Source organism: Gouania willdenowi, chromosome 21 (assembly GCF_900634775.1).
Source record: "Gouania willdenowi chromosome 21, fGouWil2.1, whole genome shotgun sequence".
Taxonomy (NCBI): Eukaryota; Metazoa; Chordata; class Actinopteri; order Blenniiformes; family Gobiesocidae; genus Gouania; species Gouania willdenowi.
In genome coordinates this window covers 24515024-24637765 of record NC_041064.1, presented here as the reverse complement: position 1 = coordinate 24637765, position 122742 = coordinate 24515024, and the positions used below count along the sequence as shown (strand labels likewise).

General features: G+C 38.0%; 4 protein-coding genes and 1 long non-coding RNA gene across 9 annotated transcripts; 2 read left to right on the top strand and 3 right to left on the bottom strand.

The window, feature by feature from the left end:
- Positions 1-17058: 17058 nt before the first annotated feature.
- Positions 17059-105704, top strand: LOC114455171 (cysteine/serine-rich nuclear protein 3-like). The gene is made up of 5 exons (XM_028436225.1): positions 17059-17269; positions 17554-17704; positions 18956-19215; positions 103951-104244; positions 105147-105704. The coding sequence occupies exons 1-5, from the start codon at positions 17225-17227 to the stop codon at positions 105702-105704; spliced, it is 1308 nt and encodes a 435-aa protein (XP_028292026.1). The 5' UTR covers positions 17059-17224.
- LOC114454766 (uncharacterized) lies at positions 69066-72042 on the bottom strand. The gene is made up of 2 exons (XM_028435518.1): positions 71840-72042; positions 69066-69887 (listed from the first exon to the last, which is right to left on the bottom strand). Exons 1-2 carry the CDS (start codon positions 71866-71868, stop codon positions 69200-69202), a joined length of 717 nt encoding a protein of 238 aa, XP_028291319.1. The 5' UTR covers positions 71869-72042; the 3' UTR covers positions 69066-69199.
- On the bottom strand, positions 77940-79790 carry LOC114454797 (uncharacterized). The gene is made up of 3 exons (XR_003672626.1): positions 79738-79790; positions 78039-78101; positions 77940-77952 (listed from the first exon to the last, which is right to left on the bottom strand). It is a non-coding gene; the product is annotated as an uncharacterized LOC114454797 (long non-coding RNA).
- LOC114454776 (transcription factor 7-like) lies at positions 93235-99332 on the bottom strand. Of its 4 annotated transcripts, none has more exons than XM_028435536.1 (8): positions 99040-99332; positions 97681-97876; positions 96520-96572; positions 96355-96420; positions 96089-96236; positions 95774-95881; positions 95570-95665; positions 93235-93271 (listed from the first exon to the last, which is right to left on the bottom strand). In XM_028435536.1, exons 1-7 carry the CDS (start codon positions 99042-99044, stop codon positions 95606-95608), a joined length of 636 nt encoding a protein of 211 aa, XP_028291337.1. In that variant the 5' UTR covers positions 99045-99332; the 3' UTR covers positions 93235-93271; positions 95570-95605. The 4 variants fall into 4 exon arrangements, with proteins under 4 accessions (XP_028291337.1, XP_028291336.1, XP_028291334.1 ...); XM_028435535.1 differs by lacking the exon at positions 93235-93271 and adding an exon at positions 93556-93661; XM_028435533.1 differs by lacking the exon at positions 93235-93271 and adding an exon at positions 93867-94099.
- Positions 105705-113926: 8222 nt separating the features above from the next.
- Positions 113927-116957, top strand: LOC114454783 (cysteine/serine-rich nuclear protein 3-like). 2 transcript variants are annotated; one of them, XM_028435549.1, is made up of 5 exons: positions 113927-114174; positions 114459-114609; positions 115857-116116; positions 116251-116365; positions 116771-116957. In XM_028435549.1, exons 1-5 carry the CDS (start codon positions 114130-114132, stop codon positions 116800-116802), a joined length of 603 nt encoding a protein of 200 aa, XP_028291350.1. In that variant the 5' UTR covers positions 113927-114129; the 3' UTR covers positions 116803-116957. The 2 variants fall into 2 exon arrangements, with proteins under 2 accessions (XP_028291350.1, XP_028291351.1); XM_028435550.1 differs by having other exon boundaries at positions 116251-116387.
- Positions 116958-122742: the final 5785 nt, after the last annotated feature.

The window sequence follows — 122742 nt, the reverse complement described above, 5'->3', positions numbered from 1 at the left end:
CGGACAGGTCTGTAGTTATTAAAGTGTTATTTGTACGGTTCAAAATGATGATGAATAGTTCATTAATATTTTCTCGTCAGAGAGGGAATGTTAAAGACAGAAATAACTGCAAGCGAGCTTTAGGAACTGACGTAATTTATCTAAAGATGCTGGGGTGAGTTAGCACCTGAAGTTAGTGTTAAGTTGGTTCATATGTTTTTTAAATAATATAGTTGTGAGTTATTGTTTGTGTTGTTGTATAATGATAAACAATATATATATATATGGAAAAATTATTGTTATAATATTTATTTATTAATTTATTTTCAAATATACAACAGGTCAGAAGTGCACATTATAAAAATCACATATACAAAATTGAAAAAAATAAAGATAAAATAAATAAGGGTAAATCATAATCTTTCCATTTCAAAAATACCATTGTATATTGTCACGGTTTGGATGTTTTTTTTTTTTTTTTGTATGAATAAAGGATATAGTTTTGATATATTCTTTAAATTCACACAGAAAGCTTACAAAGAGAGGAGTAAATTGTTTGAACTCACATTTGTGAATATAGAATTTACCATATAAAATGAATAAGTTTACAATAGGGATGGGCGATATTGACAAAAAAAAAATTATCCCGATAATTTCTGGTATTAATTATGATAATGAAAATCACGCTAAATGAAAACAAAAAAAATAAATCATAATAAAAAATCATAACTTAGTGTAAACAGGTTTTTTACAAACACAAATAAATGTGAATATATCAACATTAGACACATTTAAAAAGGCTATAATAGCTGCTGACTCAAAGAGTTCATAAGCTGATATTTTATGGAATATATTAGTGCATGTGGGTCACTATTATTGTTATTATATGTAATTCAATCATTTCGTCATTTGAAATTAAATTATTTTCTAAAAAAAAATAGCACATGAAAAGCAAAAATAACTCCATTAGTGTTTTTACTGTTGCTGAATCTTGTTTCATTTATCTGATAATGAGTTCCATAAAGTTATGATTGATAAATATTTCTCTGATTTCCTATAATTGAACCAGATCAAGCTGATGATTTAATCATTCAGTATATTTAGGTGTAATAATCTCAATAGTTACATTAATCTAATGGGACCAGTTTTGTCTGTGAACACGTGAAATATAATTAAAAAATATTGCGTTTCACAAATTGGGACGGATTAATAGTGACATTAGTATTTATGCTAACATTTATTTTACACAACATGTGACATGTTAGTTTTTATCCTTCCATATGTGATACTCACAAAATGAGTGTTTTGTTGAGATGTTTTTATTTTGGTTTCCTTCCCATGCAAAGTCAATTTAAGTTTATTGTAGTTGCAATGTTTCATTTTACTTTACCATGTCATGCTGTGAAACGGACACTAGATGGCGACACTAACCTGAAACGTAAGCGGTGCGCACCGGACGAACCTCATAATCCAACTGAATGGAGAAAGAGTCACATGTGTCCGGCTTTGCTGTGTCTTCCCTACACTTACAGCACTCCTCTCAGGAGAATTATCTATACATCTGCTAGCGGAGACCAGACCGGGACCCGCTACACATACAGGTGTTAAATCTGACTATAAACAAATCGGTGGCTGTCTGTTATGACAGTAAGAAGTGTTTTTTTTATTTGGTCTGTTCCTTATTTGGAGTGGTTAGCATTAGCTCTTAGCCCAGTCTGTGTGTCGGTGTGTTAGCTTAGCATAGTTAGCTTTAGTTGAGTTTCCAGTTCATAATCGTTGCTACAGGTTCATCTCTGTCCCCGTGTTTGTGGAACTTTGGGTGGACATGACGGAGGAACTTGAATGGGTTTCCTTTGTTGGATGGTTGTCTGGTTTTAACCAAGTAGCGGTCCATGATGTATTAAAATAAATGTGAGAGGGGATTTGGTTCATTATTACAAAAGCTGCATTTTTTGTCGGTGTCTAAAAGTTTGGAGAAATACAAATTGGATGGAAAAATATTGTATAAGATTTTCTTTAATCCTGTTATTAAAACAAAATTCGTAAGGCAGTGTCCAAGCCTTTTCTCAATTAATGTTTGTAAAAATGTTTCCTCAAAAGGCCTTTTTTCCTGGAGATATTTTCCTCTTTTCATGAAATATATTCCGTATATGTTTGTTTGTGCACTTTCAGTCCATGATATTTAAACCATTTACCATTAGAAGACGTTCCACTCTTAGGGTTTCTTGAAACTGAAGATGACTTTTCATTAAAAGGAATAAATCATCAGGAATAACTTTGGTTACAATGTTAAATTCTTTGCTAGTAACAGGGAATGATTTGATTAGGAGGAAACGCTTATAGCTTAGTAATGCTCCTTCAGAGTCAAAGAGATCACTTATAGAAATAACACCTCAATCAACCCAGTTTTGTCTAAATATTGTTTTCCTTCTGATCGAAATGTTTTCATTATTCCAAATTATAGATTTGTGTGGGGAGAAATTGTGAGAGTAACATATTTTCCAAGCCAGAATAGCCTGTTGATAAAATTTACGTAATTGTAAAGTTAATTTTGGCTATATTGTAATTACAAGTGTGTAGAAAACGAAGACCACCAAGGTTGTTAAATATATTATTTGGAATAAAATACCAGATAGAATTAGGAGCTTTGAGACATTCCTTTATCTATTTAATTTTAAAAATATAGTTCAAATCAACAAAATGTAACAGTTCAAAACCCCCTTCTTTCCTGGATCCTGAAAGTTTTTTTTTTTTTTATATATATCGTGCTTTTTATTTTTTCAAGTAAAGTTGAAAAATATTTTGTTCATTTCTTTAGACGTTGATTCCTGAACAAATAGAGATAAAGCAGGATATATTAGTCTAGAGATACCTTCAGCTTTCATTAAGAGAATTCTTCCAAACATTGTCAAATCGCGTTGGAGCGGTTGACGGTCGCCCGTGCACCGGTGGGGGGCATTGCCCCGTGGCCTGCGCTGTCTGGTGGGGGGCGGGGCCTGGGCTGCTGTTCTTGCGCCGGCTGGGGCTGTGCGGTCCTGCTGGGCTGTAGCCGGTTCGTGGGCTGTGATGGGGTGGCACCCCCAACGGGGGCTTGGCCCAGGGGCTAGGGCTCATTGCGTGGGCAGTATCGAGAAAAGGCGATCTGGCACACTCTGGGGTGCTCAGTCGGTGCACCTGGGGGCCAGAGGTGCGACTTGGTGCCCTAGGCAGCTATGGCCATGGTCGTCGTCCCTGGGTGGGGCTGCTGTCTCGGCTGCTTCTGTTCCGGGTCCTTCTGGCCTGGGGTCCGGTCCCTGTTGGCTCTGGGCACGGAAGGTACTAAAAACTTCTTTTCTCACATCTTCAGTGGTTTTATTGAGGGATTCTGGGAGGTTCAAAAGCTTCAGGTTCCAACGTCGACTGTACTGTTCAGTTTCTTCAATTTTTTTTATCTTGCTCCAGGAGATGTTGATTCATCACATGCATTTTGTCATTAGTTGACTTTGTCACATTCTTGTATGGCATTATAGAAGTACTGGCCTGTTTAAGACGTCAGTTTGTCGTATCTTCTATTGAGTATACAGCATCAGTGCCCAAAACATTACGGAGCTCAGGCGAAACGATGAGCACCGGACGCTGTCTTGGCTTCCCCCCTTGTTTTGTGTTGTTGTATAACAAGTTTACAGTCAGGATATGACATGTGTGAATTGAAGATTCTTCTTCTTTTTGGGATTTATTGGTAGTTTGCACTCAGGTGCATTACCGCCATCCACTGGTTACAAAACTGACCGAAAGACTGATATTTATTAGGCCGGACTCAAAACACCACTCACTTTGTTCTTCTTCTTCTTCTTGAGACGCTCAGAGCCCTTTTTTTTAAATGGAGCCCGGGGGCCCACCTCTATTTCTGTAAATTTCCAAATGTATGGGGAAATAGTTTTGTGATATATCGATTCAAAGGCAATTGAACATAGATTATGATTTTATGTTGCACAATTTGAATTGTTTTACTCGGTGGAACTGAGTCATTTGACTGAATTCTCAGGAACGTGGTACGTGCTATTCTGCACTGAGATGTTCCGCAGGCCCAGCCGTAGTTAATCCGAACTTGTTCATCAACATTACACATTATGTCTTCTCTCACCATCCATCATAACACTGATTGTATCTCTTTGAATTACTGTAAACAAATATTGATAGTTATTTTCCTTTTCTTTTATTGTTTTGTTTCTTGATATAATTTTATAATGTTTTTATCAACCAATGAATAAACTTACACTAAACTAAAAGTAAATAGTAATGACAAATCATTATTAGTTTATACATAAATCTTCATACAATAATGAGGTGGGGTTTTTTTGGCCCTATTTTTCCTGTAAGGATGTATTATTAATAATATTATTATTTATTCATTTTTTTTATTTATTCAGTTTATTTCTGACATGGTTGCATTCAGTTTTCTTTTTCTATTTTTTTTTTTTTTTTTTGTACATGCCGAAAAAGGAGACGAGAGAAGCAGGTTGCTTATCCGAGTCCTGTCCCCTATTTTGAACACAGAAAATTTACATCAGAGTTCGTCTCTCTGGTCAAACATTCTTTGGTTCTGAACACAATTTCATTTTTTTTCTTTTTTTTTTGTCCTTGTTTGTATAGGATTTATTCTCATCTGTAGTCAGTGTTGTCTTCTTTTTTTTAATTTTTTTTATTCTTCCTCTCCATCGTTGTTCGTGTCATCCTTCTTCACCGTAGATTTCATTCCCAAACGTTGTTTGTGTTGTTCTAGTTCAAAAGAAAAGTTCATCTTCTTTCTCATTGATGTGTTGATCTCGTATTCTTGCAAAAATGTCTTGAGTTTTTTCTTTATATCTAGCCAAGTTTGCAGCTTGTTTTGTCTTTGCATCAAGGCTATTCCAGCTGGTAATAGCTCTGTTGACAGTGCTGTATTTTCCAATGTTAGATTTAACCCTTTCTTGTATAAACACATTATTATGTCTTAGTTCATAAGCAGTGTGTTTGTATGTGAAACGTTTTTGTATTTGATATGGGAGTATTTTTAGTGATGCCCTATATGCGAGAATTTGTGTGTTGTGTATTATTTCTTGCAGTTTTAGGTATTTGGCCTTTTCAAATAGTTCATTTGTGTGTGCGTTGTGTGGTGCCTTATATAAAATCCTAATTGCTTTTTTTTGTAGTTTAAGTAAAGGTTCAAGATACGTTTTGTAGGTGTTTCCCCAGATTTCTGAGCAGTAATTTAAATGTGACCCAACAAGGGAAGAATAGATTGTCTTCAGTGATTTGGTATGTAGTATTTGTTGTAATTTCCATAGGATGTAGCTGCTTTTAGCAACTTTGGTTTTAACTACTTGTATGTGTTTTTTCCAAGTCAGTTTCTCATCTATCCACACTCCTCGTGCTCTATATTCTTTTACTTGTTCAATTATATCCATGTCTAGTTTCAGTCTTTACATTGAGCCATGTTTGGATTTTTGATAGTTCCTCATTCATCGTTTCTATTAGAGTTTTAATGTCTTTACCTGAGCATAGGATGGTTGTGTCGTCCGCAAACAGCGTTAGTTTAAGGCAATTTGAGACTTTGAAAATGTCGTTTGTATATAAAATGAACAGTTTTGGCCCTAAAATCGAACCCTGTGGCACACCACATTGTATGGTTTGGCATATTGATATGTTTTGTTCAAAGTCCACATATTGTCTCCTATTTCTTATATAACTTTTAACCCAGTTTAGGGCGTTGTGTCTAATGCCGTAGTTTTGAAGTTTTTCCTCCAGAATATCATGGTTTATTGTGTCAAATGCTTTTTTAAGGTCCAAAAAAATGCCGAATACAAATAAATAATTTTCTAATGCATCTCTTATATTTTCCGTGGTATCAGTTATAGCCATTGCTGTTGAACGTCCCTTTCTGAACCCATATTGGCCTTCGTGTAATATATTATTCTCTTCTATGAATTTGTCCAGCCTTTTCATGAACAGTTTTCTAGAATTTTCGATAATTGCAGTAATATTGAAATAGGTCGATAGTTGGTGAAATCTCGTTTGTCTCCACTCTTGTGGATCGGTCTGATTTTTGCGATTTTCATTTGGTCTGGGAAAATACCATTTTTGAATGAGAGATTGCTGATATATGTTAGCGGTGGTGTTATTTCAGCTGTTATAGTTTTTAGTAGACTCATAGTTAGATTATTAACGTCTCTGGATTTTTTTGAATTACAGTTTGTAATGATTGCTTTCACCTCTGCTTCCGTTACTTCTTCAAGTGTTAAATAGTTATCATTCTCTATATTCTCACTGTCAAAATGGTTCCATTTAAGTGTTGGATGTTGATAGATTCCTCTCCCAGTCTCCATTCCAATATTTATAAAGAAATTATTAAGTTCTTCTGCGATTTTTTTTTCCTTATTGTATTCCTTTAAGTTGTTTATTATAAAGTGATCTGTGGCTTCTTCTTTGCTTTTACGCAAAGTTATGGAATTTATAATTTCCCAAAGTTTTTGGTTTTTGTTTTTATTCTCTTTTAATTGTTTTTCATAATATTCTCTTTTCTGTTCTCTTAGGAGAGTGTTGACTTTGTTTCTGTATTTTTTGTATCGTAGTTCTGTTTTCAATGTTTTAAGATATTTTTTATATAGTGTATTTTTTTTTTTGCATGCGTTTGCTAATCTTTTATTAATCCAGGGTATTGTGTTTGTCTTAAGGTTGATTGTTATTTGTTTCAAAGGGCAGCATTTATCATATATTGTAGTTATTATGTCTGTGAATGTAATAATAATATCATTATTATTATTATTATTACGTTACTGGCACTTTACTTTGATTTTTTAGTTCAAAATGGGGACGTTCAAATGTAAATGAATTATTTCACCTGTTTGAGGCTAAAAGTTGATATTAATGACTCCAAAGACATTTCTTAAACAAATTAGTAACTAAGTTTTATGATTCACCTTTAGACATGTGTTTTATGCTTAAGTTTTATCATAATTTATACCTTTTTTATGTTTTGCTTCAATGTCCAACAAGTTAAAAGACTAAAAAATACACAAAAAACAAAGATGTAGTAGTAAAGAAAACACTAGAACAAAATGATAGAATGCTTGGAATTTTTAAAAAAGTTTATTCCATCACATTCTTTACTAGAAATAAATAGGTCATTTCATCACAAAGGACATCAATTAAATACAGATGATACAAACTATAACAGTCTAAAGTACAAAAGACTTTGTCAAAGAAAACCCAGGGTGACCGCGGGTCCTTAAAAAGAGTTAAATATTTTTTTACAAATAAAAAGCTTTAAAAAGTCTTAAATTGTCCTAAATTCAGATTAGATATGTATTAAATGTGTTTTAGTCACGTCACCATGAGAATTTCTTGTGAGCACAGAGTGAACGCTCTTCTCATGCAGACAAACTGGCTGTGTCGTGTGATTATGTTTCACTGACTGTGACGTGCAGCAGGTAAATCACTACAACATCCTAATATTATTCTGTTTGGAAGAGACAAAACGTATCGTTAGCCTCTCTGGTAGCTAACCTGATGCTAGTTTGTGTGCTCACGAATGTTTGAGTGCGTGTTTGTGTGTGTTAGTGTGCGCGCGCTCACGCCTGTGATTGTGTGTGTGATACTCTTTTATTTTATTATATCATCTTAAGCAGGGTTTAAATGTGCTTTATATATATGTAACCAGGCGGTTAAAGTGTGGTAGTTTCCCACCGTCATATATCCCGTGAACGCATCATCCCTGTTTATCGGACGCTTTCTTAACCACACCCTCTGATTAGAAGGATTATAAGCAGGTGTGCATGCCGTAGCGTCTGCGTGTTCGGGGCTCCTAGGTTGTACTGTCGGGTGCTAAATGCTATCGATGGAGTTTGCATTGAGGGGGAAATGCTGCTCTTGTGAGGCGCCCTGAGCCCCTGTGGGAACAGGGTTTCCAAGTGTGGAAGTTGGCCGCTGGTGTTCAAATAAGCTCTCAAATCATGTTTAAATAAGCTCTCAAATCATGTTTAAATAAGCTCTCAAATCATGTTTAAATAAGCTCTCAAATCATGTTTAAAAAAGCTCTCAAATCATGTTTAAAAAAGCTCTCAAATCATGTTTACTAAACTTGGCACCATGCACTTTAACTGAATGAAGTGAGGTTTAGCTGATTAGTTTGATTTTGTTCATTTTTGTCTAACGTTTGGGTTGTTTTTGGTTGAGTTACTAACCTTAAGTTTGTTAATATTTTCATTTTCTAAACTTAACCTTGTTTGGTAAAGTTTTGTTGGTGTTGAAAGTTCATTATATTTTTGTATGTCAAGCTTTTAAACCACATCATGAAATAAAAGAAGTATTTTTATTACGATTGTTGATGATAAATAAAATAACATATTTTGCTACCACCTTGGCCTCTGTTCATAGTCTTGCCAGACTAATGCGGTGATATTTACTTCACCAAAAAGGGAACCCCTGCCTTCCCATTGGTTATATATAGACTTGTACATAATGGTGGTAATAGTTTAAAGATAAAGTCTGGTCTGTAATGTAGTGAGGCTGGATTAATTACATTTAGACTGGGGTTAAAGTGACTTATCACATCTACTTAAATTTGTTTAATTGTTTTAAGGTGTGTGTGTGTGTGTGTGTGTGTGTGTGTGTGTGTGTGTGTGTGTAGGGGGGGATTGAGAACATTTTTACTAATGAGAACATTTATTCAGCGTCTCACACAGAGCAGGATCTTACTTTGAGGATTAAATCAAGGTAAAATAAAATGGGTAAAGTTTGTTAGTTGGTTGAAGAGTTGCACCTGAACCTAATATGGTCGATTAGAAGGATGTGAGTATACTGTAGGTCTATCTGGAGTTGTCACGATACCAAAATGAGTAACCACAATACTATACCAGACAAATCAGGTAATATCGGGAAACTGAAGCCTTTTAATATTATTATTATTATTATTATGAACTGCAATGTATTTGTACAAGTTAGAAATACTTATTAATTACTTATAGTGTTGTTTGGTGTATGATGAGAGTACATGAACAAAAGCATAAAAGCAATAAAAAAAAAACTAATAAATGAAGTTAGAATTAATATGGTTGAAATTTAAAAAATAACCATTCGGTTTTCTTTGCACATCAATGTATGTTTAACTAATATAAATAATCAACTTATGAAAACAAATCCACTGTCTTTAAGAAAAAAAAAACAAAAAACTATTTGACAATAATGCTTCTTCTCCAACATAATAAACCATAGAGGATAAAATACAATAAACAGGAACTGATTCCCTGAGAAAACTATATTTGTATGTATTTTCTGGGTGACGTCACTGGTGTTTTATGAGATTAGATGTGATCCCTCTTTTGTGTGTATGCAAACTGTAAATATTGTTTGTACATTGTTAATATCTCTGTAAATTAAATTAAAACAAAATAAAATTAAAATAAAGAAAAAAGGTCGCTCTGAGTCCGTGCGGAAGTCCTTTGGCTCCTATAGCTGGTGACAGCGCCTGCACAGTGGATCTCCTATTGTTTTATCGTCTCTGCTTCTTTTAAAGCCAAATTAGTTCCAAATGGGACTTTTGGAGTTTGGATTTTTTAGTAAAATTAATGATGCCGTGGCAGACTCGCTGCTGGGGCCCGGTGCTTCTGCCATGTGTTGTCTCGTGTTTGTGACCGTAACCGTTGTGTAGAATTTCTAGTAAAGTAGGAACAGTTATAATTTGGGTACCGCGGGGTACCGTAGGTATCGTGCAACTATAGGTTTATCATCATCATTTCTCACTCACTCACAACCTTATTTGCACACTCTTGGACTCAAGGAGGCAAAGATGAAGCTATTGCGTTAAACTCTGCAGAAAAGCTTGGTGATTAGAAATCGCCTTCATTTTAAATCCACATATGGATTGGATTTAGATAATCATCTGTAAAGCCATTATTAAACAATCTTCTGATAGGGCAATCTCTGTTAAAGTTGTAATATTGTATTTAAAATAAAATTGGCGTATAAAAACTGTCATTTACAATTTAACTAAATGCAAAACTGGGGAAGATTTTTACAGTTCTGTGGCTTACACATATGTAGTTAAAATGCTTAAAATATATTTCATATCATAACCTGTCCTCTTAAGGATCATTTTACCATTAAAAAAAAAAAAAAAAAAAAAAAAATTTTTTTATATATATATATATATATACTGAAACAAAAAATGCCCACACCGAAAATATTAATGCTAATATTTTCATGAATAACAAAGCCTAACAAGGTAACCAAGTATTGAGACAGAAAATTAGATAAAAGATAATATTTTTTACTGTATTCTACAGCTGACTTAAGACATGGGTCAAAACCAACCTGGTATCATAACCGATTGTTACAGAAAACAAAAGTTTTATGGGGTTATTTATTAAAGACTCAGTAATTGTGATTAATTGTAATTCAACTTTAGTAATTCAGAACGTAAATGTAATTGAATTTCAGCAGAAAATATGCTTCTAATTTTTATTGTAGTTGGAAAAAATGCCCATCAACGTAATCATAATTGCGTTGTAATTGAACATGGATAATTGAATGCGTAATTGTAATTTTAAAATGTAATTGACTCCAACCCTGATTCAAGCTAAAGTTTACATGCACTAGATTTACAACCTTTTAAAATGATTGCAGTAACAAAGTGGTGAAGGGGTATAGAAGATTCATTGAAAAGATTAAACTAACCTGAAAAAAACCAGCAAGACAAACTGTATTTATTACACAATATTTATTAACAACAATTCTAATTAGAAAATCAACTTTACAGTTTCGGGGATGTCTCTCACCTTCCTCAGAAGCATCTCACTGACAGTGTGTGAGCCGGCACGTGTGGCACGCCCAGCGGAGCTTTCAGATTCACTGGGCCCAACGGATCCGACTGCCCCGCTATGCGCGCCGCGACCCCCACCGACTACTTTTTCACCGAAACTGTAAAGCTAAAAAAGGTAAAGAGCAACATCTACTCTTGAATTTAATGTCTGAAAAAAGAACCAAAATAAGTCTATAGTAATAAAAAAAAAACATGAACGTATTTGAGCTATCTAATAAAGCTAATAATAGGCCTAATTAATGATGGGATTATTTTTGTTGTTGACAATTCTTTATCTCTGGCTACATTGCTCACATGTTTAAAGTTTCCCAAAGACAGTGGTTTAAGGAGACAATGGGAACGGGCAGTGAAACGAGGAGATTTTGTGGCAACTGAGAGGTCCATGCTTTGCAGTGAGCATTTCAACACAGATGACCTTGACAGGACAGGGAAAACTGTTCAGCTGAGACAGGGAGTCAAATACTAAATACTCTTGTAGATAGTTTGATTGTTTATGTTCTTGTTCCTTGAATGTTTCAGTTCTTTGGCTACAATAATAATAAATATGATGATGATAGAGACATAATATTATTAGTGACAGTAATAATAATAATACTAATAATAATGGTTATAATAATAATATTAATAATAATAATAATAGCAATAATAATAATAATGATACAAAGAGAATACCAGTAACTATAATATACAATATTAATAAAAAAAACAATACATTAATATGAGAATATAATGATAATTAGAAGAAAAGCAATAACAACAATAATACAGTAGTAGTACATCTATACAATAATAATAATTGTCAAATGCAATGTATGCAATGTTATCAATAAAAACCTGACCACGTTTGAACGTTTTCTGGGTTCCTTTTGTTTTATTTAAGTGTATCTATCTATCTATCTATCTATCTATCTATCTATCTATCTATCTATCTATCTATGTTGTGTAAGCACATCATTCCTCTATAGATGTAATGTACTGTAGGACAAATTGCCACCATTCCAAAACGGTCACCCTGTCAGGTTCTGTTTAGTTTTCTTTGTGTTTAGCCCTTGTGGTTCTTTTAGTTATTCCTTAGTTTATTCTGATTTTCGAGTATCTCCTGTGTTTACTCTTGTCTTTGTGTTTCCAGGTATTCCTGCTCATGTCTCCACCTCCCGGTGATGTCAGTGTGTTTGGGTTCTGACTTCATGTTTTCCACCCAGGTGTGGCCCATTCCCAATCAAGCTTCCCTCACTATTTAGCTGAGTTCATGGACACAGTGTGATTGCTAGATCATTGTCTTACATGTCTTTTGTCAACCTCCTCGTGTCCTGCAGGTTTTGTTTCCTGCTCACAGTTTTCCACACCCTGTTAATGCACCGCTCTAGTGGGCTGCAGCAGGCGATGCGGTGTCTACGTATATCAGAGGTCCTTAATCCTGGTCCTCAAGGGCCACTATCCAGCATGTTTTAGATGTTTCCCTCTTCCAACACATCTGATTGAAATGACCAGGATCATTATCAGGCTTCTGCAGAGCTTGATGATGAGTTATTCAATTGAATCAGGTGTGTTGGAAGAGGGAAACATCTAAAACATGCTGGATAGTGGCCATTGAGGACCAGGATTGGGGACCATTGATGTATATAATGTTTATGCATATATGTACATACTTGTATATAATGTACAATACTTAAAATCCTTAAATGCGCTTGACTTCAAACTGCTGAAACATGGATTAATGTAACCATCAACTACTCATGTCATCAAGGTGTGGAATTATCTGTTTAGTATTAAAGTAAATCTGACTAATCAGAGTGCTGTCCATTTATTGTCAAATGCATTATTATTGTATAATATTACAAGTTTATGCATTAATAGAGTCAGCAATTTTCTGTCAGTGATCCTTCTTTTCTGGCTTTAGCTGTGACAACAGATTATGGAGTTTAATTCTTCATATTCTTTAAGAATATTTGTCTGTTTGTTGATGGTGAAGTAGGCTGCTCTGCATGGTTTCTCCTTTATCATCTCACTGATCCAGGTTGGAAACCCCAGGCTAAAGTTAACGTCTTTGTATAGCCGCTCTGGGAGTGTAAATGTTTGGTTTGGTGAAACCCGTGAACAGACAGACAGCCTGGATCTGTAGATCCAGCTTCGTAGTGTAGGGCTGAGATGTTTCATTTCAAAGAGGTTGTAAAGTGTGTAGCTTGTTTATTTCATAAAGAGTACATTTGGCAAATTATGGACAGCATCTTACATAGAATTAAGTGCAAAAAGAAAATGTATTGCTGAAATTCTACCAGAGAATTTAGGTTGTGGATGAGCTCATGTGCATTCAAGAAAGAACATTAATGAATATCAACAATGTGTACATGCTGGTGTTCAAGGTTTTCCATTTAATAGAAACTCAAAAATTACATTTACATTTCAACTACACACAAAAAGCCATGACTGTAAAAAAAAAAAAGAAAAAAAAAAAAGCAATTCTAACTGGCTTTGGCATTAATAAACACAAAATATAAATATGTTTTAACAAAATGGTAAACATAAGCACATCTTAATGTTGTAAAATTTTAATGACAAATGCAATAGCAAATAACTGGAGCTTTCGTGTAAAGGTGACACACTTCAACAAGAAAAAGGATTGAAACAAAACCTCATGTAAAAAAGACTCTAACCTCATATAGACACAATAACTGTTTCAATACATCCCAACAATCAGTGCATCTAGAGTTGATTATTGCCACCAAACATACTGCAATACAAAGGTTTTAAATGCATTAAATGACTTTGACTTGGCAGAACAACCTTTTTAAGTGTTTGGATATTTCCTTCATCTTCAACCCGTACACCATTGGGTTAAAGAGGGGATGATACAAAATGTCTTGAAAAGTCATCAACAACCGTACAAGCTCGTTGCATGACCGGAACTACTTTTTATGAACAGGCGGAGTTATACATCACATCACACGGTGCCAACAGGTGGGGTCAGGAGTCAAACATAATAAAGTAAAAATACAATTGAGAGCATATTAATTATTTACATGCATGTGTTAAAAGTATATTAACACCCCCACTTGCTCTCATATTGTCAGCTTCCTTTGCTAGGATAAACAAAACAAAAATGTACAAATAACATTTTAAACTCCAAAAATAAGTTTTGAAAACTTGAACAACTTGTGCTGTGATGCTGGTTTTGTCATCACGTCTGCTTTTTTTTTTTTTTTGTCTGCACATGCTGTCAAAGGTCAACACCACAGGAAGTGCAATCATTATGAGACAGCAATGCATATTTTGTTATTGCAATAAAATACATTGATTTATTTTATTGCTTAATTGTGACCATCACCAGCCCTCTTTTATTATAGGGAGGATATAAAAAGGGAGACCAGTGTTACACCTAAGTGGAGGGGGAGGGGGAAGGGAGCAGGGAGGAGAGACTCAAGACAGGAAATAGAAAAGGTGGGGAAGAATAGAAGAATAGCATATGTGCAAAAAAAAAAAAAAAAAAAAACGCTACTGCAAGCCCAGGAACTGCCCTGGGCCCGCAGATGCAGCCAGGCCAGCAGAAGGAGCGGAGGCCAGGGAGCCCCAGGCAACCCCCCCGCAGCCGAGCAACCCCCCAGATGCCCCCAAGATCCCAGGCCGAGATGCAGCCCCCGCCCCCCACACACACATCCGAGGAAGCCCCAAGCAGCCGAGCACCCAGCGCATCCCCCCACCGACCCCAACCCCAAGGCCCCCCGCCAGCACCCAGACCCCCCACCCACCCGCACCCAGCCCCCCGCCCGAGACCCCAGCAGAGGAGCCAAGGCCCCCGCCCAGCAGACGGCCAGAGCCCAAGTTTAATTACATGGGCTGTCATTTTGAGTTATACAGGTAATATAAAAATAAACTGAATGGTAAATTACAGAAAAGAGAAAATGTAATTGTTTATTTTGATACATGCAAAAATAGAGACATTTTAGAATATTATTTGAGTTAGGCTGAAATAGATAAATAAATGTAAAAGTAAATGTGTGATGTATTGTTAACAGTCATTTTTGAATATTGTTTATTGAACTTTGTAAAATTTTATTAAACAAAATGTAAATGTGTTTAATTAAGAAGGGCAGAATAAACCCTGCAGCAGAGCAATGCAAACGGAAAGCTCATCTCCGTCCCTTGTACTCTTTTCTCAGGGTTTCCATTCTCACTCCTCTCGGGCACGGGAGGGGCAACACGTGCACGGAGTAGATGGATGTAGACACACGGTTGTTCGCGTGCACGGAGTAGATGGATGTAGACACACGGCTGATGCGCGTGCACGGAGGAGATGGATTTATAATAAAAATATACTAAATGAGTAAAATAAAAACTAAACAATATTTATACAAAAAGTACAGAAAACGACAACAGAAATGCATAAAAATATACAAAAAACAAAACATACACTACAGAAAAAACACCAAACAACAACAAACATATGAAAATGACTCAAAATACACAAAACTAAATATTTATACAAAAATACACAAAACAACAATAGAAATGCACAAAACTACACTAAAAGAGATACAAAAACACACAAAATGATTCCAGAACAACTACATTGGCAACAAAAAACAATAATTAAACAAAAAATGCACAAAAAGAAAAACAGAAAGATACATTTGTCATACACATGTCCCATAAAATTAAACCAGGGAAGTTGCACACACTATTTCACTTTGCACCTGCAAATAAATCCCTTTATAACACTACAGAGTATGTACACCTCTTTGTACATCCATTCTTCAAACACATTCTCATTTGGCCATAAATGACAACTGTACTTATTCTCCCACTGTACTAGATGGATGTAGAGAGAGACACACACAGTATTTATAATAAAAATATACTAAATGAGTAAAATAAAACAAAAACTAAACAATATTTATACAAAAAATACACAAAATGATTCCAGAATCACTACAATGGCAACAAAAACGATAGTTATACAAAAAATGCACAAAAACACAACAGAAAGATACAAAAATACACAATGACTCCAAAAAACATACAATGCAGAAAAATACACCAAACAAAAAAAATATAAAAGCGAGTAAAAAAAAAACAAAACAACAAACACATTTATCATGCTCATATCCCATAGAATTAAACCAGGAAAATTGCACCCACATTTTGCACCCGCAAATATAACCTTTATGCTCCCACATAAATGCATACTTCCGACGGGCACTGTACTGGTATATAATAATGTAAAATAGTACACTACAAACAGTAAACATTATGACATAGGGGTCATTATTCACTATATTTAGCTTTTGTGTTTCAGAATTTTACATTCTTTTGGTGCATACATAGTTGGACACTTAACCAAAGGTATTGTAGAGCTGCAATACCCATTACTTTAACAATAAACATACTGGTAAAAGCTTCTTCAAAAAAACAGTGCAAACAATGTTTTTAAACAAAAGATGTCAAAATAAAGAATGAAAAATTAAAATAAAATGGATATAAATATGGTGCAATATTTGTTCAATGCTTTGGTTAGGTTCTTCAAAATTGTATCTTTCTTGCTTTCTGAGATTAAAAGTCATTTATGACATCATTGTAAGTTATCTCTTTTCCTACCTGATGGTTAATACTTATTATTGCTAAACCTGTGAGGTGTTCTTGTGCCATTGCTGGTCACATTTAAAAGTAAAATAAACATGACCAAGGGGTAAAACCAGAAAACTCAGAAGCTTCAGTAATTAACAAGCCTACAACATGAAAAATGTGAAAGATATTAGTTATTTCATAATAGATATTCCATTTTAAACAGTGTACTGTATTTACGTCAAATATATGTTTCATCCAGCAGATGGCGCTAGGAACCCAGTGGTCGGTTGGCATGCAGCATATCTAGCAGTGAAGAAGATATACTAAGCTAGCAGACAGAGCTAATAATAAAATGTAACTTTTACAGATATTCACACAATATTACAGATATTCTTTCGGTGCTAAAGCGGTAAGGAATCATTTATGAACATGTTTAAGAGTATTAGGTGATTGTAATTACAAACAAATGCATGGCTGGATAGATTACTGGAAATGTGCCCTGCAGTTGATGCGTGCATCAACACTGGCACCCATGTCACTAAGAACATTTAAGGAACAGACAAAAGACTAGATCTTCATCGGTAAAGATGAAAGCGCAGAACATGAAAGGAGGAGGTAAAAAAGAACACACTACCTTGGGAGAAAAGGATTAAAGCGCACAGAACAACTGTGACTGGCTAGAAGCAGCAGACAGGAGAGAGCAGGAAACAGTTTTGGGACGCAATCTCAGGCTTCATCATCCTTTAGCTGGCCACCTTTAATGAGTGTGTCTAGTGTTTAAAAGACCAAAACACCCACTGATTTTGATTTGATTTCATTTATTCATTCAAAGGAACATTACTGATTATGTTTCCCATATTTAAGAGACAGCCCCCAAGCCATTCTGAATTGGTAAATATCATGTTACTGCCATCTTTTGACACAAAGGACAATTAACATCTCATCCCATGTTTAATGATTGTTATTCTAGCATTACAAGACAAGCTGCTTCAGTTTATTTATTTTTTTTCAACTTCTCAATCTTAATTTTAACTTTCCTGTAAGGCTGATGTATAGTGTGTAATTATCAGCGTTCTGCTTCTGTTTTAGCTGCTAATGTGTGTGCTGAGGATTATGAAGGCCCTAAACTGTATATTTAGATAAAGTGTGGCCCCTCTGCTCTCTCTTGGTTTCAGATTCGGAGGCTAAACGCCGTGAGTGGAACACGAAAGAGGGAATTTGAGGAGGTGGAAGCCTCCTCCTCCCCGTGTTCCTCCGTGCAGGAGTCTGATGATGAGGTATCCTTCAGCGAGAGCGTCAACCCGTCCACCTCAGGCCCATTTATCCGTGAGTGTCTGAGTCTATAGTGTGGCAACGTCAACTATTGACAACAAGAGAACTGTGTCATGATTTCTTAAGGAAAACAAATCCAAAATACATGGTAAAAAATGGAATAAGTGGAATAAGTTTGCTTCAACTAAGTGAGCAACAAATGCTGGTTTGGTGAAATTCTAATCTGCATTTTTTTATATAAAGAGTCCTAATGCAAAAGCAGATAACTCCGTTAGATGATACGGGTGAAACAGACCGCAAATTGTGATTTAGTTTTAGTTTAGTCTGTTGACCAAAATACAATGTAGTTTTAGTCCAAATTTAGGGTAACACTTAACTTGATGTTTTATAAATAAGGCTGACATTACGATGTCATTATCTCTCATTAGCATGAATAAGGCTGTTGTTATTTGTCGTTTACTAAATTATGACACCTTTGGAGCTATGTTGGCATTTTTTGTATTAGGTGGAGGATCTAGTGGGGTTAGGTAGGGTTAAGGTTAGGGGTTAGGGTCAAAATAATGACATCATAATGTCAGCCTTATGTATAAAACTACAAGTAAAGTGTTATCAAATGTAGTCATCAGGACTATGATTTCAGTTATAGTTTTAGTAAACTAAATGACATTAAGATTTTAGTCTATTAAATCTGTTACAGATACTGTATAGTCGACTAATATATAGAGGATTAGAGTTTATGTATTTTTTAAAGATTCAATTATCATCGATCAAACTGATATGAGATGGAATAAATGTTTGTAAACACACACAGACAGATTTGATGTGATCAATACATAAGACCACATGATCACGTGAGTTTTGATTACATTTCAATCCATAAAATCTAATCATATTTTAGCACATTGCATTGTGGGATGTGGAGTCTTGTAAATGGATGCATACAGATTTTTAGTGGGGTTTCTTGTTTTTCTTCACCAGACAAGAAGGACAGGGATCGCTTGGATTTTTTTGTTTGAGTTTGTTCCCTGTATTCCTACGTGATATCAGAATACTCCGTGACTCCATATCCCACAATGCAATGCATGAAAATGTCAACAAACGTGTGTTTAGGGTCGAAATAAAAACAAACTTTCAAGAGACAATTTCTACCCTTTTCCATTTATTTTTATAGTAGACAATGTTTGATTCATTGATTTATGAGGTACTCACAATGATTTTATCTAATAACACATTTTTGGGGGTAACAGCTTTAAGTTAATCGAGACATTTAATTAACAGTGACCTAATGCTTCCTTTGCTTTGCAGCTGACTCCATTCTGAAGAAGGAGAAGCGCCGGAGGACGAGGAAGGTGCATTTCGAGAATGTGACCGTTTACTACTTTGAACGGCAGCAGGGATTCACCAGTGTTCCCAGTGAGGGCGGCAGCACGCTTGGCATGTCTGACAGGCACAGCTGGATCAGACAGTACTCACTGGATGAGTTTGCCCTGGAGCAGGAGCGGATCCACAAAGAAATGCTGCGAAAGCATTTGAAGGAAGAAAAACTCAACTCAATCAAACTCAAGGTAAAGGTTAGCTTTCTATGAACAGTTTGATTTATAAAAAATAGAAATAATATTGTTGAGACATGCTGGCAGGTTAAAGCCCTCTACTGCATTGAGTTAGAGAGTACTTGAACAATGTTTTGTCTGGTTTTCAGTTGACTAAGAATGGTACAGTGGAGTCAGAGGAGGCCAACATGCTCACAGTAGACGACATCTCTAATGATGAGATTGATGTGGACAACACAGAGGTGGACGAATACTTCTTCAATGGTTCTCAATTTTTTTCTCTCAAGTACCTCCTTTTTTATTTTTAAATTCATGTACCCTCTTTCTCTGACTACAATATTTTACTTAGAATACAATGAAAAACAACTTAATGGGATCAACAAGTGATGAACATTATAAAGAATCCTATTGTCAATAAGTGGAATGAAACAGTATTTATTGCCTCCTGAATTGATTTATTTCTATAGTTTTATTGTTTCCAGTCATCCCCTGCCTGGTGTGGGACAAATTTTCCAATATTTCATACCCGTGTAGTGCCATCACGTACCCCCATTTGAGAAACTGCTCTATATTACACATAAATGCGTCCCTGTTTTAAAGGAACGATCACATAAACTGAATGGATGTTAAGTGTGGTTGTTATATTCTGAATATTTTTGCTTCTTTAGGTGACTCACACGTCTCTGTGCGACTGCACTAAAGAGGGCTGCAGTAACTCAGCTGGAAGGGTAGATTTCAATCACGACCAGGCCCAAAACCACTTCTTGGACACCATCATGAAGCTTGAACTGGAGAAGAGCCGCGAGCAGCAGCAACCCACCCCGACCAACGGTTTCCACAGTGAGACCAGTGACTTGGGGCCTCCAAACCTGTTCACCCAGTCCCAGCACACATTGGAGTATTCCCTGTCTGACACCGTTCCACAGACGACCAGCATGCACCTCCATGCTGCAGAGGAGATGGAGGAGCCGCTGGATGATGATTAGGAAAAAGATGAAGATAATGAGGATGAAGATGAGGAGGATGAGGAGGAAAGTTGCTTCATGTTAGACTGAAGCTCACTCAGTTTTCAGTGTTTGGCTTTTAAAGAGTAGATAAAGCCAACTGCATTTTTGTTTTCATTTTTACATGATTTTAAGATTAAAAGTTTAATAATGGATTTTGTTTTTGAAAGAACTTGTTTAATTTTCACCAACGTTGTAATACAGTTTTTCTCAGTCGCTTTGCTTTTCTCACATCACTATTAACATTTGCGCAGCATTTAGTGCATTTCTCAAAACAATTAGTGTAAACTGCAAAACCTAGTGGATAACCTGCAAAGCATGTCACTTGCTCAAAATGGATAGTCCATTCCTCAAAAGCAAGTCTTCATGTCAATGAAACTGCCATTGTCATCAAAATGAGAAGTCTTGACACCATCGTTTATGAACAAGTTAGTTAAATGACTTTGTCATGTTTTCATTATGACAGTTTATTCTCAGTGTTTTCCAATGCAAAAAATGGTCAGGACTCAGTGACACTGCAGTACACGCTTTATCAAGAGAGAGAGAGAGACATGTAACCACTTTTCATGTGTAACATAAAACTAGAGTATACATAGAAGACACGTTTTACCTATACATACTGTTGACAGATCTCCTTCACTCTTTCACTATTCCATTCAAATGGCACTTTGTAAATTGTTTCATGCACATTTCATTCATTTTGAGCACTTTGTCATTTGTTGCATTTGACATGGATTCAATATTGCCAAATACATTGTTGTCCTCTATGACAGCGCTTTGCATTTCTTTCAACCTTATTGCATTGTTTGCAATCACCATTGAAAAAATGGCTTCCTCTTGCTGTGAGGTAAAACCTCTGCGAGGTTGTCTTTCAATCCTATGTGGTGCAGAGTAAAATTACAGTAATGCACAGTAACATGAGATATTACGAGATGTTGGATTACTGTCCAATACTATACATACCTGATCTCCCTACAAAATGTTTGAATGATTGAATTCACAGTGGTTCTTCCAACATTTGGTTGCAGCCTCTGACCAGCCTCAGCCATTGTGAGGCCGTGATTGACAGCATGGTCCACAACTGTAGCCTGAGTTTCATTAAGAATCTGCCAATATATTTAGCCTCTTCTCCCTCTTCCCCTGTTTTGTCCCCTTCCCTTTCCTCCCCTAGCTTGTCATTGGTTACAACTATACTTCACACACCTCCTCGTGAGTGAAAGCTGAAGTTCACCTGAGCGCAATTGTTCAATTTAGGAGACATTTCCAGAAAAAATTATGAAGAAAGGTATAAAATTGGCTTGCTAGACTTTGATAAATAGTTCAACAATTGTGTATGTAATGAAATGAAGACTATTAGTTTTTATTGGGAACGACAATTCAACATCCATAAGTATAGTTCATTTTGATGGACATAACATAAGCAAACAATAATGTTATAAAACAGCAGATAATTGTATTAAAGCAGCTGATACATGTCCAAAAGCATTTGCAGGAAGGAGAAATTGCTACTATGATGTACACAAATGACTAAATGTAGTGGAGGTTGAACTAATAGTTACTGTATGAGAATTTTCATTCTGATCTGAGAAAAGCACCAAAGCGACTGAAAAAAATTGTATTAACTCCTCACAGTACTAAAAGACATTAATACAAACATTTACAACACGCAACCACGGGACCACATGCTGTCATTGGTCTAATCTAAATTACAGTAAAATACACAAAACAAGAACATACATGTATGTGTATATACACATACAATATAATGCACAAAATATATTACACAAATATGATAATAAAATACACAAAAAATATAGAAAAATACACAAAAAATATAGAAAAATACACAAAAAATATAGAAAAATACACAAAAAATATAGAAAAAAACACAAAAAATATAGAAAATTACACAAAACAAGAGCAAAATATACAAAAGCAAAAAATATAAACATAAAAAGTATGCACAAATATAATACACAAATCTAAAAAATAATTGAAAAAAATACAATAAATAAATAAAAATATGCACACACAGAAAAAAACACAAAATGACTGAAAAAACGCAAAACAACAAAATCACAGAATGAAAAATGTACGAAAAGAAAAAAAAAAAAAAGAAAAATTGTGTGTGTGTGTGTGGGTGTGGACGGCACATTCATGTTTACCCAAATTTGAAACCTATTCAGCTTTTGACCTCAGTGTGAGGGGGCGCTAGCACGCCAATCTGTTTATTTACAACCTCTAATAATCAGTAGATGAAGACCCTCCTCCAGTACACAAAAGAAGGTCAGTATTGCAGTGTCTGTTCCACCTGAAACTTTTTTAACTTCCACATGGCCCCATGGTATGCATCCATTATTTTGGAATTATTTGGTGTTGCAAAACGTTTATTTTTCATGGTACTTCCAGGTCCAATTTCCCCCCCCCCCCTCAAGTCTCATGTTTGGGCGTGAGAGACATGCATTTCAACAACCTGTGACAGAGTATGTGCATGCACAGCCGCGTGTGAGAGAGAACCTACGGAGGAGATGCAAAGAGTCCCACACGGCAACCAGGAGGACAGGTAGCGAGTTACACACACACACGCAAAACACGGCCTCACCACACATAAGGTATTTATAATAAAATTATACTAAACGAGTAAAATCAAACAAAAAACTAAACAATATTTCAACAAAAAGTACACAAAACGACAACAGAAATGCACATATAATACAAAATGACTCCAAAATATTATTGATTTTACATGATAGAAAAATACACCATACGACAACAAAGATATGAAAATAACTTAAAATACACAAAACTAAATATTTATACAAAAAATGCACAAAATGACAACAGAAATGCACAAAACTACACCAAAAAAGATACAAAAATACACAAAATGACTCCAGAATCACACTACAATGGCAACAAAAAACTATACTTTTACTATATACTATACTATACTAAAAAATGCACAAAGACAACAGAAAGATGCAAAAATACACATATTGACTCCAAAAAACATACATTACAGAAAAATACACCAAACGTGAAAAAACCAAAAAAACAAACAAACATTTATCATGCGCATGTCCCATAGAATTAAACCAGGGAAATTGCACACACTATTTTACTTTGCACCTGCAAATATAACACTATAGAGTATGTAGACCTCATTGTACATCCAACCTTCAAACACATACTAATTTGGCCAAAATTGATAACTCCTCTTAAGCCCCCACGACTACATACTTCTGACGTGTATGTATGTGTAAAGCGAATTTCTCCCCGAAGCGGTGTCTGTTCGACCTGTTGTGTGTGCGTGCATTATTTTAGACTGATTTGGTGTCGCAAAACGGTTATTTTCTTTTTATTTAGAGATTACGGCTCTCAATTTTGATCGTTCGCGGCACTTCCGGTTCTGGTTTTAGGACGTCACGTCACTGTGTTGCAGTGTCTTTGCAGGTTTAAAGGAAAAGGCCAATATTAAAAACATTTTTGTACTGTAAAAAGTTATTTAAGTTAATATTTCATGGTTATTTAAAATGATTCCTGTGACCCCAAACTTCCTTTAAATCACGGTTAAGGAGTTCATTTCCTCCTGTGGTATGCTATCGTCAGCGTCTCAAACATTTGACTAGAGCTCTCTGAATAGATCATTTGAAACCATCAGCCACTGGTGAGTCTTTTGCTGACAAGTTTTCGATTCTTTAAACCATATAAATGCTGTTGCATTATTGAACTCAACCCGTTCAATACTCTATTTGGAAAACTCTGCGTATTGCCTGTGGGGCCGCGCATGGAAGCTAAGCTCTGACCACTCGGTCCAAAGGTAAACAATGATTTTTGTTAAAAAAAAAGACAGCCGAATTGTAGATAATACTTTAACTTACTTACTCACTCATGGTGTTTGGAAAGTTATTTTTGTTTTGAGCAGTTTTGTTACTTTTCTGATATGCGCTACAATGGCTATGGAGTTTGGTCATCATTGACATATTGATGTGAACGCAGCTGCGTTTTGAATGAATGAATATTGGGAAATTATTTAAACACTTGAGTCTTATTCTGCTTGAGTAGTTTGATATTCAAAAGGTGTGCTTTGACTTTAACTTTGATTCTGACTGTGAATATGAACATGATACTGGGGTGCTAGGTTATGGTGTCTTGGTTACTATTGTAATTTTGATTTATTAATGACAATTAATTAAATAATTTCTTAATGTATTTGTATTTAGCATGTATGTTTATGCATACATTGATTTTATCTTTAATACTGACTTGGTTATTTCAAATGCAATTCTTATGTGTATTTTTGGCCTTTTGGGTCAGTTTTTTTTTTTTTTTTTTTACTAACTTTGGAGTTTCTTCTAATTGATTTTGATCCATACATCTCAACCACTATGGTGAGCTACATCAACGAACTGGTAGGACAAAGTCTGTCACCTATAGAGATGTCCCAATACAACTTTTTCACTTCCGATACGATATTGATATTGCAGCCTTCAATATTGGCACGAATCATACATACTTTGATGACTTATTTTGTAGTGTGGAATGTTAGAAAAGGCTTGATCAAGTGATGTTACTCAAACAAAGAACAATAGTCAGCAACAGTAGAGATGAGAAAAACTGACCCATTTATTATTATCCAATTGGTTACATAAATTTTAATCTTCAACATATTATCTACAGTATTCTATGGGGTGTCCTGATCCGATATTAATATCGAAGATTTTAGATGCAGTCCGATGAAATCCGATATTCGTTTTCTCGCTGATATCGGACCATTATCCGATATCAATATTGGATCGGGACACCTCTAGTCACCTACCGCTGTGGACAAACCTTTCTTTGGATTATAAGGACAGGAACTGAAGGCTTGAACTGAACTGAGCATTTGGGTTATTGTGGGTAATCCATATTTTTGTCTTTGGAATAGTGTATTGTTTGTAATAGTTGTTCTTTTTGTAAATATTTCTGTTAATACTCACACTCAAACTGCACTACTGCCTGATGTATTCATTCACAATCCAAGCTCCTTTAAAAGGCCCATGTTACGCTAAATCAACTGTTCTGTGTTTTAAACATCATAAAAGTGCTATATGGGCTTTATTCTCTCAATCATTAGTTAGATGGTGATTTGCTCCTTTCTTACTGCAGGGTGAGCACAAACACCTCGCTCCAATTTGATGACGTGTTCCCACGTTGATGACGAATTTGACGCGGCACTGAGCTGGAGAAGCCACGCCTCCAGGAATCTCTCTGCCGTGATTGACATGTAAACAGACACGCCCACGAAGGTGAGCATTTCAGCGTCCCTCGCGCAGTGTTATGTATGTATTTTCTAGTCTATGTATGTACCAATGAACGCCCAGCCCCCACGCTCTGTCTCGTGTTTATAAAGCAGCGGGTTAAAACTCTGGAAAATAGGCGAGTTTGGGAAAATAAACCTCAAATACTATGTTTTTGGGGTTCTTAGAACAAATGGAGATGGGTGAAAAATAGCATGACATGGGACCTTTAAAGAACATTCTTCTGGTGCCGCTATTGTAGCCGTAGTCAGCCGCCTTGCCCAAATGCGCTACAACAGCATTATAAACGCTGGTATTTTCATCACGTGTTTATAACCTAACGCGCACTTTGGATGTACATGTCGCATGCACATAGAGCCGTTTAGAGAGAGGGAGTTGCGACAATGGAGGATCGAAATAAACTCAAATAGGAAGTTATTGCTGGGCAATGGCAGCAGCTGTGCACAAAGCGAACAGAGAAAAAATGTTAATTCCTCCACAAACACAGCGTTATAAACACTGATATTTTCACCACATGTTTATAACCTAATGCACACCATGGATGTACATGACATGCTTGTGTGTAATTTTTTTTTTAAATAGAAAAGGTGGGGAAGAATAGACTGTTTTGCAGTGAGGGTGAGATGTGAGGTTGTAGAATATATTGTGCTTATTATGTTGTGTAATCCAGCCAGTATGGTTACAAGTGTGAAGCTTAGCTATAATGGTGGTGGCTGTGAACAGGGGGAATGAGTGAATGGTAGTACCTAAAGCAGGTATTTGGGAATAACGTGTCTAAGGTTAAGCCCAGTATGAGTTTTATTACACATCCCAAGGCGTGCCAGTGCATCGTATACCAGAAAAAAAAAAAAAAAAAAAAACGCTACTGCGAGCCCAGGAACTGCCCTGGGCCCGCAGATGCAGCCAGGCCAGCAGAAAGAGCGGAGGCCAGGGAGCCCAAGGCAACCCCCCAGATGCCCCCAAGATCCCAGGCCGAGAGGCAGCCACCGCCCCCCATACACACATCCGAGGAAGCCCCAAGCAGCCGAGCACCCAGCGCCACCCCCCACCGACCCCAACCCCCAACCCCAAGGCCCCCCGCTAGCATCCAGCCCACCCACACCCAAGCACCCAACCCCCCGAGGGAAGGGCCCAGAGAGCCCCCCGCCCGAGACCCCAGCAGAGGAGCAAAGGCCCCCGCCCAGCAGACGGCCAGAGCCGCGCGGAACGGGCCCAGAGCCAGCAGGGTCCGGAACCCAGGCCAGAAGTACCCGGAACGGAAGCAGCACCGAGAGCAGCGCCCCCAGGGACGACAACCACGCCCATAGTCGCCGAGGGCACCAAGGGGATGCTGCAAGCCGCCCCGCCGGCCCCCAGGCGCACCGACCAGGCACCCCAGAGCGCGCCAGATCGCCTCTCCCCCCCCTGGAACCCAGCCACAACGCAGAGCCCGGCTCACAGGGCGCAGCCCAAGCCGGGGCCACCCGAGGCCGCACCCGCAGGTATAGTAGGGCGCGGCCCGTACCGCCAGGACCGGCCCAGCCAGCCGGCCAGACCCGCCGGACCCAAAGGGCACCACCGCAGGACAGGGAACCCCCAAGGGTGAGCCCCCAGGCCAGACCTCCGTGGGGAGCACCCCCCCACCCCCCAGCCCAGGAACAGGCCACAACCCAGCAAGACCGCGCAGCCCCAGACGGCACAAAGACAGCTGCCCAGGTCCCGCCCCCCACCGGACAGCGCATGCCACGGGGCAATGCCCCCCCCGGCGCAAGAGCGACCGGCGGCGGCCACCACAGGAGAGAGGGACCCCAACGGCACACAACCGATGCAAAGCAGCAGCCCCCAGCCAAAGGCGCAGAACCCACCCACCCGCCAGCCCGCAGATAGCAGGAAAGACCTACCAAGTGGCCCGTACCGACCTCAACCCCCAGAACAGCTAGAGCCGCCCCCCAGCAAAGAGCACCACCCCGGAGCGCCAAGCAACCCCGCCTCAACCCCGGCGCAGACGCCGGCACCCCCCAGCGCGCCCACCCCCCACAACGGTGCGGCAAGCCGCCCCGGACCCACACGCCGCGAGGCACGCCCCCAAGGCAACCAGGAAACAAGACAAGCGCCAAGCCCCACCCTCAGGGAAGGGGCACCCCCACGCCCCACCAGGCCGGCACCGCCCGGAGAGACCCCGCAAAGGGAGTCCCCAGCAACACCCCTCCACACCCCCTAGAGACCCACCGCCCCGCCACGCCCGACCGCACCCCCCGATCCCCACACGGTAGCCCAGCCATCAACGAACGGGCCGGGCCCCCACCCGACAGGCCCAGATGTGTGAATTTACCCACCACCCTGTTATGGTGCCTCTCCATTCCCCAATAGAGAGGCACTTCCCTATCCCCTGAGTGAATGTATGTGCTTAGTGAATGCATGAAGTGCTATTAAAAAAGGGTGGATGGAGGGGAGCGGTGCTCCCCATCCAGCCTATGTGTATATATGTGTATGTGGTGCAATAGCTCCGGAGGGTGGAAGTGGTGGTCCCACCCTCCGGGGGGTGGTGTATTGAGGTGTAATTAAAATTGGAGGGATTAGTAGGGCAGCCAGAGGTGGGAATGCCGCCCCCGCGCCACTACTTAGTAGCGCAGGCGGCAGCCCCCTACACCCACAGCCCCACCATCCAGCCCCCCAAGGGTTGGGTATGTGAGTGTGGTGCAACAAGTGGGTGAGGGGAGTGAGCGATGTGAAGTGTCCATGTAGGAGGCCTGTCTGGTAGGAGCCCGGCCCGTCCGCACCGCCGGCCACCGGAGAGGGCAGACGGCGCAGACGGGCACACGGCACCGCGGGCCCCAGAGACGCGCCGAGCGGCACAACCGGAGACCCCCCGCGGCACCCCCCCGAATCGCGGCGGCCATACGGAGCACGGCGGGACCCCCCCCCCCCAGGCGGAGCCAGGCACCAGCCACATCCCCCAGCAGTCCAGGAGGTGACCCCCGCCGACAGCCGGCCCAGAGCGGCCCGCCCCGCCAAAGCAGGCGGCGACCGCGCAGGAGAGAGGCCAGCTCCCACACCAGGGCCAGCACAGGCCCGCACGACACCACGACAGAGCACCCTCCACAGGTGGGCGGCCCCGGCCCCCCCGACGAGAGAGGACGCCACCAACCACCCAAGCAGGTCCACCCCGCCTGCCACGGACCGATAGGTAGGCGAACCCATGCCCCCCCAGCCAGGCACCGTAACCCCACATCAATGTTGCCAGCAGAGCCCCCCCCACCCACGGAGACCACCCCCAATCACCCCCGCGCCGACATGAGACACCCCTGACGCCAGCACAGCCCGGAGGACAGCAGGCCCCAGCCAACAGCCCCACCCCGCCCAAGGCAGCGCGGCACCTCGCTGAACCGCAGCCCGTCCCCGGGCAGACGGCGGGAGGGCGCACCCCGAGACGCCAAACCTAGAGACCCACCCCCGGGGCACCCCCGCCCAGACACGGCACCCACGGGGCCCGGCGCCTCCAGCCAGCAGACCAACAACCCCGACGCGGATCTGCCAGGACAGGAGCCACCGGCCGCGCCCCCACACACACCCACCTAGCACAGCCCAGGGGAGGCCCCAGCGTGGGCGAGGCCCCACAACTCACCCTTCCCTCCCCCCGAAGCCACACAAGCCGGCCCCTGCGGTCCCCCAAGTGAGCCCCCGAGGAGGAGGGGGAGGGGGCGGCCCGGCCCACTGCGCCAGCGGCACGCTCAGCGAAGGCGCGCCCCAGGGAACCAGGCCAAGGCGCCCAGACCGGCCGGCGGAGCAACCCACCGCACCACCCCGCCACCCGAGGACGCAAGTGCCGCCCCCAAGAGCAGCCGCCCCCAGCGCCACCCCCATCCCGGACCCCCCCGTCCCGAAGCCACGAACCCCACCACCCCAGGCCCCCAGACAAGCCAACCCCGAGCCACTCACCCAGTGCAGCAATGCCCACCCCCCAAGCGAAGGCCACAGCCCCCCCACCAGCACCCCGGGCCGACAGGAGCCCCCCACGCCAAACCCAACGGGAGAGCCGGCGCCGAGCGAAGGCGGAAGAGGGGGGGAGGACGAGACAGGGGGACAGAGAGCAAGAGGAAAGAGTGGCAGAGAGACACGCAGGCTCCCGGCACCAAGGGCCACCCAGATGTGCACGAAGGGGGCAGGAGAGCAACACCCAACCGCCCAGGGACCACAAGAGCACCCGAAAGGGACGCACGCCCCCACAGAGGCACCCAAAACACCCCAGCAACCCACCCAAGCCACCCAGGTCAAGGCCACCCCACAAGCCCATGGAGGTCCAGGAATACAGTTAGATCAGTGTGTTAGTAAAGAGTGGTGCTGGCAGTTGCTTGCAGGCTAGATCATCAGGCTAAAAATGAAAAATCAAGATTCAATGCAATTAGAAATAGAGTGCAACGCTCTTCAAAGCAGGTTATTTTATTTTTTCTGAGAGCAGACATCTTTTCCATGGAAATAAATTCTATGAGGAGATTTCCCAATTGGTTTATGTTTAAGGATTTTTTATCTTTCCAATTCACTAATATTGTTTTTTTTGCTATGGCAAGTGCCGCAAGGATGGATTATGATTGGTTTGCTGGAATATCAAGGATAGTCAGGTCTCCTAACAGACATAGATTTGGAGATAGAGGAATCCTGTAGTCCAAAATGGAGGACGGTTTTTCAGTGATTAGAAACCAAAACTGTTGAACTGGCGAACAAAGCCATACGGCATGTAAATAGGAATCAGCTGTTCCCTGGGTGCACTGAGAGCAGATGTCTGTTGGGGAGAAGCCCATTTTATACATTTTCTGTTGGGTAATGTGGGATCTGTGGAGGACCTTGTATTGAATTAGCTGAAGATTTGTATTTTTAGTCATCTTAAAGGTATTGCAACAAATTTCTGTCCAGAAATCGGTGTTCGTGGTGATTGAGAGTTCAGCTTCCCATTTAGCGATTGGTAAGTGATTAGAGTTAGTGTTCAAGAGTGCTCTGTATATTTTTGAGAGTTTTTTTGTTTTTGTTGAGATATTTTTCATATATATGGCCAGTTCTGGAGGTTGCAAGGTGATTAAATCTATTGCCGTATTTTTCTTAATTGTCTCTGTTACTTGTAGGTATTGAAGAAAATTACTTTTATTTATATTAAATGTTTGGGTTAGATTGTTATATGTCCTGAGCTTATCATTTTCAAAGAGGTCTTGGAGATGAATAATTCCGCTATCTTCCCATGTTTTTAGATAGAGCGGTGTTTTTCTGTTTCTAAAGTCAGGGTTGTGCCAGATAGGAGACAGCATACTAGTTTTTAATTGAACATTTGTAATGTCCAGGGCTTTCCACCACGCAGTCAGGGTGGAGGCAATCAGTGGGTTTTTAAAGCAGTTATGACGTTTGAGGGTCACAGTGATAAAAGGGAGATCAGAGAGTTTAATATGTTTGCAGTCTAGCTGTTCTATTTCTAGCCAGGTGTTGTGGTATTCTTTTGGTTTTAGCCATTCTGTTAAATATAGAATTTGGTTTGCTAGGTAATAATGCGTGAAATTAGGGGCTTCCAACCCTCCCTCGCTTTTATTTTTTTGAAGAGTTGAAAGGCTTATTTTGGGTTTTTTATTCCTTTCATAGAATTTTAGAATTGCAGAATCTAATCTTTGGAACCATTGCGTTGGTGGTTTCAGTGGAATCATAGAGAACAGATAGTTTATTTTAGGTAAGATTTTCATTTTAACTGAGGCTATTCTGCCAAGGAGTGAGATGGGGAGATTGTTCCATCTCCGCAGGTCTTCTGTGACTTTATCCAACAGAGGGTCTAGGTTCAGTTTAATTAATTCATTTAGGTTTGGTGATATATTTAAGCCTAGATATTTAATTATATTTGTGGGGGAGGGGTATTGTGGGTTTTGGGTTGCTGGGTTCCATGAATTTTTCGTTAAAGGAAGGATTGATGATTTTGACCAGTTAATGGAATAGTCTGATAGTTTAGAGAAGCTGTTTATTAGTTTAAATAATTCTTCTAATGAGGATTGGGGTTCTTCCAAATAGAGTAAAATATCATCCGCATAAAGATTAATTTTGTGTTCTGAGATGGATGAGTGGATTCCTTTATTAACAGAGTTCTGACGAACAGCTGCTGCGAGAGGTTCAACAAATATTGCAAAAAGCAAAGGTGAGTGTTTAAAAGGCTCTGATTTAAGTGCCTGCCTCTTTAAGAGGCACTCGGGTTCAGTGAGCAGTGTGCACGTGACCAGTAGTTTAGTTTGGGCAGTCGTCCAAGTACGAGCCTGATTCGGATGTTTAACTAGTTCCTGTCCTTTAAAACGTTCTTCCGAGTTGTGTGCAGTTCTTACTCCTGTTCCTGTGTGCTCCAGTTTGTCTATAGTCCATGACCAGAAAGTAAGTCACCATTTATGTTTTAAGTTCATGCTATGTTAATAAGTGTATAGGCTAACAGCTATGATGATGTCATGCTAACCCACTTATGTAACACCGTTTACCGTGTCGGAGTTCACGTTGCTGTTATAACTGCTGGGGGAAATCTGTTCAATAATATTTTTGGCCAGGAGAGGGTGCTATTACCTTGCACATTGATTCAGTTTAAATGTGGAGCTTTATTTATACAGAAGAGTGAATGTGGGTCACTTTTTTCCCCTTTGTTTTATAAATTAGAGATAATTTGGAGTAATTGAACCTTTTTTTGATGTTGATGTAACAGAATGTTACTTATATCAGCTGTTCACAGCTTTGTATTTGCTTTACATATAATTGTTTATTTTTCTCATGTTTGTTACAGACTATACAATATTAGAACTACTCCAACAACTAGCATTTAATCTGCTGTTAATGGGAATAAAATACAGCTGGAACACATCCCAGTTAAAGAGAAAGGACGTCTCATCTCTTCATTCCTGTGCCCTGATCAGCACCCCATTCAGTTTGCTGTCTTAAACCTAAAAGAACTAGACGATCACTATTTCCTCTCTTTCAATGGTCCTTCGAGCCGGATAGACAGCACCCAGGATGGACCCCCAAGGAGAGATGGACCCTGATGTGAGACCAAAGCGGCGAACACGTCTACCTGATAGATTACAAGATTTTGAAGTCGATTATGCAGGATATAATCCAAGAGAACAGCTTCAGTGGGACTTACCATCTCCTAGCCCTGAGAGAAGAGTACACCTCGCATGGGAGGGTCCGGTCCAGATGACCCCCCTCCAGCCACCTCAGACTCGCTCCGGTAGCCGTTATGAGGGTGCTGCTCAACGCGAGATTCCTCAGCTAGCCTCTAGCCACTTCCGGAGACAATACTCTGAGATCGACGCTCAACAGGGATATTCACCTTCCTACCAAAGGACCCGGTACGAGGACTCACGCTACCCAGAGATTAGAGCTATCCAAGAGGAGAACACTAAACTGCTCCAATCACAAAAGGCTTTCCAGTCAGGTTTAAAGGAACTTCAGGAAGCCAGAAACGAGATTAAAGAGTTACTCGAGACCGCTCGCTCTTTGAGAACAGAGATAGGTGGAGTTCATAGCCCAGCCTCAGGATACTGCACCCACCAGTCTCCACTAACCAGCGCTGCACCCCCTAAAAGTCAACCTGTTCAAGCTGCAGTGGAGGAGGAGGAGGACTGGCCTGAACCCCCACCGTGGCCTGAGCCTTATGAAGACTTGCATAGAAACATGCACAACCTGAAAGTGGAGCAGCAACAACCCGATAGAAGCCAAAGCTATTACACCCTTCAACCCCCTCCTCCTCTGGCAAGGAAGCCTCAACCATTGCTACAGCCATATCCCCAGTTCATGGCCTCTGCTTCTGACCCAGAGTTACCGACCTACTCACCTGCACACCCTTCGGTTCAGCGCCCCTACCCTACGCAAACCTACCAGCAGCCTTTGATATCTGAAATAGTGTATAGAGGCCCAAAACCCACCATTCCTAAATTCATTAATCCAGATCCCAGTGAATTTACGAGGCTCCGGATCGCACTAGAGAACCTTCTCCCACATAACTCTACAGAGCTCTTTAAGTACCAAGTACTAGTGGACCACCTGAGATTAGAAGAGGCTAAGCTCATAGCTGATGCTTATCTGAACTCGCCAAACCCTTATACTGACACTATGACAGCTCTCCATGATAAATACGGCCAACCACATCAGCTTGCCCTAAGAAAGATAGCCAACGTCCTTGAAGCCCCCGAGGTCAAGCGTGGTGACATCACCGCATTCCAAAGGTTCTCTCTCCAAGTACAATCACTAGTGGGACTGCTGCAAACCTTAGGTCCAGAAGGGAATGTTGAACTGAAGTGTGGTTCACATGTAGCTCGACTTTTGAGCAAACTGCCTGCCGAACAACGTGCTGACTTCCGTCGTTACCAATTCAAGCAGCCTGGGGCTACCCACTCCTTAATCGATTTATCAGAATGGCTCCGCTATGAGTCATGGTGCCAGGATTTCGACAGCCATGCCATGGGAAGAAGCACCAAACAAAGGCAGAACGTGCGAATGGATTCACGCCCTCCACGACAAACAGTGACAGTCCTGCATGGTGCTGGAGAAGCCTCAAAGACTACCCCCCTGTATCAAAGAGAGAGTTCAGCTAATAATAAAGCCAAGAGTAAAGTCTACTGTGCCTACTGTGATAGTAATGAACACTACCTGAGTCAGTGTAACAATGTTGCTAAATTGTCCAAAGACCAGCTCAGAGAGTGGATCCAGGTTAACAGACGGTGCTGGCGCTGTGCACGAACCCATCAGGCAGCCCAGTGCACGTTGAAGAAACCCTGCAACATCTGTCAGGGAAAACACCTCCTGGCCCTCCACGAGATAAACCTGAGACCAGAGAAAAGTAACGCACCAGCAAAGGAAGAGAGCTGCTTAACCAGCTCAGCCTCCGACTCGCTGTACCTCGACCGACCTGGAGCAGAGAATCGGGTCTTGTTAAAGATTGTTCCGGTGCTTGTGCATTATGGAGAGCAGACGTTAGACACCTTCGCGATCCTCGACGATGGGTCAGAAAGGACTATGCTTCTACCAGATGCAGCTAAGTCTCTAGGTATGAAGGGCATCCCTGAAGATCTTCCACTACGGACTGTCCGCCAAGATATTCAGGTGCTTAAGGGACATACTGTGTCTTTCAGCATCTCCTCAGCTGCCAATCCTCAGACAAGCTATAAGATTGATCGTGCCTTCACAGCTTGTCGCCTCAGCCTAGCTCCTCATACCTACCCTATCGACCGCCTTCAAAGGAAGTTTAAGCACCTACGTGGCATCCCTATACCTGCCTTTAGAGAAGCCAAACCTTCACTCCTTATCGGGTCTGACCATCCCCACCTCACAACTCCAGTGGAGCCCGTCAGACTTGGCCCACCTGGTGGCCCAGCAGCAGTCTGCACCAGACTTGGGTGGACCCTTCAAGGCCCTATCCAGGGCATGGGGCGGCTAACTGGCCCTGCGCAGTGTCTGTTCACCTCAACAACGCCACCACCAGATGAACTGTACAAGCACGTCGAAAGGCTATGGCAAGTAGATACAGTAACTTACAGACCAGAGAAAGAGGTTACGCGGTCTAAACAGGATCAGCAGGCTGTCGCACGTCTTAAAGCCAATACTGTTCGGGTGGAGATTGATGGTGTCCTCAGGTATGCTACACCACTAGTTCGTCACGCAGACATGCCCCTGCTTCACGCACCAAAAGAGTCAGTCATGCCACAGCTGCGTAGTACCGAAAGGCGACTCCAGAAGCGCCCCGAACAAGCAGAAGCCTATAAGAAGGAAATGCAAAAGCTTATTACTGCAGGAGTGGTGCGTGAAGTCAGTGAGGACTCCCCACCCAAAGAGGTCTGGTACATCCCCCATCACCTTGTCAGTCATAATGGAAAGAATCGCCTTGTTTTCAACTGTTCTCACACCTACCTTGGACAGAGCCTGAACCAGTACCTACTTCCTGGCCCTACCCTTGGCGCCTCCCTACTTGGAGTCCTGTTGAGGTTTCGTGAACATCCGATAGCAGTCAGTGGAGACATCAAGGGAATGTTTCACCAAGTACGTCTCTTAGCTGAAGATCGCCCCCTGCTAAGGTTCCTGTGGCGTGACTTGAAAATGAATGAGCCTCCTAAAATATTTGAGTGGCAGGTCTTACCTTTTGGCACCACGTGCAGCCCCTGCTGTGCATCTTATGCCCTACAGCTCCATGTTCTCGACCACACCCAACCTCTCGACGACCTGAGATTTTCGGTTGAGAAGTGCTTCTACGTGGATAACTGCCTACAGAGTGTGCCTACACCAAGGGAAGCCAAGATACTTGTTGACCGGCTCAGAGAGCTTCTGGCCTCCGCGGGCTTTGAGTTACGTCAGTGGGCCTGCAATGAAACCACTGCCCTGAGCCACCTGCCTCAAGAGTCCAGATCAGAAAGCCTTGACCTCTGGCTAGCACAAGATAAGTCCAACCCTCTGGAGTCAACATTGGGCCTCAGCTGGAACTGGGAACTAGACTTCTTAGGCTACAAACACCGGCCAATAACCTATGAGGCACCCACCCTGAGAAACATTTATCGAGTGCTAGCATCCCAATATGATCCATTGGGCTACCTGTTACCCTTCACCACCCGAGCAAAGCTTATTGTCCGACAGCTTTGGGACAAACAGCGTGGTTGGGATGACTGCAACTTGCCATCCGAACTCCTGCAGGCCTGGTCTGAATGGGAGGAAGAGCTTGAGTCCCTCCCTCTCCTCACCTTTCCACGTGCATATGTGCCTACAGACACCAACCTAAAGAACGCTGTCCGCGAAGTGCACATTTTTGCAGATGCTTCTGAGAAAGCCTACGGGGCCGTAGCCTACTTGAGAACAGAGGACGCCAAAGGCCGCATTCACCTCTCCTTCATTCTTGCTCGTTCCAGAGTGGCTCCAAAACGTCTGCATTCTATCCCTCGCTTGGAGCTCTGTGCAGCACTTGCAGCATCACAGATGGCACAAGTCCTTAAGAAGGAACTAACCCTGAAGGTTGAGCGCATCGTGTTGTGGTCAGACTCCACTACTGTGCTAACCTGGCTACATTCCCAGTCCTGCAAATTTAAGGTGTTCGTTGGGGCCAGAGTAGCCGAGATACAGGAGTTGACTGAGAACTGCACATGGCGCTATGTAGACTCTTTAAACAATCCTGCCGATGACGTGACTAGAGGGAAGACCCTAAAGAACCACTGAAGGATGAGACTGAGTTCCGGAAGGCTGCTTTCTGTGGCCTAACGACCACCTCACCTACTACTTCGCTCTTGGCTGAAGAAATGTGCAACACCTGGCAGGAACTCCTGGATGTTACAGCTCAAAACCTTCAGGGGTCTTCCACCTCAAATTCGTCACCAAGTGCTGAGGAGTATCGTCAAGCAGAGATACACACTCTCCAACAAGCCCAACGACAATCCTTTCCGGATGAATATAAGCACCTAGCAGCTGGGAAACCTGTCTCATCAGGAAGTCGTTTGCTCACCCTAGCGCCCAACTGGGACGAGTCCACCAATCTGATAAGAGTGGGTGGCAGACTCCGACGATTGGAAGGTCAAGTCGACTTAACCCTGCACCCGGTTGTCCTCGATCCTTCACATCGAGTTACAGGCTTGCTCATTCAGAAGTATGATGCAGATCTCCATCACCCTGGTCCAGAGCGGGTCTTTGCAGAGCTGCGTAGAAAATTCTGGGTACTTCGAGGGCGGGAGGCAATCAGAAGATACCAACATGCATGTCCTGAGTGTCAGCGCTGGAGAGCTAGGCCCTCAATCCCCAGAATGGCTGACTTACCCACTGCTCGTCTTCAATTACACAAACCAGCCTTCTACTCCACTGGTGTGGATTGCTTCGGGCCTATGGTGGTGAAAGTGGGCAGACGCCAGGAAAAGCGCTGGGGAATTATATTCAAGTGTTTAACCACCAGGGCCGTACATTTGGATCTACTCAAGACGATGGATGCAGACGCCTACCTGATGGCTCTGAGGCGCTTTATTGCTAGAAGAGGAGCCCCTGCAGAAATATGGTCGGACAATGGAACGAACTTTAGGGGAGGTGAACGGGAGCTCAGAGAAGCCTATGAAAGCATGGCACAAACCCTGCAAGATCAACTCGCTCGTCAAAGGATCCAGTTCAGATTCAACCCTCCAGCAGCCCCACACTTTGGTGGAGTGTGGGAAAGAGAGGTTCGCTCAGTCAAGTCCGCACTCTACACTAGCGTGGGATCACAACCTCTACCTGAAGATGTCCTCCAAACAGTACTCCTAGAAGTGGAGGCTGTCCTGAACTCGAAGCCCCTAGGTTACGTATCTGCTGATATCGCAGATATCGACCCTGTAACACCCAACAGTCTGCTGATGGGGCGACCAGATGGATCTCTTCCACAAGTGGTCTACCCAGGGACTGACATCTTGACCCGTAGACGCTGGAGGCATTCACAGATTCTCGCCGATCAGTTCTGGTGTAGGTTCATCAGAGATTACCTTCCTAGCCTACAGACTAGGCAGAAATGGCATTCCTCTCCTCCTGAACTCCTGGAAAAGGCAGTTGTCATGATGGTTGATCCACAGCTACCTCGGGCCCTATGGCCCATCGGACATGTTGTGAAGATTCACCGCAGCGATGATGGGTTCATCAGGTCTGCTGAAGTGGATGTTAAAGGACACGTCTACACCCGGCCGGTGGCTCGGTTGGTGGTGTTACCAGCTCTTCCATCAAGCGAGGAAGATCCCTCTCAGTCCTTCTCCTCTATCGTTAGTTGAATAGCCTTTCTTTCAAACAAAAGTTCAATGCACTTTTGGGGGCGGCTGTTTAAAAGGCTCTGATTTAAGTGCCTGCCTCTTTAAGAGGCACTCGGTTTCAGTGAGCAGTGTGCACGTGACCAGTAGTTTAGTTTGGGCAGTCGTCCAAGTACGAGCCTGATTCGGATGTTTAACTAGTTCCTGTCCTTTAAAACGTTCTTCCGAGTTGTGTGCAGTTCTTACTCCTGTTCCTGTGTGCTCCAGTTTGTCTATAGTCCATGACCAGAAAGTAAGTCACCATTTATGTTTTAAGTTCATGCTATGTTAATAAGTGTATAGGCTAACAGCTATGATGATGTCATGCTAACCCACTTATGTAACACCGTTTACCGTGTCGGAGTTCACGTTGCTGTTATAACTGCTGGGGGAAATCTGTTCAATAATATTTTTGGCCAGGAGAGGGTGCTATTACCTTGCACATTGATTCAGTTTAAATGTGGAGCTTTATTTATACAGAAGAGTGAATGTGGGTCACTTTTTTCCCCTTTGTTTTATAAATTAGAGATAATTTGGAGTAATTGAACCTTTTTTTGATGTTGATGTAACAGAATGTTACTTATATCAGCTGTTCACAGCTTTGTATTTGCTTTACATATAATTGTTTATTTTTCTCATGTTTGTTACAGACTATACAATATTAGAACTACTCCAACAACTAGCATTTAATCTGCTGTTAATGGGAATAAAATACAGCTGGAACACATCCCAGTTAAAGAGAAAGGACGTCTCATCTCTTCATTCCTGTGCCCTGATCAGCACCCCATTCAGTTTGCTGTCTTAAACCTAAAAGAACTAGACGATCACTATTTCCTCTCTTTCAGTGAGAGTAGGCAACCTTGTCTCGTTCCCCTCTGCAGTGTGAAGCTTTGGGATGTTATTTTGTTTGTGGTTACTGAGGCCTTAGGTTTAGAGTATAGGGTGGAGATCCATTGTATGAATGAATCTCCAAAGCCAAATTTGTCAAGGACAGCAAGGAGGAATGACCAGTTGACTCTATCGAATGCTTTTTCTGCGTCTAGTGACAAGATAATTGTTTTCCTTTTAGAGTTCTGTGCCATGTTGATCAAATTAAACAGCCTTCTAACATTGTCTGTGGAGTGTCTATTTTTAATAAATCCTGTCTGGTCTTGGTATATAATTGACTGTACGACTTTCTCTAACCTGGAAGTGAGTGCTTTGGAAATAATTTTTATGTCTGTGTTAATAAGTGAGATGGGACAATAACTTGAGGGTAACATGGGGTTTTTGTCTGGTTTAAGTAGTAATTTAATGTTTGCTGTATTCATGTGACCTCCTACATAACCTTTATTTTTAATCTCTGTTACTACTCTGAAAAAGAGCGGAGCCAGCATTGACCAGAAGTGTTTTAGGAATTCAGCAGGGAACCCATTTTTAGCTTGAGTTACTCCATTGTGACCATATACATTGCATAGTATGAAAAGAGAATTGTCTAGTTTGAATACAGTTATAATCCATCTGCCATTTTTTGCCATAAGTTTCCAAGACATTACCAGTAAATTTATTAAACAAGAGACATTCCTGCTGGGATCACGTGATCCCTCGACTGCGATGCCAGCGTAGTGTCTATCTCTGCCTAGCATAGTCATTTTTTTTCAATAATCCGATATTATACAACAAATACTTCAACGTCCATCTCATCATGAGTACTTCCTCAACCAAAGACGCTTGGAAAGGGAGGCTGAACAGTTGCCTATAAAGAAAAACTAAAGAATCTGCCATCTCGAAGTAAGAACTGGATGCAGCCATTGCTAACGGCATTAAGCTAGCGCTCAAAGATCAACGCGGTGTACTGGATTCAGCTGTTGCCTCCGCCATTAGGGATGCTGTGGATTCGATCATGATACCAGCTTTACATGACATGTGAAGAGAAATACAAAAGACTGCTGAAGCCGTGAATGGCATTACCAATGAACTCTATTAAGTGAGCAAGTCTGCTAAGAGGACCCAGGACCTAATGGATGCTGTGCAGGCCACGGCATGGGATTATAGGCGTTTGCTTAGCGAGCTAAAGTCACAGCTTGACCTCCTTACCACAAAGTTGACGAACCTGGAGGACAGGGGGCGAAGGAATAACATAAGGCTGGTCGGCTTACCAGAATCAGTGGAGGGTTCAGATGCAGTTGGCTACCTGAAAAAGAATCTATCTAAATGGATCCCTTCGTTGGATGGCAGTGACATCAATATTGAACGGGCGCATCGGGTGTATGACGGAGGCCAGACTAATTCCAACAAACCACGAACTCTCATCTTTAGACTGCTCTGTTGGCACGACAGAGCGGCAATCCTTAACGGTGCACGGAATGTCTTCCCAGTGAAGTATAAATCCAACGAAGCCACCCCGAAAACAACCGACTTCAGCCCAGCAATGACAGCCAGGAGGAAGAGCTGCAGCTCTGTCCTGAAGAAGGCTGTCCTGGAGAGAGTGAAGCGTTCGCCATGGTAACAACCCCAGGCCTTTTAACAGTGGCCTAAGCGGATCTCCAGGATGACAGAGAGGGTAACGTGACGGACATGGACGCATGAGTCTTCGAATCTTACCTGACATAAATAAGTTCTTAAAGTTTAAGCAGTTAGTGTTTAAGCAGTTTTTTATTTTTATTTTTTTGGTGAGCGTGTAACATTGGAAATTGTAATATTTAATTGGCAATATTAAATATATATTTGCCAGTCCAGTACTTCTGTTCTTCTAAACGGGCTCTATTGATGGGTTTGCATTAACGTACAATCCAGATTGACTTTGCTGGTTCTAGTATTGTCGAATGTATTTATTTTTTGTGTTTAAATGACTGTGTGACTATCTGGCACAATTTGTTGAGTTTATGTTCTTGCAGACCAACAGTTTTTTTTTTTTTTTGTACGGTCTATTAGTTTTTGTATATATTTTTCCCCACCCCCTCTTCTTTACAGACATATTTTTACTCTATATTGCAGCAGTATTTGGACAAATATACAGCATTTGGCAGGGCGATTACGCAGTTAAGCTTCATCTTACGTTAGCACTAATACATCTTGGTAGCTGAATAATTTGTGTACTTGTGTATTAAATCTATTATCACTTAATGTGAAAAACTCGTGTTCTTGAGTACTTACACCATTGAAAGACACGTCACTGGAAATGATGGGAAAGGAAGACTTGCTTTTGCCCGTGTTAACAATCTTAATCATAAATTAGCTTTTACATCCATATATTGTCCATATGAGCCTGATAGAGACCTTTTTAATTTCATTGGAAACACACTATTAGAACAAAATGATTGTTCCCTTGTAGTGGGGGGCGATTTGAATACAGTCCTTAATCCATCTCTTGACAGATCAAATTCAGATGCTACTGCCAATCTATCATCTAACCTGCTGAAAACACTTATTAAAGATCTTGCTTTGCATGATCTTTGGCATATACAAAATGCTAATGCAAGAGATTATACATTTTTCTCTGCTAGACACAAGACATTCTCCCGGATAGATTATATTTTTCTCAGCCCAGCTTTAATTACAGAATAATACAAATTAACACAAATATATTCATCACTATTTTACCGAGACCACTGTCCGATCACTCTGCACTACTGTGCAACATTGATTTACCCAATATTAAAATAAAAGCACCAAGGTGGCGACTAAATACGTCCTTACTAATTAACTCAGGATTTATCAGTTCACTTAAAACCCAATTAAAATAGTTTTTGGACATTAATGCACAAGAGTGCTCTAACCCACAGATATTATGGGAGGCCACAAAGTGTTTTATCCGTGTTTCTGTATCTCATTCTCTTCAACTCTAGCAAAGACAAGAGTTCGACAAATAACAAATCTTGAAAACAAAATACAATCAATAGAGACTTTACAAAAAAATAACTTCACAGAGATTCAGGCCAAACTACTGACATCGTTAAAAAATGAATACAACACTGTTATTTACAACATTCACGGTCTTCGACCAATACAGGATTTAAAAACACATTTCTCACTTACTGCTTTTACTTACTTTGTTTATTTTCAGCTAAGATCAGCCCTAAAAGCTTATGGAGTTCCCTGGAAATCTCCCCTTTAGGCACATCCCATGCTAAAATTGATCTCTAAGTTACTGGATAGACCCTCTGTTTCTTTAATATACCATGAACTGATAGAGCATAGCGCTAAAGTTCTACCAACTGAATCCGTGTGGAATAAGGAACTGGGCAGTTTAGATTGGAGGAAGATCTGGTGCAACCTCACTTCAACTTCCAAAAATCTAGCGCAATAACTAATTCACTTCAATGCCATACATAGAGCTTACATTACACCCTATAAGAGATTCCAAATGAAATTACAATCTACAAAAAACTGCCATATAAGTGGAACTGTGTCACTTGGGACATTCTTACACATGTTTTGGGATTGTCAAATCATTTCTGAATTCTGGTCTCATGTAAACTCTGTTAGCAAACGTACTGAACATTTTTTACATTTTTAATCCCACATTTTGTCTCCTTAATTATCATTCTGATGTAACTTTAACACAAATTAAGCTCAAGCTGGTGTTTGCAGGTTTTACCTCTGCGAAAAAAAAAAAAAAACTATATTAAAACATAGGTTTACTCCAGGTATGTGCATGAAATAATTTTGGTCTCAAAGCCTGATCAATATTATCAACCTCGAACATACGACTGCACGTCTTAACAAGGCTCGACCAGCGACTGTTCAAGCATGGAACTCTATTTCATCCAAGTTCATCTCTTGGACCAGAGACAATGATGAGGCTATCACTGAACTTTATCTGATTAAGGTGCATTACTGCCATCCACTGGTTACAAAACTGACCGAAAGACTGATTTTTATTAGGCCGGACTACCGAACTCAAACGCTACTCACTTTGTTGTTCTTCTATGACGCTCAGAGCCCTTTTTTTTGTTTTTTTTTTAATGGAGCCCAGGGGCCCACCTCTATTTCTGTAAATTTCCAACTTTATGGGGAAATAGTTGTGTGATATATCGTTTCAAAGGCAATTCAATGTTGCACAATTTGATTTGTTTTATTCGGTGGAACTGAGTCATTTGACTGAATTCTCAGGAACGTGGTACGTGCTATTCTGCACTGAGATGTTCCGCAGGCCCAGCCATAGTTAATCCGAACTTGTTCATCAACATTACACATTATGTCTTCTCTCACCATCCATCATAACACTGATTGTATCTCTTTGAATTACTGTAAACAAATATTGATAGTTATTTTCCTTTTCTTTTATTGTTTTGTTTCTTGATATAATTTTATAATTAAATGTTTTTATCAACAATAAATGAACTTACACTAAACTAAAAGTAAATAGTAATGACAAATCATTATTAGTTTATACATAAATCTTCATGAAATAATGAGGTGGGGTTTTTGGCCCTATTGTTCCCGTAAGGATTTATGATTATGATTATTATTATTATTATTATTATTATTATTATTATTACGGTTACTGGCACTTTACTTGGATTTTTAGTCCAAAATGGGGACATTCAAATATAAATGGTTTATTTCACCTGTTTGAGATTAAAAGTTGATATTAATGACTCCAAAGACATTTCTTGAACAAATTAGTAACTAAGTTTTATGATTCACTTGTGTTTTATGCTTAAGTTTGATCATAATTTATACCTTTTTTATGTTTTGCTTCAATGTCCAACAAGTTAAAAGACTAAAAAATACACATAAAAACAAAGATGTAGTAGTAAAGAAAACACTAGAACAAAATGATAGAATGCTTGGACTTATAAAAAAAGTTTTATTCCATCACGTTGTGTGTTTGAGATACTTTTTTATTTTATTTTATCATCTTAAGCAGGGTTTAAATGTGCTTTATATATATACTTGTACATAATGGTGGTAATAGTTTAAAGATAAAGTCTGGTCTGTAATGGAGTGAGGCTGGATTAATTACATTTAGACTGGGGTTAAAGTGACTTATCACATCTACTTAAATTGGTTTAATTGTTTTAAGGTAGGTGTGTGTGTGTGTGTGTGTGTGTGTGTGTGCGTGTGTGTGTGTGTGTGTGTGTGTGTGTGTGTGTGTGTGTGTGTGTGTGTTTTGCTCTTTGGACTATGAACATGTCTTAACCTAATACTGCATATAAAACAAGTTAATACTTTAGTTGTAGTAAATTGTGCTATAATACATACTAATGCTATACTATCTTTCTCATTTCATCAGAAAAGATCAAACAATGACAGGCTTCATGGTGATGAACACATGATGTAACCACAGAGAGAAGCTGTGACTGAGAACATCCTCTACATGATGATCACTGACATGAGGTCTGTGTCCATGGTTGAAGATGAAGCTTCACTACAATCATCCTCACCTTTAATCCAGGTCACATTCTGCCCTCAACGACACAATTTATGTTTTACATTTTACAAAGCTCATGGAGAGAAAATATGAAGAGACTTTAAAGGAAGTGAAGAATGCAATGAACACAAACAGCAAACTGTGTCTCACTGCTGATATATGGACACGTGTAGCTAATGAAGTCTACCTTAGGGTGACCTACCACTACATTCACAATGGGACGAATAAACAGGCTGAAATTAAAAATGTGGTGTTTTTTTATCGGATTCATCAAATAATTTATCGACCGATTAATCGATTATGAAAATAATAATTTGTTGCAGCTCTAGTTGAGAGGGAGCTGGAAGACAAATCAACAGAACTCAGACACATGCCTTGATGTCCAGTCAGACATTTTCTCTTTCCCTTACCTTCTCACCTATACCTCTTTTACCTCATCCCAGAATTTCTGTTTTCACAACATTTCAAATGAAAATAGTGTGTTCACATTGTTATGTCTAAGGTGGGCCCATAATAGAAACATAAAGTTTCATTAGCCAGGACAGAAATTAGGCTGCTAATGTGGGTTGGTTACATTTTCTTAGAAGGCCTAATTTTTGATCAAAGTTCCACATATAGCATTACACAGTGAAGAATCTGATAAAAGCACTTTGGTGTTTGGTTTGCTCACAGGTTCCAGTCAATTTTGATTTCTAGTTTATTGTCCACTGATATTAAATGTTGTGAGAATTGTGTTACAATAAATATAATTTAGGACAATGTCAATATTTTTGTTCTCTTTCCACATTAATAAACACATTTGAAAAATGTTCTTGAACAACTGATTACTTTCATTTTTCCTTATTGTATATTATTAACTGACATCAATGCCTTCAATTGTAAAATAATATATTTTCCCTTTGGTCTGTATTTCCATCGTAAGTTTGGTCTTAAATTTTTTTTAACGTGGTATTAAAAAAGTCTTAAAGTTTTAAATATAACTTCTTCCTACTTGTAGTCACCCTGCAATCAGTATCCAAGCTATAAAACACTTGTTAAAAAAGAAAATATATAGGTAAGTCATTTTTACATTGTATTTATTGATAAAAAAAAATGGTTATTTATGGTTGGAGTCCCATTAGGAGGCTTTGCCTCTGGTAAAGGAGGTACCCATAGTTTGTTTCTCCAATGAATGGAGGTTCTGTTGTGGGGCTGTGGATTGCTGGCACCCATTCCTGACCTCATACTTTTAGGATTACATGATGGAGCAGCTGCATTTAAAGTCTGGGGAAGGAAAAAGTTAAAGATAAGTTCAAACACAGAAACAACAGTGGTTTAAGAACAGGTGAGTGGGGAAGGAGGTGATTTCTGCTCCATGGGTTACCTGGTTAGAGCACTTCCTGTTGGGGATGGTGAGGGGGGAGGAACGTTTGCTCTCCTCATCAGAAGAATCTGAGTGGTATTCCGACACCATTTTACCCGTGTCTTTGGACAATGTGGCAACTGGGAAGTCGAAATTATTTTCTCCGTATCTGTGCAACAAAAACACACACACACACACACACATTAAAAACAAACAAAAACAAGCTGTTTTTCAGCACCCCATTTTACGAGAAAACTACCTTTGAAATGTTTGATATGGTCCTAAAACATGAGGGTTTAGTCTCTGTCATTTAGCCGTTTTCTTTTGGACTCACCCTCAAGTTTTACACGAAATCCCACGCATTATGTATGTAATTTGACCTTTTATGTGTGTGATATTGTCCCAAAACATGTATGTGATGCATTTCCATGTCATATGGGCTAGATGCACACTTCACTTCCACAATGACAAATGACTATAGTTTTCATAATAATCTCACGAAACTCAACAATAGCAATAAATAGCAGAGGACATATTATACATTTACATAAGCTACTGGCCTTTCATTGACAAACAGTTTTTCCTGTTTATTCAGAGTTGCTCCTCTTGTTTTAAGTTTAGTGACGTCTCACTGAGCAATTTGGCCCATTAGGACCAGATTTTGAATAAAGAGAAAAAACTAAAAAGTTTAGATTGCATTTTCAGATTCAGAACATGAATTCCACGATCACGGATAATCAGAGTAGTAGAAAATGTAAAAAAAAAGAGTAAAGAATAATTGTGTGTTTTTGTTACTCACCTTCCACAAACCTCTCCAGGATCAACCCACAGAGTGATTTCCCATGGCAGCCCCAGGTCGCTGTATTTAATCCCACTTTCCCTGCAGGCACGCAGCAACTCTGGGTCCTGTTGATGTAAATTATTCACTCTGATGCACCTGAAAAACACAAATATTCAATTTCAATTCAACTTTATTTACATTGCAAAACTTTAGCAGAACTAGGCTCAGAGGTAGCCGCCCTCTGCTTTGACTGGTTGGGGTTAGTGGATAGAAAGAGGAGAACAGCACTAAAAGGATCAGCGTGTTTAGCTGCTGAGGCTGACCAGAGGACAGCTACAAGGGTCACTCCAAGTCATTTTTACACATTTTCAGGACATCCCATGTACTTTGGTCTTAAAAAAAATCTGAAATGTTTATCAATTGTTCTTTAATTATTCAATTGCCACACTTTAATGACATTGAATGACCCACAAACCATTGTGTGTCCCACTGAGCAGTACCTGTATGCCTGGCCTTTGCTGGGGTTTTCAGGGTACCAGTGTCCTTCAAACTTCTCCTGCAGCACCACTGCCAGACGCTTTCCAAACAAATCAATTTTCTCCGCCTTCACATTGTTTTTTAATTTGACAAGGCTTTTCATGAAGGACACCACCTCTGCAATCTCTGCCCTCATCATGAAGCTGCACCTTCAATAATAAAAACTTATATTAATATATACATAAAACACATAAAACCAAACTTAATCTAACAAACTCAAGAGATGGAAAACCAGAATCCTGACCCAAAATCCCAACCCTATAATAAAATCCAAAACATGTTCGTTTGCTTACATGTAAATAAATAAATAGAAAAAGATTGCTGAGTGGACATACTATGAATATCACAAACTGAACAGCTAATGAAATCAATATCAAACGCTTGATGTAAGAAATCATTACACAGATAGATATTATTTAACATTTCTTTAGCCTTTTGTTGATCAGCAAACTCTAAAATATTTTTTATATATTTCAGTTGAGATACATTTAAGAATATAATTTATTTTCAAAAAAAGAGAAACTAAATTTCATTTCATGCTTGTCTGTTGAATTTATTTTTATCCATTAAAAAAATTAACTACAAGTTGTGAATAACATGGCAACAATTTTAAATGTATATACTTATGAATGTAAAATTATGCTAAAAATAAAACTGATTTACACTAAATATAATTACTTTCATATTTTGTTTTAAAGCCAAACTTCATCTGACAAAACTCAAGTAGTTCAATGCTGGAATAAAATCCCTATACTGCTGTAAAAACTCACACATTGCTCACGGGGAGACTCTGGTGGTCACAATGTAAAATGCAAATTTAAAATATTAAACTTACTTTGGTTGTTTGTACGTTTTTAGTTTATCTCACTCTGATGGACAGAATAAATGATGTGGTTTCTCAGATAATTTCGTTTTGGAACTATTTTAGGAGCTGCTTTCATCTTATGATAAACTGTTTACAAGAGTTGAGAACCATGGCAACCGGCCTTCTTCAATTTGCGCATGCGCAGCGTTCTAGCCTGACGTAGAGCAAACAGAAAGGAAAGAGGGGGAGGTGGCTAAACATAATAAAACCATCTACAGATTTAACTGCTGCACGAACAGCCACGGACAGGTCTGTAGTTATTAAAGTGTTATTTGTACGGTTCAAAATGATGATGAATAGTTCATTAATATTTTCTCGTCAGAGAGGGAATGTTAAAGACAGAAATAACTGCAAGCGAGCTTTAGGAACTGACGTAATTTATCTAAAGATGCTGGGGTGAGTTAGCACCTGAAGTTAGTGTTAAGTTGGTTCATATGTTTTTTAAATAATATAGTTGTGAGTTATTGTTTTGTGTTGTTGTGTAATGATAAACAATATATATATATGGAAAAATTATTGTTATAATATTTATTTATTAATTTATTTTTAAATATACAACAGGTCAGAAGTGCACATTATAAAAATCACATATACAAAATTGAAAAAAATAAAGATAAAATAAATAAGGGTAAATCATAATCTTGTATATTGTCACGGTTTGGATTTTTTTTTTTTTTTTTGTATGAATAAAGGATATAGTTTTGATATATTCTTTAAATTCACACAGAAAGCTTACAAAGAGGGGAGTAAATTGGTTGAACTCACATTTGTGAATATAGAATTTACCATATAAAATGAATAAGTTTACAAAAGGGATGGGCGATATTGACAAAAAAAAATTATCCCGATAATTTCTGGTATTAATTATGATAATGAAAATCACGCTAAATGAAAACTATAAATAAAAAATCATAATAAAAAATCATAACTTTGTGTAAACAGGTTTTTACAAACACAAATACATGTGAATACATCAACATTAGACACATTTAAAAAGGCTATAATAGCTGCTGACTCAAAGAGTTCATAAGCTGATATTTTATGGAATATATTAGTGCATGTGGGTCACTATTAGTGTTATTATATGTAATTCATTCATTTCGTCATTTGAAATTAAATTATTTTCTAAAAAAAAATAGCACATGAAAAGCAAAAATAACTCCATTAGTGTTTTTACTGTTGCTGAATCTTGTTTCATTTATCTGATAATGAGTTACATAAAGTTATGATTGATAAATATTTCTCTGATTTCCTGTAATTGAACCAGATCAAACTGATGATTTAATCATTCAGTATATTTAGGTGTAATAATCTCAATAGTTACATTAATCTAATGGGACCAGCTTTGTCTGTGAACACGTGAAATATAATGAAAAAATATTGCGTTTCACAAATTGGGACGGATTAATAGTGACATTAGTATATATGCTAACATTTATTTTACACAACATGTGACATGTTAGTTTTTATCCTTCCATATGTGATACTCACAAAATGAGTGTTTTGTTGAGATGTTTTTATTTTGGTTTCCTTCCCATGCAAAGTCAATTTAAGTTTATTGTAGTTGCAATGTTTCATTTTACTTTACCATGTCATGCTGTAAAACGGACACTAGATGGCGACACTAACCTGAAACGTAAGCGGTGCGCACCGGACGAACCTCATAATCCAACTGAATGGAGAAAGAGTCACATGTGTCCGGCTTTGCTGTGTCTTCCCTACACTTACAGGTTAGTTTCTCACCTTTTATGTGAGTACAGGTGTTTAAAACATGATAGGGTGCTCCAGTGATAAGTTGCCTGTTAGCTAAAATGTGTAAATGTGTGTAGAATTGTAAGTTTCATGCTACGTGATGAGGAGAGTCAGCAAAAAGGCGGTCGACACCGTAGTAAGTATGTACTTTACCTATTTCTATTGGCTCCTGGTCATTTGTGGGTTGTTTTGTGGGACAATAATGTGTTTGTAGTTTTATCTTTATGTGTGAAATATGATGTGTGAGTGCAATACATTGTTTGGTTGTTTAAGCTAATGCTAATGTAGGGATACAAATGTGCTACATCTGAAGCCTTGGTTTAGGGCCTGTACTTAAACTGAGACTGTTGGTGTGGTTAGAGTTCTTGGGTTTGGTGACAAGCCAGGAGTTAGTCATGTTTCTGATTGTTAATAAGTTGGTTAGTTAATGGTGTGTGTGTAAATCAATAACTGCATGTAAGGTTATTCTGTTACATTAAGTAAATACTTAATATGTTTAGTTATGACAAAATGTACACTCTTAATTAAGAGGTTAAAAACAAGGTGTTTAAACAAGAATATATACATGACTGGTGATACAGTTAGATGACATGATATTGAAGAAATATGTTTATTTTTGGTTTTATACTGAATTTCATATTTTTGTGAAAATATGTAAAATGGACATTTTGTGTAAATGATTACATCTGTGGTTATAACAGTGCTTCATTGAAAGCAGAAATAATAAGAATAATTCATAAATGCAGAAATGGGTTTATTTGAATGTGTAAATAAATGTAATCCAACTGAATGGAGAAAGAGTCACATGTGTCCGACTTTGCTGTGTCTTCCCTACACTTACAGCACTCCTCTCAGGAGAATTATCTATACTTCTGCTAGCGGAGACCAGACCGGGACCCGCTACACATACAGGTGTTAAATCTGACTATAAACAAATCGGTGGCTGTCTGTGGTTTTATGACAGTAAGAAGTGTTCTTTTTATTTGGTCTGTTCCTTATTTGGAGTGGTTAGCATTAGCTCTTAGCCCAGTGTGTGTGTCGGTGTGTTAGCTTAGCATAGTTAGCTTTAGTTGAGTTTCCAGTTTATAATCGTTGCTACAGGTTCATCTCTGTCACCGTGTTTGTGGAACTTTGGGTGGACATGACAGGGGAACTTGAATGGGTTCCCTTTGTTGGATGGTTGTCTGGTTTTAACCAAGTAGCGGTCCATGATGTAATACAATGAATGTGAGAGGGATTCTGGTTCATTATTACAAAAGCTGCATTTTTTGTCGTTGTCTAAAAGTTTGGAGAAATACAAATTGGATGGAAAAATATTGTATAAGATTTTCTTTAATCCTGTTATTAAAACAACATTTGTAAGGCAGTGTCCAAGCCTTTTCTCAATTAATGTTTGTAAAAATGTTTCCCCAAAAGGCCTTGTTTCCTGGAGATATTTTCCTCTTTTCGTGAAATGTATTCCGTATATGTTTGTTTGTGCACTTTCAGTCCATGATATTTAAACCATTTACCATTAGAAGACGTTCCACTCTTAGGGTTTCTTGAAACTGAAGATGACTTTTCATTAAAAGGAATAAATCACCAGGAATAACTTTGGTTACAATGTTAAATGCTTTGCTAGTAACAGGGAATGATTTGATTAGGAGGAAACGCTTATAGCTTAGTAATGCTCCTTCAGAGTCAAAGAGATCACTTATAGAAATTACACCTCAATCAACCCAGTTTTGTCTAAATATTGTTTTCCTTCTGATCGAAATGTTTTCATTATTCCAAATTATAGATTTGTGTGGGGAGAAATTGTGAGAGTAACATATTTTCCAAGCCAGAATAGCCTGTTGATAAAATTTACATAATTGTAAAGTTATTTTTGGCTATATTGTAATTACAAGTGTGTAGAAAATGAAGACCACCAAGGTTGTTAAATATATTATTTGGAATAAAATACCAGATAGAATTAGGAGCTTTGAGACATTCCTTTATCTATTTAATTTTAAAAATATAGTTCAAATCAACAAAATGTAACAGTTCAAAACCCCCTTCTTTCCTGGATCCTGAAAGTTTATCTTTTTTTTTTTATATCGTGCTTTTTATTTTTTCAAGTAAAGTTGAAAAATATTTTGTTCATTTCTTTAGACGTTGATTCCTGAACAAATTGAGATAAAGCAGGATATATTATTCTAGAGATACCTTCAGCTTTCGTTAGGAAAATTCTTCCAAACATTGTCAAATCGCGTTGGAGCGGTTGACGGTCGCCCGTGCACCGGTGGGGGGCATTGCCCCGTGGCCTGCGCTGTCTGGTGGGGGGCGGGGCCTGGGCTGCTGTTCTTGCGCCGGCTGGGGCTGTGCTGTCCTGCTGGGCTGTAGCCGGTTCGTGGGCTGTGATGGGGTGGCACCCCCAACGGGGGTTTGGCCCAGGGGCTAGGGCTCATTGCGTGGGCAGTATCGAGAAAAGGCAATCTGGCACACTCTGGGGTGCTCAGTCGGTGCACCTGGGGGCCAGAGGTGCGACTTGGTGCCCTAGGCAGCTATGGCCATGGTCGTCGTCCCTGGGTGGGGCTGCTGTCTCGGCTGCTTCTGTTCCGGGTCCTTCTGGCCTGTGGTCCGGTCCCTGTTGGCTCTGGGCACGGAAGGTACTAAAAACTTCTTTTCTCACATCTTCAGTGGTTTCATTGAGGGATTCTGGGAGGTTCAAAAGCTTCAGGTTCCAACGTCGACTGTACTGTTCAGTTTCTTCTTCTTCTTGAGACTGTGTTCTTGCAAAAATGTCTTCCGAGTTTTTTCTTTATATTTAGCCAAGTTTGCAGCTTGTTTTGTCTTTGTATCAAGGCTATTCCAGCTGGTAATAGCTCTGTTGACAGTGCTGTATTTTCCAATGTTAGATTTAACCCTTTCTTGTATAAACACATTATTATGTCTTAGTTCATAAGCAGTGTGTTTGTATGTGAAACGTTTTTGTATTTGATATGGGAGTGTTTTTAGTGATGCCCTATATGCGAGAATTTGTGTGTTGTAGTGTATTATTTTTTGCAGTTTTAGGTATTTGGCCTTTTCAAATAGTTCATTTGTGTGTGCGTTGTGTGGTGCCTTATATAAAATCCTAATTGCTTTTTTTGTAGTTTAAATAAAGGTTCAAGATACGTTTTGTAGGTGTTTCCCCAGATTTCTGAGCAGTAATTTAAATGTGACCCAACAAGGGAAGAATAGATTGTCTTCAGTGATTTGGTGTGTAGTATTTGTTGTAATTTCCATAGGATGTAGCTGCTTTTAGCAACTTTGTTTTTAACTACTTGTATGTGTTTTTTCCAAGTCAGTTTCTCATCTATCCACACTCCTAGTGCTCTATATTCTTTTACTTGTTCAATTATATCCATGTCTAGTTTCAGTCTTTACATTGAGCCATGTTTGGATTTTTGATAGTTCCTCATTCATCGTTTCTATTAGAGTTTTAATGTCTTTACCTGAGCATAGCATGGTTGTGTCGTCCGCAAACAGCGTTAGTTTAAGGCAATTTGAGACTTTGAAAATGTCGTTTATATTTAGAATGAACAGTTTTGGCCCTAACATCGAACCCTGTGGCACACCACATTGTATGGTTTGGCATATTGATATGTTTTGTTCAAAGTCCACATATTGTCTCCTATTTCTTATATAACTTTTAACCCAGTTTAGGGCGTTGTCTAATGCTGTAGTTTTGAAGTTTTTCCTCCAGAATATCATGGTTTATTGTGTCAAAGGCTTTTTTAAGGTCCAAAAAAATGCCGAATACAAATAAATTATTTTCTAATGCATCTCTTATATTTTCCGTGGTATCAGTTATAGCCATTGCTGTTGAACGTCCCTTTCTGAACCCATATTGGCCTTCGTGTAATATATTATTCTCTTCTATGAATTTGTCCAGCCTTTTCATGAACAGTTTTTCTAGATTTTTCGATAATTGCAGTAATATTGAAATAGGTCGATAGTTGGTGAAATCTCGTTTGTCTCCACTCTTGTGGATCGGTCTGATTTTTGCGATTTTCATTTGGTCTGGGAAAATACCATTTTTGAATGAGAGATTGCTGTTATATGTTAGCGGTGGTGTTATTTCAGCTGTTATAGTTTTTAGTAGACTCATAGTTAGATTATTAACGTCTCTGGATTTTTTTTGAATTACAGTTTGTAATGATTGCTTTCACCTCTGCTTCCATTACTTCTTCAAGTGTTAAATAGTTATCATTCTCTATATTCTCACTGTCAAAATGGTTCCATTTAAGTGTTGGATGTTGATAGATTCCTCTCCCAGTCTCCATTCCAATATTTATAAAGAAATTATTAACTTTTTCTGCGATTTTTTTTTTTCTTATTGTATTCCTTAAAGTTGTTTATTATAAAGTGATCTGTGGCTTCTTCTTTGCTTTTACGCAAAGTTATGGAATTTATAATTTCCCAAAGTTTTTGGTTTTGTTTTTGTTCTCTTTTAATTGTTTTTCATAATATTCTCTTTTCTTTTCTCTTAGGAGAGTGTTGACTTTGTTTCTGTATTTTTTGTATCGTAATTCTGTTTTCAATGTTTTATCTTTAAGATATTTTTTATATAGTGTATTTTTTTTTTTTTGCATGCGTTTGCTAATTTTTTTATTAATCCAGAGTATTGTGTTTGTCTTACGGTTGATTGTTATTTGTTTCAAAGGGCAGCATTTATCATATATTGTAGTTATTATGTCTGTGAATGTAATATTATTATTATTATTATTATTATTATTATTATTACGTTACTGGTACTTTGATTTTTTAGTTCAAAATGGGGACATTCAAATGTAAATGAATTATTTCACCTGTTTGAGGCTAAAAGTTGATTTTAATGACTCCAAAGACATTTCTTAAACATATTAGTAACTAAGTTTTATGATTCACCTTTAGACATGTGTTTTATCATAATTTATACCTTTTTTATGTTTTGCTTCAATGTCCAACAAGTTAAAAGACTAAAAAATACACAAAAAAACAAAGATGTAGTAGTAAAGAAAATACTAGAACAAAATGATAGAATGCTTGGAATTTTTAAAAAAGTTTATTCCATCACATTCTTTACTAGAAATAAATAGGTCATTTCATCACAAAGGACATCAATTAAATACAGATGATACAAACTATAACAGTCTAAAGTACAAAAGACTTTGTCAAAGAAAACCCAGGGTGACCGCGGGTCCTTAAAAAGAGTTAAATATTTTTTTACAAATAAAAAGTTTTAAATTGTCCTAAATTCAGATTAGATACGTATTAAATGTGTTTTAGTCACGTCACCACGAGAATTTCTTGTGAGCACGGACTGAACGCTCTTCTCATGCAGACAAACTGGCTGTGTCGTGTGATTATGTTTCACTGACTGTGACGTGCAGCAGGTAAATCACTACAACATCCTAATATTATTCTGTTTGGAAGAGACAAAATGTATCGTTAGCCTCTCTGGTAGCTAACCTGATGCTAGTGTGTGTGCTCACGAATGTTTGAGTGCGTGTTTGTGTGTGTTAGTGTGCACGCGCTCACGCCTGTGATTGTGTGTGTGATACTTTTTTATTTTATTATATCATCTTAAGCAGGGTTTAAATGTGCTTTATATATATGTAACCAGGCGGTTAAAGTGTGGTAGTTTCCCACCGTCATATATCCCGTGAACGCATCATCTTTGTTTATCGGACGCTTTCTTAACCACACCCTCTGATTAGAAGGATTATAAGCAGGTGTGCACGCCGTAGCGTCTGCGTGTTCGGGGCTCCTAGGTTGTACTGTCGGGTGCTAAATGCTATCGATGGAGTTTGCATTGAGGGGGAAATGCTGCTCTTGTGAGGCGCCCTGAGCCCCTGTGGGAACCGGGTTTCCAAGTGTGGAAGTTGGCCGCTGGTGTTCAAATAAGCTCTCAAATCATGTTTAAATAAGCTCTCAAATCATGTTTAAATAAGCTCTCAAATCATGTTTAAATAAGCTCTCAAATCGTGTTTAAATAAGCTCTCAAATCATGTTTACTAAACTTGGCACCATGCACTTTAACTGAATGAAGTGAGGTTTAGCTGATTAGTTTGATTTTGTTCATTTTTGCCTAATGTTTGGGTTGTTTTTGGTTGAGTTACTAACCTTAAGTTTGTTAATATTTTCATTTTCTAAACTTAACCTTGTTTGGTAAAGTTTTGTTTGTGTTGAAAGTTTATTATATTTTTGTATGTCAAGCTTTTAAACCACATCATGAAATAAAAGAAGTATTTTTATTACGATTGTTGATGATAAATAAAATAACATATTTTGCTACCACCTTGGCCTCTGTTCATATTCTTGCCAGACTAATGCGGTGATATTTACTTCACCAAAAAGGGAACCCCTGCCTTCCCATTGGTTATATATAGACTTGTACATAATGGTGGTAATAGTTTAAAGATAAAGTCTGGTCTGTAATGTAGTGAGGCTGGATTAATTACATTTAGACTGGGGTTAAAGTGACTTATCACATCTACTTAAATTTGTTTAATTGTTTTAAGGTAGGTAGGTAGGTAGGTAGGTAGGTAGGTAGGTGGGTAGGTGGGTAGGTGGGTGGGTGGGTGTGTGTGGGGGATTGAGAACATTTTTACTAATGGTGCTCCGATCGATCGGCCACTGATCATTATCGGCCGATCTTCGTGGAAAAGTATGTGATCGGCGTTCGCCGATCAATGCCTTTCATTACCGTTCACAAAATCCGATCACCTGTCCTGTAGCTCATACTTTGCAGCCGGCAGAGGCTCTGTGTGCAGAGAAGTGTCCCCTCCCCCTTTCCGTCACACTGCGCAGGCGCGTGGCGGCAAACCACAACAACCAACATGTCTGCCGTGTGGAGCTTTTATAAGATCTGTGAGAGCGATGTAAAGTTTGCATCCTGCAACACATGCAATGAAAAAATACCACGCGGGGGAAGCACGTTAAAAGGCTTCAACACAACAAACTTGATCCGACATTTGAAGAACAAACACTTGACGGAGTATGGTGAGTTTTCGAGGCTCACGGCAGTCAAAGAAAAAAAGACTGCAACAGTCAGACGGCAGTTAACGCAGCCCACGCTTGGCAACACTCGTCCGTATGAGCGTGACAGTCAGAAGGCTAAGCAAATAACCAGGAAAATAATGGAATTCATCAGACTAGATGACCAGCCTTTCTCAGTGGTGGAGGACACCGGGTTCCGCCGACTACTCTCTCACTTTGAGCCCCGCTACATGCTACCGGGACGTAAATATTTCACAGACGTAGCCCTGCCAGAGCTCCACCAGACAGTGTACTCTCACATCGAATGTCTCCTTAAAGAAGGTATACCATCCTCTGTAAGTTTCACGAGTGATATATGGAGCTCGGACGTCAGTCCTGTGTCAATGCTGAGTTTAACAGCTCACTGGATTGATGCAGAATTTCAACTTCAAAAAGCTGTTCTTCATGCCCAGGATTTTTCGGGCTCCCATACTGCCGTAGCTTTAGCAGCTGCATTTGAGAAAATGTTTCAAACATGGCATATTCCAAAAGACAAGGTACACGTGATACTGAGAGACAATGCCCGAAACATGGTGAAAGCTATGACAGATGCTGGGTATCCAAGTTTGGGGTGTATGGCACACACCCTGCAGCTGGCCATCCATGATGCAGTGCTGTCACAGCGCAGTATAAGTGACATCATTGCCAAAGGGAGACGCATTGTGGGACACTTCAGGCACTCTCCCTTAGCATATGCAAGACTTCAGAGTGTACAGAAACAACTCGGACAGCCCACCAAAAGACTACAACAAGATGTCAGCACTAGGTGGAACAGCACCTATTACATGCTCCACAGTCTCTTTGAGCAAAAACGAGCATTGGGTGTCTACGCAGCTGACTTTGAGCTACCTGCTACCTTTACATCTTCCCAGTGGGAATTGATTGAAAACACAACAACACTCTTGGAACCTTTTGAAGAGCTGACTAAGGAAATATGCTCATCAACTGCAACTGCTGCTGATGTCATACCCTCTGTGATGGTTTTAAAGCGTCTACTTTCCAAAAGTGCTGCAGCAGATCATGGTGTGAAGACAACTAAGGTCACATTGCTGGAAGCTGTCACCAAACGATTTGCTGACATTGAAAATGAGCCCCTCTACAGTTTGGCAACCATCATAGACCCAAGGTGAGAAAATGATCATCAAATAATTATGAAAAATAAGCATTTACTTATACATAGTTGTTTTTTTATTTTCAAGTGGCTTGAAACTACAAATTTCATGCAAAATTAATGTAATGTTTTTTTTTGCCCCCATTCAAGATACAAAGACAAATTTTATTCTGAGGAAGGACTCAAGACTAAAACACACAGACAGCTTCTTGGTCTGATGACAGACGCCACTCAGAGGGACCCAAACCAAGTACCTGAAGCTAACATCACAGGGGCACCAGCAGAGAAAGTGCCCCGACCAGGACCATTTTCTTCAATGTTTGGTGAAATCCTGGCAGAAGAAACCCCACAGCAGGCTCACACTGAGAGTGCAGCAGCAGCACCATCAGAGATGATTATCTACCTCTCAGAGCCACCCATCCCTCGGAGTGCATCACCATTGGCATACTGGAAAACTAATAAGGAACGATTTCCGAACCTTGCTAAAGTAGCAAGAGCTTACCTGTCTGCACCCTGCACCAGTGTGGAGAGTGAGCGCTTATTCAGTGCGGCATCCAACATCGTGGACGAACACAGGAATAGACTCATGACCGAAAAAGCAGAGATGCTCCTCTTTATTAAAAAGAATCTTCCCACAATGCTTCTCAAAAAATCATAGACATTTAGCATGTGGAAATGCTGTTTACCATATTTTGTCTGTTCAAAGCAAACGCACTTCACGTTCAGTTGTGCTTTTTTTCTGTTTCGAGGTCTTTAAGACCCTATTTATGTTGTTATTTAAGTGACAAATGGGCTATTTATTTATTTTTTTTACATACGAGGCAACAGACCCATTATATTATTTATTTTATAAATCATAAGAAAGGTAAGCACTAAGCAGTTTTGTTTTTTGTTTTTGACAATGCACAACAGAGTTTGCCAAGCCATGTTCTCAGGTATTTTGATTTAGTAATTTATGTTAGTTTATTTGAATTCAACCTGCATTTGACTTTGAATGTATCCTTTGTTACTTGACATGTTGTGAGATATATTGCCTTTTATTTATTTGATTTTCTGCACTATTCAGCCTGTTGAGAGCTTTAATGTTTTCAATCTGTTAAAGATTGTGTTACTGATAGCAGGTCATTTTAAGTGTTTTTCAGTTCTTTAATTGAATCGATGCTGCATTGTCCCTGCAAGGTTTTTGTATTTTTTCACTTAAAGTAAAAACATGCTTTTCTCTAAATTAAAGTGAATTTATGGTTCTTTTTTTCCAAACCGTCTAGCCGGTAGCACTCATCATACTACAATGACAAATTTACAGCCAATCCATGTGATCGGTATCGGTGATCGCCAGTGATCGGCTCTTTGGCTGATCGGTATCGGTGATCGGCAGCATAAAACCTGATCGGAGCATCCCTAATTTTTACTAATGAGAACATTTATTCAGCGTCTTACACAGAGCAGGATCTTACTTTGAGGATTAAATCAAGGTAAAAGAAAATGGGTAAAGTTTGTTAGTTGGTTGAAGAGTTGCACCTGAACCTAATATGGTCGATTAGAAGGATGTGAGTATACTGTAGGTCTATCTGGAGTTGTCACGATACCAGAATGAGTAACCACAATACTATACCAGACAAATCAGGTAATATCGCGATACTGAAGCCTTTTAATATTATTATTATGAACTGCAATGTATTTGTACAAGTTGGAAATACTTATTAATTACTTATAGTGTTGTTTGGTGTATGATGAGAGTACATGAACAAAAGCATAAAAGCAATTAAAAAAAAAAACAACTAATAAATGAAGTTAGAATTTATATGGTTGAAATTTAAAAAATAACCTTTCGGTTTCTTTTGCACATCAATGTATGTTTAACTAATATAAATAATCAACTTATGAAAACAAATCCACTGTCTTTAAGAAAAAAAAAACCAAAAACTATTTCGCAATAATGCTTCTTCTCCAACATAATAAACCATAGAGGATAAAATCCAATAAACAGGAACTGATTCCCTGAGAAAACTATATTTGTATGCATTTTCTGGGTGACGTCACTGGTGTTTTGAGATTAGATGTGATCCCTCTTTTGTGTGTATGCAAACTGTAAATATTGTTTGCACATTGTTAATATCTCTGTAAATTAAATTAAAACAAAATAAAATAAAAATAAAGAAAAAAGGTCGCTCTGAGTCCGTGTGGAAGTCCTTTGGCTCCTATAGCTGGTGACAGCGCCTGCACAGTGGATCTCCTATTGTTTTATCATCTCTGCTTCTTTTAAAGCCAAATTAGTTCCAAATGGGACTTTTGGAGTTTGGATTTTTTAGTAAAATTAGTGATGCCACGGCAGACTCGCTGCTGGGGCCCGGTGCTTCTGCCATGTGTTGTCTCGTGTTTGTGACTGTAACCGTTGTGTAGAATGTCTAGTATAGTAGGAACCGTTAAAATTTGGTACCGCGGGGTACCGTAGGTATTGTGCAACTATAGGTTTATCATCATCATTTCTCACTCACTCACAACCTTATTTGCACACTCTTGGACTCAAGGAGGCAAAGATGAAGCTATTGCGTTAAACTCTGCAGAAAAACTTGGTGATTAGAAATCGCCTTCATTTTAAATCCACATATGGATTGGATTTAGATAATCATCTGTAAAGCCATTATTAAACAATCTTCTGATAGGGCAATCTCTGTTAAAGTTGTAATATTGTATTTAAAATAAAATTGGCGAATAAAAACTGTCATTTACAATTTAACTAAATGCAAAACTGGGGAAGATTTTTACAGTTCTGTGGCTTACACATATGTAGTTAAAATGATTAAAATATATTTCATATCATAACCTGTTCTCTTAAGGATCATTTTACCATTAAAAAAAAAAAATATATATATATATATATATATATATATATATATATATATATATATATATATATATACTGACGCAAAAAATGCCCACACTGAAAATATTAATGCTAATATTTTCATGAATAACAAAGCCTAACAAGGTAACCAAGTATTGAGACAGAAAATTAGAGAGTGTAAATGTTTGGTTTGTTCAAACCCGTGAACAAACAGACAGCCTGGATCTGTAGATCCAGCTTCGTAGTGTAGGGCTGAGATGTTTCATTTCAAAGAGGTTGTAAAGTGTGTAGCTTGTTTATTTCATAAAGAGTACATTTGGCAAATTATGGACAGCATCTTACATAGAATTAAGTGCAAAAAGAAAATGTATTGCTGAAATTCTACCAGAGAATTTAGGTTGTGGATGAGCTCATGTGCATTCAAGAAAGAACATTAATGAATATCAACAATGTGTACATGCTGGTGTTCAAGGTTTTCCATTGAATAGAAACTCAAAAATTACATTTACATTTCAACTACACACAAAAAGCCATGACTGTAAAAAAAAAAAAAAAATAAAAGATGACAATTCTAACTGGCTTTGGCATTAATAAACACAAAATATAAATATGTTTTAACAAAATGGTAAATATAAGCACATTTTAATGTTGTACAATTTTAATGACAAATGCAATAGCAAATAACTGGAGCTTTCGTGTAAAAGTGACACACTTCAACAAGAAAAAGGATTGAAATAAAACCTCATGTAAAAAAGACCCTAACCTCATATAGACACAATAACTGTTTCAATACATCCCAACAATCAGTGCATCTAGAGTTGATTATTGCCACCAAACATACTGCAATACAAAGGTTTTAAATGCATTAAATGACTTTGACTTGGCAGAACAACCTTTTTAAGTGTTTGGATATTTCCTTCATCTTCAACCTGTGTCTATTGCTCAAAATAGCAAATAGAGATTTAGAGTAGGCGAGCTACAAATCTGTAGAGAGGGATCCTCCCAATGGACTCGTATACCTTGTCTTTAAATGCACCACACAGTATAGGAATATCATCTACCAAATCAGCTAGTTAGGGCAGCTGGGTGGGGTTTGTTTGTTGATAAGGAGCTACTGCCCTCTTCAATGGACCCGCTCTACACCCTGGCTTTTTAACGCACTACACTATGCAGGGCTTACATATTACATAACTCATCGTAAATTAAAAAAAGAAAAGAAAAAAAAAAGCAAAATTGTACACAAATCAATACCATATCAAGGATGGAAATGACAATTGGGAAGTAGCAAGATCACGGATAATATGTATATTAATGTTCTTTTAACACATAATTAGTGACTTTAAGGAATGTTCACTATGTTTGGCATTGATTGAAAACCATCTGTAAGTAAGAAATTATCGCCTTTTGTCACTTGCCTTGTAACAGACATCGTACATGAAATGAGACGTTGTTGTAGTTGTGCTTCGCTTCTGTTAATTATATGAAGATTTCAAACAGTGCTCTGTAAGTGTAGTCCGTGGTAAAACAGCCACTTTAATGTGTAACAGGTTCTCTTTTGCTAAAGAGGTAAAATCACAATCAAAATATGATGTGCTAAATGTATCACTGATAATGTCTAAGGTTAAATCACAAACGGATATGTTGTGTGTTGTGTGCATGCTGTGTTCCTATGCTCTTATACTTTATTCCTTGTAATTTGTTCCCTTGTACTGTGTGATATGTTATTTTCATTGTAATGATCTCGGGGGTGGGCGCTGATAAGCACTTGCTTCGGCCCACTCCTTTTGAGCAGAACTTTAACTGCTCAAATAAACAAATAAACTAAACTACACTATTGGGTTAAAGAGGGGATGATACAAAATGGCTTGAAAAGTCATCAACAACCGTACAAGCTTTGAAAGGTCAGTCCCGAGTTGAACTATAACGACATCATATGTGCACAGAAGGGAGAAACTGACCAACACTAGCAGGTGGGGTAAACATGTGTGTGCAGCTTTTTTCCTGACTTCTCTGCAGCTTCGATGATATATTATGAGTATCCTGGTGTATGTGAAAAGTTTGAAGAACACAAGGAAAACAGCAATCATCACCATTGCAAAAATGTGTAGATTATGAGAATTGTTACAAAAAATGGCATTCAAATCTTCAACAAACACATGACATCAACAACATGACTAAAAATCTCTCTCTCAATCATATGCAGTAGAGAAAAAAGTGTCTTTAACTTTGATTTAAAAATGTTCACATTAGATGCTGACTTCAGTTTGTTCCACTTCTTTTCAACATAACAACTAAAAGCAGCATCACCATGTTTACTGTGAGCTCTGGGCTCCACTATCTGACCTGTGTCCATAGATCTGAGAGACCTGCTGGGTTCATACCTGACTAACATGTCACTGATGTATTCTGGACCAAACCCATTCACACATTTATACACCAGCAGCAGAACTTTAAAGTCTATTCTGAGGCTGACTGGGAGCCAGTGTAATTAATTACTTATAGTGTTGTTTGGTGGATGATGAGAGAACATGAACAAAAGCATAAAAGCAATTAAAAAAAACAACTAATAAATAAAGTTAGAATTTATATGGTTGAAATTTAAAAAATAACCATTTGGTTTCCTTTGCACATCAATGTATGTTTAACTAATATAAATAATCAACTTATGATAACAAATCCACTGTCTTTAAGAAAAAAAAAACTATTGACGTCACTGGTGTTTTATGAGATTAGATGTGATCCCTCTTTTGTGTGTATGCAAACTGTAAATATTGTTTGTACATTGTTAATATCTCTGTAAATTAAATGAAAAAATAAAGAAAAAAGGTCGCTCTGAGTCCGTGCGGAAGTCCTTTGGCTCCTATAGCTGGTGACAGCGCCTGCACAGTGGATCTCCTATTGTTTTATCGTCTCTGCTTCTTTTAAAGCCAAATTAGTTCCAAATGGGACTTTTGGAGTTTGGATTTTTTAGTAAAATTAATGATGCCGCGGCAGACTCGCCGCTGGGGCCCGGTGCTTCTGCCATGTGTTGTCTCGTGTTTGTGACTGTAACCGTTGTGTAGAATTTCTAGTAAAGTAGGAACCGTTATAATTTGGTACCGCGGGGTACCGTAGGTATCGTGCAACTATAGGTTTATCGTCATCATTTCTCACTCACTCACAACCTTATTTGCACACTCTTGGACTCAAGGAGGCAAAGATGAGGTCAAAGCATTTTACTGACATAACAAAACAACACACTTCTCACACAAGTACCGTTACTCCCCTTAATGACCTGCTGTCAGTCTGTCATACAAATATGGCACAAAAACATGGGTGATATTTATATATAGATGTATTTATCAATCTGTCTTAATAGTACATAAATTACAAGTTCTAAATAAAATCCACATGAGCCAAATTCAAAGTTGGAGCCTTTTAATACCTGAAGTCTCAGGGCATTAACGTGGACATGAAAAATAACATTTAAATAAAAAGAATAGATATAAGATAAAAGCTTCTTTAAAAATATAAATAAGTGATAAGTCAACAAATAACTAATAACAATATTATATTAGCATTGTGCTGAGTTTTCACCGTGTTTGTCCTTGTTGTGAAATGGCTGGATCAGCTTTTTCTGTAAAAACACCACCTGCTTCCCTTTTCTCCTCTTTAATCTGGCAGGTTTATCTTATGTAGCCACCAGAGGTATAAAGAGTACTGATATATCCTACTCAAGTAGAAGTACTGTTATTTGAAAGAAATAGCACTGATTATCTCGGTAGGTACTTTGAACATGTTTTAATCAAGTTAAAAAAGTTTAGTTGTTCTCTAGTTCGATTGGAGAATAACTAAATGACAAAAAAAAAAAAACTCTTACAAAGCTGTTTTCTCCTTTCTTACCACATGGTGGCAGTCTAAGCACACATCTTACTGAGCTCAGAAAATGTCTTTTGATACAATGTGGACCGACCTGCATAAGAAGAAACCAAATCGATCAGGACAATTGACCATCTATTCTATATGTTCTTTGATATAAATAAATATGATCAATATAAATAGGCCATGTAAAAAATATTGTCCTCCAAAACAATTTAAAAGCTTTCTTTTTTTCAGTTTTTAATAATTTTATAGGTAATAATATAGTACCCATGTTGACTTTTGGAAATAAAATTGTATTTTGACATAACATAGTTATTGCGTTAAACTCTGCAGAAAAGCTTGGTGATTAGAAATCGCCTTCATTTTAAATCCACATATGGATTGGATTTAGATAATCATCTGTAAAGCCATTATTAAACAATCTTCTGATAGGGCAATCTCTGTTAAAGTTGTAATATTGTAATTAAAATAAAATTGGCGAATAAAAACTGTCATTTACAATTTAACTAAATGCAAAACTGGGGAAGCATTTTACAGTTCTGTGGCTTACACATATGTAGTTAAAATGATTAAAATATATTTGATATCATAACCTGTCCTCTTAAGGATCATTTTACCATTAAAAAATATATATATATTTATATATATACTGACACAAATAATGCCCACACCGAAAATATTAAGGCTAATATTTTCATGAATAACAAAGCCTAACAAGGTAACCAAGTATTGAGACAGAAAATTAGATAAAAGATAATATTTTTTACTGTATTCTACAGCTGACTTAAGACATGGGTCAAAACCGACCTGGTATCATAACTGATTGTTACAGAAAACAAAAGTTTTATGGGGTTATTTATTAAAGACTCAGTAATTGTGATTAATTGTAATTTAACTTTAGTAATTCAGAACGTAAATGTAATTGAATTTCAGCAGAAAATATGCTTCTAATTTTTATTGTAGTTGGAAAAAATGCCCATCAACGTAATCATAATTGCGTTGTAATTGAACATGGATAATTGAATGCGTAATTGTAATTTTAAAATGTAATTGACTCCAACCCTGATTCAAGCTAAAGTTTACATGCACTAGATTTACAACCTTTTAAAATGATTGCAGTAACAAAGTGGTGAAGGGGTATAGAAGGTTCATTGAAAAGATTAAACTAACCTGAAAAAAACCAGCAAGACAAACTGTATTTATTACACAATATTTATTAACAACAATTCTAATTAGAAAATCAACTTTTTACACAAGAATGAGAATGAAGGAGATGTAAATAAAGTTTTCTCAGAGATTTCATCATCAGAGTCATCCCTCTGTTTAGTTCCCTCTGTGCAGATGTTGAGCAAAAGATGGAAAGGAGGTCTTGTATCTCAGGGATGAAAGTTATGTAGATTTGTATGGGGGTACCAAGTGTAAAAATGTAGTATAAAAGTTGTAACAAACACATTTTCATTATTTATCTCACTTTTCTCATATTTAGCACGTTCCTACATTTAACCACTTAGAGGTAAAAAAAAAAGCATTAAATCTAAATATTTAAATCTAAATGGTATATGTTATATATAAATGTTAAATCTATATCTAAATTCAATTCAACTCAACCTTAACTTTACCTTTATTTATATAGCGCAAAATACAACAAAGTCATCTCAAAGCGCCGAACAAAATATAAAGTCCATAGTAAAAAAGAAGAAAGAACCCAACAAGATCCACATGAACAAGCATTTAGCGACAGTGGGAAGAAAAAACTCCCTTTTTTTATAGGAAGAAATCTCCAGCGGAACCAGGTTCAGAGGTGGCAGCCATCCACTTCAACTGGTTGGGTTAGTGAACAGAGGGACAAACAGAATAGGATAGAAGGATAGTCCATCCGAGTGTTCCAGACTAGTTGACTCGCAAAATCTTATATCTAAATGTTAAATCTAAATATTAATTCTAAATTTAAATCTAAATATTGAATCTAAATCTTAAATCTAAATTTAAATAATAAATTTAAATATTAAATCTAAATACTAAAATTAAATCTAAATATTAAATCTAAATATTACATTTAAATCTAGTTATTAAATCTAAATATTAAATTTAAATATTAAATTTAAATCTAAATATTAAATCTAAATATTAAATTTAAATCTAAATATTAAATCTATATATTAAATATTAAATCTAAATATTAAATCTATTTATTAAATATATATATTAAATCTAAATATTAAATCTAAATATGAAATATAAATATTAAATCTAAATTTAAATATTAAATCTAAATTTAAATATTAAATCTAAATTTAAATATTAAATCTAAATTTAAATATTAAATCTAAATTTTGAATCTAAATTTAAATATTAAATCTAAATCTAAATATTAAATCTAAATCTAAATGTAAATAGTATATGTTAAATCTAACTAACTAATCAGTAGTATTTTAACAGCCAATCTTCGGCACGCCGTCCTGCATTTCCCACATGACTGACTATTTACAAAACACACACCGTCTCCTTCACCTTACTCTACTTTGCCCCACCAAAGCGCCTCTTCCTGCCACAGCTCCCCCTACAGGCTCCACCCGTTACTACATTCATCTGCTCACACCTTTCCCATTCAGTCCATAATCACATCCAGGCCCCCTAAACTCTACAAAAATGACACTAAACGCATAAAACGGCCCAATCCAATCCTCCGTCCACTCCCTTGTTCCTCACAGCCACCCTCAACGCTGAAAATACTGAAACTGGCTCTCCTTAACACCCGTTCACTGAACAATGAAGCACTTATCCTACATGAATTCATAACAGACAATAACCTGGACTTCCTCTGCATCACTGAAACCTGGCATAAACCTCTGGACTATTTCTCACTAAACCAAGCCACTCCCCCAGTTACACTTACATTGAACAGCCCCATCTCACTGGCCGGGGCGGTGGCGTAGCCTCAGTCCATAAAAAAGCCCTCAACATCAGCACCATATCCACAACATCCTTTCAGTCATTCTGAATCCCTTGCTCTACTGGACTGCCACAACTTCACTCAGCAAGTCAACTTCCCCTTACACACCCATGGCCACACCCTAGATTTAGTCTGCTCCACCGGTCTCACCATCCAGTAACTTTCCAGTACTGACCTCTGCATCTCCGATCATCTGGCTAGCACCATGGACCTCCACCTCCCCCTCCCCACCCTCCACCCCAACGACAAGCAAACCATTTGTTTTAGAAACCTGAAATCCATCTCTCCTCATGATTTTTCCACTTCTCTTCTTAACCTTCTGTCTGCCTCCCCCCCGCTCTCTGACGACCCCACGGACCTTGTTAATCATTACAATAATTGCCTCTCCTCCTGCCTCGACCAACTTGCCCCCTCCAAAACCAAATTAGTCTCATTTACACACACCGCCCCCTGGTACACCCCCGACCTCAGAAAACTAAAAACCCACAAACACCAACTTGAACGTCTCCACATAAAAAAAGGTTTACCAGTCCATCTCCAAGCCTACTCTGATCACCTTCAACTATACAAAACTGCCCTGAACACCGCCCGCTCTAACTACTACTCTAACCTTAACCTAAATGTTTCACACATATGCTATTTGACCCCACCCCTTGGAACCTCAACCAATACACAAGCAGAAACACACACAGCCGCTCCCACCCGCCTCTTCACCGATGCCTGCCTGGGTGATATGTATGGCTGGTTCTCTCCCGGCGGTGGAGATCGAGTGCATATCACCCAGACAGGCATTGGTGAAAGGGTGTGTGGGAGCGGCTGTGTGTCTCTCTGCTTGTGTAATGGTTGAGGTTACAAGGGGTGGGGTAAATTAGCATATGTGCGAAATATTTAGGTTCAACATTTAGATTTAGATTTAATATTTAGATATAAGATTAAGCATTTAGATATGATATATAACATTTAGATTTAGATTTAAACATTTAGATTTAACATAGGGGTGGGCGATATGGGAAAAATATCATATCACATCATATTTTTTCTTTGTGAAATCACGCTCGCGATTTTATCACGATTTTTTTCACTCAAATCATTTAGACTATTTTAAAGTTATTTTAATAAAACCTTGTTAAAATCATCGCCCTAAATGAAAAATGGAATAAAAGATAATCATATTAATAAAATCCTACTTTAAGCAGTGTTTGAACGCCTCATTTCACACAGTTTAGACAATCATATTCTTTACAAGATAAAATGTTACTGCTTTGGTTACATTAGGCCTGTGTGATATGGACCAATATTCATCTCTCTATTTTTTTCCTCAATATGGCAATAGGTGATATAAATTCCATTATTATTATTTTTTTTTTAAATAGTTTTACAAGAAAAACAATAATGGGTCATTTTTACACTTGGCACCTCATAGATTTGGGTGGGCAGTAGATAAGCAGTATTGTAGAAAAGGGGTGGGGGTACCACCAGGTGACCAGAACCAGCCCCTCCTCCTCCTCATGCTTAAGGCCAGCTGATTGGTGTAATGTTCTTTTTATGTCCAGAGACGGTTGCTGTACTGCTTATTGTTGCTGAGAATGTCCTTATTGACATCGTTGCCCCAGAGATGGACCTTGTTGGTATTTTTGAATCCTTTAGAAAGTTCTGGAGGGTGGAGCGGATGCTTGATAAGAATAAGTGGTTTCCCTCATCAGAGAAATGAACTCCGTCTGAAATAAACAGTGATCGTTTGTAGAATCGCAGGAGAGGATGTTCAACAACGTCTCCTTTGAAACAGACAGACGTCCTCTTGACAAAATGATTGATGGTTTTTCTGTCCCTGATGATCTGGGACAGCTTCCCGTACCTCCAGGATCTGCGTTCATTAATGGAGGAGAAGATGATCTTCATTGCAGGGAATTTAATGTGCAATTTGGTAAAGTCCTCTTTAATAGTGTAGGCCAGACTATTTGCACTGTTTATGCCCAGGTTGTTTCCTCCGGCGTGAACCAGGAGGATGTCAGGGGGTCCCTGGGTGGAAAGCTGACCATAAAAACAAGGCAGAACTCCTTCCCACCTCATCCCTCCTTTTCCAAACCAGTGCACGTTGGCATCCAGTCCCAAATTATCTCCAAAAAACTTTAGTGCAGCCTCCTCGCCCCGCCGGATGTAACTGGAGCCGATTATCCACACTTTGTCCTTTCTCTGTGATCTGTAACATAGACATGGAATCAGGTTAGGATTCATGAAAATAAATACAAAAAAGTATTTTTTGTATTTATTTATTATTTATTTTTAATAAATAATAATAAAAAATAAATTATTTATTTATTTTTTTGTAGTAGCCTGTCCATGTTTTATCATCATATTAGCTGGAAATGTGTAGTTCCAGTTACGAGTTAAGCCTCACTTCAGATTGAAGATTCTAATTAAAAGTCAGCTCTGAGATTATTTTTCTCTCCAATGGCTACAGGTCATTACTTCATACAGTATAAACCAGTGGTTCTCAAACTTTTTAGACTCAAGTACCCTTTTCTCTTATTTCTGAATCCAAGTACTCACTTTTATCCGACTACAACATTTTATTCAGAAGTCTGTGAAAAAACAACTATAAAGCACAATGATGGAAATAATGAGTGATAACACACATTTGAAAGAATCTCATTTTGTAAATAAATAGAATGAAACAGTATTTAGTGCCTCCTGAATAGATTTATTTCTATAGATTTTACCATATACGATCATCTCCCTCATCATGTGGGACCAAGACTGACCCTTGTATTTTCAGTTCATGTTCTAATAATTAGAACATGAACTGAAAATAATAATAATAATTAATATTAATAACTAATAATAACCATTCAATATCATTTCTTACATCATTTTGTGTCTTTTTAGTGTCTATTTTGTTGTTGTTTGTCTGTTCTTTTTTATTATTCACTATATTTTTCTCTTATTTTGTGTGTCTTTCAGTGTTGGTAACGTTACTTTAAAAAAGTAATATTATATAGTAATTATAACTATTAATATTAGTTACAGTTATTCACGACTTGATCCAAAAAGTAACTGAGTTAGTAACTTAATTACTCGATAATAAAAGTAACTCATTAACAAGGAAAGTAACTATTTGCGATACTTAAAAAAAGAAAGAATCGTGTGTCATTGTGAGGTGCTTCATTAAATTCTAGTTACTTACAACGGATGTGGACAAAGTCTTCACTCCTGGATATAAAGTACACTTCACATGCACGTTCTTGCCTTTGACCACAATTAAATTAAAGTAGTATTTGTATCGCCACCTTAAAAATGACAACTTTTCATCAGAATGCTCCACGTTCGCCATCTCTGCTTCTTCATCAAATCTGTAGTGGTTGTGTGTGTGCTGCCACATGTGTAAAAACACTGTCTCTGATTGGCTGCCATGAAACATGACGCCGTCTTAGCCAATCATAATCGCTCACCTTGTTTTTAACCCACCTCCTCACTATAGCTGCATATGAAGCCAGGGGATCTTTCTGATCACAGTTTATTCAATCAATACATGTAACTCACCGCATTTAATGTTCATTAACATTAACGGAGTTGTAATGGCGTAAAAAGTTTATCAGTTAGATTACCCTGTTACTGAAAAACAAACGCCGTTATTTTAAACGCCGTTATTTCAAACACTGGTGTATTTGTTGTTGTTTTGTGTGTTAGCTGGTAATAGTAAGTCATTTTCTCGCTTAGTGTGTGTGTGTTTGTTTGTCCTTTTGTATATTTTTCTCATATTTTGTGTGTTTTTAATGTCGTTTTGTGAATTTCCGGTAAATATTAGTATGATAATTTTTAACTAGAAATAAACCTCTAAATAAACCTTCTATTGTTAATTTTACTCTATCTCTCTCAAGTACTCCCTGTAGTGCCATTGCCTACCCCCTAGGGGTACACGTACCCCCCATTTGAGAAACACTGGTATAAACCATACGTTTTCATTATTTCTCCAACATGTGGAGTCTTTCTGATTGACATAAAACTACTACAAAACATTTGGAAGTGAGGCAGGACCATTTTCTAAATAAATATTTACAAAATTAAGAAGGAAATAGCTATAAATATTTGATTTTAGCCCCTCCCAAAAAATAAATATAAATAAAAAAAACGAATTCATAATAAATGTCTTACCTTTCAAGCTGATGCTGCTGGGCCGTCATTTTTTCATCCAGTTCGTCCAGTTTCCTGTTTCCACTGGTAGAAATGTGGTTTCACCACAAGATGTCGTCTGATCAACACAGTTGTAGAAAATTTGTTTGAAGAGCTCCACAAAAATGGTGCTGTTACTCACAGAGATGATGAGCAACTGAATATAAAAGTGGACTGTTAGTAATGGACAGTTAGGCTTGTTCCCCAGGCAACCCAACCTCTCATCTGATTGGTCAACACAGTTTTTTCAGCTCAACAATTGCGTTTAAAGGAAAACAAAACATTTCAGAAAACAAAATGACAAATAATTCATTTTAAACAAACAAACAAAGCAGTTATTGCAATTTTACAAAGAAAAACATTTTTTTGGAGGGGAACAATAAGGAAAAAAAAAAAAAAAATCACAATTTTTTTCTTTGTAAAATCGCAGTCACTGTTTTTTTTTTTTTTTTTTTCATTCAGACCATTTAGACTATTTTAAAGTTATTTATCAATAAAACAAACTATTTCACCAACTTCAAATATTGCCCTAAATGGAAAAATTGGATACAAGATAATAAAAAATCATGTAAGCAATTTATCAAACTGGTTCTATGTACAATTTAAATCAAACAAAAATGTCGACAAGTTATTTTTAGTGACACAGCCTTTTTACTTAGTTTAACTAAAGAAGTGTAGCATTAGCAACACTTGCTACATAACAAGGCAGCAAATCAGTGATTTTTTTATTTTTATTTTTTTGTTGAGGTAACACTCATGTTAATAAAATCCTACTTTAAGCCGTGTTTCGGACCCCTCATTTCCCACAGTTTGGACAATTACATGCTTTACAAGATAAAACATTACTGCTTTGTTTACATTAGGTCTGGGTGACATAGACCAATATTCATATCTCTATAATTTCCTCAAAATGGTGATAGATGATATAAACTTATTTTTATTTTTATTTTTTCAATATAGTTTTACAAGAGAAACAATAATGGGTGAAAGTCAGTGGATAAAAATGTCACAAAAAGCCTTTTATTAACCACTAGCAGCACAATATCAACATTTTGTGTCACTTTTGATTTTTTCCTTCATAAGGCTGAAATGTGTGATTTAATACTGTAGTGTTGCTAAACCACATTCAGAACGTTGTCTCTTTAAGAAGTGTGTAAACAGTCCCAGAACCCATAAACAAGCCAGAACAAATGTAGTATATACAATGTAGTGAATGAGTGTGTGTCAGGGTCATTATACTTTTTGAAATGTAATTTGTTTTTATTTGATTTGAGTTTTTCAGGATTTTTATTTTTTTAAGTTAGTTTGTTTAACTAACTAATTAAATAAAAAGGGAGCGACAAAGGAAGCGGAAAATGAACATATATCATTTAAGACCTCGTTTACAAAATATGGACTTTTTCAAGATTTGGAAATTATCAAGGTGTGGTCCGTTCCCAATCAAGCCTTCCCCACTATCTGACTGCTTGTACACAGAATGATTGTTGGTTTATTGTCAAGAGAATCAGTGAACATAAAAGCTCCATCAGATGTGCCAATCCTAACTACTTGTAACCAGTGGCCAGTAATTTAATGCTGTTTCACACCTTATCTCTTCTGTCATTTCCAGGGAATTCAGCATGTACAGTTGTCAAGAGGATGAGACACTGACAAAAATAACTATTTTGGATTCACACACTAGACTCTCAACACCCAAAGAGCTTAAATATAGATTTTGATATGATTTAATATAGTATGGATTCTTGTAGATTAGCCATGGTTTTAGACACTGCATATTGACCGTCTGCCTGATGTGTATGCAGTGTCCTCATCCTTTCATGCCAAGTATTTGTTCTCACACTGTTTATATATTTGTGTATATAATTAGTTTCTCACTACAAACTCCTCATTCTACTTCTGAACTACATCTCCCACATGATCAATAGTGGTGTAGCAAACATGTGACTGATTGCCTTTATTAGATAAGCCTGTTCATTGTACCCATGCATTTTTACATGTATATTACAAACACATTTTGGCAAATATAACCAAAGGAAAAAAAATGAACAAATATTGTCAGTAAGGAATAATGACACACAGCAGCTTAAGGACACAGCAGGTTATTTTAATTAACTTTACTTTGCAACATTCAAGACAAAAGACAAATCTTTCATATTACAATAAACTGTGTGTGTGTGTGTGTGTGTGTGTGTGTGTGTGGTGTGTGGTGTGTGGTGTGTGTGTGTGTGTGTGTGTGTGTGTGTGTTGTGTGTGTGTGTAGGCCTCATGTGCAGTGTGTGCACCCCACACATCCAACTATTCACTCCAGTTTAGGTATGGGGTGCTGAATGTAAAGACTCGATCACTTTTTCATAGCCAACATATTTTAAACATTTAGCTGACTTTCCTCACATTTAGCAATTTTTTTTCTTTTATTTGAGACAGAAATTCATGAGAAACAGCATGTTCTATATCATTGTTAAAAAGTGTACTGATGGAAAACTAATCTAAATGTAAATATTAAATCTGAATCTAAAACCCACACTTTCACTACACCCCACCACTGACTGAGCCTCAGTCAGTGGTGGGGGTGGGCGACCGATTTAACATTTGGATTTAACATTAAGGCTTCCTCAGAGCCAGAGCGTTTGGGCTCTTTTTACGGTAGCTTTGGCTTCCTCCACCAAAGCCGGGCACTCGGCTGCCACTTGGCCACCACCCTGTGAGCATCGGCTTCAGCTCTTGGTGACATCATCGACTAGTTGACGTCGACTCGTATGCACATGAAGTCGACTTTTCAAGTTATGAAGTTGTTCAACCCCTAGTACATATATGTATAGACATTATATACGTAGACGCCACATCGACTGTAGAGGGACACGTCTACAGCGCCGCCATCTTGGAACGGTGCTGGTGGAGGCAGCGGTGCATGGACATGTAAGAAATAATATATTGTTAGCAGATTATTATTATTGTTATTGTATTGGTTCTTTTTTCAACATAAAATTTAAGAGTAGAGTTGCTCTTTACATTTTTTAGCTTTACAGTTTCGGGGACGTCTCTCACCTTCCTCAGAAGCATCTCACTGACAGTGTGTGAGCTACTCCCCCGCGACTACTTTTTCACCAAAACTGTAAAGCTAAAAAAAGGTAAAGAGCAACATCTACTCTTGAATTTAATGTCTGAAAAAAAAACAAAATAAGTCTATAGTAATAAAAAAACATGATGAACGTATTTGAGCTATCTAATAAAGCTAATAATAGGCCTAATTAATGATGGGATTCTTTTTGTTGTTGACAATTCTTTATCTCTGGCTACATTGCTCACATGTTTAAAGTTTCCCAAAGACAGTGGTTTAAGGAGACAATGGGAACGGGCAGTGAAACGGGAAGATTTTGTGGCAACTGAGAGGTCCATGCTTTGCAGTGAGCATTTCAACACAGATGACCTTGACAGGACAGGGAAAACTGTTCAGCTGAGACAGGGAGTCAAATACTAAATACTCTTGTAGATAGTTTGGATTGTTTATGTTCTTGTTCCTTGAATGTTTCAGTTCTTTGGCAACAATAATAATAAATATGATGATGATAGGGACATAATATTATTAGTGACAGTAATAATAATAATAATAATAATAATAATAATAATAATAATAATAATAATACTAATAGTAATGGTTATAATAATAATAATAATGGTAAATGGACTTGATTTATATAGCGCTTTTATCACCACACTGAAGCAGTCTCAAAAGCGCTTTACATATCAGCTCATTCACCCAATCACTCTCACATTCACCACCAATGGGACAGGACTGCCATGCAAGGCACTAGTCAACCATTGGGAGCAACTAGGGTTCAGTGTCTTGCCCAAGGACACTTCAACAACATAGTCAGGTACTGGGCTCGAACCCCAAACCTCCTCGATCAGAAGACGACCTACTACCACCTGAGCCACGGTCGCCCTCCTAATAATACTAATAATAATAATAATAATAAATAATAGCAAAAAAAAATAATAATGATAGAATGAGAATACAGTCCCTATAATTTAAAAAATTAATAAAAATAACCAATACATCAATATGAGAATATAATGATAATTAGATGAAAAAGCAATAACAAAAATAATACAGTAGTAGTACATCTATACAATAATAATATTTGTCAAATGCAATGTATGCAATGTTATCAATAAAAACCTGACCACTTTTGAACGTTTTCTGGGTTCCTTTTGTTTTATTTAAGTCTATCTATCTATCTATCTATCTATCTATCTATCTATCTATCTATCTATCTATCTATCTATCTATCTATCTATGTTGTGTAAGCACATCATTCCTCTATAGATGTAATGTACTGTATGAGAAATTGCCACCGTTCCAAAATGGTCACCCTGTCAGGTTCTGTTTAGTTTTCTTTGTGTTTAGCTCTTGTGGTTCTTTTAGTTATTTAGTCTTAGTTTATTCTGATTTTCGAGTATCTCCTGTGTTTACTCTTGTCTTTGTGTTTCCAGTATTCCCTGCTCATGTCTCCACCTCCCGGTGATGTCAGTGTGTTTGGGTTCTGACTTCATGTTTTCCACCCAGGTGTGGACCATTCCCAATCAAGCTTCCTGAAGTCTGCTATCATCTCCACTGTCTTTAAGCGTTGAGCTTCATAAAGAGTACATTGGTAAATTAATGGGACAGCATCTACATAGAATTAAGTTGCAAAAGAAAATGTATTGCTGAAATTCTAACAGAGAATTTAGGTTGTGGATGAGCTCATGTGCATTCAAGAAAGAACATTAATGAATATCAACAATGTGTACATGCTGGTGTTCAGTTTTCCATTTAATAGAAACTCAAAAATACATTTCCATTACAGCTACACAACAAAAAGCCATGAATGTAAAAAGAAAAAAAAAAAGATGAGCAATTCTAACTGGCTTTGGCATTAAAAAACACAAAATATAAATATGTTTTAACAAAATGGTAAATATAAGCACATCTTCTAAGTGTGTACAATTTTAATGACAAATGCAATTAAGGCAAATAACTGGAGCTTTGTGTAAGGTGACACTCTTCAACAAGAAAAAGGATGAAATAAAAACCTCATGTAAAAAAGACCCTAACCTCATATAGACACAATAACTGTTTCAATACATCCCAACAATCAGTGCATCTAGAGTTGATTATTGCCACCAAACATACTGCAATACAAAGGTTTTAAATGCATTAAATGACTTTGACTTGGCAGAACAACCTTTTTAAGTGTTTGGATATTTCCTTCATCTTCAACCCGTGTCTATTGCTCAAAATAGCAAATAGAGATTTAGAGTAGGCGAGCTACAAATCTGTAGAGAGGGATCCTCCCAATGGACTAGTATACCTTGTCTTTAAATGCACCACACAGTATAGGAATATCATCTACCAAATCAGCTAGTTTGGGCAGCTGGGTGGGGGTTTGTTTGTTGATAAGGAGCTACTGACCTCTTCAATGGACCCGCTCTACACCCTGGCTTTTTAACGTACTACACTATGCAGGGCTTACATATTACATAATCATCGTAAATTTAAAAAAAGCACAATTGTACGCAAATCAATACCATATCAAGGATGGAAATGACAATTGGGAAGTAGCAAGATCACGGATAATATGTATATTAATGTTCTTTTAACACATAACTAGTGACTTTAAGGAATGTTCACTATGTTTGGCTTTGATTGAAAACCATCTGTAAGTAAGAAATTATCGCCTTTTGTCACTTGCCTTGTAACAGACATCGTACATGAAATGAGACGTTGTTGTAGTTGTGCTTCGCTTCTGTTCATTATATGAACATTTCAAACAGTGCTCTGTAAGTGTAGTCTGTGGTAAAACAGCCACTTTAATGCAGTTGTGAAACCTGCTTTAACTATCCTGTAATTGTGCGTGTAAATGCCTGTTCAAGGCACAGTTAATACAAGACATACCTTGTCATAGTTTAAAAAAAAAAAAACATCTTAAATGTTACGTCACAGTAAATGATTGATGTAACATAATATAATGATTAATGAAGTATTTTACTCTTTGCTGGAGGACAGGACCCGCTGGGTGAACGTCTCAGTCCTGCTCGACTGTTTCACACCTGACCTGAAAGTGATAACAACAAATGGAATTATTAAAATCAAAAACACCTTTTGTAGAGGAAATACAGGGCTATTTGAACAGCTTCCTACCTAATAGTGGTCGTCTCAGTGGTGGTGGTAGTTCTGCCATCTTTGGAGACAGTAGTGGTGGTGCTAGAAGGAAATAAACGCACACTGATAAGTTGTTGTATTGTTAAAAGAAAATAATAACCATGTTTGTACAATAAACTAACCATTGTGCTTTTTTTTTTTTTTTTTTCTTTTTAATGAAGTTTACCACTGTTTCAGATTTGAGAAGAAATGAGAAATGCATGCTAAACATTTACCTTGAGGCACTCCCAGGAGGTGAGTGGCTCAGAACAGTTTTCGCAAATTTTGGGTCTCGACTATGTTTTGTTTTTATTGTATCTGATGCCTATTGGTCGATTGATCCGTGGTTTTAAAAATGTGTCTTATCGTTTTTATGCTGATGATATCCAGTTGTACTGCTCCTTTAATGACTCAGAGTTTCACTTTTTATCAGAGTTCTTAGACTGTATATCCTGTCTCAAAAACTGGTTGTCATCAAATTATCTCCAGATAAATTCAAACAAAACAGAAACTCTGATCATTGCTCCTGATAAAAAGATCCTCTAATTAAAAACTCTCTTGGTGATCTGAGCTCATCTGTTAAAACCAGCCTCAGAAACCTTGGGGTTGTTTTTGATCAGTCCATGTCTTTGGAGGGACATTGTCATCATTTGACTAAAAACTGTTTTTATCACCTGAGAAATATTTCTAAAGTGAGGCATCTATTATCAAAATCAGATCTGGAACTGGTCATACACGCATTTATATCATCTCGTATTGACTACTGTAATTCTGTTTTCACTTGTTTTAATAAGTCGACCCTAAACAGACTCCAGATCATTCAGAACGCTGCTGCCAGACTTTTAACTGGTGCTTCTAGAACATCCCATATTACCCCCATTCTTGCTACTCTGCACGGGCTTCCAGTTAAGTTTCACATAGAATATAAAATATTAGTTCTCACGTTCAGAGCATTACATGGTCAGGCCCCTAAATATATCTCTGACTTGTTGTGCCCCTACTCATCAGGGCGATGCCTGCAGTCTTCAGGTCAGGGTCTCCTAAAGACCCCAAAAACTAAATCTAAAACCAGAGGAGACCTGGCGTTCCAGGCTGTAGCTCCCAGACTCTGGATTAACCTGCACCAGTCTCTCAGGGAGCTCAACTGTGTGGACACTTTTAAAAAACTGCTGAAGACTAAACTTTACAGTAAAGCTTTTAGTTACTGGATTTTAATTTATATTTATCCTTTAATGTTGCTGTTCTTATGATGTTTATGCACTCTTGTTTTATTATTCTATTGTGTTGCACTTGTACTTTTACCACAACTCTGTACAGCACTTTGTGATTTTATCTGCAAAAAGCGCTTTATAAATATCAATCAATCAATCAATCAATCTTTATTTGTATAGCGCCAAATCATAACCAATGGTATCTCAAGGCACTTTACAGTAGAGCAGTCTTAAGGACGGACTCTTCATTTTATGGATACACACATATGCATATATACGTATATACACATACAGATGTATCCCACACCCAACAACATGAAATAAACTACTTACTTACTATATATACACCAAAAAATTGAAATAAAGCCTGGAAAACTTATAGGTATGAAAAGAACGATTTAAATCCTCAGAAGCCTATTGCTGCTCCCTTGTGTGAGCACGTGACACAGCAGCATTCATCACACTTCATTTTTGACACATGCACTCACTCAATATCTTCATCCTCATCATCAGCCCTTTTGATCCAGCTATCGTCTCCAAGGAAACCTGTTCTGGCCCGGGCTACAAACACAGGACAACAAGAATTTGAACTTTACAGCATCAATTTATCTTCAAGCAAATATTTACAAGATTGTCTGATAAAAACTTAGCATCTTATACATAAAATAAATGTATTGTCACATCATCAAATAATATCATTTTCAATTGGATTTTCCTCTAAAAACAAATGTCCTTCAGGTCAACATTGTCACGTGTTTTTCAGTGTGTTTTTCAGTTCCTCAGGGGAGTCTACTGTCATTTATTACAGTATAATATTTATCTCTTATCGGTCCTCAGTGGATTACCTTGGGAAAGGCTGACAATCATCCACCACAAATGTCAGACAAAGGTTGTCAGAGTCTTTCCTAATATCTACTCTACTCTGTAGCTAAAGACTTTTTCTTTCTAAGAATGGTTTAAGTAAAGGTATTTGGCCCATATACTGCGTGTAATGATGGCACTATAGTGACTCACACTTGTTTGCCATATCCGGGCCACTATACAGCCATAGCAATACCAGATGACAACCACAAAACAACCAAATAAACAAGCATTCACCCAAATGTGGGTCACAATGCATTGTCATTCTGACCCAAATCTGGCATACACTCTATTTTCTGGTCTGGCACATTTACCAGAATTGTTAATGCTAACTTGCCATAATTCAGTCAGAATTGGCCCAAATATGTTTTAAGATACCTGAGCCACGTTTGGTACTTTATATGTGGGCCACTTTAGGTTCACATTAAGATTAGTGGATTCTAACTTGAAATAATTCATCCAGAACTGGCCCAAATATGTTTTAAGATAGCTGGACCACGTCTGGTACTTTATACAGTATGTGGGCCAGTTTGGGCTAATATTCAGAATTGTTAATGCTAACTTACCATAATTCAGCCAGAACTGACTTAAATATATTATAACTGGGCCACGTTTGGTACTTTATATGTATATAAATATCAATATTGCCAAATGCAGTAGCTTGATATGATTTATATTTTTTTTTCTCAAATTATTTTTATTACCTTTTTTTCAACAGTTTTATACAAATCATTCACATGTATAAATTGAATGTAAACTGAGAAGAAAAGAAAGAAAAACAAAGGCACAAAAGTAAAAATAAAATAAAAAATCCTGCACACACTTAAATAACTCGGTCAAATTAAGTATTAGGAGGTCCGTCCAAATTTACATATCATTATAATAATTAATAAAGGGTTGCCAGATTGAGTAAAACAATTGTTCTTTTTTCTTTAAAGAATATTGAATTTTTTCCAATTGTAAATATTGCATTACATCTCTGAGAAGGTGTTGATGAGTAGGAGGGATTTTATTTTTCCAGTTTAGTAAAATTAGACGTCTGGCTAGCAACATCACAAATATAATACATTACTTTGCAAACTGTTCAAATGTATATCTGTAGGTACAACACCGAATAATGACATTACTGGATCAGCTGGAAGTTTAACATTGAAAATGACTGACAAAATCTCAATTATTTTGTACCAGTAGAAGGTGATGTACGGACAGTTCCAAAATGTGTGAGACAATGAAGCAGGGGTATAACCACAATGTTCACAAGAAGCATCCACTCCCGTAAACATCCTGGCCTGTCTTTGTTTGGAGAAGTGCAATCGATGTAGAATTTTAAACTGCAGCAGACCATGTCTGATACAAACTGAAGAAGAGTGGATCTTTTTTTGAGATTCAGTCCATTGGTCGTCTGTGATATTTATTCCCAAGTCTTCATTCCAAGCATCTTTTATATGGTCAAGTGTAGTTATACAATTTATCTGTGAAAGGTTATTATATATTTCAGAAATGGATCCTTTTTTAAGTGGGTTATTCAGTAATACATTGTTCATAGGACAAACTTCAGGTTGATTGGGAAAAGAGGAAAATGTTGTCTTAGTAAAATTATGTATTTGTAAATATTTTAAAAAGTCTTTGTTATCAACATTAAATTTATGTTTTAATTGTTCAAATGTTGGAAATAATTTATCAATGAAAAGTTTTATAATTGCATGCACTCCTTTAAGGTCCCATCGTTGAAATGTTTGACCTGAAAACAACTTATGTGCTTGATTACCAGTTATTGGAGTAAGGACTGAACATTGATTCCACTGAAAGTGTCTTCTGAACTGAGACCAGATTTTTAATGAATGAGACACAACTGGATTTTGACTCTTAAATTTAGAAAGATCGGAGGTATAGTATATCAATGATCTCAGTGTATTAGGGGAGAAAGCTTGATTTTCCATCTGTTCCCAATCAGGTTTGAGAGATCCATTCCAAAATGACATACATCGAATATTGCAGGACCAATAATACAGCCGGAAGTTGGGCAATCCCATTCCTCCTATGGGTTTGGGTCTTTGTAAAAACATTTTTTTAATTCCTGGTGTCTTTTTATTCCAAATAAAAGATGTAATTAAAAAGTTTATTTTGGTAAAAAAGTTCTTATTAATCAAAATTGGAACACACTGAAATAAAAAGAAATATTTTGGCAGAACATTCATTTTGATGATATTAATTCGACCAGTGAGAGAGATCAGGAGATTAGACCACTTCTCGATCTGTTGCTCCATTTGTTTGTATAGATTCACAAAGTTTTTGCTGAAGAGGCCAGAGATTTCCTGCGTGATATTTATTCCAAGATATTTGAAACAGTCTGAAACAGTGAAGGAAAAAGGGCTGAGTGTGTGTATTTGAATTTTTGCTTTAGAGCTAATTGGAAACAGTATAGCTTTTTGACAGGTTTATTTTATATCCCGATACTTTACTGAAATCTGATAGCATGGTCATAATTTTTGGTAGCGACAAAGATGGATTTGAAATGTAGAAAAGGAGGTCGTCTGCATACAAGGATACTTTATGTTCTGTACCCTCTCTTACAATCCCCTTATAATCGCCCGCAGAGCGCAGCAAAATAGCAACAGGTTCTATGACCAACGCAAACAACAAGGGAGACAGAGGGCAACCCTGTCGTGTAGAATGGTGGAGAGGGAAAGAGCAAGAATCCATATTATTTGTGTGAACACACGCTTTAGGTTGAGCGTAAAGTAATTTAATTAAAGAAGTATAGTAGGGGCCAAATCCAAACCTCGGCAGGACAGAGAAGAGAAAATTCCACTCGACCCTGTCGAAGGCCTTCTCGGCATCTAGTGAGAACAATATTTCCATTACTTCCTTATTTGGGTTAGGAGTGTAGATAATATTGAACAGTCGTCTGATGTTATAAAACAACTGCCTGTTATCACTTCCACCTCGTCTTACTTAATAAAACGTCATTCAGAGTTCTTTGTACTGATGGCTTGAAAGTTTAATGTTGTACATAGCTTGAGCATAACACCAATGTTTTCACCGACGCCACCGTCGAACTAAAAACACAACATAAGAATACCATAAGGTAGAAACAAGGTGTAAAATAAAGACATAAAATTGCATAAAATATATAAAACATACCTCGCTGGCTGACCCATAACTACAAGGCAGAAATGAGGTCTTATTTAGCACTTTTGTTGTTTTAAACCGTGGCCTTGATAAGCTAAGCTGTGCTTCTTGCTTGGGGTGTGCATCACTCTAAAACGCCCCAGCGGAACCAACATAACAAATAATTGTTCCTACCTGGGAATATTCACATAAATGTCCTAATGACATGCAAAAATATGCTTAAGGCAAAATAAAATACATAAAACAAAAGTATGGCAGTAAAACTCCCACCAATCACAACCTATTGTGATTTCCCTTTAAAATACAACATTATACAAACATATTCAATCTGCTTCTAGCAATAAAACTGTTTTGTGTACTGGTCTATCAAGATACACTGGTTTGACAGTCCTTTTTCCGTCGTCATTCAAGGTTGAATCGCTGAGCAAAAGCTTTACCTTTCTGACTCTTCCATCCGCACTAGGATATACTTCCGTTACTCTTGCCAATTTCCACTTGTACCTTGGAGAATTGTCCTCTTGAAGAATAACAATGTCATTCACCTTTGTGTTCCTTTTATCCTTTTGCCAGATTTGTCTCTGTTGAAGATTGAGAAGATATTCTTTCTTCCACCTTGTCCAGAATTCATTGGCTAAAAACTGAACTTGGCGCCATCTCTTTCTTAGGTACAGATCCTGACTCACAAACTCGCCAGGAGGAGGCAGAATGATACTGGATTTCATCATAAGAATATGATTTGGTGTAAGAGGTTCTACACTTGGATCCGATAGGTTTTCTACTGTTAATGGTCTGCTATTGACAATAGCCATAACTCATAAGGAATGTTCTGAGGGAAGCACTATCAAGTCTCTTAGAGGACTGATCTAGAATAGCAGTTAAAACACTTCTAACAGTCCTTATTTGCCTCTCCCAAACACCTCCCATGTGGCTTGAAGAGGGGGTATTCAGAAAACTCGCATCCATATTGTTTAACTGTTCTTTTCTTACGTTCTTTGTGCATTCAAAAACTCTCCCTTAGCACCTACAAAGTTAGTACCTTGGTCACACCTGATTTGTCTTACATGTCCACGAATAGAAATAAAACAACGTAACGCATTAATAAAAGCATCACTAGTAAGATCATCTAGCATTTCAATATGTATTGCTCTAGAACACATACATGTAAAGAGAAGACCATACCTTTTAAGTTCTTTTCTACCCTCTTTCACAAAAAAAGGTCCAAAACAGTCAATACCACAGTAGGAGAATGGGGGTGTCGTTTCCATTCGATCCTCTGGTAAGTCTGACATCCGTTGATCTTGAGTATTTCTTCTGTACTTTCTGCAGGATGTGCACTTGTAGATGTGTGAAGCAACTGCGCTGCTGCATCCTGTAATCCATAGGCCATTGGAACGCAGCTCGTTGACAGTTATTCCTCTTCCTTGATGCCGCACTTTCTCGTGGAAGTGTTTAATGAGTAAAGACGACACATGACTTGATTTTGGGATAATGGCAGGATGTTTGACATATGGGTGAAGACTAGATCTTGTTAAACGTCCTCCCACCCTAAGTACTCCCTGCTCATCAACAAATGGACTTAGGTTGTGCAACTTGTGTGTCTTATCCTTAAGTTGAATGTCTTTTCCTTGTTTTAAGTCTCTGATTTCCTTGCTGAATGTGTTTTCTTGTGCAAGTTTTATTATGAACAGTTCTGCTTCTTCTCTGTCTCTAACATTTGTGTTTTCACCTTTTGTTTGTGAGACTCCTTTAAAATCTTTCACAAATTTCCTTAGACGAGCAATAGCTTTAACAGCTCTTCTCCAGTCTGAGAATTTGATAAGACGGTAGTATTGTTCTCTTTTCCTGTACCTTGGTGTTGAGCACATGAACTGTTTTAAGCTCAGGGTCATTAGACATGACTTCAGTATCCTTGTCGTTTTCAATGAGTAGCTCTCTTTGCCACAAAAACTCTGGACCTTTAAACCAGTTAGAGTCGAATAGCTGTTGGACACTTAGCCCTCTTGATGCGTGGTCTGCAGGATTACTTTCAGATGGCACATGATGCCACTGTTGGGGATCTGTGAGTGACTTTATTCTTTGAATCCTATTTGCCACAAACACGTGAAATCTTTTAGCATCATTATTCACGTATCCTAACACAACTTTCGAATCTGTCCAAAAATGTTCTTGCAGATCGCTTATTTCCAGTTCACTTCTTAGCATTACACTTGTCCTTGCTGAGACTACTGCAGCCGTTAACTCAAGTCTAGGGACTGTAGTGACCTTGGTTGGGGCTACACGTGCCTTTCCCATGACAAGGGCACAATAAACATCCCCTTTGGAAGTGACTGTTCTTAAATAACTACATTGTCCTTAGCCTGTTACACTAGCGTCTGAAAAGTGGTGTAAATCCCACTGTGCAATGTCTGTGTTTGTTGGTACAATACATCTTTGAATTCTCACCTTTGACAAGTTTTGAAGATCGAGGAGCCAGGCTTCCCATTGAGTGCGGAGATGATCCGAGAGTGGCTCGTCCCATCCTACTTTCTCTTGACATAACTGTTGCAGGATTTGTTTACCTCTTAAGATGAACGGTGACACGAATCCTAGTGGGTCATAGACTGATGCTACTGTGCACAGGATTCCTCTTCTTGTGATTGGGTGCTCTTTCACAGTTATTCTGAACTGAAACTCATCTGAAGAAATGCACCACTGTACACCGAGTGCTCTTTCTATCAGCGGCTCTCCAAGTGCCAGATTTAAGTCCTTGACACTTTCGGCACACTCCTCTTTTGGCAGTGACCTTATCACAGTTTCACTGTTTGATATGAACTTATGTAGTCTTAGTTTACCTGTGCTACACAGCTCTCTTGCTTCTTTGACTAGTTTGATTGCTTCTACTTCCGACATCACACTGACAAGTCCATCGTCAACATAAAAGTTCTTCTGTATAAACTTGACTGTACTTGGGGCGAACTTGTTCTCTCCTTGTGAGGCTAGATGTTTTAAACCAAAGTTGGCACAGCCAGGTGAAGAAGCAGCGCCAAAGAGATGAACTTTCATGCGAAAAACAGAGGGCGGAGCACTTAGGTCACCATGCTCCCACCATAGAAACCGTAGGTAGTCCTGGTCTTGAAGGGTCACATGAAACTGGTGAAACATACGTTCCACGTCGCACATTACAGCTACTGAGCCCTTCCTGAACCTACAGAGCACTCCCACCAAGGTGTTTGTAAGGTCAGGCCCTGTAAGCAGGTGCTCATTCAGTGAGGTGTCTTGATATTGTGCAGAGCCATCAAAGACTACACGTATCTTGCCGGGCTTTTGGGGGTGGTATACCCCATGGTGGGGAATATACCAGGCAGGGGTATTACACAGTTCTTTCTCTGGTACTTTCTCTGCGTCACCACGTGCAATTATGTCCTTCATGAAATTTACATAGTCTGTATAGTACCTTTGGTCCTTTTTGAATCTGCGTTCGAGACTGCTTAAACGTTGCATTGCACTTGACTTGTTATTGGGAGATTTGGTCTGTCGCTTTTGAAAGGCAGTGGCATTTCATAATGTCCGTCCTGCTTTTGTTTAATTCCTTGTTGTAGCTTTGTAAGGAAGCGAAGATCTTCTTGTGAAATGCTTGTCTCTTCCACTGCTCTCTCTGAAAAGTCTGATTCGAGTGCTTTGATTATATCTGGAAATGTTACTTCCTTTACTTGTGTCTTGCAGACATAATGAACTTCATTCTTTAGCTTTGTATTTAATTCAGTCTCTGGTATTACTTGTCTTACAAAGATGCGGTGACTTACTCCAATCACATCACTGACTGCTTCACATGAATCACAGTAACTTATGATGCTCCAGCCTAAATCTGTTTTCTGGCATATGGCTGGTTTTCTCTCCACATACAACTTCTCTAGGCATTAAAGCTTGTGGGCAGTTGTACCCTAACAGAAGCCCTATTTCACAGTCCAGTGGTGGAGCAATATGTTCAATGAAATGCTCCAAATGTGGCCAAGCCCTTGCAGTGTCTGGAGTAGGAATGTGACCACGATTAGCAGGTATAAACTCACGCGTGTAAGCAACTGGCACAGTAAGTTTCTTCTTGGAAAACAGTCCTCTTATTTGCAGAGCTTCAAGTTTTGTGCATGGGACAGTTGTTTTCTTAGATGACATTGTAGATAGTTTGAGCTTAACTTGAGTTTTCTTTGTGTCCAAGTTGTCTGCTACTTCGTTGAGAATGAATGATGAATCACTCTGTGTGTCCAGCAGAGCATAGACAAGTACTTCCTTGCTTGGTTCACTGTTTGTGGATACATAGACAGGTACTATTGCAGATGTCTGTGTATTATTACTTTCATGAGTCACTCTGTTAGATGTACTTTCACTGACTGTATCTTGTGACTGTGTTACTTGTTGCTTGGTTTCTTTTTGTTCACTTACTTGTTGCTTTTTATGTTGTTCTTTCGTTGTCTCTTGTCTTTGTTTTTCTTCATGCAAGCAAGTGGGATGGCGTTTGGAACATGTGCTGCATGTCATCCGGTTGCTGCAATTTTTGGAGAAATGGCCAGTGTTTAAACAGCCAAAACATAGTTTTTCACTTTGAATAAACTTAACTCTCTCAGTTACTGGTTTCTCAGTGAACTTCCAACACTTGTGTAAACTGTGTCCTGCCCTTTTACAAAGGACACAGGACACCATGCTCCTTTCAGTAGAGTTGGTTGTGAAGATTTTTGCTGTATCTTGTCTCTTCTGAATGGGTGTAAATTGAGGTTTTGTCTTGGGTTTGTCAGAGTCAATTTGTCTTATGGCTTGGTATGATGTAATGGGATTACATGCAATACTTGCCTCCATTGACAGGAACGTTACAAAGTAACTGAAGAGTGGGAACTGTCTGCGCTCCAGCTGGTACTCTGTGGCTTTTCGATTCCATCTGTTACTTAACCAGTCTGGCAGTTTAGCAGCAAGTTTTTGGTTCTCAATACCATCATGAGGATGTTCAGATTATCATTATTAATCATTGCAGATTGGCAGCTTTTTAAAAATCCACAAATTTTCTTAACTCTGTACTATCTTTACCAGTGAGTTTTGGCCAGGAGTGTAACTTGTCCCTAAAGGCCATAGCAATGACAAAAGGCTCACCGTAACGTTCATTGAGCATATTCCATGCTGCTTCATATGACTCTTCAGACCCAATCAAGAAATAGCCATCTAAGGCTTCTTTAACAGTGCCACCTACATACTTCTGTAGGAAGAATATCTTTTCTGCAGTGGGAATGTTCTTTCTCTCTATGAGAGTTTGAAAGGATGCCTTCCAATGCTTAAACTTAAGTGGATCCCCACTAAATACTGAGGGTTCTGGAATAGGTAGTCTATTAGCTGACATAGCTTCTGCCAAAACCTTTATAAGCTCACCTGTACTCTCATGAGTGATGTTTGACTCTCTTGGTGATTGTAAGGGCATATGAGCAATGTTCTTGAGCTCTGATATCTGTACATTTGCAGGATTTAGAGTGAAACTTTCTTGCTTTACTGCAAAGTAGTCTTCATCATAAACTTCTAGTTTTGCCTTCGCTGCATTGAATCTTTTGAGATTTTCCAGTCTTTCAATTTCTCTTTTCAAGTTCTCAAGTGACTTTCTCCTTGCAGCATTTTCCTCTTGTTGTCTCTTTATCATAGCCACTTTCTCCTGTTCTCTTTTAAACTTGCGCTCAGTTTCCTCTTTCTCCTCTAGGAGGCGTTGTGACACTGCGGCTGCTTCTTGTTCTGCAGTTATGCGTTTGTCTTCTTCTTCGAGCATTTGCACTTTTTCTCTATGTCTCTCTTGTTCAGTCATTATCTGCAGCACAGCCCTTGTAGCTTCATACTCTGCAGCAGCTTCTTGTCTTTTGGCTGAGGCATTAGAAACAACTGTAGTGGCTTTAGACAGACTATGAATTGAACTACCAACAGAGCTAGAGGATGCAAATATAGAGCTAGCATCAGGCCATACGATCTCTTCTTGCTTTTCTCCTTCAATGTGAGATTTAGCATTTTTCACAATTGCGTCAGTCACTGATGTGCATTTGTCTATCTTGGAACGCATGTTTTGAGGTGGGCCGTCATTTGCTCTATATTCATCATAAACATCATTAAGCTCAGTTACTTCTCTTTGAACAGTGTCTATATGCCTTCAAGATGTCTACTGGATCTCCCTTTATCACAGATTTTTTAGCAACTTTAATCAATGCCTTCCATCTGTCATAAATGCTGTCAAAGTGACGTTGCAGCCTTTGTAACTTTTCCTTGTGAAATTCTTTTCCTTTATCTGTGAGTGTGCGAAACCTTTCACTTTTACGCTGCTCAACTTGCACTGTTTGCTCTAAGGTTTCTTCGATTTGCCTTCTTCTGCAGCTTGTTCTGCAACTTCATTTGTTTCTAACATTTTGATTTTATTGATATTTTATTTACTTATTTCTCTTTTCACTTTTACTTGATGAAAATGTACTTTTTATTTATTACTTGACTTGAGAAATTAATTGTGAACTTGGTTGCATTAATTCCCTTCTTGTTACCTTATTTACTGTTGTTGTCAGGCTTAACACAGTTCCTATTGTTCTCCTCCTTGTGTCACTTTCCAAACATAAACTTGAATGTCTGGCCTCTGGACGTCTGGTTGAGGTAGCAATGTTTGAACACGTGTCTCCATAAACATTTGCAGCAGGCTTGGTCCTTGGTTGCAGTGACGCGATATCGCCACCAGGGGGCCGGGAATCATGCAGGTCCGAGTTCGACTATCACTTCCACCTCGTCTTACTTAATAAAACGTCATTCAGAGTTCTTTGTACTGATGGCTTGAAAGTTTAATGTTGTACATAGCTTGAGCATAACACCAATGTTTTCACCGACGCCACCGTCGAACTAAAAACACAACATAAGAATACCATAAGGTAGAAACAAGGTGTAAAATAAAGACATAAAATTGCATAAAATATATAAAACATACCTCGCTGGCTGACCCATAACTACAAGGCAGAAATGAGGTCTTATTTAGCACTTTTGTTGTTTTAAACCGTGGCCTTGATAAGCTAAGCTGTGCTTCTTGCTTGGGGTGTGCATCACTCTAAAACGCCCCCAGCGGAACCAACATAACAAATAATTGTTCCTACCTGGAATATTCACATAAATGTCCTAATGACATGCAAAAAATATGCTTAAGGCAAAATAAATACATAAAACAAAAGTATGGCAGTAAAAGCCTGTCTTTAACAAATCCTGTTTGGTCTGGTGACACAACAGTTGGAAGAACCTTTTCCAAACGCATGGCTAAGATCTTTGCCAATATTTTGTTATCTACATTCAATCCTTGCCAGATTTATAAATCAAAGAAATGCATACATCGTATAATGTAGGAGGTAGAGAACCTGTAGTCAGTGCTTCATTATAAACACTTAAAAGAAGTGATGAAATTTGGTCTATAAAAGTCTTATAAAATTTGACACTGTAACCATCAGGTTCAGGGCATTTAGAGTTTTGCATACACTGTATGGCTTGTTTTATTTCTAAGTTTGATACAGGTTGTTCTAATATCTTTTTGTTTTCCAAACTTATAGTAGGTATTTGAAGGTTATCAAAAAAATGTTCTATTAAGTTTGGATCATTATTCAATTCTGAGGAATACAATTTCATATAGAAGTTCTTTAAAGTATCATTTATTATTTTATGATTTGTTGTTGTCTGACCAGTATCTATTCGTATCTCTGTTATTAACCTTGACGATGCTTCTTCTTTAATTTGCTGGGCTAATAGTTTACCTGTTTTTTCCCCATATTCATAATTTTTGTACCTTAATTGTGTCAAGGATTTAATGATTTCTGCTGTATATAGTAAACTGAGTTCAGTTTGCACTGACTGCTTTCTTTTAGATCAGGTGTTGGGGAGTTACCATAAACTCTGTCAATTTCTTTAAGTTCTTGGGTCAATTTTAACTCCTTTTCCCTCCATTGTTTATTTTTTAAGCTACTCTGGCAAATAATCTGGCCTCTCATATATGCTTTAAATGTTTCCCACAAAGTAGATCTTTTTATATCTGGATCATCATTTGTGTGAAAAAATATTTCAATTTGTTTCTGCAGTTCTTCAATTATTTTTATCATCTGATAGAAGTGCATTATTAAACCTCCATTTTTTGGTTATCGGGCCATATTCCATCTCTATTTGAAATGACACCGGACTATGGTCAGATAACACAAATGCTTTGTAATCACAATATTTAATGTTTGTTAAATATGCATAATCGATTAAAAAGAAATCTATTCTAGAAAACGAATGATGAACCAGAGAGAAGTAAGAATATTTCCTTGTGTTAGGAGATAGAACTCTAAATGGATCAAATCATTTATAGGTGTTCATGAATCTATGAATGGTTTTGGCAGATTTTGATAAGATAGATGATTTTTGTGATGATCTATCATTTGTTGGGTCTAACACCAGGTTAAAATCTCCTCCAATTATTAATTTATGGGAGTCCATATTAGGTAATGCTGTAAAGAAAGAACTAAAAAAAGTCACGTCATCAACGTTGGGGGCGTATACACTAGCTAGAGTAACTGATTTATTGTGCAATTTTCCTGTAACAATAACATATCTTCCTCAAGGATCAGATATTACTTTTGATGCTGAAAAAGGAATTGTTTTTTTAATAATTATAGCTGCCCCTCTGTTTTTTACTGGAAAATTAGAATGATGCACCTGTCCAATCCATTTAGCTCGCAACCGTTTATGATCCTGATCTTTTAAGTGTGTTTCTTGTAAAAACCCAATATCCATGTCTAATTTTTTAAGGTGAGTCAATATATTCCCTCGTTTAACAGGTCCATTGAGTCCTTTACAATTCCAAGAGATAATATTGACCAAATTTTTATGCCCAGATAAATGCAAAATATTATTTTTAGCCATAACTGTTTATTAGGAAAAATGAAAAATTACTCGGCCTCCAATAAAGGTAGAAATCATATTTAATAGTAGTGCAGGTGAAAATGAATTGTATTCTTATCATCAGCCGCTGCTATCAACAATTCACTTACCTGACAAGAAATGAGCCAAACAAATTCAGATGTTGTCCAGATTTTAGCCTCGTAGATCCTGGTTCAGCTTCACTAACCACAAACACCTCCTTTCCTCTGATAACTTTTGACATCGTTCTCCTTGATTTGATATAACTTTTGACAGTCTATAAAACTCCAAATGTTTTTATGGTCTGACCGATTGGTACAGCCAAAAACACGTCAGTAATTCACCAGTTTCTGTGTGTAAGTTTCACTGTTTAACTATCTGAGCCCTTCCAGCCTCTTCTGGCTCATATTTTTTATAAGACTCAGCACTTTTACACTTCACGTGCAACTTATGTACTCACATGTAAGGAAGGGTCATTAATGTATAGGTTGTATAATTCATTTTTTTGTAAAAGGGTGGACTATTGAATTTACTGATTGGTTTGCGCCAAAATAATTTTTCAGCAGCAATATCCACTGGAAAATGATATTGTCCACTTTCATTACAAATCCTGGTCCCTGAACAGCTTAAAAACCTTCTCCTGAATTATTTCTGAAAACCCAGTTTCCTTATTTACAGAAATTAAAAAAAAAACAAAAAAAAAAAGTAATCGATAAAATATTTATTGACACATTGACATTGGTCAATGATTTTCTATTGACTCTGAATAAATAGACTTCTAATACCTTTTTGTGATGTGTGTGTGAGTTAGAAAGCAAGTTCTTTTCCCACTTAGTTCAAATATTGTTTTATTATACATTTAGATACATATATAAATATATAAATATATATATAGCTATAGATATAGACATGAGATAGAAATTTGAACAACAACAAGGCTGATGCAGTTGCCATTGTTGAAGTTGTTGCTGATGTTGCTCTTGTTGTTGCTGATGCTGTTGATGGTGCTGCTGACGTTGCCCTCGTTGTTGCTGCTGATGCTGCTGTTGACATTGTCCTTGTTGTTGCTGTTGCCGTTGTTACTGCTGACGTTGCCCTTGTTCTAGCTGTCTGTCCTTGGTGCTAGGAAAAAATAGAGAACAGCTGACAAGTCTTCTGATTCAACAACAAAAGCAACGTCAGCAGCAACGTCAACAGCGGCAACAGCATCAGCAGCAACAACAACAGGGGCATTGTCAGCAGCAACATCAACAGTGACAGCAGCAGCAATGACAAGAACAACAGCAACATCAGCAGCAACAACAACAGTTGGCCCTGTTGATGTTGCCGTTGAAGATGCCCTTGTTGTTGCTGCTGCTGCTGTTGATGTTGCTGCTGACATAACCCTTGTTGTTGCTGCTGATGCTGTTGATGACATTGATCTTGTTGTTGCTGTTGCCGTTGTTGCTGTTGATGTTGCTGCTGACGTCACCCTTGTTGTTCTTGCTGCTGATGCCATTGCTGTCCTTGATGCTAGGAAAATATAGAGAACAGCTGATGAGTCTTCTGATTCAACAACAAGGGCAACGTCAGCAGCAACATCAACAGCGGTAACAGCATCAGCACCAACAACAAGGGCAACTTCTACAGCAAAATCAACAGTGACAGCAGCAGCAATGACAAAAACAACATCAACAGCAACAACAACAGTTGCCCCTGTTGATGTTGCCATTGACGATGCCCTTGTTGTTGCTGCTGCTGCTGCGGTTGATGTTGCTACTGACATAACCCTTGTTGTTGCTGCTGATGCTGTTGATGACATTGATTTTGTTGTAGCTGCTGATGCTGTAGTTGCTGCTGATGTTGCTGTTGACATTGCCCTTGTTGTTGCTGTTGCGGTTGTTGCTGTTGATGTTGCTGATGACGTCGCCCTTGTTGTTCTTGCTGCTGATGTCGTTGCTGTCCTTGATGCTAGTAAAATATAGAGAACAGTTGATGAGTCTTCTGATTCAACAACAAGGGCAACGTCAGCAGCAACATCAACAGCGGCAACAGCATCAGCAGCAACAACAACAAGGGCAATATCAGCAGCAACTACAACAGCAACAGCAGCAACAACAAGGGCAACGTCAACATCAACAGTGGCAACAGCATCATCCTTGATGTTGTTGCTGTTGACGTCCTTGTCGTTGCTGCTGCTGTTGCTGTTGATGTTGCTGCTGACATTGCCCTTGTTGTTGTTGCTGCTGATGCTGTTGCCACTGTTTATTGCTGCTGATGTTGCCCTTGTTGTTACGGCAACAGCAGCAGCAGCAGCAACATGGGCAATGTCAGAAGCAACATCAATAGTTGCCACTGTTTATGTTGCTAATGATGTTGCCCTCGTTGTTGCTGCTGCTGTTGACGTTGCTGTCGACATTGCCCTTGTTGTTGCTGCTGCTGTTGCTGTTGCAGCTGTTGATGTTGATGCTGTCGTTGCCCTTGCTGTTGCTGCTGCTGTTGACATTGCCCTTGTTGTTGCTGTTGACTTTGCTGCTGAAGTTGCCCTTGCTGTTGTTGCTGCTGATGTCGTTGCTGTCCTTGGTGCTAGTAAAATATAGAGAACAGCTGATGAGTCTTCTGATTCTACTGCAGGCTTGTTTCTAGGTGAGTTTCTATGATAGAATCCACCATAAACTAAACTAATTCACATCGTTAAAGAACATCTTAGATGCTGATATATGCATTTCAAACAATCTATGGAGAGCACAGACACAATTTGAAGTTAAATTGATGCAAAACTCAATACTCTTAGACTGAGACATTAAAACACATCTGATTAAACTTGTTCTCAGAGAGTGTGTCCATGTCTGCACATCACATTAAGGTACACCTCATTTTTGTTTTAGAGCATTGATGAATTATTATTAGTATTGATTAAGGTATCGACAATATCCAAGCAATAAGTGAGAGATATTATTCCCAGTATGTTATTCTCTTCAAAATTTCTTGATATTGTGAGAAATTTATTAATGTAATTCAGGAAACCCTTGTGAAATAATTTGATGAAAATTGCACAGTTTGGGAAAAACTGAGAGTTCTTTCGACAATTTGCAATTAAAAATGACTGCCATCATGTGATCTAAGCATGAAAAGACTAGAGTTTCCTTGAAATACTTGGAGAAGCTGATATATTGTTTTCTATGTCATTTTAACTTTTTTCCAAGGAGATGAATTGGATGCTCTAAAGTTTAGTTTGACATGTGTCTTAGACTAAAACAATAAAACACACAGTTGAGATTAAACCTGTGTTCAGAGTGTGTGTCCATGTCTGCACATTACTTTAGATACACATTATTCTTGTTTTATAGTAACTGATGACCTGATTTCACATTTGTGGAAAAACCATTTTGAAATAAAATCCTCATAAAATGAAGTGATGTTTTGAGTAATGATACTTACCGTTAGTATGTTGGTGATGTTTATTATACATTCCCATCAGCAGGAGGGTGGAGGCAGAGGTGGAGCTTTAGTCCGTGATTTTTTACTCTTTTTCCCCTAAAAACAGACACGTGAAAATTCTAGTCAGCTGATTAAACACTTCCACAGTCATGATGTCATCACCTCTAAGGTTGATGGGTAAACATTTCTGCAGAGTAGACTTACGTAGTTTGCTTTGTTGCTCCAGCCGGGGTTATTCAGAGCATGGATGTCAGCTTCTATTTGGGCTTCTGCTTGAAAGAGTTCTCTTTTGTTTTCTTCCAAAGACTTCCACTGTGGATGGACAACAACAAAGTGTCACACACACACACACACACACACACACACACACACACACACACACACACACACACACACACGCACACACACACACACACACACACACACACACACACACACACACACACACACACACACACACACAACGAAGACAAAAATGTGAAGATCACAGATAACTTATTGAGGAACCAACAAACGTACACGTTCAGAAAGAACTTTGTTGATGGCAGCACTGTTTCTAATGCCGAGCTCTTCCTGCACCGTCTTCCTCTCACTTTTTAAGAAAAGCATGAATGCGTTGGGAGGTTTCTTAACATATGGGCCCTTACCCTCCTCACGCTTCCTTTTTCTGAAGGAACAAAACACAAACAGTGAGCAGAGAGTAGTAGAGAGAGAGAGCAGGGAGACACTCTGATCAAGAGTTACTCAGAAAAAAATGACAATTAAAACAACTCAAGGACACTTACTTTGGAACTGGGATGGGTTCCAGGGCCTCTGGTGGCATGACAGCCAATAACTCATCCAACTCATCTCTACAAAGATAAAAACATAAACACGCTGGATGAGAAATCATGTCACAAACATGTGGACCAACGTCTGACGGATCAGGTGTGTTTGTTTGCTTTGCTTACCGTTCTTCAAAAGACGGAAAACATTCACGTGGGAAGAAAGGAGTGCTGTAAAACTGGAGACACAAAAACATGAATGTTAGACACCAGGGTTTGGGTCAATTGCATTTTTCTATTACAATTACATCCTCAATTATCCATGTTCAATTACAACTATATTATGAGTATGGTGACCTGCATTTTTTCCAATTACAATTCAAATTACAAATATGATTTTCCCCCTGAAAGTCAATTACAATTACATTGTCAATTACTAAAGTTCAAATTCAGTTAATCACAATTACTGAGCCTGGAATGAATAACCCCATAAAATGTGACCTTCCTCTTATGTTAGCTTTCTGTTAGCACCATGATAACGGGTCAGTTGTCTCCCACATCTTAAATCAACTATAAAATACACTAAAAATTATTATCTATCATTCAGTTTGTTTTTGATCTCTTGGTTAATTTGTTAGACTTCCTAATTAATGAAAATATTGGTATCATTGTTTTTGGTGTGGGCGTCTGAGCCTCTTTTCTGTCAGTATACCCCCAATTATTATTATTTTTTCCTTCAATTTTTAAAATTGTCTTAACAGTAAAAAAAAAGCCATATTTTTCCATTTTTATGCCTTACTATATACAGCCATATCTCTGAAATGTGGGTGTTCTACATTTTATTATTTTTATTTTATTTTTATTTTTATGCCTTACTGGATTTTATGATAGCCTTATCTAAAAAAAAATTCCCAGATTTTTACATTCTTGTGCCTTGGCACTGAATAATTACTATTACAAAGTCAATTATCTGAACTCAATTACAATTTAATTATGATTACAACAGCAACAGTTTTTTTTTTCAAATACAATTACAATTATAATCATTTTATAATTGTAATTAGATATCAATTATGTGATTACAATTTTTTTTTTATCCCAACCATGATATCAACCATCCACCAAAAAACTACTGCTAGGGTCTGTCAAAGAAACCAAACTGGGTGATATTCCAATGCCACATAAGGACTGGATAAAAAGATGTAAATAAATCCATTAAAAACTGTGTTTATAACAACAACAGAGTCATATAGAAGAATGAGGAAGGGTCTGTCTGTTCTTAATGGATGAACAAATGTATGCTGTGATGTTGCCCACATTGGCACCATGTGTTTCAGTGATTCTTACTTGGAGGTCTGTTAACGGTGGAGGAGGACATTTACAAAGAGGAGGAGCAGGAGATGACATCACAGGGTAAGTCGCCCAGTGCACCAGTCCTGCAACCTCTGGATACAGCTCCACAACATCTGTAATCTCAGGAAGGAGATTCTTCAACTCCTCCTCCTCCTGGACCACAGGATCCATCAGCATGTTCAATGGTATCCTGTGACACAAAGAAATAAACAAGGAGACAAAGAAAATAAATAAGATACACACACACACACACACACACACACACAAAGAGAGAGAGAGAGAGAGAGAGAAGCTGGAAGGAATATAAACTAAACATAATACACAAAATGATTCCCAAAACACATGAATCAACAGTGAAATACACAAAAACATTAAAAAAAAAAATCAAAATAAATGAAAAATTGCACTAAATGACTCAACAAAGACAGACACAACTACTTCAAGGAACAAAATGACTATGAAAACAACAAAACATTATAGAATAGCTACAAAGACACACAAACTGTCAACAAAGTTACACAAAATGACAAGAAAATAATAATACAGAAAGTGACCCCAAAAATGCACAAATCAATAACATAAATCAAAAAAAGACAGAAAAATACAATAAGAATCACACAAATAACAACAAAAACACACAAAATGACTCCCAAAACACACAAATCAACAGTAAAATGCATAAAAACGTAAAAATAAATGAAAAATTGCACTAAATGACTCAACAAAGACAGACACAACTACTTCAAGGAACAAAATGACTATGAAAACAACAAAACATTATAGAATAGCTACAAAGACACACAAACTGTCAACAAAGTTACACAAAAAGACAAGAAAATACAGAAAACCACAACAATAATACAGTGACCCCAAAAATGCACAAATCAACAACATAAATGCAGAAAAAGATAGAAAAATACACAAAATAACAATAAGAACCCCCAAAAAATACACAAAATGACTCCAAAAACACACAAAATGACCCATAGCTTGCCAAATTATTTGAATTCAAATGTTATGCAAATGAAAATATATTTAGAGGATGCACAAAACACTTGAAAATTGCTCTTCTATAATAGTTAGCCAAAAAAAAAAAAAAATACGTTACGAAAAATGTTAGAACATCATTAAAGACAAGTCAGTTTTGTGTAAATACTTGTGACACACACTCCTATCAGCTGTATATCATTTAAATTAGTAGTTATATCTGTAATTATGTTGCTATTATTATTATTATACTTTGTGATGAATGACCTCCACATGTACGAAGATGTCGGAGCAGTGCTGCCGCCTGGTGGAATGTAGTAGGAACTACTTGACGGTAAAATAAAGCCTAATAAAACTTCTACTTACTTCATTTTGAGAGCGGAGGTTGTTAATATGTGATATTCTGGTTGATAATGTTCAGAAATAATCGCTGGCGATTTCTGAGAGAGTTTTCCTTGTAGACTGAACAGTGAACTGCAGACACAAATACTGGAAAACGGTTTGTTTTCTTTCTAACCGCTTATATAGGGTGAGAAATGACGCGGTTGCCATGGACAACGTGTATTTAAATAATGCACTTTTTTTTTTAAAGCAACATTATTGTTTTTGTCTAGTGTGGATAAAGCAGTGGTTCTCAACATTTATTGGGTTGTAACCCCATTTTGATATCACACATTTCTGGTGACCCCAGAGCAGGACCGGCTTTAGGCCATGGCCATGCCTGAATAAAAATAAAGTTTTTATTTTAATTTTATTTATTTTGTTCAAGTCAATACACAGTGTACACAATATTATTTATTTCAAATATCAAGACAATACAATTCAATTCTGCGACACAACACACCATTGGAAAAAAAAACAACCTTTTTTTTTTTTTTTTTAAATCAGAATAATGCACTATTATACAATATAACACCTACAGGTATAGTACAAATGTCTCGAGGAAACAATAAAAATAAAATAAAAAAAAGGTGCAAAATCCAAAATCAATTCTTTTCCTGTTTGGTTTTTCTATTCAGTAACACATGTCTTAAAATCAAAGAACACAATGTGCAAACAACACGACAGAATTATTTAGAATAGAACAAGAATTAAAGTAAAATAAATATAAATATGGGCAAAAGATTAGCTGTAGGTACAGATTTTTAATATTCAATTAAGAGAAAACATGTACAGTTATTATTGTAAAGGGTGTGTTTCACATTTTTTTTTTACCATTTAAAATTATATTTAATATATATATAAATTTGGGGGGGTGCGCCCCTCCAGCAGAGGGCGCCCTAGGTGGCCATATATATATATATATAGTTTTAAGCTAGTACCAAGACTTAGTTTTATCAATAATAATAATGCTGAGACTAATATTACTTTTTTTCAATTATCATTATCATTACTACTACAACTACTACTAGAATACTTTTTTCAGAGACATGAGTTGTTTTAATTTGAACAAAGAATTTTAACATGTGGAACTCTATTATTATTTATTATTGGCACAAAATAATAACAACAATAGACTATGAACATTTTCAATAGCTGGTAGAGTATAGTCTATCATAATAATGATAATGAATAATTCAATATCAAAATGTAAATACAATGTTCATTAAATAAAAAAAGAAAAACAATCGCCTAATAAAAGCGATATACAGTATATAGTGTAAATATGAATAGTTTAAAGCCAGTACAAAGTAAGGGTGTAAGAAAAAAATTAATTTTGCATTACATCGCGATATTTCAATGTGCGATTATCAAATTATTCCAACAAATGTCCATGTCAACGTTATTTAACATAGAGATTTATTGCCCTAACATATGCATAGCACGTAGCAAGTTGCTAACCCTTAAAAAAAAAAGAAAGAAATTGTATTTCATACAATTTTGTACTTGTAAAGGTGAAATTTGTGTTTATAGATATCGCCAAATATCACAATGTATATTGTATTGTACAGTTTCAGGATATATTGTATTGTGTCTTGCAAATCGTGAATCATAACGTCAGATTCATGGCAATGCACACCCCAAGGCTTATTTTGATCAATATTAATACTGAGAATACTACTATTATTATTTAAATTAAGTTAAATTACTACTACTGCCAGAATATGTTTTCCAGAGACAAAAACAGGAGATGTTTTAATTTAATTTAACTCTATGATTGTTTAAAGCTGGAGTTCTGAAAAACTATTTCATTACATCGTTGTCGTCCCAGAAAAAGGAAATTTATAATAAAAGCAGACGGTGTGCTTATTTTTGATTTTGAATAAATATACTTTATTGCCTGTATTGCACACACACCAAAGCCCCCGGCCTTTAAAGAAGGACAAGGACCCTGCTTCTTGTGCCTCTTATAGGCCCCTGTCTTTGTTAAATGTTGATGTCAAAATTTTAGCCAAAGTCCTAGCCATGCGCCTTGAGAAGATTCTTCCTACTATTATTTCAGAAGAACAAAATGGTTTTATCAAAGGGTGTCAGCTGTTTTATAATATCTGCACTATCCTAGATGTAATTTTTTCTGTAAATTCTTCCTTAGTCCCTGAAGTGGTCATCTCAATTGATGCTGAGGAAGCATTCGACCGTGTAGAGTGGAATTATCTGTTTGCGGTACTTAATAAATTTGGATTAGGTAATAGATTTATATCCTGGATTCGCCTTCTCTACACTTCACCCCAGGCTAGTATTCACACAAACAATACTTATTCTGAATATTTTACACTTTCACGTGGTACCAGACAAGGATGTCCTCTATCCCCACTACTTTTCACTCTGGCCATTGAACCTCTGTCAATTGCATTAAAATCCCTCCCTATTTACCACGGGGTTTCTCGGTCTGATATTGAACTTAAATTGTCACTTTATGCAGATGACCTGCTCCTTTATGTCTCAGACCCACTGTCTAGTATACGTAGCATCTATTTTGGACTTACTTCAAAGGTTTGGCTCCTTCTCCGGTTATAAAGTTAATCTTCTTAAAAGTGAATGTTCTCCCATAAACCAATCTGCATTATCACTTAAACAATCCGACATTCCTTTTAAATTTAGTGTGACGGGATTCAGGTATTTGGGGATTAATGTCACCCGCACTCTCCCTTCACTTTTTGCTTCTAATTTCTCGCCCTTGTTGACCCAGGTCAAGGCTGATTTACAGAGGTGGAACTCCTTGCCTTTGTCTTTGATAGGTAGAATTAATGTAATAAAAATGTCTGTGCTGCCCAAATTTCTTTTTTTATTTCAATGTACACCTGTATTTCTAACTAAAAAATTTTTCAAATCACTTGACCAATGTATTTCTACCTTTTTGTGGTGTGGGAAGGCTCCCAGAGTAAGATATTCATTATTGCAACAACTTCGACTTGGTGGGGGATTGGCATTACCCAATTTTTTGTTTTATTATTGGTCAGCACATATTCAAAAGGTGATTTGTTGGCTCACCATGACTGCTACATGTTAAGTAGTTTGCCTAAAGAAAACTTGAAGATGTTCATTGCATTGCAATAACTTTTGTTCTGTTTCAGTATTAAAATATATTTCTCAATATGTTTTTGGCTCTTTTTAATTCCTCTAGTAATGTCATTAATATGATCAGAATAGTCATACCTACATACTTTTTTACCTTGACTCTTTTCTGGTTAAAATCAAATTCATAATTAATGATCATTCATGTTCTTATTCATATTACTTCCATATCCATCCATTGTGAATAATAATCTTCAAATGCACTTGTCCATTGTGATAGTTTCTTGGTGATGTCTGTATAGCTTCAACCTCAGCACATAGGATCAATCAAATTTTAAAAACTCACAGTAAAATCAATGTTGCCTAAATCGCCCGTTAACTGATTTACAATCGCACACGAAGACAAATATAGAATACAACCAAAATTTTTTTCAATAGTGGCAATAATGCATAAAACAATGAAAAACGTATCAAAAAGGATGCTCAAAGACCATGAATGGAGGTTGAAGAAATCCATATGATTTAAGCGTGTGACTTTAGTCAAATCCAGAATCTACACCCAGTTAGTTATCCTTCACATCTTCACAAACTAAACTCATACCTGTGGTGGTAAGCTACAAGGTAGCCACAGCTGCCTTGGGGCATACTGACCAAAGCGTGGTTACGGGTTAGGGTCAAAATAATGACATCATAATGTCAGCCTTATGTATAAAACTTCAAGTAAAGTGTTATCAAATGTAGTCATCAGGACTATGATTTCAGTTATAGTTTTAGTAAACTAAATGACATTAAGATTTTAGTCTATTAAATCTGTTACAGATACTGTAAAGTCGACTAATATATAGAGGATAAGAGTTTATGTATTTTTTAAAGATTCAATTATCATCGATCAAACTGATATGAGATGGAATAAATGTTTGTAAACACACACAGACAGATTTGATGTGATCAATACATAAGACCACATGATCACGTGAGTTTTGATTACATTTCAATCCATAAAATCTAATCATATTTTAGCACATTGCATTGTGGGATGTGGAGTCTTGTAAATGGATGCATACAGATTTTTAGTGGGGTTTCTTGTTTTTCTTCACCAGACAAGAAGGACAGGGATCGCTTGGATTTTTTTGTTTGAGTTTGTTCCCTGTATTCCTACGTGATATCAGAATACTCCGCGACTCCATATCCCACAATGCAACGCATGAAAATGTCAACAAACGTGTGTTTAGGGTCGAAATAAAAACAAACTTTCAAGAGACAATTTCTACCCTTTTCCATTTATTTTTATAGTAGACAATGTTTGATTCATTGATTTATGAGGTACTCACAATGATTTTATCTAATAACACATTTTTGGGGGTAACAGCTTTAAGTTAATCGAGACATTTAATTAACAGTGACCTAATGCTTCCTTTGCTTTGCAGCTGACTCCATTCTGAAGAAGGAGAAGCGCCGGAGGACGAGGAAGGTGCATTTCGAGAATGTGACTGTTTACTACTTTGAACGGCAGCAGGGATTCACCAGTGTTCCCAGTGAGGGCGGCAGCACGCTTGGCATGTCTGACAGGCACAGCTGGATCAGACAGTACTCACTGGATGAGTTTGCCCTGGAACAGGAGCGGATCCACATAGAAATGCTGCGAGAGCATTTGAAGGAAGAAAAACTCAACTCAATCAAACTCAAGGTAAAGGTTAGCTTTCTATGAACAGTTTGATTTATAAAAAATAGAAATAATATTGTTGAGACATGCTGGCAGGTTAAAGCCCTCTACTGCATTGAGTTAGAGAGTACTTGAACAATGTTTTGTCTGGTTTTCAGTTGACTAAGAATGGTACAGTGGAGTCAGAGGAGGCCAACATGTTCACAGTCGACGACATCTCTGATGATGAGATTGATATGGACAACACAGAGTTGGACAAATGCATCTTCTTGCACCCGTTGACCACCGAAAAGCGGTGCACGCTGCTGCGCTCGTCTGGAGTGATGATAGACATGAAAGAGAACCGTGAACTGCAGGCCATTCGTATGTCCAGACAGCACTGTGGCTGTGATTGTATACTGTTCTGTGACCCGGAGACGTGTGCGTGCAGCGCTGCAGGCATCCCATGCCGGGTGAGTCCTCCTCAACTTTACAGCGTGTGTCAAACTCAAGGCTCGGGTGGGAAAAACTGGTCCTTTAGAGCATCCAATTTGGCCCGCAGGAGACAGTAAAAATGACAGAAAACATGAATTATTGTGTAAATTACCAAATAATCTAGCTGTAGATTACTGAAATTCACCAATTTAATGAAACTCTACAATATTTTTAAGCACTTATTTATGTCACATGAATGCAGTCATTTCAATTGCAAATTGTGATAAGTACTCTAAATCTTTCCACCAGTTTTGCAATTTCTCACAAACAATTCCACATAATTCCTCTAAATCAGTGGTTCTCAATTTTCTTTCTCTCAAGTACCCCCTTTCTTTTATTTCTAAATTTATGTACCCCCTTTTTCTGACTACAATGTTTTACTTAGAATACAATGAAAAACAACTTAATGGGATCAACAAGTGATAACAAACATTATAAAGAATCCCATTGTAAATAAGTGGAATGAAACAGTATTTATTGCCTCCTGAATTGATTTATTTCTATAGTTTTATTGTATACAGTCATCTCCTGCCTGGTGTGGGACAAATTTTCCAATATCTCACTCTCATGTACCCCGTGTAGTGCCATCACGTACCCCCATTTGAGAAACTGCTCTAAATTACACATAAATTGGTTACAAAATCAAGAATTTTGAAAGTGAAGATCCGGCAGGGACTGTTGTTAAAAAACTATCGCACAATTGATGTTAAAATTGTCCTTTTTCCAACCTAAAAACTGCGGCTTACTAGAGATCAAACTGGTCCATATTTGGCCCCTGAACAATAGTTAAGTTTGACGTCCCTGTTTTAAAGGAATAATCACGTAAACTGAACGGATGTTAAGTGTGGTTGTTATATGCTGAATGTTTTTGCTTCTTTAGGTGAAGTGGATGTTTTTTCCATGTGGCTGCACTAAAGAGGGCTGCAGTAACTCAGCTGGAAGGGTAAAGTTCAATCACGACCAGGCCCGAACTCACTTTTTGGACACCATCAAGAAGTTTGAACTGGAGAAGAGCCGTGAGCAGCAGCAACCCACCCCGACCAACGGTTTCCACAGTGAAACCAGTGACTTGGGGCCTCCAAAGCTGTTCACCCATTCCCAGCACACATTGGAGTATTCCCTGTCTGACACCGTTCCACAGACGACCAGCATGCACCTCCATGCTGCAGAGGAGATGGAGGAGCCGCTGGATGATGATGAGGAAGAAGATGAAGATAATGAGAATAAAGAGGAGGAGGATGAGGATGAAGATGAAGATGAGGAGGAAGATGAGGAGGAAGATGAGGAGAATGAGGAGGAAAGTAGCTCCATGTCAGACTCCAGCTCACAGAGCTTAACCAATAGTGACTCTGAGGATGAAGATGAGGAGGAAGATGAAAAGAGGTCAGAGACTTTTGAGGACATGTCAAATGCAGACATGCTTACCAAGAGTCCTTAGCATTCCCAGATCCAGTTAGCGCTAGCAATGGCACGGGGGTCCATGGACCCTTCAACATGACTGGTGATCAGTACACGGACTATCAGACTAAGGACCTTTACACGTCTAATCAGCACTTTGTGCCCTCCTCCTCTTTGACCTGCTACACTGATCAGAAGAAGCTGTTCTCCAAAGCAGACCAATCTGGCAACCAGAGCCAGTTTCAAAGCTACCTGAAATGTAGATGGAACTTTTTCTGTCTGTGTCAAATGTCTAGATAAGAGTTTGTCAGTTTATTGTTTATGTTTTTGTTTTCAACCTGTAATTTTTCAATATTTCCAAGTGCAAAAAATAATAAAAAAAACACATTTTAATGTCAATTATTTCACATCTTTTCACACCGTTATTGAGGGAAACTCATCGACCAAATAACTTTATGTTCATTTAATGAACATGTTTGTTTCTGTTGTGATGCTTCATACCTAAAAGTTAGAAAGATGCGTGATCTCTGGCAGATAGAGGTCAACCCAAACATAAAACAAAGTACCGGTACACTAAGATTAGATTTAATCAACATTAACAGCACTTAATGATAAATAAACACACTTTTTTGGGGACAAAAACATGCCACAGTTGATGTAATTGTAAGAGGAGGAGTAGAAATATTTGAGGTTGACAATCAAACTTGATTCATTTTATTACCGTAGTTGTCAAATCTTAGATCTTTAAGGATTTTAAGAGCCATCGAATATATAAGACAATCCAGATAAAGTATTGTTTACCAAAATATGTAAATAATCTCTGATATCTGCTCATCCAATGGAGAATGGAAAAACGTATTACTTTATATACTGCTGTATTAGTATAGCTCTTAACCTGGAGACATTTGCTTTTGGTCAAACAAAGGGAGTTTAAAGGCTGCTTTTAATCAATCAGTGGCGTCATTACGGCCTGTAGTACAAATGGTGCCAAAGCATAAAGTGTTAGAAGTCTAGACACAAAACATTCTCAATCTGTAAGGAATCCTTGATTTCATCTTTTCATTATTTATAATTAATATGTATTTATTGTGATTTTCTGAAAAGTCTGTAAAAGTTATAAAGCTTTGCTCTCTCAAAGTTCTCTTTTGTTTAAATGCTGGTTGTGAATTTTAAAGCTTAATGTGGCTGATTATTTTCAAACGTGGTTTTTTGTTTTTTAAGAAATGCATACATTTTGCACAAAATGCTACAATTTAAAGTGTTTGAATTTTAAAGAGTAGATAAAACCAACTGCATTTTTTGTCGATTTCATTTTAACATGATTTTAAGAATAAAAGTATTAAAATTGATTTTGTGTTTGAAAGAATTTGTTTAATTTTCACCAACATGTATTATAAACTCCTCACAGTACTAAAAGACTATAATACAAACACTTACAACACACAGCCAGGGGGCCTCATGCAGTCCTTGGTCTGATCTAAATGACAGTAAAATACACAAAACAAGAACAAAAACATACACATGTATATACACACATACAATATATTACACAAAAATATAAGAAACAAATATGGAAATGAAATACTCAAAATAGATAGAAAAACACACAAAACAAGAGCAAAATGTACAAAAACAAATAATAAAACTATGCACAAATATAATACACAAATATAAAAAATAAAATATACAATAATAATTTAAAAAAATATACAATAAATAAATAAAAATTTGCACACACAAAAAACCCCAAAATGACTGAAAAAACACAAAACAACAAAATCACAGAATAAAAAATATACGAAAAGAAAAAAAAAATAGAGAAAAATTGCAAAACACATACTGTATCTACCTATAAAAGCTGTGATGACCCAAGTGTGTGGGGTTGCAGGTGTGTTTGTCTCTGTGTTGTTGTCTTTTTTCTTGTTTTCACAGAGCTAACGACCCTATTGGACTCAGGTGTGCTTGAAAGGCATGGCCTAACCATTAAAATCACCTGAGGACTCACCCTCCAGCTCTCTTTAGCTCCCTGCTTGGCCTGGCTCTGATTGATTGTGGCAGGATTGTTGTTTGTTGCCCCAATATTTTGAGGAATAAACACAAATGCAGACATTTATCTACCTCTTGTTGTTATATTCCTGTTATGGTCCTGAGCCAATCTGTGACAAAGCAAGAAAGGTCTGTGTGTGTGTGTGTGTTTTAAGAGCGAGTATCTCCCCGACGGGCCAATAATAAAAACGTTTTTGTACTGCTAAAAGTTATTGAAGTTAGTACTTCATCAGTGGTGGCTGGTGCATTTTTCTCCAGGGGGCTGCAACTCCAAAATAGATAAACACCAAAAACAGATTTTGTGTAGCTTTGAACAAATAAACAAGGACAATTGCAGTCACAGAACTGCTTTCAAACGAACCACATTTATTGTCATTGAACCCATAAACAAGTAAGAACTAATACAGTATATGGTAGTAGTATAGACCAGTGGTTCTCTAACTTGAACCCCCTTTCTCTTTTTTCTGAATCCAAGTACCTCTTTATATCCAACTACCACATTTTGCTCAGAATACTATATGAAAAAACAACTATAAATCATAATGATGGAATGAATGAGTGATAACACACATTTTAAAGAATCTCATTTTGTAAATAAGTGGAAAATAAAGTATTTAGTGCCTTATGAATAGAATTATTTCTACAGTTTTTTATCATTTATGGTCATTTCCCTCTTGATGTGGGACCAGAGGGTTATTCCATAAAGCGGGTTATGTTCAAACTATGAGTATGTTTGGGCTCAAATGACAGAAACTCTGAGTATCCCATTCCTAAACGCAAGGTATGTTCTTCTCTGAGTATGTTACCATGGCAACATTGTCCGTGAACTAAACTTGGTCGCTGGCATGTTTTATCAAAGAAACCCTGGGTTTCGACCTGGCTCCGCCCACCTGAACACCGTTTCTGAACACTTTAATAAACCTTAACACTCTTCTCTGAAACACATTATTAACATCACACATCACAGACGTGCTCACATCATTACTAATGTGTTGCTTCATGTTTTTTTTGTGTACAAACGGTAGTTTTCTTTCTAACATTGTGGATACAGATCATTAAGTGAAAGACACTGAGAGGTTGATCTGCATTAAAACATCTACTGACATCTGTAGTAAAGTTCCCTGAATACAAACCTGTGGATAATATAAAGGAGATGAACATTTAAATGAATCCACTTTTAAGGCTTGATTGTTGTTTTAAATTGTTATACAGTTAAATCTGTAATTCATGCATCTTTGAAGCTATGATGGCGCAGTGAATTGTGGTGCTGCGCTTGGGAGTGATGGTTGTGGGTTTGAGTCTTGCTTCAGTGTTTTTCATGACATTTTTTAGGACGTTAAGATGACTCTGGCAACAATATTACATTAAAAATCAATATAATTGTTTCGATATCAAGCGGAAGTCACTGTCTTGATATCCAGTGTAACAGGAGGACTCTCTATGCAGCCATTTTATGCTGCTGACACGTCTCCTCAGACACATTTTATTCATATTATTCACCACTCGTCATGTCACTGAAGAGATAAAGTGATGAAGTGACCAAAAAGTGTAACTAATTACGGGTGATTTAAGCCACTATAATCACTGAAGACTGAACGCACCTTTAGAACAGGCTCATATTCCTCAAACACCGTCTTATTTCACCCATTAGGTTGAATAAATCACTATTTTCCGTTTGGTTGTCATGGCAGTTTGAGTATTCTCTGATCCATTGATGATGGCTTTTTGTTGCGCGCGTGCACATCAGTAACCCAAGGTTTTTACACTCAGGGTTGATTGACCCACTTCATACCAGCTGTAATGGAATCAAACCCAGAGTTTCCCATCGTGGGGTATGTTGACCCAGAGTTTATGGATAGACTCAGAGTTTGTTAACCCTCCTTAATGGAATACCCCTCAGGAGAATGATCCTTGTTTTTTCAGTAAGTGTTCTAATCAATATGATTTGTATCATCATTCTGTGGCTTTTCTTTGTCAATGTGTGTGTTTCTGGTTTCATTTTGTGTATGGTTGGTATTATTTAAATTATTTCATCTCAGTCTGTTTCTTATGTCATTTTGAATTTTCTCTGTTATGTTTGTGTAATTTGTAGCAACGTGTCTTTGTTGTTGTTTTTAAACTAAAGAAATAAACATTACAAAACCCCATATTTTTAAGGCTTTCGTTGTTTATTTTCCTTCTTTCTCTCTCTTAAGTACCCCCTGTAGTACCTCCCTCGGGATCTGGGAGAAGCTCATCCAGAGGTGGGATTTGAAGACCCCACTGACAGAGGGATCCACCAGACGTTCCCAACAGACCCTCACCACATGTTTGGGCCTGCCAGGTCTGACTGGCTTCCTCCCCTGCCAGCGGATCCAGCTCACCACCATGTGGTGCTCAGTTGACAGCTCAGCCCCTCTCTTCACCCGAGTGTCCGAGACACACGGGCGAAGATCAGGTTATACAACTACAAAGCTGATCATCGACCTCCTCTGGCCTAGAGTGTCCTGGTGCCAGGTGCTCTTTTGGACACCCTTGTGCTCAAACACGGTGTTCGTTATGGACAAACTGTAACTAGCACAGAAGTCCAATAAGAAAACACCACTCGGGTTCAGATCGAATTATTAATTAAATCATTAAAAAATAATTCATGTATTTGTATTTATCATGTATGTTTATGCATACATTGATTTTATTTTTGATACTGACTTGGTTATTTCAAGTGTAATACTTATGTGTATTTTTGGCCATTTAGGTCAGTTTTTTTTTTTTTTTTTGACCAACTTTAGAGTTTCTTTTCATGGATTTTGATTCATACATCCAAGGTCGGCCCTAAGCAAAATCAGTATATGGGGCCCATAGTGCGCAAGTGCAATTTCTTTTTGTTGGTAAAACAAAAACATTTTAGAAAGTAAACACCTATATTTTATTTGTCATTCCTGTTAAAATGTGTCAAAAGTCAAGTAAAATAGTAAAGTGCTTTTAAATTCAAGTAAAGCAAACAAAGAACACAGGTAAACACTCCAAATGTAAGTATTGAACAAAAAGTTAACTGAAATATTTCAATCTCACTGCAGACCAAACACACCTGAGTCAATAAACAAACACAAAGTCTGTTTCGTGCATACAAAGTCAAACATAGACTAAAACCAATCTACTATTCACAGTCAGTAAAAGCAAAATACAGTGATATTGTGCAAAAAAAGTAAACAAAATCAAAGTGTTAAAAGAAATAACACATAAATCTACCTATAAAAGCAAGGGAGGTCTGGATGTGTGTGTGTGTGTGTGTGTGTGTGTGTGTGTGTGTGTGTGTGTGTGTGTGCGTGTGTGTGTGTGTGTGTGTGTGTGTGTGTGTGTGTGTGTGTGTGTGTGTGTGTGTGTGTGTGTGTGTGTGTGTCTGGAACAAATATCTCCCCGACAGTGGTGCCAGTTCGACCTAAAACTCGGTCGACGGGTTCCAAATACCCCGAGTGTGTGTATCTGTTATTTTGGAGTCATTTGGTCATTTCAAAATGTTTATTTAAATATTATTTCACTTCTGGACGGCCCCGAAATGAAACCTATTCAACTTTTGACCTCAGGGTGTGAGGGGGCGCTAGCGCACCATCTTCACTGCACAGCTCAAGAGTAAGAGTAAGAGTCACGTGTGCAGCCAGAGCCAACTTAGCCAGCTAAGCAGCTGTAAACACACGAGCAATAGAGAAGAAGATAGTTTAGACCGAGACACTTTGCTCTCTGAATAGAGTGAGTAATGAGTCTTTTAGAGTTCACTGGAAAACTGCAGATTCTCTGTGGTGCCGTGCATGGAAGCTAAGCGCTGTCCACTCGGTTCAAAGGTGAAAAATTAGTTTTGTGTTTTAAAAAAAGACAGGCGAATTGTAGATAATACTTTAATTTACTTACTCATTCATGTAGTGTGGAGCTTTACGTTTTGTTTTGCGTAGTTTTGTTACTTTTCTGATTGGCGCTACAATGTCTATGGAGTTTGGTTATCAGCGTCTCAAACATTCACGGGAACACACAATGTATTTATTTATTTGATGCGCGTTCACGGAGGAGATGGATGTAGACACAAACACACGGCTGATGCGCGTGCACGGAGGAGATGGATGTAGACACACACGGTTGTTGCGCGTGCACGGAGGAGATGGATGTAGACACACGGTTGTTGCGCGTGCACGGAGGAGATGGATGTAGACACACGGCTGATGCGCGTGCACGGAGGAGATGGATTTATAATAAAAATATACTAAATGAGTAAAATAAAAACTAAACAATATTTATACAAAAAGTACAGAAAACGACAACAGAAATGCATAAAAATATACAAAAAACAAAACATACACTACAGAAAAAACACCAAACAACAACAAACATATGAAAATGACTCAAAATACACAAAACTAAATATTTATACAAAAATACACAAAACAACAATAGAAATGCACAAAACTACACTAAAAGAGATACAAAAACACACAAAATGATTCCAGAACCACTACATTGGCAACAAAAAACAATAATTAAACAATAAATGCACAAAAAGAAAAACAGAAAGATACAAAAATACACAATGACTCCAAAAACATACATTACAGAAGAATACATCAAACAAAAGAAAAAATGTAAAAATTTTGTATGACAAACACATTTGTCATACACATGTCCCATAAAATTAAACCAGGGAAGTTGCACACACTATTTCACTTTGCACCTGCAAATAAATCCCTTTATAACACTACAGAGTATGTACACCTCTTTGTACATCCATCCTTCAAACACATTCTCATTTGGCCATAAATGACAACTGTACTTATTCTCCCACTGTACTAGATGGATGTAGAGAGAGACACACACAGTATTTATAATAAAAATATACTAAATGAGTAAAATAAAACAAAAACTAAACAATATTTATACAAAAAATACACAAAATGATTCCAGAATCACTACAATGGCAACAAAAACGATAGTTATACAAAAAATGCACAAAAACACAACAGAAAGATACAAAAATACACAATGACTCCAAAAAACATACAATGCAGAAAAATACACCAAACAAAAAAATATAAAAGTGAGTAAAAAAAAACAAAACAACAAACACATTTATCATGCTCATATCCCATAGAATTAAACCAGGAAAATTGCACCCACATTTTGCACCCGCAAATATAACCCTTATGCTCCCACATAAATGCATACTTCCGGCGGGCACTGTACTGGTATATAATAATGTAAAATAGTACACTACAAACAGTAAACATTATGACATATTCACATTATTCACTATATTTAGCTTTTGTGTTTCAGAATTTTACATTCTTTTGGTGCATACATAGTTGGACACTTAACCAAAGGTATTGTAGAGCTGCAATACCCATTACTTTAACAAAATAAACATACTGGTAAAAGCTTCTTCAAAAAAACAGTGCAGACAATGTTTTTAAACAAAAGATGTCAAAATAAAGAATGAAAAATTAAAATAAAATGGATATAAATATGGTGCAATATTTGTTCAATGCTTTGGTTAGGTTCTTCAAAATTGTATCTTTCTTGCTTTCTGAGATGAAAAGTCATTTATGACATCATTGTAAGTTATCTCTTTTCCTACCTGATGGTTAATACTTATTATTGCTAAACCTGTGAGGTGTTCTTGTGCCATTGCTGGTCACATTTAAAAGTAAAATAAACATGACCAAGGGGTAAAACCAGAAAACTCAGAAGCTTCAGTAATTAACAAGCCTACAACATGAAAAATGTGAAAGATATTAGTTATTTCATAATAGATATTCCATTTTAAACAGTGTACTGTATTTACGTCAAATATATGTTTCATCCAGCAGATGGCGCTAGGAACCCAGTGGTCGGTTGGCATGCAGCATATCTAGCAGTGAAGAAGAGATGCTATGCTAGCAGACAGAGCTAATAATAAAATGTCACTTTTAAAGATATTCACACAATATTACAGATATTCTTTCGGTGCTAAAGCGGTAAGGAATCATTTATGAACATGTTTAAGAGTATTAGGTGATTGTAATTACAAACAAATGCATGGCTGGATAGATTACTGGAAATGTGCCCTGCAGTTGATGCGCGCATCAACACTGGCACCCATGTCACTAAGAACATTTAAGGAAGAGACAAAAGACTAGATCTTCATCGGTAAAGATGAAAGCGCAGGACATGAAAGGAGGAGGTAAAAAAGAACACACTACCTTGGGAGAAAAGGATTAAAGCGCACAGAACAACTGTGACTGGCTAGAAGCAGCAGACAGGAGAGAGCAGGAAACAGTTTTGGGACACAATCTCAGGCTTCATCATCCTTTAGCTGGCCACCTTTAATGAGTGTGTCTAGTGTTTAAAAGACCAAAACACCCACTGATTTTGATTTGATTTTGATTTTGATTCATTCATTCAAAGGAACATTACTGATTATGTTTCCCATATTTAAGAGACAGCCCCCAAGCCATTCTGAATTGGTAAATATCATGTTACTGCCATCTTTTGACACAAAGGACAATTAACATCTCATCCCATGTTTAATGATTGTTATTCTAGCATTACAAGACAAGCTGCTTCAGTTTATTTATTTTTTTTCAACTTCTCAATCTTAATTTTATCTTTCCTGTAAGGCTGATGTATAGTGTGTAATTATCAGCGTTCTGCTTCTGTTTTAGCTGCTAATGTGTGTGCTGAGGATTATGAAGGCCCTAAACTGTATATTTAGATAAAGTGTGGCCCCTCTGCTCTCTCTTGGTTTCAGATTCGGAGGCTAAACGCCGTGAGTGGAACACGAAAGAGGGAATTTGAGGAGGTGGAAGCCTCCTCCTCCCCGTGTTCCTCCGTGCAGGAGTCTGATGATGAGGTATCCTTCAGCGAGAGCGTCAACCCGTCCACCTCAGGCCCATTTATCCGTGAGTGTCTGAGTCTATAGTGTGGCAACGTCAACTATTGACAGCAAGAGAACTGTGTCATGATTTCTTAAGGAAAACAAATCCAAAATACAGGGTAAAAATGGGATAAGTGGAATAAGTTTGCTTCAACTAAGTGAGCAACAAATGCTTGTTTGGTGAAATTCTAATCTGCATTTTTTTATTTAAAGAGTCCTAATGCAAAAGCAGATAACTCCATTAGATGATACGGGTGAAACAGACCGCAAATTGTGATTTAGTTTTAGTTTAGTCTGTTGACCAAAATACAATGTAGTTTTAGTCCAAATTTAGGGAAACACTTAACTTGATGTTTTATAAATAAGGCTGACATTACGATGTCATTATCTCTCATTAGCATGAATAACGCTGTCGTTATTTGTCGTTCATTAAATTATGACACCTTTGGAGCTATGTTGGCATTTTTTGTGTTAGGTGGAGGATCTAGTGGGGTTAGGTAGGGTTAAGGTTAGGGGTTAGGGTCAAAATAATGACATAATGTCAGCCTTATGTATAAAACTTCAAGTAAAGTGTTATCAAATGTAGTCATCAGGACTATGATTTCAGTTATAGTTTTAGTAAACTAAATGACATTAAGATTTTAGTCTATTAAATCTGTTACAGATACTGTATAGTCGACTAATATATAGAGGATAAGAGTTTATGTATTTTTTAAAGATTCAATTATCATCGATCAAACTGATATGAGATGGAATAAATGTTTGTAAACACACACAGACAGATTTGATGTGATCAATACATAAGACCACATGATCACGTGAGTTTTGATTACATTTCAATCCATAAAATCTAATCATATTTTAGCACATTGCATTGTGGGATGTGGAGTCTTGTAAATGGATGCATACAGATTTTTAGTGGGGTTTCTTGTTTTTCTTCACCAGACAAGAAGGACAGGGATCGCTTGGATTTTTTTGTTTGTGTTTGTTCCCTGTATTCCTACGTGATATCAGAATACTCCGCGACTCCATATCCCACAATGCAATGCATGAAAATGTCAACAAACGTGTGTTTAGGGTCGAAATAAAAACAAACTTTCAAGAGACAATTTCTACCCTTTTCCATTTATTTTTATAGTAGACAATGTTTGATTCATTGATTCATGAGGTACTCACAATGATTTTATCTAATAACACATTTTTGGGGGTAACAGCCTTAAGTTAATCGAGACATTTAATTAACAGTGACCTAATGCTTCCTTTGCTTTGCAGCTGACTCCATTCTGAAGAAGGAGAAGCCCCGGAGGACGAGGAAGGTGCATTTCGAGAATGTGACCGTTTACTACTTTGAACGGCAGCAGGGATTCACCAGTGTTCCCAGTGAGGGCGGTAGCACGCTTGGCATGTCTGACAGGCACAGCTGGATCAGACAGTACTCACTGGATGAGTTTGCCCTGGAACAGGAGCGGATCCACAAAGAAATGCTGCGAGAGCATTTGAAGGAAGAAAAACTCAACTCAATCAAACTCAAGGTAAAGGTTAGCTTTCTATGAACAGTTTGATTTATAAAAAATAGAAATAATATTGTTGAGACATGCTGGCAGGTTAAAGCCCTCTACTGCATTGAGTTAGAGAGTACTTGAACAATGTTTTGTCTGGTTTTCAGTTGACTAAGAATGGTACAGTGGAGTCAGAGGAGGCCAACATGTTCACAGTAGACGACATCTCTGATGATGAGATTGATGTGGACAACACAGAGTTGGACGAATACTTCTTCAGTGGTTCTCAATTTTTTTCTCTCAAGTACCTCCTTTTTTATTTTTAAATTCATGTACCCTTTTTCTCTGACTACAATATTTTACTTAGAATACAATGAAAAACAACTTAATGGGATCAACAAGTGATGAACATTATAAAGAATCCTATTGTCAATAAGTGGAATGAAACAGTATTTATTGCCTCCTGAATTGATTTATTTCTATAGTTTTATTGTTTCCAGTAATCCCCTGCCTGGTGTGGGACAAATTTTCCAATATTTCATACCCCGTGTAGTGCCATCACGTACCCCCATTTGAGAAACTGCTCTATATTACACATAAATGCGTCCCTGTTTTAAAGGAACGATCACATAAACTGAATGGATGTTAAGTGTGGTTGTTATATGCTGAATATTTTTGCTTCTTTAGGTGACTCACACGTCTCTGTGCGACTGCACTAAAGAGGGCTGCAGTAACTCAGCTGGAAGGGTAGATTTCAATCACGACCAGGCCCAAAACCACTTTTTGGACACCATCATGAAGCTTGAACTGGAGAAGAGCCGCGAGCAGCAGCAACCCACCCCGACCAACGGTTTCCACAGTGAGACCAGTGACTTGGGGCCTCCAAACCTGTTCACCCAGTCCCAGCACACATTGGAGTATTCCTTGTCTGACACCATTCCACAGACAACCAGCATGCACCTCCATGCTGCAGAGGAGATGGAGGAGCCGCTGGATGATGATGAGGAAAAAGATGAAGATAATGAGGATGAAGATGAGGAGGATGAGGAGGAAAGTTGCTTCATGTTAGACTGAAGCTCACTCAGTTTTCAGTGTTTGGCTTTTAAAGAGTAGATAAAGCCAACTGCATTTTTGTTTTCATTTTTACATGATTTTAAGATTAAAAGTTTAATAATGGATTTTGTTTTTGAAAGAACTTGTTTAATTTTCACCAACGTTGTAATACAGTTTTTCTCAGTCGCTTTGCTTTTCTCACATCACTATTAACATTTGCGCAGCATTTAGTGCATTTCTCAAAACAATTAGTGTAAACTGCAAAACCTAGTGGATAACCTGCAAAGCATGTCACTTGCTCAAAATGGATAGTCCATTCCTCAAAAGCAAGTCTTCATGTCAATGAAACTGCCATTGTCATCAAAATGAGAAGTCTTGACACCATCGTTTATGAACAAGTTAGTTAAATGACTTTGTCATGTTTTCATTATGACAGTTTATTCTCAGTGTTTTCCAATGCAAAAAATGGTCAGGACTCAGTGACACTGCAGTACACGCTTTATCAAGAGAGAGAGAGAGAGACATGTAACCGCTTTTCATGTGAAACATAAAACTAGAGTATACATAGAAGACACGTTTTACCTATACATACTGTTGACAGATCTCCTTCACTCTTTCACTATTCCAGTCAAATGGCACTTTGTAAATTGTTTCATGCACATTTCATTCATTTTGAGCACTTTGTCATTTGTTGCATTTGACATGGATTCAATATTGCCAAATACATTGTTGTCCTCTATGACAGCGCTTTGCATTTCTTTCAACCTTATTGCATTGTTTGCAATCACCATTGAAAAAATGGCTTCCTCTTGCTGTGAGGTAAAACCTCTGCGAGGTTGTCTTTCAATCCTATGTGGTGCAGAGTAAAATTACAGTAATGCACAGTAAACATGAGATATTACGAGATGTTGGATTACTGTCCAATACTATACTTACCTGATCTCCCTACAAAATGTTTGAATGATTGAATTCACAGTGGTTCTTCCAACATTTGGTTGCAGCCTCTGACCAGCCTCAGCCATTGTGAGGCCGTGATTGACAGCATGGTCCACAACTGTAGCCTGAGTTTCATTAAGAATCTGCCAATATATTTAGCCTCTTCTCCCTCTTCCCCTGTTTTATCCCCTTCCCTTTCCTCCCCTAGCTTGTCATTGGTTACAACTATACTTCACACACCTCCTCGTGAGTGAAAGCTGAAGTTCACCTGAGCGCAATTGTTCAATTTAGGAGACATTTCCAGAAAAAATTATGAAGAAAGGTATAAAATTGGCTTGATAGACTTTGATAAATAGTTCAACAATTGTGTATGTAATGAAATGAAGACTATTAGTTTTTATTGGGAACGACAATTCAACATCCATAAGTATAGTTCATTTTGATGGACATAACATAAGCAAACAATAATGTTATAAAACAGCAGATAATTGTATTAAAGCAGCTGATACATGTCCAAAAGCATTTGCAGGAAGGAGAAATTGCTACTATGATGTACACAAATGACTAAATGTAGTGGAGGTTGAACTAATAGTTACTGTATGAGAATTTTCATTCTGATCTGAGAAAAGCACCAAAGCGACTGAAAAAAATTGTATTAACTCCTCACAGTACTAAAAGACATTAATACAAACATTTACAACACGCAACCACGGGACCACATGCTGTCATTGGTCTAATCTAAATTACAGTAAAATACACAAAACAAGAACATACATGTATGTGTATATACACATACAATATAATGCACAAAATATATTACACAAATATGATAATAAAATACACAAAAAATGTAGAAAAATACACAAAAAATATAGAAAAATACACAAAAAATATAGAAAAATACACAAAAAATATAGAAAAATACACAAAACAAGAGCAAAATATACAAAAGCAAAAAATATAAACATAAAAAGTATGCACAAATATAATACACAAATCTAAAAAATAATTGAAAAAAATACAATAAATAAATAAAAATATGCACACACAGAAAAAAACACAAAATGACTGAAAAAAACGCAAAACAACAAAATCACAGAATGAAAAATATACGAAAAGAAAAAGAAAAATTGTGTGTGTGTGTGGGTGTGGATGGCACATTCATGTTTACCCAAATTTGAAACCTATTCAGCTTTTGACCTCAGTGTGAGGGGGCGCTAGCACGCCAATCTGTTTATTTACAACCTCTAATAATCAGTAGACAAAAGAAGGTCAGTATTGCAGTGTCTGTTCCACCTGAAACTTTTTTAACTTCCACATGGCCCCATGGTATGTATCCATTATTTTGGAATTATTTGTTGTTGCAAAACGTTTATTTTTCATGGTACTTCCAGGTCCAATTGCACACACTATTTTACTTTGCACCTGCAAATATAACACTATAGAGTATGTAGACCTCATTGTACATCCAACCTTCAAACACATACTAATTTGGCCAAAATTGATAACTCCTCTTAAGCCCCCACGACTACATACTTCTGACGTGTATGTATGTGTAAAGCGACTTTCTCCCCGAAGCGGTGTCTGTTCGACCTGTTGTGTGTGCGTGCATTATTTTAGACTGATTTGGTGTCGCAAAACGGTTATTTTCTTTTCATTTAGAGATTACGGCTCTCAATTTTGATCGTTCGCAGCACTTCCGGTTCTGGTTTTAGGACGTCACGTCACTGTGTTGCAGTGTCTTTGCAGGTTTAAAGGGCCGCGCATGGAAGCTAAGCTCTGACCACTCGGTCCAAAGGTAAACAATGATTTTTGTTAAAAAAAAAGACAGCCGAATTGTAGATAATACTTTAACTTACTTACTCACTCATGGTGTTTGGAGCGTTATTTTTGTTTTGAGCAGTTTTGTTACTTTTCAGATATGCGCTACAATGGCTATGGAGTTTGGTCATCATTGACATATTGATGTGAACGCAGCTGCGTTTTGAATGAATGAATATTGGGCAATTATTTAAACACTTGAGTCTTATTCTGCTTGAGTAGTTTGATATTCAAAAGGTATGCTTTGACTTTAACTTTGATTCTGACTGTGAATATGAACATGATACTGGGGTGCTAGGTTATGGTGTCTTGGTTACTATTGTAATTTTGATTTATTAACGACAATTAATTAAATAATTTCTTAATGTATTTGTATTTAGCATGTATGTTTATGCATACATTGATTTTATCTTTAATACTGACTTGGTTATTTCAAATGCAATTCGTATGTGTATTTTTGGCCTTTTAGGTCAGTTTTTTTTTTTTTTTTGTACTAACTTTGGAGTTTCTTCTAATTGATTTTGATCCATACATCTCAACCACTATGGTGAGCTACATCAACGAACTGGTAGGACAAAGTCCGTCACCTATAGAGATGTCCCGATACAACTTTTTCACTTCCGATACGATATTGATATTGCAGCCTTCAATATTGGCACGAATCATACATACTTTGATGACTTATTTTGTAGTGTGGAATGTTAGAAAAGGCTTGATCAAGTGATGTTACTCAAACAAAGAACAATAGTCAGCAACAGTAGAGATGAGAAAAACTGACCCATTTATTATTATCCAATTGGTTACTTAAATTTTAATCTTCAACATATTATCTACAGTATTCTATAGGGTGTCCTGATCCGATATTAATATCGAAGATTTTAGATGCAGTCCGATGAAATCCGATATTCGTTTTCTCGCTGATATCGGACCAGTATCCGATATCAATATTGGATCGGGACACCTCTAGTCACCTACCGCTGTGGACAAACCTTTCTTTGGATTATAAGGACAGGAACTGAAGGCTTGAACTGAACTGAGCATTTGGGTTATTGTGGGTAATCCATATTTTTGTCTTTGGAATAGTGTATTGTTGTAATAGTTGTTCTTTTTGTAAATATTTCTGTTAATACTCACACTCAAACTGCACTACTGCCTGATGTATTCATTCACAATCCAAGCTCCTTTAAAGGGCCCATGTTACGCTAAATCAACTGTTCTGTGTTTTAAACATCATAAAAGTGCTATATGGGCTTTATTCTCTCAATCGTTAGTTAGAGGGTGATTTGCTCCTTTCTTACTGCAGGGTGAGCCCAAACACCTCGCTCCAATTTGATGACGTGTTCCCACGTTGATGACGAATTTGATGCGGCACTGAGCTGGAGAAGCCACGCCTCCAGGAATCTCTCTGCCGTGATTGACATGTAAACAGACACGCCCACGAAGGTGAGCATTTCAGCGTCCCTCGCGCAGTGTTATGTATGTATTTTCTACAGTCTATGTATGTACCAATGAATGCCCAGCCCCCACGCTCTGTCTCGTGTTTATAAAGCAGCGGGTTAAAACTCTGGGAAATAGGCGAGTTTGGGAAAATAAACCTCAAATACTATGTTTTTGGGGTTCTTAGAACAAATGGAGATGGGTGAAAAATAGCATGACATGGGACCTTTAAAGAACATTCTTCTGGTGCCGCTATTGTAGCCGTAGTCAACTGCCTTGCCCAAATGTGCTACAACAGCATTATAAACGCTGGTATTTTTATCACGTGTTTATAACCTAACGCGCACTTTGGATGTACATGTCGCATGCACATAGAGCCGTTTAGAGAGAGAGAGAGTTGCGACAATGGAGGTTCGAAATAAACTCAAATAGGAAGTTATTGCTGGGCAATGGCAGCGGCTGTGCACAAAGCGAACAGCGAAAACATGTTAATTCCTCCACAAACACAGCATTATAAACGCTGATATTTTCACCACGTGTTTATAACCTAATGCGCACCATGGATGTACATGACATGCTTGTGGGGAAGGTGGGGAAGAATAGACTGTTTTGCAGTGAGGGTGAGATGTGAGGTTGTAGAATATATTGTGCTTATTATGTTGTGTAATCCAGCCAGTATGGTGACAAGTGTGAAGCTTAGCTATAATGGTGGTGGCTGTGAACAGGGGGAATGAGTGAATGGTAGTACCTAAAGCAGGTATTTGGGATTAACGTGTCTAAGGTTAAGCCCAGTATGAGTTTTATTACACATCCCAAGGCGTGCCAGTGCATCGTATACCAGAAAAAAAAAAAAAAAAAAAAGCTACTGCAAGCCCAGGAACTGCCCTGGGCCCGCAGATGCAGCCAGGCCAGCAGAAAGAGCGGAGGCCAGGGAGCCCCAGGCAACCCCCCAGATGCCCCCAAGATCCCAGGCCGAGAGGCAGCCACCGCCCCCCATACACACATCCGAGGAAGCCCCAAGCAGCCGAGCACCCTAGCTCCGGAGGGTGGAAGTGGTGGTCCCACCCTCGGGGGGTGGTGTGTTGAGGTGTAATTAAAATTGGAGGGATTAGTAGGGCAGCCAGAGGTGGGAGTGCCGCCCCCGCGCCACTACTTAGTAGTGCAGGCGGCGGCCCCCTCCACCCTCAGCCCCACCATCCAGCCCCCCAAGGGTTGGGTATGTGAGTGTGGTGCAACAAGTGGGTGAGCCAGACCAGCTGGGAGTGAGCGATATGAAGTGTCCATGTAGGAGGCCTGTCTGGTAGGAGCCCGGCCCGTCCGCACCGCCGGCCACCGGAGAGGGCAGACGGCGCAGACGGGCACACGGCACCGCGGGCCCCAGAGACGCGCCGAGCGGCACAACCGGAGACCCC

What these genes read in the sequence shown, in the direction of transcription:
- LOC114455171 (XM_028436225.1), top strand. Translation starts at nt 17,225, where the DNA reads ATGTTTCCCATATTTAAGAGACAGCCCCCAAGCCATTCTGAATTG. An exon ending in CACCTCAGGCCCATTTATCC is followed by an intron (nt 17,705 to 18,955) that starts GTGAGTGTCTGA and finishes TTTGCTTTGCAG; the next exon opens with CTGACTCCATTCTGAAGAAG. An exon ending in CTGCAGGCATCCCATGCCGG is followed by an intron (nt 104,245 to 105,146) that starts GTGAGTCCTCCT and finishes TTGCTTCTTTAG; the next exon opens with GTGAAGTGGATGTTTTTTCC.
- LOC114454766 (XM_028435518.1), bottom strand. Translation starts at nt 71,868, where the DNA reads ATGACGGCCCAGCAGCATCAGCTTGAAAG. An exon ending in CAGCAGCATCAGCTTGAAAG is followed by an intron (nt 69,888 to 71,839) that starts GTAAGACATTTA and finishes TCTATGTTACAG; the next exon opens with ATCACAGAGAAAGGACAAAG.
- LOC114454776 (XM_028435536.1), bottom strand. An exon ending in GAACCCATCCCAGTTCCAAA is followed by an intron (nt 96,237 to 96,354) that starts GTAAGTGTCCTT and finishes TTGTTCCTTCAG; the next exon opens with AAAAAGGAAGCGTGAGGAGG. An exon ending in GGAGCAACAAAGCAAACTAC is followed by an intron (nt 95,666 to 95,773) that starts GTAAGTCTACTC and finishes GTCTGTTTTTAG; the next exon opens with GGGAAAAAGAGTAAAAAATC.
- LOC114454783 (XM_028435549.1), top strand. Translation starts at nt 114,130, where the DNA reads ATGTTTCCCATATTTAAGAGACAGCCCCCAAGCCATTCTGAATTG. An exon ending in CACCTCAGGCCCATTTATCC is followed by an intron (nt 114,610 to 115,856) that starts GTGAGTGTCTGA and finishes TTTGCTTTGCAG; the next exon opens with CTGACTCCATTCTGAAGAAG. An exon ending in TCAACTCAATCAAACTCAAG is followed by an intron (nt 116,117 to 116,250) that starts GTAAAGGTTAGC and finishes TCTGGTTTTCAG; the next exon opens with TTGACTAAGAATGGTACAGT.